The 144,179-nt window shown below is 39.9% G+C and overlaps 3 protein-coding genes across 6 annotated transcripts; 1 reads left to right on the top strand and 2 right to left on the bottom strand.

Annotated features, from left to right (window-relative positions):
• Positions 1–3,190: 3,190 nt before the first annotated feature.
• Positions 3,191–37,745, top strand: TMEM40 (transmembrane protein 40). 3 transcript variants are annotated; one of them, XM_081957703.1, is made up of 10 exons: positions 3,191–3,411; positions 12,863–12,918; positions 14,754–14,846; positions 17,548–17,583; positions 23,022–23,054; positions 23,676–23,732; positions 34,545–34,616; positions 34,707–34,781; positions 34,965–35,027; positions 37,364–37,745. In XM_081957703.1, exons 2-10 carry the CDS (start codon positions 12,870–12,872, stop codon positions 37,381–37,383), a joined length of 498 nt encoding a protein of 165 aa, XP_081813829.1. In that variant the 5' UTR covers positions 3,191–3,411; positions 12,863–12,869; the 3' UTR covers positions 37,384–37,745. The 3 variants fall into 3 exon arrangements, with proteins under 3 accessions (XP_081813829.1, XP_081813828.1, XP_081813827.1); XM_081957702.1 differs by lacking the exon at positions 3,191–3,411 and adding an exon at positions 11,382–11,476; XM_081957701.1 differs by lacking the exon at positions 3,191–3,411 and having other exon boundaries at positions 12,841–12,918.
• A 9,314-nt stretch (positions 37,746–47,059) lies between these two features.
• TKT (transketolase) lies at positions 47,060–76,295 on the bottom strand. The gene is made up of 14 exons (XM_081937083.1): positions 76,088–76,295; positions 70,869–70,986; positions 70,001–70,114; positions 67,640–67,737; positions 60,678–60,869; positions 59,861–59,979; positions 57,432–57,625; positions 55,907–56,071; positions 54,397–54,553; positions 52,198–52,328; positions 51,158–51,241; positions 50,921–51,014; positions 48,516–48,638; positions 47,060–47,392 (listed from the first exon to the last, which is right to left on the bottom strand). Exons 1-14 carry the CDS (start codon positions 76,192–76,194, stop codon positions 47,205–47,207), a joined length of 1,884 nt encoding a protein of 627 aa, XP_081793209.1. The 5' UTR covers positions 76,195–76,295; the 3' UTR covers positions 47,060–47,204.
• Positions 76,296–80,297: 4,002 nt separating this feature from the next.
• On the bottom strand, positions 80,298–117,747 carry DCP1A (decapping mRNA 1A). 2 transcript variants are annotated; one of them, XM_081939116.1, is made up of 10 exons: positions 117,420–117,747; positions 113,071–113,111; positions 112,491–112,618; positions 103,412–103,478; positions 98,577–98,700; positions 92,954–93,064; positions 90,890–91,642; positions 90,458–90,523; positions 89,568–89,783; positions 80,298–84,154 (listed from the first exon to the last, which is right to left on the bottom strand). In XM_081939116.1, exons 1-10 carry the CDS (start codon positions 117,552–117,554, stop codon positions 84,074–84,076), a joined length of 1,722 nt encoding a protein of 573 aa, XP_081795242.1. In that variant the 5' UTR covers positions 117,555–117,747; the 3' UTR covers positions 80,298–84,073. The 2 variants fall into 2 exon arrangements, with proteins under 2 accessions (XP_081795242.1, XP_081795243.1); XM_081939117.1 differs by lacking the exon at positions 117,420–117,747 and adding an exon at positions 116,950–117,313.
• Positions 117,748–144,179: the final 26,432 nt, after the last annotated feature.

Genomic DNA, 144,179 nt, shown 5'->3' on the forward strand with positions numbered 1-144,179 from the left:
GAAGTTCATGCATATGTTTGTCAAGCTCACCTTCATTACTCTCTACTCTCGACACTATTTTTTCTGATGAATGTAGTGTTCTGAAGAAAATCAGGCATCGCATATCATGCTAAACTTTGGTTTGTTTATAGCTTATTTGATAAACGAATGATTTACTGAATGAACCACCATGGTATTTACTTGATTCATCTTAAAACATGGTTTACAGCATGCAATGGCAGGTTTCTCATCCCATACTAAGGCAAATCCAAAGTAACCAGACTGTGGCTTTGCTCTGCATAGTCTATAAATCCAACCATTAAGTAAAATAGCTATCTGCTGCTAGTCATGGGCCTCTTGTAGAACAGTAGGCTTATTCTGTAACAGCACAGAAACCCTCTTCCTGCCTCTTTAATAATTGGAGGTTCAGCAAGTGATGAGTGACTCCCTGATGTGAGAGAGTGAAGACTCTCTACCGAAATAGATTGATTGGAAGCCCCTCGTCAAAGATCACAGGCAAGAATATGATGGGTTTGGTTTGAGTGACTGCCTGTAGTGAGCTAAATGGAATATTTAATAGGCTGGCTATCCCACCTCTGCTGAAAAACCTTCAGCAAAGAAAAATCTGTCACCTCCAGAGGCAGTCCATTCCCTTGTTGAACAGCTCTGACAGCGAAGAAAATTGAAATTTAACTACTGCCTTGTCATTTCTATCCCTTGTTCCTTGTACAACAACAGTGCACAATTCTGTCTTCTACAGGGACAATCCTTCGGATAATTGAAGAAAGCGATCCTATGTAGGCATAGTTTTTTTTTCTTCCCCAGACTGAATATGCCCAATATCTCCAAATATCCCTTATAAGTTTTTCTTTTCAAGCTCTTATCATGCTTTCCTTTGGACGTGCTCTGGTCTGTCAAAACGCTTCTTCAAATGTATTGTCCACTGGATGCAATGAAATACTCAATAAAATGATATGAACCAGATAGACTAGAGAGAATATTTTCTCTTGATCTTGATACTGAATTTCGGTTAATACATCCTAGAATTGTATATGGTTTTTTTTTTTTGTAACAATATCACACTGTTGGTTCACAACCAGCTTGTTATCCACCAGGTTTACTGGATCTTTTTATGTCTATTGCTGATAGTAACCTTTCAGTATAATTTACCATATAATGCTTTCCCCAGCTCAATACAGAGCTGATGTGTAGGATTCTTTATTGGCCAAGTGTGATTGGACACACAAGGGATTTGTCTTTGGTGCATATGCTCTCAGTGTACATAAAAAGACAAGATACATTTGTCAAGAATCATAAGCACTTAATGATAATCATAGGGTACAAATAAGCAATCAGGAAACAATCAGTATCAATATAAATCATAAGGATACAAGCAACAAAATTATAGTCCTGCAGTCATAAGTGGGAGGAGATGGATGGTAGGAACGATGAGAAGACTAATAGTAATAGTTCAACAAGTGCTGTGTCCTTCTAATGAAGAACACAGTCCAGCCCACATTTTGTCATCTTCTCTATAGGATCCAAGAGATTAATCAAATTGTTCTCGGAGACAATTGCAAGTTATAATTAAGGTAGGAGAAAACCAACAGCCTGAGTTCAAGACTCAAGTGCATGATGGCGGTGAGCTCCCAATACTTTCTTCAACTCCTGCCCACCTAACAGTTCAAAAACATGCAAGTGCAAGTAGATGGGTGGGAAAGTTTCGTGCACCTTGGCATAATCATGCTGGCAACATGACCACAGAAATGTCTTCAGACAACGCTAGACAACGCTAGCTCTCCCGGGTAAGAAGGGGAGATAAGCACCACCTTCTAGAGCCCAAAACAATTGGCCAGGGGAAACAGTTACCTTTTCAATGATGGTAAGAATCACAAGAGTCAATAGTCCGTAGACTCAGCTGGAGTCATTATATAATTAGCTTAGTTCTTGAAATGTGGTGCTACAAACACTCTTGATTATAAAGCAAAATGGAATCATAAATGGATTGAAGCAACATACCGAAGTTGGCAAGATAGAAAAAGCAAAAAAGCCAATTCTACAACTGGCCAATGGAAATGGTCTGGACAGCCAAACTATATGGAATACTGAACACCTTGCAATCACAGTAAATTAATTAATATTTGCGACAAATCTGTGAACAGACAGAAAGCTCACACAATTCTTGAGACTTGGACCACATGACTGGTCTCTGTGGAATTATGTTCTCTTGCCTTCTGCCTGGTTTGCTCTGCTGACATTGTCACACTAGCATTGCACCTCCCACAACCAGGTAAGAATCTTCTCCTATTAAAATATTAGATAAGGAACCCCAGATTTCTTATTTGCAAGTAGAGTATAAACCAAACTATTATACGAGTGTTTAGAAAGAAGCCATTTCCTTATAACCTGCAGAGGAAAGATAGGAAGATGCCTTAAGATGTGAATGTCTGCTATCTATAATCCTTTCTGCTCTGTTGAAAGGCTGCTGTGCCCAAGGCATATCTAACATACGTATACTTAGATGCAGGTATGGCTCCTTGCTTTAAAGTTGCAAAGAACTGCATTCTGTAAATGCCGAAGCATTAGAAGTAATTATGTGTGTCACTCCTGATGAAGACATGTATAGGGGTAATGAGTTAACTAGAATAGAATGCAATTTTTATTTCCTACCACTAGATGTTCATAAGAATGTTGAGGAATAATGCCTGTTATGAAATAGGAACTCCCAAGGATTATTATAGGGGAGCTTAAAGCTCTAAATTTGGGGTGGTCATCTTCTACCTGTTCACCAACATGGTATCTGTACTCTCAAATAAATGCACTTTTAAATGTTCTATAGCAGAGGTAGGAAACTATGGCCCTTTATGACTTGTGGACTTCAACTCCCAGCATTCCTAAGCTGGCTCAGGAATTCTGGGAGTTGAAGTCCATAAGGGCCATAGTTCCCCTCCCCTATAGTCATTTGGTCTAAGGATAATTTTAAGCAGATGGCAAATATATTCTTGGTATGTTAAATTTTGGACATTAGAAGAATCAGAAAGATTGAGGTTCTCAATAAGAAAATTTCAGAAGTTCAGCTATTCAGTAAGACATTATTCTCTTCTGGAGCAACATTTAACATAAGCAGGAAAGAATCACATTGCATGACTGTAACACCAGATTATTATGCAACAGTTAAATTTAAATAAAATTAACATGAGCCTATTAGCATGCAGCTTTTGCAATTCGTAAAAAAACCCTATGAGTAACAACTATATCCGGTTAAATAGACTCTAGAGGGAGAGGAGTATAACTAATCAGACCAGAAAGATTTGCTTAAGGGATGTTTCTTCTGGGAGTTTATTAGTCTTCTGTGTTACTATTTTAAACAAACTTTTATTTGGTTCTGAATATTTGAATGGTCCCCTGATACAAGCCTAAGTTTTTTTATTGGTAAGTATTTTCTTTTGAGATCTATCTAACCTGATTAAAACTTTTGGTTTTCCTTGTTAAATACTATGCCACTGTATCTACCTTTGTCTTCAGTAAAGGTGATCTGCCTAATGTCTTCTTCTGTTATGTGACTCCTGTTAAATTAAGAAAAGTTCCAAATTCATCTGCTTTGATCTCAGGGAAAGGAAACTAAGTTATAATGGAAATCTGTTGTGCTGATTTTTCACAGTCTATGTAAGGGAGAACAGCATAGCTGGAAAGTCTCCACTTTCCATGTTTTATCAGGTTTTAAAGCTATTTAAAATTGTTTCCAATCAATAGGACTTGTGGTTCTGGAAGGAAATAAATTATGCTTTTTTAACATCTCATTTTGCCTCCTCACACAAAGATAAATTTTCAAGGCTTCCAGCAAAAAATCAAAGGCAGTGGCCAGATTCATCTGCCACATTTATTTACTTTTGGTTTAGTGTGTTGTGTGTGAACCCAGCCATTGTAACATATAAATCATGGCTAATGTGTTGTAGCATATTTACTGGGTCTAAATCTAGCTAACTTGAATGTTATTCAGTATATCGTATTTAAGTAAAGAATCTCTCACTGTGACCCATGATTAAGCAAACTGTTGTTTATTAAATTACAAACCCAGCCAATCAAAGCCAAAAGTGGTATAAAGCTGCAAGGTAGATGAGACTCAAATCTTTAGGACAGTGGTTCTCAACCTTCCCAATGCCGCAACCCTATAATACAGTTCCTCGTGTTGTGGTGACCCCCAACAATAAAATTGGTGTCTCGGTTACTAAGACCAAGGGGGTCCCGACCCACAGGTTGAGAACCACTGCTTTAGAAGGTAGTAACCATTTCAAAGCAAAAGTGAAGGCGGCATTCTAGCATCCTTTGCATCAGATATCAGCTAATTTGATCCCTGTTCTGACACAGCATCTCCCATAAAACCTATGGTTTATCTCATTTCTGTTTCCTTATTATATATTTTCTGGTCAACCAAATTGGGTTAAAGCCAAATCAATTAAATTAAACTGACACAATAAGAGGAAAAAAGTAGGAAAAAAATTATTGGATTTTTGTGGGTGTGTGTGGGCGTGTGTGGGTGCGCCTTTCAGTCACTGTAGACAAGTCTTTGCAGTTTTCTTGGCAAGATTGTATGGAAGTGATTTGCCCTTGACCTTCTTCCCAGGGTAGAATGAGAATGTCTGGTCCAAAGTCACCTAGATAGCTTTGTCTAAGATAGGACTAGAACTCATAGTCTCCTGGTGAGAATACCCCTGTGCCCCGGAAATAAATAGATCAGTAGCTGATAAAGCATTTTGTAGCCTTCGGATCCTGATATGTAAGTAATCAAATTAAGCAACTTGTTACCTACAAGGGGCTGGCAATAGCACTCAGCTCTCTCAATTAGCTGCCAAGGAGTAAACGGGCAGCTGAGTGACCAGTCTAGGGCAGTGATGGTGAACATTTTCGGCACTGAAAAGGAAGCGCACATGCGCACAATGGTCGGGCCCATGACCCGGAAGGGGGCCTGCCCCTTAAAAGAAATAGAATTTCAAAGAGAAAATTATAAATATTGGACAAGGAACATAAAAATAGACAACCCAAAATTTGAAAGGATTGTATGTACATCTTCTCTCAAGGAAACTATAAAAAATAAAAAAATATTTATTCAATATTTTTACTTGGAAAAGTATTTGATCATTTGTAATGCATTACAAAAAGTTTGTTAATATTTCATACAATTAGTGGCCTACTTTGATACTTAGTTTTTAATGCTAGTTGTGTCAATTTTTCAGACAAAGTTTTCCCACATTTTTAAATATCACTGGTCCAGAAATATACTGTGTGCATCTCTCTTTCCTTGCAACACAAATTTAGCAGTTATCAGCAAATTTAAGTCAATTTATTATGTTGCATCAATGTCTTAAGAAAAGGGTCAGTAAATCAACAGCAGGAACTATTACGTCGCTTATCCTAAAGATAGATTAATCATTTTAAAAATAATTATCATTTTTAAAATGTGGCCAGATTTATTATTTAAAAGATGATTAATCATTTTTAAAGAGTTATCACTTTTAAAGTGTGGACAGATTATTTTTAAAAAGTGATTCCTGATTTGCCATATGCTAGTTGTGCTAGAGACCTTTGGAAAACAATATTTCGCTTCAGCCAGATGTAGTGAATAATATTATATGAAACGGATGAATGTATTAATCTAGGTATTCAGGCTTGCTCACTTATGGCTGTTTTGCTACGCTTGCTTGCTATCGGCTGCCATAGGAACGGGGGGGGGACATGGTAGTGGGGAAGGGAATGATATTGTACTGGAAGAGTCTTGTCCTCACCATCTTCTGCGCATGCTGGTGGCTGATGTTTGAATTTGGTCAAGGCCAACCATTTCGCATACCAACTTGATGAGGCTATTTGAAGATGCGCCCCACATGACATCTTAGGGAGTTGCATATTGGACACTGGTTGGGGAATTGTGGGGAGGGTGCTGGGTAAACGTTTGATATGTATATGTTTCCGCCTCTCTGGCTCAGATCTTGCTTTCCTTTTTTGCTGCTTTCACTTCATAACTAGTAAACGTACTTTATCTCTATTAAAATGGAGTTGAGGTTTTTCTTTCTTGGATATTGAAGGAGGCATGCCTGACATTAAGCAAGATCTCACTTCGCACCCTTCCCGGAGTTACAAACTTCAGTGCGGGGAGCAACCAAATGTCTAACCTCTGCAACAAGCAGGAGAAGAGAATGGCAAGGGTCACAACCAGCCAAAAACCAGAGGATGACTGGCAGGCAGCTGAAAGAGAGGATCTCATGATGACCCATGCTTTACACCTTCTTCAGGAGGCTTGGGAACGATGGTGCGTCTGTGTAAGTCTCATTGAAAGGGAGAGTGGATTAGCCAAGCAGGCGGAGGGGGGAGCAGAAGACCTGGTTAGCCCTGAAACGTCCCTGGGACCAGCTACCAGAGATGAGCAAGAGGGAGGGGCCACAGCAGCAGCAGTATGAGCTCCCCCAAGAAGGGGGGGGAAACCCCAAAGGCACCAAATGCCTCAGATTCCTCCACTTGGAGTGAACTATGGAGAAGATCCCAAAGAACTGGGGTTCTTTTTACTGCAAGTTTGGGATTACATGCAAGAGTATGGGGAAGTTTTCTCATTGGAAGTTGCCAAAGTGAGAAGTGTTGCTATGGCTTTGGGAGGCAAAGCGGCTGCCTGGGTGATAGCCTTGCATAATGATGATTCCCCCCTGCTGAGGGATTACAAGGGGTTTGTGACTGCCCTGAGGAAACATTTTGATGACTCTCTCCTAAATCAAAAGGTGAAAAGCAGGATGATACCCTTAACCTAGGAGGGGAGGCCTGAGATTGAGTACACACAGGAGTTCTGTGAGCTGTTTGTGCATATGCAGGGGAGGTCTGAGGAGGCACCAAAAGCAGAAAAGGAGGGGCATTGGGAGCCAGGTTGCTACGCTAGACACGGCCCACAACTGACCCCAGCTGGTGGGGAGGAACCTGGCTGGTGGCTAGGGAGATGCTGTGACATTGCCCTGGAAGGTGTGGGAGATGCTGATGTCCTTCCTCCAGGTCAGGAGGAGAAGGAAACCCTCCTCTTTCACGGGAGAAAGTGAAAATGATTCAGATGATGACCACTCGGTGAGTCCCCAATCAGGCCCCATGACCATCCCAGTAGAATTAAAAGTGCCATCAACTGGAGCCCAGGCAAGATGCTGGCCCTTTTAGACTATGGATGCACTGTGTTATCAGCCCAGATGCAGTGGAGAAAATGGGTTTAAGACTGAGCACTTTGAAAGTACCCATTGCCTTTTGCCAGTTGGATGGGTCAATCACTGCGGGTGCCCCTGCCCATTTTGTAACTGAACCAAAAGAAATGTGGATGGGGGATCATCAAGAAACCTTGAGTTTCATCGTGGCACCTGGAATGGATCGGCCCCTCATACTGAGATTACCGTGGCTATGGAAATGGAACCCTTATGTGAACTGGAGGAAAGGGTGTTTGCGCATTTGTTCTGCTAAACCCCCTGAGGGGAAGGGGAGAATGTCCCACATAGCCAATGCCGAAACGAACCTAGCTGCCGCAGTGCAGGAAAAGATTAAAGGAGAAGAGAAAATCCCCAAAGAATATTGGGACCTCAAGGAGGTTTTCAGTGAAAGGGCCTCCGACAAACTACCCCCCCACCGCGCCACTGATTGCAGCATTGAAATCATCCCAGGGGAGACACTTCCTAAGCCCCAGATATACTCGATGACCCCATGTGAAATGGAGGAATTACGAAAGTTCATTGACAAAAACTTAAAAAGGGGTTTCATACAACCTGCTAGGCCATGAGTGGCCACACCTGTATTGTTCAGATAAAAGAAAGATGGCTCCTTTCGTTTATGCGTTAATTACAAAAACCTTAATGGGATTTGTGTGGAAAATGTATACCTCCAGCCACTCATGAAGGATATGTTGGCTCACTTGGGGAAAGGGAAGATTTTCATGAAGTTGGACCTAATGAAGGCGTACTACAGAGTCAGAATCAAAGAGGGAGATGAGTGGAAAACTGCTTTCAACTGCCCTTTGGGATACTTCCAATTCAGAGTACTCCCATTTGGATTGCAGGGGGCGCCAGCAGTTTTCATGCAATTAATAAATGAAGTTTTGTATGAGCACCTGTACAAGGGTGCGTTAGTCTATCTTGATGACATCCTTATCTACACGGAAACACGCAATGAACACATGACTTTGGTGCCCTCAGTCCTCAAAAAATTCTGGGCTGCTGAACTTTACGCAAAATTACGCACATCTAAATGTGAATTTCATCAGGAGAAGATTGATTACCTAGGATACCGCATCTCCCATAAAGGCATCGAGATGGACCCAGCAAAAGTCCAGGCTGTCATTGATTGGGCACCTCCGTGCACCCGCAAGCAATTGCAAAGTTTTTTGGGATTTGCAAATTTTTATCGTCAATTTATTCCCTTGTTCGCTAGCATTGCACTGCCCATTACAAATCTCCTAAAATCAAAGGGAGAAACCAAACCTAGGCCGGACAAGCCTTTGAACTGGAATATGGAGTGTCAAGCTGTTTTTGAGAAATTAAAACGGCTCTTTGCAGCAGAACCAGTTTTGAAACACCCTGATATGTATGCGCCATTCGTGGTACAAGCTGATGCCAGTGATGTGGTGGTAGGGGCAGTATTACTTCAAATAAACATCGATGGTAAATTGCAACCGTGTGCTTACACTTCACGTAAGCTTACAGAGACAGAAAGGAGATGGGCCATAAGGGAAAAGGAAGCTTTTGCTGTCAGATGGGCTTTGATGACCTGGCGACACTTCCTAGAGGGAGCGAAACACCATTTTGAAGTATGGACTGATCATAAAAATTTAGAAGAGTCGAAGACCCCATGTAAGCTGTCACCTAAACAAGTGCATTGGGCACAACACTTCAACCGTTTCAATTTTACCTTCAAATACATCCCCGGAGGAAGGGAGGGAGAAAAATAGAATAGAATTCTTTATTGGCCAAGTGTGATTGGACACACAACGAATTTGTCTTTGGTGCATATGCTCTCATGTACATAAAAGGACAAGATATATTCATTAAGAATCACAAGGTACAACACCTAATAATAGTTATAGGGTACAAATAAGCAATCAGGAAACAATATCAGTATAAATCGTAAGGATACAAGCAACACAGTTACAGTCCTGTAGTCATAAGTGGGAGGAGATGGGTGATAGGAACTATGAGAACACTAATAGTAATAGTAATGCAGCCTTAGTGAATGGTTTCCCTCAGTGGTGAGGGAATTATTTGTTTAGCAGTGTGATGGCATTCGGGAAAAAACTGTTCTTGTGTCTAGTTGTCTTGGTGTGCAGTGCTCTATAGCGTCGTTTGAGGGTAGGAGTTGAAACAAGAAAGAAAGATTATGGGCTGAAAAGTCGAAAAAACTCCAAAGTCTAAGGCATAAGGTAACAATGCCAGTAACACTGTATAGATAGGTCATCCAGAACCATCTTCAGCTTAAGGCAATCCTTATTTTAGTGCATTGGAGACAGTGGTATTGTTGGCAGATAGCAGTGGTGGGATATGAACAGTATGCCCTGGTATGGGTGTACCGGTGCCTGCTGGGAGCACCATGTACCATTCTGGTACGGTGCTCCGGAGGGTCCGCCCGCCTGCTCTCCTTATCACTATTTGAGCCGATCGGGGCTTTTGCACACATACATGGAGCGTACGCCGCCTGCATAATGCTCCGCTAAGCAGCTGGAGTGTCACAGGCAGTAAGTATGCATTCGCGTGCTGTTGTGTGTGCTGCGTGCATTCATGTGGTGGACGTTGGGCCCCATTGCAGCATACCGGTTGCAACGGGATCTGGAACGCACCACTGGTAGATAGCTTCTTTGAAAGAACTGATGCTCATTGGTACAGTGCATGCACTGCAATCCAGATCCCACTATTGGTATCTTCAGCAGGTTAAAAGAACCACTTTGGGTATTTCCCCAGTAGTGGTATAAAGAATCTTCTAGAATTAAACCGACCCTAAATAAGAAAAACAGGGGAAGATTTCAGATTGCACCACTAATGATTGCTACAAGACACCTTAAGACACTTATGGCAAAATAGCCTCTGAGACAGAAATTTTTCACTTCAGACTATACCGTATTTTTCAGAGTATGAGATGCAAATTTTTTTTAAAGGTTTTGCACTCGGCGGACCTCCCAAAACGGCCCATTTTTCATGGAAACGGGCCCATTTTTTGTCAAAGAAGGGCATGCGTAGCCTTTAGGAGGCTTATAGAATGCTCCTGGTGGCTGGGGGCCGATAATGAGCAAAAAATGGCCTGTTTTTTGCTCATTTTTGCCCTCCCCAGCCCCCATGAGCACTCTGGAAGCCTTCTAAAAGCTATGCATGGCCATTTTTGCAAAAGGGGCAGGGTTTTGGGTGGTCAAAAATGCTGTATTCAATGTATAAGATGCCCCCACATTTTCACCCTCTTTTTTTGGGGGGGGGAAGGTGCGTCTTATACTCCAAAAAATACTGTATCTCTGTTAGCACCATGATGGAGCCAACAGATTATTGTCTATGTAATCAGACCTCTTGAGACTCCATCTTTCTTTTCTTTTCTTTTCTTTTCTTTTCTTTTCTTTTCTTTCTTTCTTTCTTTCTTTCTTTCTTTCTTTCTTCATCCCACTTTTATTATTTTTATAAATGATTATCAGTATAAATGTGAAGAGAAATTGCCTTGTGTGTTTAATTGTGTGCTTGTCCTCAGTTCTGAATTATAACTGGTGAACAACGGCAGGGGATTTCAGCCTTTCCTTTCGTTCCTGTAATTGGTCTGTTAAGGTCTGTCCTTTCAGCTGAATCCCACTATAGAAGACTTGAATCCCAGCACATCTGAAGAATGTCAAGTTCGCAATGGCTGTTCCAACTGATTTCTGATACTGTATGATAGTCCCTCACGCAGGAGTAGAGAGAAAGCTACTAAAAAATTAATCAAATGTGTTAGAAATGTTTTAAAAGATAAAAATGGTCCCAGCTTGTTACAAATCTGCTTCTGGTTCTTTCCTTAGGAATTAGCATCTTTCTGCACCCTGGAAAGGTGCCTAAGATCTAGACTTAAATTGGGGTGAAATTTTTTTTTTTTACTATCGGTTCTGTGGGCGTGGCTTGGTGGGTGTGGCAGGAGAAGGATACTGCAAAATCCCCATTCCCTTCCCACTCCTGGGGGAAGGATATTGCAAAATCTCCATTCCCACCCCACTCTGGGGCCAGCCAGAGGTGGTATTTGCCAGTTCTCCAAACTCCTCAAAATTTCCGCTACCGGTTCTCCAGAACCTGCTGAATTTCACCCCTGCCTAAAATCCTCTGGTCAAAGGTGAGCATTGACACTATTAAGTAAGACCTGGCTCTGAAAATTTGTTTTTTTTTCTTAATCAGGAACAACTGCCTTCAAAGAACAGAAAAGAAGCGAGTAGATCCAAGCTAACTATAACTGAAAACTTTTTTTTTTAAAGGCCACCATTTCTCTTGACAGAAAGGTGAAAGTGTAACAATTGTTTTCTTTTCAATCTCAATCCATAGTCACTTCCATGTGGCCTGCGTCAGAGATCAAGTGTTGGGACTCATAGTTAGGAATCAGGTGGCCTGGAACAACATATCTCCCAACATCTATAATTTGGTTGTGACTTGCTGCACCCCACCCACCGCACCCCATATTTGCTCTATGATTGATACTCTGACACAGAAAGATACACACCCACATCTTATAGCTCCAACAAGGATTATTCACTAGCTCTTTTATATGTCTTTCATATATAGCGTTTAAGAGTTTGCCTTTAAACAGCAAAGCCAATAGATTTTTCCCATAACGTAAGAGAATTTACACAATAACATTACTGGTTAATTTGGTTATTCAGCTATTGCAGATTTTCTTTCAGAAGTTTTTGCTTCATGATCACAGTTTTTCGCTTGAAAACACTGCACCTCTATAATTAAATAGATTCACACACAACTTATTTTGCACAATAAATATTCCATGTCACTTGGTAGGATGAAAACAGATCATTTGAAAACAAAAATCTAATGCATTAGTTATGGATAATCTCATGAACCGAGTTCTTTGGTGGGACTGTCCGAAGGATGTCTAAAAGCATTTTCAGTTCAGACCTGCTCAAACAATTCTAATACATTTGTACTCAGTATAAACTTTCCTGATTTAATTGGATCTTGTTCCCAGATAAGCAGGACTGTAGTCTTCATTTGATAGCCCATTGGTTTTCTCCTTACAAAAGCAATTATACAGGTAGTCCTCAACTTACAACCACAATTGAGCCCAACGTTTTTGTTGCTAAGTGAAATATTTAAGTGAATTTTGCCCCATTTTATGACTTTTCATGCCACAGTTATGAAGTGAATCACTGCAGTTGTTAAATTAGTAATACGGTTGTTAAGTGAGCCTGACTCCCCCATTGACTTTGCTTGTCAGAAGGTCTCAAAAGGGATCACATGAGCCTGGGACATTGCAACCGTTATAAATATGAGTCAATTGTCAAGCATCTGAATTTTGGCCATGGGACTATGGGGCTATTGCAATGGTCGTAAGTGTGAAAAAGGTCATAACTCACTTTTTTCAGTGCCATTGTAACTTTGAATGGTCATTAAATAAACTGTTATAAGTCAAGGGCTTTCAGTATAAGAAAAAAGAAGTCAAAATAGTCTTAAATCCTTAACATAAGGGGACATGCAATCCAAATCCCTAATCAATATTTCAGAATAGCTTCATGTAGCACTAAAGAACAGAAGAGAATTCTTGGCCTTAAAAAAAAAATCAAATGCAAGATTATTGTCCTGTGTTGCTGTTAATGGGAATGAAAAAGAACGGAAGGACTTAAGTTATTTTGTAAACTCTCTTTCTCTTTTTATAGCACAACAATGGATACTTCAGATTCTGTAGCTTCATCTCAAAAACCAAAACAGAAAGGTAACACAAGCAGTGCAGAATTATTAGAAACTGGTTTGGGAACAAATAGAACTGTTTGTTTTTTTAATTAACTCTCCACCGGTGCAATTACACACATTCCTTAAATATTCGTACAAAGATAGGCAGGCCAGATAGTAGGCAGACTTTATATACCGAGTTTTGCTAAAATGAACACTTCCAAAAAGCACACACCCATTTAGTTTCTTGCATTATCTTTTGCAGAAGCATTTGGAAGGGAAGGCTATTTTAAACTATAGTTTGAGTCGGGTTGCTGTGATAATAGCTGGACAGCCCACTGGAAGTCTAGATTTAGATATTCCTGATTTGGGTGTAAATATTTGGATGTAAATCACTCTCTGGACAGGTCAACTTTTAAATGAATGAAATAGTGACAGGAAAAATTACTTTTGTGTTTAGGGATGTCAGCAGTATTACAAATCTGCAGGTACAATCTAAGTATAAGCAAGTTCAGTCATGCGTGGATTTTGCACAGTAAATGTGTGAAAGCAATGGCTGTGTTTCCTGTAGTTTTATTACATTGATGTCCATTTTTGTAGATTCTAAAAATTACAGAGTGGCTTTTGATTTTTGTAGTCAATTTTTTTTGGGGGGAGTACAGCCTAAGGCCCAAAGCCTTGAGTCCAATACCCAGAACCCTTCCAAAAGTATAATTTCAATGTAACAAAGGAAGACAATGGTAAAGTACATTCACATCAGAGGTGGGTTCCTACCGGTTCAGACTGGCTTCGCTGAGTAGGTAGTAACTTGGCCGGCCACATCCCTGAACAAGATGGCGGCACCATAGACTCCACCATCTTGTTTTTTGCTTCTGTGCATCTGCAGAAGCCATTTTTTTTACTACTGCGCATGCGCGCGTAGTGTGCATCAAGAGTATATGTGCGTAAAGCAAGCATGCGAAACGCTTCCCTGAGCAAACCAGTAATAACAGAAGCGGGAACCCACCCCCAATTCATATGAATTGCATTTCCTTATTAACATTATAAAATTGCCTTCTTCATCTATGGTCTGAGGAAGGTTGTGCACCCATTGCTTAAGGATATCCTATGTCAGTGATGGCGAACCTATGGCACGCGTGCCACAGGTGGCACGCGGACCCATTTGTCAGGGCACATGAGGCACTGACCTGTCAGCTGGCCAGCGTGCATGCGTGCGCTGGCCAGCTGAGTTCACCCTTTTTTAAAGCCATTTTTCACCCTCCCCAGGCTCCAGAGGCTCCAGTGGGCGAAAAGAGGCCCCTCCCCCCGCGGAGGCCCTCATGAGCTTCACCGAAGCCTCCGGAGTGCAAAAAAACCATCCCTATGGGCAAACCGGAAGTTCAGGAATGGACTTCCTGTTTGCTTGGAGGGTCATTTTGACTGCTCCGGAGGCTTCAGGGAAGCATCCTGAAGGTCCCTGAAGCCTTCAGAGAGCTTTGGGGGGGGGCTGTTTTCGCCCTCCCCATGTTCCTATAAAGCCTCTGGAGCCTGAGGAGGGCGAAAAAAGCATGAAAAAATGGGGGGTTGGCACCTGTAGTGCGTGAATGTGCACTGGGGGGGGTCGCACATTGCATTATGGGTGTGGCACGCCTGCACACAACCCTGCGCTCCACCCACTTACGGCACGCGAGCCAAAAAAGGTTCGCCATCGCTGTCCTATGTCATTCAAAGTGTAAAATCCTGGAAAAAAATAGTCAACCTTAGCAAGAAATCAGACCAATGTTAACATTTGGTTAAGCCTGTTGCTAGCAGCTGTTGCAGGTATGTAAAACCACACACCTTGCTTTATGATAAGTAAATTCTTAAATATATATTTTTTTTCCTTTCATCATTTCAAAGGCAGGAAACCAAAACAGAATAAAAAAGCAGAAATGCAAGAAGAAAATGAGGATGCAAGTTCTTTGGGGGAGTTAACAGAGAGTCCACAACAAGGTAAAATACAGAATAACCATGATGGAAGGGACCTTAGAGATCTTTTAGCCTAACCCCTTGCTCAGGCAGGAGACTTCAGGCAGGATACCAGTGATGGCTAACCTTTTTGTCACTCCATGCCAAAGGCGCGCACATGTACCCATAATCCAATGTATGCGCAACTCCCCATGTGTGCCCCCATGCATGCATGTGTGACCCCTCTGCACTCCCTCCACTCCCCATACATGTGCACACAACCCCCCCATGCATGGCAGAGACCCCAAAACCAGCTGGCCGATGGGAGGCATGCACATGCACAGTGGAGCTCAGCTGGGGCAATGGCTTGTGTGCCTGCAGAGAAGGCTCTGTGTGCTACCTGTGGCACATATGCCATCGGTTCGCCATTATGGCCTTATACTGTTCCAGAAAAATGTCTGTCCAGTCTCCTCTTAAAAACCTCCAGCGATAAAATTTAACTGCTCCATTTGTTTACCAGGAGCGAGGCCTCAGGGAGTTAATGGGCATTCTTAGCTCACAGATTTCAGAGCATGTTTTGGAGGGTGGGGGAGATACAAGGGAATAGACTCATTCAAACTCATGTTCAACTCTCTTTCTGCCTTTCCCAGAGGACAGGGTTGTTCGAGGGCAGAGAAAAGTGACACAAACTTCCTTCCTCATCGTATCAAATCAACAAACAGCTCCTTGCAGTTGGAACACAGCAATTTTTCAGTAGTATCATTTGGAGTCTAAGTTTAAGTCTAAGTTAAAATTTAAATTTAAATTAAGTTTAAATTCCTTCCACTCCATATCAAAAGTCAGGAGCAACAAGCCTGGGAAGATGGCAAAAGCAACAGTGGATTCTCCCCTTTTGAGCAATAAATTGTGGCTGCTGGTTTCCTGCTGTGATTAACCACAGAAAAAAAACAGTCTGTTCCTTTTCAGGCCAGTTGCTTGTCGAAAACTAGGTGCCAATCATTTATGCAGAGAGAATTTGTGTATGTGAAAATAGAGGTATTCCTTAACTTATGACCACAGTTGAGGCCAGAATCTCCATTGCTACATGAGACAGTTGTTAATTGAGTTGTGCTTATTTTACAACCGTTTGCCTTAACCGTTGTTAAGTAAACCACTGTAGGTGTTAAGTGAATCATGCAATTGTTAAAACAAATTTGGTTTCCACCCTTGACTTTGCTTGTCGGAAGCCAGCTGGGGAAATTACACATGGTGATCACATGACCACCACAGGACAGTGCAACTGTCCTTGTGTATGTCTCGGTATATGTCTCTGTTATATGTTTGTTTTGTCCACATATTTATTTCATATGTTTCATTGTACGCCGCCCCGAGTCCTTCGGGAGAGGGTGCGGCTAAGAAATAAATATTTATTTATTATTATTTATAACTGTCATAAGTACATGCCAGTTGCCAAGTGCCTGATCATGTGGCCATGGAGATATTATAACGGTTATGAGTGTGAAAAATAGTCGTATGTCACTTTTTCAGTGCTGTTGTAACTGAACTGTCACTAAATTAATAGTTGTGTCAAGGTCTACCTATATATATATATATACATGTTCTCTCTCTCTCTCACATATACATGTTCTCTCTCTCTCACACACACACACATACAAACAATTTCTGAAAATGGCAGAAAAGTCTAACAGCTACATAAGCTCATCAATTCCCAGAATTTCCATCCCTTTCTGCATGTCCCAGACCTCTATTCCCTCTTTCCTTCCCCAGAATCTGGCCCTCGGTATCCCTACTGAGGGATAAATCTTTTTTGCAAGTCCAGTGGTGAAATCTAAAAATTTTCACTACTGGTTCTGTGGGTGTGGCTTGGTGGGCATGGCTTGGTGGTCATGTGTCCAGGTGGGCGTGGCTTGGTGGCCATGGTCATGTGACCGAGGGAGCTCAAAAACCAACTTTCACACTTCACACACAAACGACACAAAAGCTGCACAAGTAACACACAATGCAAAAGCAGCTGGACTTCATACAAAATGGCCCCTGCAACAAGCAGGAATCTCACAGAGTCACGGTTAGGACTAATAGATAGTAAAAATGCTTTTAAAAAGTAAAAGAAAAAAACGAAAAAGGTTCCTCCATCCCGCAGCACAGCTGATTGTCAAACAGCTGATAGTCGGAACCTTTTTTTTTACTTTTTAAAGCATTTTTTTTACTACCAGTTGGGTGAATAGGTAGTAAAAAATGCTTTTAAGAAAGTAAAAAAAAAGGTTCATCAGCTGTGCCACACGATCATGGTAACCTTTTCTTTTACTTTTTAAAAGCATTTTTTACTACCGGTTCGGGGGACCCGAAGCATTCGTTACTACCGGTTCCAGCGAACCATCCGGAACTGGTAGCATTTCAGCCCTGGCTGCTGCCCTCAAGAAATCATTTTTCTTTGTTTTCAAATCAGCCTTTTCCTAGCAAGCAATTTTACACATGGGCCACATTTCTCTGAAAACAGGCCAGATTTTTTTTTTCTTTGTCATCAGGAGGAGTCGCCTTTTGAAGGTTCGTGAAAACTGAAGAGTAAAACAACAATAATGAAGGAGGATTGGAATATCATAGCTTCATTTATATGAAAACATTTCTGCTATTTCTCTTTGTTTTTCTTTCTTTGAAAAATCTCCATGTTTTAATACCAGCATGAGTTAGAACCATTTTGAACAACCATGTATTCATTTGTTAATTTTGTATATCTTTGTCATTTTAGATCTGTCCAGTGAAATTGTTCCATACTCTGAAACAGGTATGAGGTGCACATCAGAAGCTCTGCTTTTTGTTATAGAATCTGAGGGCTTCTAAGTAGAGAATCAGTGGTGTCGTGATTAAAGCATCAGGCCATGAGTTCTAGTCCCACCTTGGGCACAGAGCCAGCTGAGTGACCTTGGGCCAGTCACTTTCGCTCAGCCCTAAGAAGGAGGCAATGACAACACTTCTGAAAAACCTTGCCAAGAAAACTGCAGGAATCCTGAAAATCAGACACAACTGAATGGAAGGGGGGGAAAAACTAAAGCCCAATCCTTTTTCTTCCTCTCCACTACTTTAATAATAATAATAATAATAATAATAATAATAATAATAATAATAATAATAATAATAATAATAATAATAATAATAATAAAATAAAATTTTATTTGTTAGCCGCACCCTCTCCCGAAGGACTCGGGGCGGCATACAATAAAAAACACATAAAATACAAATATGGACAATACATACACAAGAATATAGACGTATACGTGTACGTGGAGGAGGTAGACAGATGAATGGAAACAATTAAAATCGCAATTTAAAATCCCCTAAATAAAATTACAAAATTAAAAACCCGTCAGGAGCGATATGATCAAACTATGGTTGAGCCAGGCCAGCTACTTGGAATAGGTGGGTCTTGAGCTTTACACGGAAGGAGCGGAGGTCAGAGGTAGTCCTAATATCCGGAGGGAGGTCATTCCACAGGGCTGGGCCCGCCACAGAGAAGGCTCTGCTCCTAGGCGCCGCCCCTCGGCACTGTCTGGTGGATGGCACCTGGAGAAGTCCCTCTCTGTGCGAGCAAATGGGTCGCAGGGATGTATGGGGCAGAATACGATCCCGCAAGTAGCTAGGTCCTGAGCCATGGAGCGCTTTAAAGATCGTTATCAGGACCTTGAAACGCACCCGATAGACCACAGGAAGCCAGTGCAGCTCACGCAGGAGAGGTGTCACATGGGAGTACCTTGTACTCCCCATAATTACCTGCGCGGCCGCATTCTGGACCAACTGTAGTCTCCGAGTGCATTTCAAGGGCAGCCCCATGTAGAGAGCGTTACAGTAGTCCAGGCGAGACGTCACCAGCGCATGAGTGACTGTGCGTAAGGCATCCCGGTCCAATAGGGGGCGCAATTGGCGCACCAGGCGAACCTGGTGGAACGCCCCCCTTGCCACGGCTGTCACATGGTCATCCATGGACAGCCGGGCATCCAGGAGGACGCCCAAATTGCGCGCCTGCTCCACGGGGGCAAGTTGTACGCCCCCGATGGCCAGAGATGGGATTAACTGGTTGAACCGGGGGGCCGGAACCCACAGCCACTCCGTCTTGGAGGGGTTGAGCTTGAGTCGGTTGTCATCCATCCAGACCCGTACGGCTTCCACACACCGGGACATCACTTCGACGGCCTCGTTGGGGTGGTTCGGGGTGGAAATGTACAGCTGAGTATCATCAGCGTACAGATGATATCCCACCCCGAAGCCACGAATGATCTCACCCAGCGGCTTCATGTATGTGTTGAACAGGAGTGGCGAGAGGACCGACCCCTGTGGCACCCCACAAGTAAGGGGGCTTAGGGTCGACCTCTGCTCCCCTGCCAACACACGTTGCGTCCGGCCGGAAAGGTAGGAGCCGAACCACCGCAAAACGGTGCCCCGGACCCCTAACCCCTCCAGTCGGTGCAACAGGATACCATGGTCGATGGTATCAAAAGCCGCCGAGAGGTCTAATAGGACCAGGATAGAGGAACAGCCCCTATCTCTGGCCCTCCAGAGATCATCCACCAACACGACCAAGGCCGTCTCTGTGCTGTGCCCGGGGCGAAAGACGGACTGGCACGGGTCTAGATAATCATTTTCCTCCAGATGTCGTGGAAACTGATAAGCCACCATACTCTCTACAACCTTCGCCAGAAAGGGAAGGTTGGAGACAGGACGATAATTGGCCAGCTCCGTAGGGTCCAGGGAAGGCTTCTTGAGCAAGGGTCTCACCACCGCCTCTTTCAAGGCGGCCGGAAGAGACCCCTCACCCAACGAAGCGTTCACTAGGCCTAGGAGCCAGTCACGTGTAACCTCCCAGGATGCCAGTACAAGCCAGGAGGGGCACGGGTCCAGTAAACATGTGGTAGGTCGCAGTCGTCCACGCAATCTGTCCAAATCCTCGATGGCAACCAAGTCAAACTCCTCCCAGATTGGTTTCTCAAGACTCGCCACGGACGTCTCCACTGGGCCACTGAAAGGGACCCAATCCTTCCGGATTTGAGCGATTTTATCCTGCAGATATTTCCCAAATTCCTCTGCCCTACCCTGTAAAGGGGCCTCCCGCGGCCTCTGAAACAGGAGGGAGCGGGACACCCGAAACAGGGCGGCAGGGCGGTTCTCTGCGGATGCAATGAGAGCGGCACAATATTGACGTTTGGCCGCTCTCAATGCCACAAGGTACGTCCTTAAATGGGCTTGTACCTGTGTTCGGTCAAATTCGGAACGGGAGGATCTCCAACGACTCTCTAGGCATCTCTTGCGGCGCTTCATCACCCTTAGCTCCTAGGTAAACCAAGGGGCCAGGGTGGATCGTTGCCGCCGGAGAGGCCGCAAAGGCGCCACCCGGTTCAAGGCCCTGGTAGTCGCATTGTTCCACGCGACCACCAGGTCCTCTACCCGAGGGCGGGTCAGGGCTACAGGAGGTGGCCCAAGCTCCATCTGGAACCTATCTGGTTCCATCAGGCGCCTGGGGCAGAACCATCTAGTGTTTTCCGGTTCCGCCTCCCCGCAGCGGGGGGTAGCACCAGGGAAGTCAAGTCGGAGGAGTGAGTGATCTGACCATGACAGGGGAGTGATGGTTAAGTTCCCTCCTCCCAGATCACTCAACCACTGGCCAGAGACAAAAACAAGGTCCAAGGTGTGACCTCCCTCGTGTGTCGGGCCCTGAATCAATTGAGTCAGGTCCATGGCTGTCATGGAAGCCATGAACTCCCGAACCCCCTCGGATGCTTCTCCCACCGATGGCAGGTTAAAATCCCCCATCACTAAGAGTTTGGGGGTCTCAACCGCCACCGATGCGATCAGCTCGACGAGTTCAGGCAGGGCCGCTGATGTATAGCGAGGAGCCAGGTATACTATCAGCAGGCCCAACTGTCTCCCAGGGCCCCATTTCACGACAAGGGATTCACACCCGGACGTCTGTGGCATAGTGGACTCCCTCGGCTCTAAATCCTCCCGAATAATCACTGCTACCCCACCGCCCCTTCCCTGGGCCCGGGGCTGGTGAAATGCTCGGTAGCCTGGTGGGCACATTTCCACGAGGGGTAAACCTCCCTCGTGGCCCAACCAGGTCTCCGTTATTCCCGCGAAGTCCGGCTCCCCCTCCAAAATTAGATCGTAAATGAGGGGGGCCTTATTAACAACGGACCTCGCATTGCATAGCAACAGCCTCAGGCCCTGGGTCTGCAGTTCCTGACCACCTAGAATGCGGGGGTTGGTACAAGCGACCGGGTGTAACCAGCACTCACAGTCTCCCAACCGACTGCGAGTTCTTAATCTGTCCTCGTATCTGCCCCTCCCTATGACCGTTGGAATCAAAGAGCCCTGTATTGGAACGATATCCTCCCCCTCCTCCTCCCTTCCGCTCCTTCTGCTCGTGACCACACCTGGTGACCTGGCTCTGTCATCACTCCTGACCTGACCCACCCGCCCCCCAACCCCTGAACCCCTACAAGTTTTTAAAAAACTTTTAACTAAAAAACCCCTAAGTCTCCGCTTCCTCCAATTTGGCATTGCCAATTTTCATGGATCTCCTGTCTCCTCCTGACCTAGTTGCAGGTGTGGGCTACTACAGGTTCATCCACCTTCAGGAGAACCCGTAGCTAACGTTATGGCTGGTTTGGAGAACCTTCAAATCCCACCTCCAGCTGGCCCTGCCCACTCCTCCCTCCCACCCCACCTCTCCCAAGAGTCTCCATGCGGCCCATTTTGGATGTGAGGTAAGTAAGTGCAGGGCCCACGCAGAGGCTCAGGGAGAGGCTCCGGCCTCCGGAGCTTCGGCAAGGCAGTTTTCACTCTCCCAGAGACTTGAGGAAAGCCTCTGGAACCTGGGATGGCGAAAACACCCCCCCCTCTCGAGGTGCAGTGGCTCACTAGGCCACACCCACCATGGCGATGCCCACCTAGCAATTGGGGAGAGAACCCGTTGCTGAAATTTTTGAAGCCAACCCCTGCCTAGTTGGCATGTTGAGAGACCAAGAGAATAAACGGAGGCATTTGGAAATGAATTTCCTTGGCTGCCCTGGTTTATGCAAGTAGCAAAACAAGCTGGAAGAGCAGTCAGGAAGGTTCAGCACTGAATCTCCTGCAGGGAAAGATCCTCAGTGCAAGTTTGCCCCAACCTTGAAGTACTGGACTACAATTATTCATTAAATTAAGTTCATTAATTTTGTTTAAGTTAAGCTTTTTAATATTTTTTTCAAGTCTGTCGTTGTTCCTTGTGGTAGAGTTCTTGGTGTATTGTGAGGTTAGTTGTTTGGTTGCAGATATTTCATTATCAGGTTAGATAACCTCATCAATGTTAATGAAGGTGGGGTTTGCTTTCTGTTTCTGTAGAGTAGCTTGCTCTTCCAGTGTTGGTTGGTGTGTGGTTTTCTCCTTGGTAATGTCTTGATTTGTGTATTGTTTTCTGCTTTATTATTGGCCTGGTGTTAATCTGCTAGTGGCTGCTGCAACAAAGGTTTTATTTTGTGTTTTGCATCTTTTAAAAAATAATATAATTGTTTGAGTCAATGAATTGCAATCACAGCAGGGTGATAAACAAGAAAAGTGATACGAAAGTGAAAAATGATACAAAAGTGATAACCTCACAATTATCAAATCTTTGTAGTTGGAAAAAAAAACTTTCTACTGTATATAATCCACATGTCCTTGGCACACACACATTCTAAACAAGTCAGGCTTGTGGTTTCTAAACAGGTTTTTTTTTTAAGGAAAGGCCTAGATTATTGAACTCTATGCAGTCGTACATTTAAAAGTAAAGGTTCTGAGCTTAAGAAAGTTTGTGTCTCAGAGCTAAAGAAAGTTTAGGACAATCCAGCACAAGAATTCTGGCTGGCCGAATGATATTTAGAATTCATTCATTACAGTGAATATTAAATAATGTTTAAGAAAACAGCAAATAGAACACCACTGAATATCACAAACTCCAACATGATCTCTTACAATAATAGAAATCCTTCTTGATCTGTTGCAGACTGTTAGCAATTTTTCAAAATCATTCTTTATATCTTACTTATGCAAACAAAAATGAATATGGTCTTATTTCAAATATCTCAAAGCAGCTGGGAGAACTATCATTTCCCGCTCCTCAGTTCTGTTGTAACAAGCATGATATTATGCATAAATGAATTCCTTTTAAAACAAAGAAATGCCTTTTTAAAATGCAAACTTGTTATTTACCAGAAAAATCAGGGACAGAAGGAACACCTGCAGTTGGTAAATATAATCGTTTAAAATCCGTTATGTTTTCTTCTGCACAATATGTAAGTTTCATTTGTGTCATATGTTAGTTATTTGTCTAAGCACCCTTGGCTGGTAGTTTCTCATCAGAAGGGACATCATTTTTGAAAAAACAAAAATATTGTATGGGTCTCAAATGCTGGCTCTTTCGAAGGAACAGTTGATGGGACAAATTCTCTGATTTACCTTCCCTGTGCAGAGATAGGAAATATAGAAGTTTATTCTTAATGCTGTTTATCCAGTTAGTCAAGGGAGCACTATTCAGCCCCCTGATTTATAGGAAGTGGAAGAGTCTGTACAGTACGATAATTGATAGAAGTCAGTAGAAAGGTTGAATTGCTGCCCTCAGGTCACCAGTGTCTAAAATTCTAAAACAGTTCCTAACAATAGTTCTTCTCCTCATATTAGAATGCCCAAGGAATTGAGCCTACTTGATAAAAGCAGGATCTTTAATGTAAAGGGTAGCACATTGTCCCTATCCAATGCTTGATGGTAAACAGATAGTTGTCAGCTTCAATGCCTTAATTGAATTAAAGGGGCTTGGGGGTGGGTCGGTTGCCAAACCATACATTTTAATTCAAATTTCATTTCTCACAGTGTGTGACAATGGTGTCTGTTACTCAAGATGGTGGGTGCCAAGGATTCGGAAAGATGGTAAGACTATAACTGATCACAAACTTAAATCACAAATTCTTCTCTCTGTGAGGCAAGGCTTAAGCCCAGATGTTTAGATTTCTATCCTAGACTGCAATAACTAAATTTAAAAAAGAACATTCATATCCTGTGTAAGATCAGCGCAGGGAAGAAGAGACAATAGGCTCGGGAAACTTTCAGCAACTTTTATTTCCCTAGCCGCTGCAATACGAACTGCCAGCAGGCTGCTGGAGCTCTCGATTTATTGAGCTCCGTCAGACTAGCCGGCCAATGACAGCAATTTAAAATTCCCACAGTTTGACGAACCAATCCATGGGGACATGCAAATCTGTACGTACGTAAGTGACACCTTGTATTTTCCCTATACACAACATTAACATAGATAAGGTGCAAATCATATCCATATAAAGATGCTTTTTTCTCTAACCATAGTTAGGTTTTTTTAACCTGAAAACGTTCAGCAATTTTATTTATTTTATTAATAAAATTTTATATAGCTGCCCATTTCACTAAAACAAACTCTGGGCTGTATGCAGCAATGAGATAAAAAGAACCATATTAAAAACCACAGATCTATAAATCCATATCAATAAACATCATAGAAAACTAAACAAAGAAATCCTAGACAACCAGAGGAATAAAAATGGCTACCTCAACAATAGAGACAAAATCTGACCATTCAGAATATCAAAAAGGATGGGGCCAATATAATGTGGGGGGCAGGGGGCGGGAAGGATATTCCATAAGGCAGATGACACAGCAGAGAAGGCACATCCCCTATGCTCCGTCAAATGTTTCACCCCTCGCCAGTGTAACACGCAATATGCCCGCTGTTAGATACCAGAATCAGATACAATGGTTTACACCAAGGTCCTCTGTTCCAGCGAGAACAGAGATTCAACCTGATTGGTCGAAGGGTCTGACAGCTCCTTATAAAAGGGCTGCTGTCAGACTGAACCTTTGCTGGATTGTACATAGTTGTTTCAGAGTTAATAAAGAGCTGTTGCTGCCTAAGCCTGAGTGTGCCTGTCCTTTACCCAATCTAACACTGGTCATGAGGGTGGGATTGGAAGGCAACTAGGCAAACAAAAAGAGCACAACAATCCAGCAAGTAAATCCAGCCCGGAGCTCGGCGCAGCATTGAGCAGCCATCTTTGAGCGGCAAATTCAAATGCGCTCAGGGACACAAAATGTCAATGCACACCCCACCGACTCCGTACAACCCAGCCACCAAGCACTGGGAATCCTACATGTTGAGGTTCGACTGCTTCCTTGAAGCCAATGACCTCATAGGCCTTTCTGAAGGCCGGAAAAGAACATGTTCCTGAGCTACTGCGGACGATAGGTGTTCGAGACAGCAAAGGACTTGTCCGAGCCAATGCCATTCCAATCAGTCGCTTGGTCGGTGCTACAACAGATGCTGAGGACACACTACACTCCCAGACCATCTAAACACGTCCAAAGGCACGAATTCAACATTCATAACCAGAAAGTGGGTGAATCCATCAATGAATATGTTGCGGCGCTCAGAAAGGCCACAGCGTACTGCAAGTTTAGAGATCTCGATGAACTGATACTTGATCGCATTATATGCGGTGTTCGAGACATTGGCCTGCAGAGGAGACTACTAGCGAAATCTAATCTGATGCTCCAAATTGCCCTAGACGAAGCCAGGGCCACTGAGTTGCCGTTAAATCTACGGAAACCCTGCAGCACCAAAACAGTCCTAAAAGTGTGCGGAAGAGCGCAGGCGTGCATCACAAGGCTACAGAGTCTGAAGGCTCGGAGAGCCAAGATGACAGCTACCACATGCGCAGTGAGCGCACCAAGCCGAAAATTCAAACTGCATTTCCCACCTTGCGCCAGCTGCAGAGGAGACCATCTCAGAACACATTGCCATTTCTGCGACGCAATCTGTCAAAGCTGCGATTGAAAAGGGCACATCGCCAAGGTATGCAGAAGCGATCACCCTGCTACAGCCTGGAAGCACAGAAGCTGACATAACCACCAGCAGAGGCCCAACCAAGGGTCATGGCAGCCACCACAATGGTGAACAGAAGGCGATACCAGAGTCGCCTACCACACCTCCATAGGCCAAGTCCGTACAAAGCGGCCAAAAAAGCTGAAAGTCACAGTCCTCATCGAGGACTCTCCATGCGAAATGGAGATTGACACTGGGTCATTCTTGACCATAATGCCTTGGGCAGCTCTCAAGCAGACTACCCCTAGCCTTAAGAAGCAGCAACTATGGATTCCTGACACCCGCCTTCGCGACTACCAGGGGAACAGAGTCCCCATCGTGGCCCAGGGCACCTTCCGGGTGAAATTCAAGACTTTCTGCGGCCAGCTACCAGTGACGGTAGTCAACGGAGACCTGCAGAGCCTCCTGGGGCTTGACTGGTTCGAAGCCCTGGGCCTAGAAGTGACCGGAATCAATGCCATACGAGAAGAAAGCACTGAGGAACTCCTTGTCAGGGGAAAAAACACCCTGTTAGAGACCGATGGACCGTGGCTGATTCCCTTCTGCATATCTTTTGAGATATTTAGAAAAATAAGTCTTTAAAAGTATTCTAATTAATAAACAAACTTTAATAATAAAATAAAACAGAAAATAACTAATTGGTTACATTTTGATAATGAAAGCTACGTTTGCCAAAGTTGGCTGCCGAACAAAGAAGAGAGGAATTTTGGAATGTGTTACACCTGCGCAATAAAGCTTTCTTAGTTTAACTCTTGAGTGTCAATTCAGGCAGTTCAGGCCTAGCAAACTTTTTAACATCGTGACACCCCTTCTTTTGCTAGTCTGGGCTGACATCATCAAATCATCAATTAAGGCACATCTTCTTTCGCAGATATTCGTGTTGATTTGCGGCGAGTGGTTTGTTAAGCATGTCTGCGATCTGATCATGTGTAGAAACATATTGCAATTTAACAAAACCTTGCTTAACTAATTGCTTTGTGTTTTGATAACGAATGTCAATGTGTCTGGACCTAGAACCTGTAAAATGTGACTCAGAAATATAAACAACAGATACATTATCTTCCATCACGGTGATTGGTCGAATCGGACGTGTCCAGATATCTGTGATCAAAGCATCAAACCACGTTAGAGAATTACAAGCATCTGAAACACAAGCATATTCAGCTTCAGTAGATGAACATGAAACAAAACTCTGTTTTCTCACTTGCCAGTAAACAGGACAACCATTTAGGAACATCATGTAACCAGAAGTGCTTTTGCGTGACTTCTTGTCGCTCGCCCAGTCGGCGTCGGCAAAACAAATCAACTTTGGTTGATCAGTGTGTGTTGGTTCTAGCAATAACTTCATGTGCTTAGTGTGTTTTAGGTATTTCAACAACTTCTTAATGCATGACCAATGAAATTGTGTTGCCTTACCTACGTGTCGTGATAAAAGATTAACACTAAGTGCGATGTCAGGTCTGGTCCAACTACTAATGTATAATAGTGAACCAATGACTGAACGATAAAGTGTTTGATCCTCGAACTCAGGACTTGGTTCATGTGTTAAGTTGTGAAAATCTGTTTGCATGGGTGTCTTTGTTGTGCTAGCATCTTTCATGTTGCAATGATGTAGAATGTGGTCAATTTTCTCCTCTTGTGAAAGACTAAACCCCTTCTGTGTCTTTTCAATTTGAACACCTAAATAAGTGCTAATGTGTCCTAAAGATTTTAGTGTGAAGTATCTCTGCAAACTTTTAGCAAAAATCTCACTCATTTTCTTATTTGGACCAATATAAACAATATCATCAACATAAACAAGAATTATCTCATATGCATTGTTAGATCTTTTTGTGAACACGCATTCATCAGTTTCGGACTTAATAAAGCCCATTGAATTTAGTTTGTCAGTAAGACATAAATACCACATTAAACCTGACTGTTTCAGACCATAAAGACTTTTGTTCAGAAACCAGGTATCCCCTTCTTGCTTTCGGAATCCTGGAGGGCTTCTCACGTAGATCTCTTCATCTAGGTCTGCATGTAGATAAGCTGTGTCCACATCAAATTGGAAAACTTCTAAACCAAGAATAGTTGCAGTGGTTAAGGCAATTTTTACACTTTCAGTTCTGACTGTTGGTGAGTAAGTGTTTGTGTAGTCCTCAGGATAACGTTGAGCGAAACCCTGAGCTACCAGTCTGGCTTTGTATAAAGACTCACCATTTGGTTTCTTCTTGATTCTGTAGACCCATCGGGTGCCAATGACTTTCTTGTTTGCTGGAGGTTTTGCAGGTGTGAATACATTAAGTTTCTTTAAACTGTCCATTTCATCCTGCATTGCATCATACCACTTGTCTTGTTCTGAATCAGGAAGCTGTTTGATTTGTGTGAATGTCTCTGGAGGAAGAGTAACGTTGCAAATCAAAGGTAATGGTGTTTTTGTCAGTTGCCATGAATAACGTTGTGGAGGGATTCCTTTTGTGGCCCTCTTGGAGCGTCTAGGAACAACAGACCAGTCTTCTTCTTCTTCATCATCATCATCCTCGTCCTCACGTTCGTCGCTAGCATCAGCATCCGCGGCTTGAGAAGACGGAACATCAGGTTGTGAAGAACTGGTAGAAGGAATATCTGCCTGCGAATTGTCATCAGGCTGCGTGGCATCTGGAACACCATCTCTAGGAAAATAAACTTCAGGATCATTGGAATGAATCCTGGACCAGTCAATGTCTTCCTCAAAATTAGCAGATTGTGAAATGACAATCACATGTTTAGTATCAATGAATTTGTACCATTTTGAATTATCATCAATACCCATAAATCTCAGTCTCTTTGCTACTGCACCTCCCTTTCTTCTTTGACTTAAGGGAGTGTTCACCATAGCATATGAACCAAAAATGTGGAGGTTCTTGAGATCAGGCTTGTAGCCATACAGCATGTAGAAAGGAGTTTGATTGATTACACTGCTCCAAGTACGGTTGACAATGTAATTTGCATATTTGATTGCTTCACCCCAGTATGCGTTACTGAGATTGGCATCTTCTAGAAGACAACGCATCATGGTTTGTAGAACCCCTTGTCTTCTTTCTACGACTCCGTTATGAGCCGGTGTATATGGAGCAGATGTCTGATGAAGAATTCCATTCTTACGCATCCAGTCCTGGAAACGCTGAGACATGAATTCTGCACCACGGTCACTCTGGATTCTGGCGATGCGAACTTGGTATTGTGTAGAAACAAATGCTGCAAAGTCTTTAAAGATCTGAAAGGTCTCAGATTTCTCTCTCATAGGATATACAAATCCATATCTAGAATGATTATCTACAATTGTTAAAAAATACTTTCTGCCACCAAGGGTTGGTGGGAAAGGACCCACTATGTCAGTGTGTACCAAATCAAAAATGCGTGTTGACCGGCGTGTAGCGTGTTTTGGAACTGGAGCCGCCTTGGATTTAGCCTTTTTGCAAACGGCACAATCCAAAAACACCTTACACCCCTTTAGATCCAAACCTTTTGCGAACTCCGGCATCTTTCTAAGAACACGGAAACTGGCATGCCCCAATCTTCTGTGCCACTTGTGAATACACCTGGAATGCAAAGGTTTACCAGTTAGTGAATTCTCAACATTAACAGTTTCATGAGGACCCTCGGGCTTGCCCTGAACAATCTGTTTCTGTTTTCTTTGTTTGTTGGCTTTAGGAGCCTTTGGCACAGTAACGCTTTCTCTCTCTGGGACAACTCTCTCTGGGTTTGCGTTGTGCCTTTTTGGAGTTTGCATACTTGCCTGTGCTTGCCCTTTAGGCTTTGGCTTTAAGTAATAAACACCACCAATCAGCATGGTTTCAGCAACAATATCACCATCTTTAACTAAGTAACTTGCTTTTTCGAGGTGGTGAACCTGGAACTTTAACTCTCTAGACAAGTGACTTTGACTAAGCAAATTACTGGTTGCTGAAGGTATGTAATAAACATCAGGGATGTGTGTATCGAGCTCTTCAATGTAAACAGTTCCTTTTCCCATAACCTTGCAAGTGTGGTTGGTGAAGGAATACAGTTCTCGATACTCGGGCTCTGGTTCGCCCATCTCTGTGAAAAGTTCCCTTCTATGGGTAACGTGCACAGCTGCTCCACTATCTAAAGTCCACAAAAGACGTCTGTCGAACTTTGGATCAGGTTGTGGAACGTTGGTTATGGCCAGTGTTGCAAGCGGAGCTTGTGGATCACGCCTTGGACCACGACGACCTTGTCTTCCGCCTCTACCTCTGCCTCTGGAATCTGTTTCTCTGGGCTGGTACGTGACGGGAGCTGGAACTCGTTGGGGACAATCCCGGGTGTCATGTCCCACACGGTTGCAGGTGTAGCATTTTGGCATCCTTGGAGCGTAGCCTCTTCCTCGGAAGGGACGTCTGGCTGGAGCCTTTGACGTTGGAGGTCGTTGCAGATGTGGGGTAGCTAACCTGATAGCTTCGTCTTCCACTAAAAGTCTGCAAACGTGGTTAACTGTGCGTTGAGCAATAGGCACGTAGTTAATCTTTGCAACAGCATCTTTCCATTCATAATTCAATGAGTTAATGATGATGCTAATCATTTGGATATCATCGATTACATGGCCATTTTGTCTCAATTCACTTCTCATTCTTTTCAGTTTGGTCAAATGTCCACCAATTCGTTCACCAGGTTTCAACTTCGAACCATGGAACTCAGACATGAGCAAACATGAGGATTCAATTGAAACGGGCCTGTAGCAATCTTCCAAAATAGCCCATATTTCTTGGGCAGTTGCATCAGGTGGAAAGATACCTTGGATCTCAATTTCCATTGACATGAGTAAAGTCGTGATAGCTCTGTTTTCGAGGTTTCTTATTGCAGGTGTCCAGGGTTGACGGGGAGGATTAAAAACCATGGAATATGTGCCTTCTCTTCGAAGCAAGAGCGCAATTTCACTGACCCAGGCTTTATAATTCTCTCCTGACTCCTTTAATTTGGACTCACCAGTCAAGGGGGTGACTGTGAATACCTGCTGAGGAACAATTTGTTGCTCTGGTTGCAAATCTGGTTGTTGAACCAGGGGATGCTGGGGTTGCATCATTGGCCTTTGCGTGGCAACATCAAATTGGCTTCCTCGAATTCGCCTTTGGCTTTGCCTTATTCCATCTAGGGAGGATTCAACACCGCCAGGAGGTGTTGAAGACTTAACCTCTGGAGACAAAGTTTTGGCTTCTAAAGGACTCATAGACATATCTCTGAAAATCTGGTCCAATTGCTTAATCTTTTGCTGTAATAATTTTTCTCCGCCAGCAGATGGCAGTGCAGCTTCACTTTTTGGCTGCCTCTCCTTTTTATACGTATGCGGAAGCTCGGTTGACTCAAAGGGACCACGTGACCTCGGTGACGTGTACATGTCTCTTTGTTCTAATTGACCAATGAACTCTGTGGGGTGTGTCTTAGGCTGTTGTTTTGAAGAAGACAAGATGGCGTCCTCAGACATTTTGGGAGTGGGGGAGCTTCTTCTACTTCGCCTTATCTCCTCAAAACACACTCTCGCCTCCTTAACATATCTTTCTAAACGTTCTATTTGATATAGATAGCTTTGCATTTCTTGCTCACCATCTGGGGGAATTTCATAAAATCTGCTTTCTGCGTGGGAGGAATTTTCCTCTGCCGGCAGTTGCCGTTTAGACTTTTGCCGTTCATTAATTGTATCTTGATAATGAGGGACATTTACTGACCTCAGTCCGTAGATCTTGCCTTCTGTAACTCCTTCCCCCATTTCTGGCTCAGCACCTTGTTGCTCCTGGAATACGTTTTGATCTTGCTTCTCTGTGTCCGAGGGAGCCTCTTTGTCAGAGGAAGCTGATTCATCTGTGTTCGCCCCATCTTTCTTTTTCTTTTTTTTCTTTTTCTCCGACATTGCTAATTAGGCTTAGTCGGTTATCTTTAGATAGCATGAAGGGAAAATACAGCCATAAATTGTAGTCATCTCAGCTGGTCATCAAAAGCCATCCTCTGCATACCAAGTTGTCAGGGGAAAAAACACCCTGTTAGAGACCGATGGACCGTGGCTGATTCCCTTCTGCATATCTTTTGAGATATTTAGAAAAATAAGTCTTTAAAAGTATTCTAATTAATAAACAAACTTTAATAATAAAATAAAACAGAAAATAACTAATTGGTTACATTTTGATAATGAAAGCTACGTTTGCCAAAGTTGGCTGCCGAACAAAGAAGAGAGGAATTTTGGAATGTGTTACACCTGCGCAATAAAGCTTTCTTAGTTTAACTCTTGAGTGTCAATTCAGGCAGTTCAGGCCTAGCAAACTTTTTAACATCGTGACACTCCTTAAGGAGTTCAAGGATGTCTTCAGCACTGGTCTAGGTAAGTATGTGGGGATCCCAATATCTTTTCATTTGGACCCCAATGTAGCCCCCATCAGGCTAAAACCCAGGAGAGTACCTTTCGCTCTCAGCCCTAAAATTGATTTGGAACTGGACAAATTAATAGGCCAGGGAATGCTAGAGCTGGTAGGCCACGCACGCTGGGAGACCCCTATAGTGACACCTGTCAGATCTGATGGGTCTGTCCGCATCTGCACAGATTACAAGTGCACAATAAATAAAGCCTTGCAGCAAAGCGCTTATCCTGTACCCATTGTACAGCATTTACTACATTCATTAGGCCCTGGAAAAGTTTTCACAAAATTAGACATGGCGCAGGCATACCAGCAGTTGCTTCTGGATGGCGCCACGGCAGAGGCCCAAACCATTGTGACGCACAGGGGTGCATTCAAATGCAACTGCCTGCAATTCGGAGTTATATAGCCCCTGGACTGTTCCAAAGCATCATGGAATGGCTTTTGCAGGGGATTCCAGGAGTCCTCCCCTATTTTGACAGGGTACCTTGGTATCGGCTGCAAATAAGGCCCAATTATTTAAAAGATTGAGATCTGTTCTGGCCAGAATCAGAGACAAAGGCCTCCGCCTCAAAAAGGAAAAATGCCAAATTAATGTGCCAAGGGTTGAATTCCTAGGGTATCTCATCAACGGCTCTGGGATTCACCCAACAAAAAAAAAAAAATTAAGACAATCCAGGACACACCTACACCTTGCAATCAGACCAAGCTGCAGGCGTTCCTCAGGCTCCTTAACTTCTACAGTGTCTTCCTCAAACAGAAAGCCACTGTTGCTGAACCTTTACATCGGCTTCTCGCAAAGAATGCAAAGTGGTCCTGAGGCAAAGCTGAAGCAGCCGCATTTGCCTCGGTGAAGACACTGCTGTCAGCAGACACGTTTTTGGTCCAATACAGCCAGACCCTGCCACTTGTTCTAATGTGCAATGCTTCCCCATTTGGCGTCAGAGCCGTCCTCAGCCACTGCATGCCCAATGGAACCGAGGTGCCCATTGCCTATTACTCATGAACCTTGTCTGCTGCGAAGCGGAACTACAGCCAACTGGACTGTGAGGCTCTGGCTGCAGTTGCCGGCATTAAAAGGTTCCATGAGTACCTCTAGGGCCATGACTTTGAACTCATCACGGACCACGAAGCCACAGAGTCAACAGGTCAGTCCGACCTGACTGAAGAACACCCACCAACTGAACTGCGCGGGTCTGGGTGAGCCACCAGAAAGCCCGCCTACCTGCATGACTATGTCACAAGTCGGTTGATCCCATCTAAGAAGGGAGGGGTGTTAGATACCAGAATCAGTTACAATGGTTTACACCAAGGTCCTCCCCCTCCAGCGGGAACAGAGATTCAACCTGATTGGTCGAAGAGTCTGACAGCTCCCTATAAAAGGGCTGCTGTCAGACGGAAGGTTCGCTGGATTGTACATAGTTGTCTCAGAGTTAATAAAGAGCTGTTGCTGCCTAAGCCTGAGTGTGCCTTTCCTTTACCCGATCTAACACCTGCCCTGCCAGATTTAGGTTGATATAACCAGGGAGAGGCAGTCCCTCAAATTGATCAGCAAATATCCTATGTTTAATAAGTTTACAGGTCAGGCTACCTACTAGTGTGTAAACCAAATATGCTCTTTTCTCCCATAACGTGTAATCTTGAGAACTTGACTCAAGTTCTTTTCTGCTTAATGTACATGGGGAAGTATTTGCCTTACTGACTCTGGGGGAAGTTAGTTAACCTACTTAACTGCTGTTTAAGTTATAAAAATATTCATATTATGCATACAGTATATATCCAGGTGTGTGTGTGTGTGTGTGTGTGTGTGTGTATGTATGTGTATATATATATATATATATATATATATATATATATATATATATATATATATATATATATATATATATATATATATATATATATATATATATATATATATGTTGTATTTGTGCTGATAAAATAAAGGGAGACTAGTATAGATCCATTTCGAGCTATTTAGCTCTCATCAGCTAGCCATACCCTTACTGGGATTCGAACCTGGCTGATGAGAGCTAAATAGCTCGAAATGGATCTATACTAGTATCCCTTTATTTTATCAGCACAAATACAACACAAATATAAAAAGGCAACATTAAAAATAAAAATATGGGTTTCTGCCTGGATGGTTTTCTGTGATGAGCCGAAAGGACAGAAAGAGGGAGGAGTGAGCTCCCTCCCATATTTAGGCATACCAGGGGTTGTAACACACACACACACACACACACACACACACACACACACACATATATATATATATATATATATATATATATGCATGTATGTGTATGCATATGTATACATACACAAACACACACACTATTATGTTTGCATATAATTTCCAATATTAGATCTTTATTTTCATGGAAATATATGAAATTACAGCCATTAAATTAGAGCCTTAAATATTTTCTTTTCTTTTTTTAGATGAATTCTTCCATTTTGTCATTATCTGTTTTGCTGTTGGAATGTTATTAGTCTGCTATTATAAATATAACAGTAAGTGGACATTACAATCTATTGATTTTACATGGAGAAAGAGAGAGCAAAATATAATCTCATTCATAATCTCATTCTTTCTTTCTGTAGACTGGACAATTTCCACTGGAATTGGCTTGATGACCTTTGCTGTCCTAGAAACAACAGGAATATATTTTGGCCTTTGTGAGTGTTTCATCTGTATTGATTTGTGCACTAGTAAATCAAGCTGCCTTATATTCATAATCTAAGAGGTCACTATGACGGAAATAAGCAATTCTTTAATAACTCAAACTGTAATGGTCAGCTATATTAATTACCTATCTGGTTGCTTTTCTGACAGCGGATTTCTTGTTTCTTTTCTACTAGGGCAACGCATTCGAAATATCCTGGAATCTTTCATCCCCCTTATTCAAAGAATCAGAATGCCTGGTAATTCTTTTTTTCTTTTTCTTTTTGAAACCCTGTGCAACTTTCAAGGTGATGTTGAGAAAAAGGTCTCCACTGTCAGGGATCTCCATTTTGTCTAAGCCAAATATGACTTGTTTGGATTGGATTTAGCTCATTTGTAAAGAAGGCTACTCTTGATGAACGGTGGTGGCGCAGTGGTTAGAGTGCAGTACTGCAGGCTACTTCTGCTGACTGCTGGCTGCTGCAACTGGGCAGTTCGGATCTCACCAGGCTCAAGGTTGACTCAGCCTTCCATCCTTCTGAGGTTGGTAAAATAAGGACCCAGAATGTTAGGGGCAATATATTGACTCTGTAAACCGCTTAGAGAGGGCTGTAAAAGTACAGTGAAGCGGTATATAAGTCTAAATGCTATTGCTACTGCTATTATAAACTGGTTTATAAACCATGATTTATACTTAGCTGCTTGTGCAAATCATAGAAAATAGATTAATAGGGTTGGAAGGGACCTTGGAGGTCTTCTAGTCCATAGGGTCCCTAACCCCAGGTCCACAGACCAGGACCGCTCCACAGACTGTTGGGAACTGGGCTGCGCAAGTGTTAGATGAGCATGAAACCATCCCTTCCCGCTTGCTCGCCACCACCATCATCACCGCTGTCGGTCCATGGAGCCAGAAAGATTGGGGACTGCTGTTCCTAGTCCAACCCCCTGCTCACACAGGGAACCCTATACCATTCCAGACAAATGGTTTTCCAGTCTCTTCTTGAAAACCTCCAAACACCCGCAACTTCTGAAGGCAAGTTGTCCCATTGGTTGATTGCTCTCACCATTAGGAAATTTCTCCTTAGTTCTAAGTTGGATCTCTTTTTAACGATTTTACACCCCTTACTTCTTGCCCTGCCCTCTCGCACTTTGGAAAAATAGACCGACCCCTTTTCCTCCGCAACAGTCCCTCAAGAACTGGGAGACTGTTATCATGTCCCCCATAATCCTTCTCTTCGATACGCTAACCATACCCAACCTTCATCAAAGGATTTAGCTTCCAGACCCTTTACTAGCTTTGTGGCTCTTCTCTGCACTCTTTCCAAGGCCTCAGCTCTTTTTATATCATTGTGACCAGAACTGGATCCAGCAAGGTTTATTCCATAAACTCTGGCTGCACAAATCTCAGTTTAGAGCAGCACAAACCTCACCTAAGTGAAATAATTAAAAAGGTAAAGATTCCTCTGCACATGCATGCTAGTCGTTCCCGACTCTAGGGGGCGGTGCTCATCTCCGTTTCTAAGCCAAAGAGCCAGCGTTGTCCGGAGACGTATCCATGGTTACTGTGAAAGGGATCTTGGAGTCCTAGTGGACAACCATTTAAATATGAGCCAGCAGTGTGCAGCAGCTGCCGAAAAAGCCAACACAGTTCTTGGCTGCATCAACAGAAGGATAGAATCAAGATCACGTGAAGTATTGATGCCGCTTTATAATGCCTTGGTGAGGCCACACTTGGAATATTGCATTCAGTTCTGGTCACCACGATGTAAAAAAGATGTGGAGACTCTAGAAAGAGTGCAGAGAAGAGCAACAAAGATGATTAGGGGACGAGACGAAAACATATGAAGAACGGTTGCAGGAACTGGGTATGTTTAGCTTAAGAGAAAGAAGGACTAGGGGAGACATGATAGCATTGTTCCAATATCTCAGGGGTTGCCACAAAGAAGAGGGAGTCAAACTATTCTCCAAGGCACCTGAGGGTAGAACAAGAAGCAATGGGTGGAAAGTAATCAAGGAGAGAAGCAACCTAGAACTGAGGAGAAACTTCCTGACAGTTAGAACAATTAATCAGTGGAATAGCTTGCCTCCAGAAGTTGTGAATGCCCCAACATTGGAAGACTTTAAGAAGATGTTGGATAGCCATTTATCTGAAACGGTATAGGGTTTCCTGCCTAGGCAGGGGGTTGGACTAGAGGACCTCCAAGGACCTCCTTCCAACTCTGCTATTGTATTGTATTGTGGCCAGCATGTCTAAATGCCAAAAGCGCGCGGAATGCTATTACCTTCCCACCAAAGTGGTCCCTATTTTTCTACTTACATTTTTTATGTGCTTTCAAACTGCTAGGTTGGCAGAAACTGGGACAAGTAACGGGAGCTCACTCTGTTACGTGATGTTAGGGATTCAAACTTCTGAACTGCCAACCTTCTGATTGACAAGCTCGGAGTCTTAGCCACTGAGCCACTGTGTCCCACTAAGTGAAATGATTATTAAATGCATATCTAAAAGTTCATCTTTGCCGCATTTCTGCAAACATATATTAATATGTAGTTAAAAATTCATCTTTGTGATACCCTTTTCTTTGTTTTTATTATGTAGGTTTCAAAAAGCTTAACTAAGCCAGAAATCTCAAGAGCACTGCAAAAATCGTGTTTGGTTTCATGACTGCAGTGACAACTGTTACAATGTGCAAACAATATAAATGTCTGGGCTAAAGAATTGAGATCCTAGGACTGGAGCTGGTAAGATGGGATGAAGAGCTTGGGCCATCCAAACACAGCACAGACGCCATCCACAGCTCCACAACTGCCTGAAGGGAAATGGCCTTCAAGCAGTCTTTTACCAGGAATGGACTGGAGAAATCAATTCAGGATTTAAACCATGGCACATGCATATAATATAGATAGACTTTTAGACTCTTCGGAAGCTGTTTTTGTCATTGTTAGAGATGCTGGTACTGCAATAAAGTTCCTTATCTATCCCCAAGACTTGTCCTTGAATTTTCTGCCTAGTTTGTGACTTTGTGTCTGTGTCACCAGAGAGGGATTTATTATGGTGCAGATCAGAGGTTCGGCCGAACCGGTAGTGGTTTGGTGGCCTGGGTGCAAATGGGCACGAGGGCAGTGTGCATCTGGTGTGAGTGAAGCACACGCACATACAATTTTTGTGTGCACCGAACCGGCATTAATGGAGGGAGGAACCCACCCCTGGTGCAGATCTGTCAGAGATACGGTATCTATTCTCTTTCCTTGATGAGGCTTGGAACAAGGCGATCTTGCCCGAGAGTGGTAGCAGATAAGAGAATTAGATTATTTATCTAATAATGATAACAACTCTTCATTAGCATTAGCCTTAGTACAGGTAGTCCTTTCTTAAGAACTCCCCTGTTTAGCAACCATTCAAATTACAGATATAGTCCTCAACTTACACTTCATTTAGTGACCATTCAAAGTTACAACAGCATTGAAAAAAGTGACTTATGATTCTTTTTCACACTTACAACCATTGTAACATCCCATGGTCACATGACCAAAATTCGGTTCCTATTTAAGGGGGTTGCAGTGTCCTGGGGTCGCATGATCAGCTTTTGCGAACTTCTGCCAGCAAAGTCAACAGGGAATCCAGATTTCACTGAACGACCATGTTGCTAACTTAACAAATGCAACGATTCACTAGACAACTGTGGAAAGAAAAGTCGTAAAATGGGGCAAAACTCCCTTAACATGTGTTTCCCTTAGTAACATAAATTTGGGGCTCAATTCGTGGTCGTAACTCGAGCACTACCTGTATGACAGTGTTGAAAAGATGTCTGTTCTGACCTAGACTTCCCAAGAGCATGAAGCAAACTCCTTGTCCCAACAAAAGCCCCTTTTATTAACTTACTGTGAATTCTGCTCATTCACATCTACCAAAGTCTTTCAAGGGAAGATTTAGCTGGCAGGCCGATATCTGCAAAACTTGGCAAGGAGTCTTGGGGAGTCACAAACCAATTAAGCAAACTAGTTGTCTCCTGCAAACTCCACTCCCCTTTCGCTCCTTTTTTATTTCCTCGGGGGGGGGGGGGGCTTCATTGTCCACCTGTGGCCTTACTCCCAAGTCAACCCCTGTTCTTTAGCTGTTCCCTTCATCTGGCAACTCTGCGCATGTGCACACTGGGAACAGGCTCCAGCTGTTTGTCTGCCTCACTGATGTCTGACTCTGAAGGCAGCTGATAACTGGCATGCAGTTCGAGGCCCTGACGCAGAGCTCTCATCAGAGCCTTCCCATGTTGCTCCCCAACCTCCTCACTGTCCGAATCTGCTGCCAGCTCCGATGGCTACAACACCATCAGTGAGGACCTGTTTGGTTTTCACTTGAAGACAATAACCGAGGATTGTTAAGCAAACGAATCATGCAGCTGTTAGCAAATCTGGTTTCCCCCCATTGATTTTGCTTGTCGGAAGCCAGCTGGGAAGACAGCAAATAGCAATCCAATGGACCTGGGATGCTGCAAGTGACATAAATACATGCCAGCTGCCAATCCCTGAAGTTTGATCATGGGACGGTGAGGATGTGCAATGGTTGAAAATGTGGCCATAAGTCTCCCTTTTTTTGGTGTGCCATTGTAACTTCTAACGGTTGCTAAATGAATGGTTGTAAGTCAAGAACTATCTGTATCTTTCCTTTACTGCACTTGTATCCAACATGAAAAGCACTTGAAGGAGAAACTAAGGATGAAATTGTTGGGCTTATTATTCCTTTTGTGGCAATCCATACTTTTATCAAATTTGTCTGATAATAAATGCTTTTAAGATTTTATCTTTCTTTGTCTGCTGAGATTCTCAGTCATCCAGGTCGTGGTTGCCCCAAAGGTGCCTTTTCAGGAAGCAATTGGACTTTCTTGTTTTTTCTTTGAAGGCGTTTCGCTTCTCATCCAAGAAGCTTCTTCAGCTCTGACAGGTTAGTGGGGAATGGAAGGATTTATATTCCTTCCTTCCTCCCCCAAAATTGCAGACTCCAGGAAGCAGGAGCACTATCCAGGTGACCCTGAGAACACAGATAAACCTGCAAATGTTTCAATGACCCTCTAAAAGGATGCAAATTTCCCAGCTGTCTGCAAGGAATATAAATCCTTCCATTCCCCACCATCCAGTCAGAGCTGAAGAAGCTTCTTGGTTGAGAAGCAAAACGTCTTCAAAGAAACAATCCAAAAGTCCAGTTGCCCTGAAAAAGCATCTTAAGGATATTTTGTGTCTCTATCTACACCCTACGTATCTATGAAGTAGATTGGCTGAACCAAAATTGCCATTCTACTATTTTATCCACTCTGCTCTCTATGATAAACATCTTGTTATATTGGTACCGTCTTAAATTTGAAACTTGTATATAACGAGCTCTCTCCTTGGATGCTTGTAAAACTATTGTTTTAACTCTAAACCTTTTTCCAATGACAGATGAATTTATTGATGTTTCTTACCATCCTGATGAGATTCTCTCTGAAATTCTGATGGTGCCATTTGAAAAAAAAATGTAATCTATGTTGAATAATAAATTTTAATAATTGCAATTGATTCTTACCAAGATAACTTCCCTTTTCAATGTCTTTTTTTATTGCTTGTCTCTCTTTAATTTTGGTTTCTACATCTGCTTTTTTATGTTTAGATTTTTTTTATCCTGCCTTTATAATTTTTATATTCAATATAGCACACATACCTTTTTTCCACAAAAACAACCCTCTGAGGTGGATTGCGTGAGAGAGAGTGGCCCAAAGTCACCCAGCTGGCTTTCATGCCTAGGATAGGACTAGAACTCACAGTCTCCTTGTTCCTAGTCTGGTGCCTTAACCAGTAAGCCAAACCGCTATCCTAGACCTTCTGGGATACTTCTAGCCCTTAAATTTAATTGTCTTTGCTGAGAGCCTAAAATTTCCTTCTATCTCATGATAGATTTAAATTGTTGAATTTCCTGGCCTCTTTTCAGACTTTCGTATTTTTCAATTTTGATGTCTTGAGTGTTGGTTTGCACTTTTTTATATAGGTTCTCTTATTTTAGTTTTCAGCGTTTTGCATTTGATTCCTCTGAAATATAGAACACTTTACCTTGTAACTGGAAACTTATTGTTCATTTGCATGGACATTTTAAACTTCAGAATGATTCTGTCTAATTCTGATTCTTTAGATACCCTAGATCAGGGGTGTCAAACTTGCATCGTCACGGCAGCATCACGTGATATATCGGGATTTTTTCCCCATTTGCTAAACCGGGTGGGTCCTCCTATGTTCAAGAGACATTGTTTTATTTTATCTTTAAAAGATGAGAAACTGTTCTCCATATAAGTTATAATCCTTCTATGTATACATTTACTGAGGAATCACAGACTCCTCCCTCTTTTTAAACCAAAAAGAGAACAATTTTTCAAATGCTAATCTTGGAAATATAATATTGTCTTTGGCTCCCTCTTGTGGCTTCTGTAACCCCTGCAACAATTATTCAGTGCTCTGAAGTATTTCAATAACAGGACATTCTGCTCACTCTTCATAAGCGTCATAATATATAATAGTACAATCAGTGCAGATTCCTTTAACCACAGTTCATGCTATGAAAATGCTTTACAATCTACATCTAACTTCTAGAACTTGTTGTTATTTAACCCATGTAAAAGTTATACTTTATGCATACATTACAATTAAATCACAGGAAAGAAAAGTTTTACTTATCACCACAATTTTCACTTTTGGATGTTTATAGAAGTTTTGAAGTTCTCTTGAAGTCCCCTTCTGTTTCTCTAGCCTCCTCCCCAACTGTAAATCTAACTAGACTAGGGAGTGCAGTTTTCACTTTAAGATAATTCGTGAGATAAACATTTTCTGAAGCTTTTGAAGTTGTTTCCTCTCATGCCAAGAAGATTATAAATCCAATTCAGTGTGTGTGTGTGTGTGTGTGTGTGTGTGTGTGAAAGAGAGAGAGAGAGAGAGAGAGAGAGAGAGAGAGAGAGAGAGAGAGAGAGAGAATGAATGAATGCAGTAACACTTCACAGAACACTTTTATTATGAGTTTCATCAGAACAATTAAATAGGGATCTTCGAGCATTTGAAAGAGATGCTTTGCAATTCACAAACACCTTCACAAGCATTAAAGCAGCTGTGTCTTTTGTAACACATGTGAGGCTGCTTGTGCCTCTCACAGGCCACCTGCCTCTTTGTGTGTATGCCCAACCACTTCATTTCCCTGTCTAGAGGTGGTGTTATACAATACAATACAATAGTAGAGTTGGAAGGGACCTTGGAGGTCTTCTAGTCCAACCCCCTGCCTAGGCAGGAAACCCTATACCGTTTCAGACAAATAGCTATCCAACATCTTCTTAAAGACTTCCAGTGTTGGGGCATTCACAACTTCTGGAGGCAAGCTGTTCCACTGATTAATTGTTCTCACTGTCAGGAAATTTCTCCTCAGTTCTAATTTGCTTCTCTCCTTGATTAGTTTCCACCCATTGCTTCTTGTTCTACCCTCAGGTGCTTTGGAGAATAGTTTGACTCCCTCTTCTTTGTGGCAACCTCTGAGATATTGGAATAATGCTATCATGTCTCCCCTAGTCCTTCTTTCTCTTAAGCTAAACATACCCAGTTCCTGCAACCGTTCTTCATATGTTTTAGTCTCCAGTCCCCTAATCATCTTTGTTGCTCTTCTCTGCACTCTTTCTAGAGTCTCCACATCTTTTTTACATCGTGGCGACCAGAACTGAATGCAGTATTCCAAGTGTGGCCTTACCAAGGCATTATAAAGTGGTATTAACACTTCACGTGATCTTGTTTCTATCCCTCTGTTGATGCAGCCTAGAACTGTGTTGGCTTTTTTGGCAGCTGCTGCACACTGCTGGCTCATATTTAAATGGTTGTCCACTAGGACTCCAAGATCCCTTTCACAGTTACTACTACTGAGTAAGGTATCACCTATACTGTACCTGTGCATTCCGTTTTTGTTGCCTAAATGTAGAACCTTACTCTTTTCACCATTGAATTTCATTTTATTAGATAGTGCCCAATGTTCAAGTTTGTCAAGATCCTTCTGTATCTTAAGCCTATCTTCTGGAGTGTTGGCTATTCCTGCCAGCTTGGTATCATCTGCAAATTTGATGAGTTCCCCATTTATTCCCTCATCCAAATCATTGATGAAGATGTTGAAGAGTACTGGGCCTAAAACAGAGCCTTGGGGTACTCCACTGCATACTTCCCTCCATGTAGATGCAGTTCCATTGAGAACTACACGTTGAGTGCGGTTGGTCAGCCAGTTACCAATCCATCTGGTGGTGATGCTGTCTAACCCACATTCTTCTACTTTATCTAGTAGTAGGTTATGGTCTACCTTATCAAAAGCCTTACTGAAGTCCAAGTAAACTATATCAACGGCATTCCTCTGGTCCACTAATTTTGTCACATTATCAAAGAATGCAATAAGATTAGTCTGGCATGATCTGTTTTTGACAAATCCATGTTGGCTTTTGTTGTCTGGTGGAAAACTCTTGAAGCAGTTGGACAAGCTCTGCAGAGGAAATGGCTCCTTTAATGCCTTAAGAAAGGGTGTTTTGGGTACACTAATATGCTTTGTGACATGGCCTTGCACAGTCCTGCAACCGAGGCTCTACAAATGGCCAGAATATGAGTAAAATACATATACTAACTATATATAAATCAATACTTTTCTGTTTACTCATTCTAAGGAGGAAGTGTATTGTAGCTCCCACATTCCTCCACTTCACTAGTACAATCATTGTGACAAAAGAAATTGTCCCTTGCTTTGGTTCAAATATTCTAAAACACAAACACAAAACAGTTTGAGATAAGTAAAATTGGGCTTAATGTCTGTGAAGCCATTCATTATGGATTATGATGTCATGGCTCATTGTGATACGTCAAACTAGCTGAATGAGATTTATTCAAGAATAAACTTTGGTACTGTAGTGTGATGCGTGAAAAATAAATCTCTACTTTTAATTTTGAAATTCTAAGCAGCAACGCAGGCAAATCAATGAAGTTTGTTTTTGCTGGAATGATATTAGCTCTTTGTCATTTGCATTTCAATAGCCATTGATTTCTGAAGGATTGAAATCTATCATAGCAAATTTATTTAATTATTTAATTGTGTCTTTTGAATTCCTGTATTTGTAGAATTGAATTCAACACTCTTACGTCCTCACTATTCGTTTTTTTTCCTGTCTGCCCTACATTTACTTAAGGCAGCAACGGGGGTACTGTGGATTTCCCGATGTTGCTATATGAAACTTTTCTGCTTTATTGACCATTGGCAATGCTGCTCGAGGCTGCTGAAGCATAGGTCGACAAATTCAGTGGTGGTGGATGGATGATGCCCAGGGTTGCAAGTTCTGTGAGAAGTCCCTGGTGAATCAGCAAATTTATTGATTAAATATGGTAGTGTGATTCCCTACCCAAGTTGTTTCATAAGGGTTTAGGCCTACACCACCTATTTCCCCTGCAGTTCTTTTATGGTCCACTCACTCAACCAAATTCCTGATGAAACCAGCTGCAATACAGATTTTGGAATCTTCTGTTCTGCAGATTCCTTCCATCATGACCTAGTGCAGTGATGGCTAACCTTTTTGTCGAAGCATGCCAAAAAGGGGGGAGTGAGGGGGGGGTCACACACACCCACACCCATAATGCAATGCCCACCCCCCTTGCGTGCATGCAGACCCCCCCCCGGCGCATGCGCACAGGCCTCACTGAAGCCTCCGGACTTTCGGGAGGCGTGTTGGGCTGTTTTTTGCACTCCAAAGAGTTCAGGGAAGCTTCCTGAAGCCTCTGGACGGAGAAAAATGGTGCAACAGGCAACCCATAAATTTGTTCCCGAACTTCCAGTGGGCCCCATTAGGTTGTTTTTCGCCCTACCCAGGCTTCAGGAGGCTTCCCTGGTTGGCGTGTTGATCCATTTCTCTCTCTCCGGAGGCTTCAAGAGGCTTCCCCGAGACCTCCAGAGGGTGAAAAACAGTCCAATACGCAAACAAAAAGTCCGTTCCCAAACTTCCAGTTTGTGCGTTGGGCAGTTTTTCGATCTCCGGAGACTTTAGGGAAAGGCGAAAAACAGCCAAAAATCAAGGCCGAAAATCAGCTGGCTAGCACGCGCATGTGCACTGGAGCTGACAAGGCAACGCCTCACGTGCCCTCAGAAACGGCTCTGTGTGCCACCTGCATCATGCGTGCCATAGGTTCACCATCACGGACCTAGTGTCTCATATCACTGCCTTCCAGAAATCCAGCCAGCCACTTGTAGCCACTAGTGGCCATTCCCCATTGCTAGACTTCTATGAATGTGATGTTTTTTATGCCCCTCCAGAACCCAAACAGTTGTCTCCCAAGGGATCTTTTGATGGACCTTAGCTGTTGAATCAACTATAGCGGCAGGCGAGGGTGGGATTTCTACACTGGGCATAGTGGCAAAAGCACAATCTCTTATACTTATCATTTAATAAGTATTGATAATTTTGATAATTGTTTGATAATAGATAATTCAGAGCGTGAGCTTTGATTTGTATCTGAAGATGGAGTGCTATGCCATGTTACTTACTTTCATTTTCTGTATGGGGGGAGGGGAAGTGGTCCTAGATATAAGCAACAAAATCCTGCAGCTTATCAAACCGCATTGTGATTCATTATAGTCACATGTGAATACTTGTTAACATTAGTTGGGGCAATAAAATACAAACTTAAGAGGCCCTTCAGCTGCTCATATAGCTAATCCTCGAATTATAACAATTGGGTCATAATTATGATTAGAATTTCCATTGCTTAGCGAGGCAGTTAAGTTGTGCCCCATTTTATGACATTTTTGCATGGTTGTTATGTGAATCCCTGGTTGTTAAATGAATCATGTGGCTGTTAAGTGAACCCAGCTTCCCCCATTGACTTTGCTGTCCAGAAAGACGACCCCAGAACACTGCAACCATAGTAAATACGTATCAATTGTCAAGGGCCAAATTTTGATCACGATAATGGAGATGTTGTAATGATCTGCAAGGTCTGATTGTAAGTCACTTTTTTCATTTCCCTTGTAACTTTGAATGGTAGCTAGACAAATGACATCGTACAAGCCAAGGACTATCGTACATAAGTACAGGTAGAATCATGCTTGAACCTAAAAATACCAGGCTCTGAAAAAAAGACCATGCGGGGAGGGGGGGGGGGATTCAAGGTTCTCTGAACTTCTCAAAGAACACTGAAATGCCATAAAAATAATAATTGCAAACTTTTGTTTTATCTTCCATTCTCTCGGGAGTCCTTGTTCTACACCTCAGTGGCTGCTGGATAGGCTAATAATAGATTGCAAAGCTGAACTCTATGGCTCCTGGTCTATGGCTTCTGCTTATTTGAACTGATTAATGAGTCAGCCAGGAACAGCCTCCACATGTTCACAATTTAGACAATCCTGCTGTCGTGCAGGCAAGACCAAGAGATGAACCTGCAACCAATTGCAAGAAGTAAATCATATGGATAGATGGGGGGGGAACAGCCCATCTTCACCATAAGGCTGGAAAGAGCAATAGTTTAGAAACAGTGACCAGCCAGAAAAATCATCTTTTTAGTTCTTTTTAGGAAACTCATTGAGTTGCCAAGGATCACCATCATCTTTGAATGTGAGGAGATTTATAAAGCATTTCAGTGTATTGGACAATACCATTAAAGTGTGACAATTTGATATTCTAGGACAGAGGTGTCAAACTGGTGGCCTGGGGCCGGGTGTGTCATGCACAGGCCATGCCCACAGGCCAGCTCTGTGAAGGGGGGAAATGTCACAAAATGTCACAGGACAGCAACGTGATGCTGTGAGCTGGACACCCGTGTTCCAGGAGGATGAAGATAGAAGACCATGTTTCACATTTTATGCTAGACATGCAGGTTTCCAAACAATTCCAGCTTTCTAATACAAAGTGGGAAGTGGTGGCTCAGTGGCTAAGAAGCCGAGCCTGTCGATCAGAAAGGTCGCCAGTTCGAATCCCTAGTGCCGGGTAACGGAGTGAGCTCCCGTTACTTGTCCCAGCTTCTGCCAACCTAGCAATTCGAAAGCAGGTAAAAATGCAAGTAGAAAAATAGGAACCACCTTTGGTGGGAAGGTAACAGTGTTTTGTGTGCCTTCGGCGTTTAGTCATGCCGAAGACCATGGAGACATCTTTGGACAGAGCTGGCTCTTTGGCTTTGAAACGGAGATGAACTCCACCTCCTAGAGTTGGGAACGACTAGCACATATGTGTGAGGGTAACCTTTACCTTTAATACAAAGTATTTTTTTGATGAGACAATCAGACAGCTTTTTCCCCGGAAACGTTTACTTTTATTAGAACTGTTTGCATACAGTTTTCAACATGTACTCAAATGTTACAGTGCTCTCTATAAAAAAAAAATCTGCCCAATAAAGATCCAATCATGATAAAAGCAGCGTGTTACAGTTTGAAATTACTCAGCATTCCTTGATTTGGAGACCATTGCCTTCACTGCCTGAATGATGGCGTCCTTATCGATGCCAAACATCTTGAGCAGCTCATTCGGCTTCCCGCTTCTTGGCACGTGAGAGACAGCCAAGCGACGGACCACAATCCCTGGTTCGCCAATCAGAGCAGCAGATACAGCTTCTCCAATGCCACCTAAAGAAGTAAGATGTAGAGAAGACGGTAAGTGAAGCACATACATTTAGTGAGCAAATAATTTTTTTGTTGTTAGTTGCGAAGTCGTGTCCGACCCATTGCAACCCCATGGATGACGTTCCTCCAGGCCTTCCTGTCCTCTACCATCCCCCAGAGCCCATTTAAGCTCATGTCTACTGCTTCAGTGACTCCATCCATCCACACCATTCTCTGTCGTCCACTACTTCTTTTGCTCTCAATCTTTCCCAGCATGAGGCTCTTCTCCAGTGAGTCCTTCCTTCTCATTAGGTGGCCAATGAATTTGAGTTTCATCTTCAGAAGATCTGGCCTTCTAAAGAGCACTCAGGGTTGATCTTCTCTAGGACTGACCGGTTTGATCACCTTGCAGTCCAAGGGACTCGCAAAGTCCAAGCAAATAAATAGTTATTGAAAATTGTTGCTTTCCTAAGAGGCCTTTCCTTTAAAAGTTTTTTAAAATAAGAGGATTGTTTGACTCTCAAGAGAACGGTTGGTCAGTGGAACTAAGCTTGAAGCAAGAGCCATTCATGCGGACAACTATAGGTATTCCTCGACTTACAACAGTTCGTTTAGTGTACAAAGTTACAATGGCCCTGAAAAAAAAAGTGACTTGTGACCAGTTTTCACATTTGTAAGTGTTGCAGCCTGATCGCTAGATCAAAATTCAAACACTTGGCAACTGACTCACATTTATGACGGTTGCAGTGATTAGGGTCACGTGATCCACTTTTTGCGACTTTCCAACAAACAAAGTTCAATGGGGAAGCCACTTTTACTTAACAACCTTGTTACTAACTTAACAACTGCGGGTGATTTGCTTAACAACTGTGGCAAGAAAGGTCGTAAAATGGGGCAAACCCCACTTTATAAATGTTTCAGTTAGCAGCAGAGGTTTTCGGTTCAACTATCGCCGTAAGTCGAGAACTACCTATATTCGGCGGTCTTTCCTTTGAGGAAAAAGAGCACCTTCTGTCTTAGGCAGCCTTGATGCAGAGTAGTAGAAGAAGAACTGGTCATTCATTATACAATGCATTCAACTAGTGAAGATGCTCCTTTTTAAAGATTAATATTTATTAATATTTTTTAAAAAATATTTTTAATATACCTTCAGGGTAATGGTCCTCCACTGTGATAATTCTGCCTTTTGTTTCTCTTGCATTTTTAAGTATAGTTTCTGAATCCAGAGGTTTTATAGTGAATGGGTCAATCACTCTGATGAAAATTTTTTCTGTAAACGAGGAATAAAATAGTCATGTAGTGTATATGCCTCACAGACTGCAAATCAGGAAACTTAATTTTTTTCCCCCAAAATGCAAACATTCAACCACAAATGTATTTAGCACATTCATTATGAGATCTGAGGGAAGTACTTAATACCCAACATAATCTAAAATGTATTTATATTTCTATTATCTTTCAAATATAAAAATCAGATCTGTGTTTCTTCAACCTTTGGAAACAGGATTATTCGCATCTCCCAATTCTCACATCTCTCCAACTTTCATGTTACCACTTTGTCCAGGGATTATATGACATTTAAAATCAGAGATGAGAAAGTCCCAATTCAATCGGCCATTTCAAACACTGTGCTTGACAAGGGAGTAGCAGTTTTCTATTGGAGCCTCCATCTTATAGAACAGCTTCTTCCTTAAGTCAGATCGGTACCAATCCTAATGATCTTCCACAGGTAGTAAAAACAAAGCTTTTCCACATAGCATATGGCAGATGACAACACACCAACTTCATTAGTGTCATGTATTATGGATTCCTGTATGGACTTGGTTTTTAAAACTTTTTTTGCTTTCCTAAGACTGTAGTTTGCAAACTCATTTAATTTGGATAGTGACATAGATTTTTCAATGTTGGCAAATGTTAAAATGTTTACATTTTTGCACTTTTTCTACTATGAGCCCAATACCCTGCTCTTAAACAAGCTGTCTGCAAGAAAGGTATAATCAGAAGTGGTATTTAGCCAGTTCTCTCCTTTTCGGATGAACTGGTAGCAGCGGCTGTGGGAAGCTCCGCCCACCTGCCCTGACATAATGCGCGAGCACTGTACATGCACAGAAGGTGCTGCGCACGTGCAGATGAGACGCATGCGAGCGAAGATAACGCGCACGTTCACATTTGCGAACCAATAGGGAAGGTAAGTGAATCCCACCACTGGGTATAATGGTACCTGGTACATGTTTCAATTTTTTTTTTACTGGTGAAGATTGAGAGTATTGTCCTTAAATATAAATGGAATAATGAGGACTGACTCGTTCAAACTTCCCAGTATGACATCATTTAGGTTCAACTATTCTGATCTAACTGTGACTACAGATCGTGTGTTTTTACAGTTTGTATACTTGTATACTTTTTCATGTTTTTAGTCACAAATGAAGTGGTACATGAAGCATTAATACAGTTTGCCACCATGCTAAGCACGATAGCCTAAATCTGAAACATTTTTTTTACGATTTACAGATTGATGTTAAACGGAAATATATAATATTAGTTAAATCATAGTATGCTGTAAAACAAACTTTCATAAATAGAAGAGAAAGAATGACATTGCACAAATCCAATCTGCTATTAATAGTTAAGACTTGGAGACTTTCAATGCTACACAAGGTCTATAAATAGATATAAGGAGGAACCTGGATCTGATGTTGTTATCCAGATTCCAAGACAAACACTAATAACTGCATCCATACTAGGACAACTTCCTGTTTCCCTTTTTGCTTTAGAGATATCATTGTCAGGCCTGCAGTCATATTCCTTTTAGGATCTTTGGCCTGCCACACTCTCTCTTATTTTACTATGCTGTTTCATTAGTGGGGTAATTGGGAGAGGGAATAGTAAGGAGTAGAATGTGTTGTTGTCAAAATAAAACATTCCTTTCTAGAAGCCCAAGGTCATTCTTTGTCTCTGCACTTCTGCACCTGACCGGAACTAAATGGGTGGAAATGCCAACGTGGCAGTGGAAGATTGGACCATGTAATAGACTTGTGGGTGTGGGGGCAAGATCATGAACTTTAAACTGGGTGGAAAACCCAGGAAGCTTTCAGATTCGGGTTTTCCACAGATGTGCCAACATGTCTCTCTTAATAAATTAGAAGTTTGAGGAAAGTTCTGCCTTGGACTCTGATTTAATTTTGGATGACATTTGAAACGTTGACAATCATATCTGGCTGCAAAAATTCAGGATAACAACTAGATAGGAGCAAAGTCATAAAAAGTTTAACTCCTTGCTATCCTCTTGCATTGCAGTCCATATAGCAGTCATATTTTATAACTCTTCATTGTTGATAGATCTATCTATCTGTCTGTCTGTCTGTCTGTCTGTCTGTCTGTCTGTCTGTACTTTCTACTTTTTTCTAACACTTATTAGAATAACCACGATATTAAAAAGTATTATATGTCTATCCATTGTCTCTTGCCCTTTTTAAAATTTCAACTCTTATTAGCTTTTTTAATATGATGCCTGATAATTCAAAATTTTCCAAGATAGTTCTCTATAATCACCTTTTTTAAGCTGTTCGGCTGCAGCTATTGCTTCATGCAGAGTCACTCCTGCCCCAATGACAGTAACCTTGTCTTCCTTACTCTTGAACACCACCTGGCAAGAACAACATTTAAACTGAAATCAGATATCTTGTATGTTTAGGTAATTTGTTGCAAAGATTGTTAGTGCTGCAATGAAAGACACAATAATGACATTCATATCATTCACTTATTTTGGTGACTTTTGAAATCACTCACCTTGGCATGTCCAACTTGAAAGTCTTCCCCACTGTCATAAATTACAGCATTTTCTGGGCGACTAGTTCTTATGAAACATATGCCCTGTTTTTAAAAGGAACACAGTGTGGACTTTAAAGACAATTGCAAGCTACGAATTTAAACCTCAAAATTAAAAATACAAGCTAATTAAAAATGGGGATACAATCATGATTTTTCATTAAGTCAACTTCTTAGTTGTAATACTCCTATCTCAATCCATAGGAAAATTCACTTTCAGAAAAGACTCATGTACAGGTAGTCCTCAATTTATGGCCACAATTGAGATTGGATAGGATAAGCTTTTTGCCTACTTCCTCCATCCCTTCACCAACTTCTCTTTTTACATACTAAAATAAGTAGGACTTTTTCGATTGATCAGTTGCTCTTCATGCCAAAACGTGGAACCACCCAAATTTTTGGATACATTTTAAAGTTTTCTTGTGCTATGACATATCATAAAGTAATTTCTCTGTTTAACAGAAAACTTCCAGACTAATTACAACGAATCAAGAAGAGGAAATGGATTGCTTCCAAAGGAACAAAGGATGCATTATAAAGAGGAGGAGGAGGAAATATCAAGTTAAACTAATACAGAGAAACTGCATAAATTGTTATTAGATCTACTCTGTGGTTAGTGTACACAGGCTCAAATTTGTGAATAGGGTGGTTTCCTGGAAATGAAAACAATAGTAGCAAATGTTTCCCTATTAAAGTTTGATTGATTCCCAGTAATTAGCACCTAAAAGGCTGGACTCTTTTAGCTTTCAAGATGTTCAGCTGATATTCTGCAAGAGTTAGCTATCTTCTCAATCCAATTAGAATGTAAACTCAATACCTTTTCTATACTGCTAAAAGAATTTTGAGGAAGGTTTTGGAAAGGGTAGGGAAACCGGGGCCCTCCAAAAGTTGCTGACTACAAGTCCCAGCATCCCCCGTTTTGGCAATGCTGGCTGGGAGTGAGATTTAACAAAAGGTTGCTCACACCTTCCTTAAAAGAAAAGGAAGTATGAGTTCCTGACCTTTCTATTGGCAGCCAATTCTACTGCCTTTTCAGTGGCCACAGCATCACTAGGATAAAATACAGTTGAATTAGGAATGGCTCGGAACAGGGATAGATCCTCCAGTCCCATCTGTGAAGGCCCATCTTCACCTAGAAAGAGAAAGTCCGAAGAAGATGTAACCATAAAATTGAACAAACACCATTTCTGTGTACGTCTTAAAACAAACAAACAGAAATTATCTAAAATAAATATAACACACTCACGGACCACCTTCCATCTTGTCCTTAAACTTGGACCCCTCTAAATAGCAAAGAAAGAAGATAGAGGTAAACTAAATTGAAAGAAAACCTGGGTTAAAAAGAAAAATGAAAGATAAGGTAGCAGTAATAAAGCAAGCACAGTGGTGGAAAAAAAAGGAAATAAGTAGTGTCTGCGCAAACATCATGCACACAAGCACAGAATAAAATAAACGTAATTGGAATGAAGAATTTAGAAATGTATCATAGAAATGTATCATAGCATCCCACTGAGATCATTTAAAGGGAACATAAAAAATCAAAGCAAAATTGACATATCCTATATTTTAGTCAGAACTGGCTCTCAAAAATTAAAATCAACAGGAATGTACTGTTATATACATAGCAAGAGATGACACAGTCTCTTCATATGCCAACTTCCTCCAGGAAGACCGTTTTCAAAAGTTACTCTATGATTTGGTTGCTGTTGAAGAAATTAAGAATAAATCTTGGCAATGTATTTTTCCAGTTTCCGCTTGATTAAACTACTGAGTAACATTACTTGCTTCTTGAAGGTGCCATAGGGGTTTAAAACAAGCAAGTGCCACTTTCTATATTCAGTAAAAATTGATATGAAAAATGAATGGTTCACTGAATGGAAAGTCATTGCCGTCTATTGCAGAAAACACAATTCTGCTCCATCTGCAGCGATTAAAAATGGCAGACAGAGGTTTTTCTTAGCTTTGAAGTTTGAGATTATATTTTTGAAGTAAATATGGTTTTCTATGCAGAAAAATATAACTAATTGATAATGTTGAAACCATTACAGAACTCAATACTTTGCATAAGCTAAGGAGGATCTGTGCTATTCAAAATTATTTGGAGATGAGGCTGAAACTGGTTGGTTGACCGACTTTGTCAGTTATAAGAAAATGATATTATCTAAACAACATAAAAGGAAATGGTGTTTTTAAAATCTCACTTTGCTGTTTCATATTTGTTGGATACAGTTAATCTTTCCCACACATTAAAATAATGGTAAAACTGTCAGAAACTAAGCAATAGTACCAGCCTTAGCTGGAAGATTTTTCAGTACGATTACAAACTCCAACATACTGTTCATAATTCATGCATGGATGGCTTATGGGGAAGCAGGTCTAAAAGATGTCATTTAAAAGGGGGACTTCAGTCAAAGTGTTAAGCAAGGCACCAATTCTGTAAGTCTTTCTTCCAAAGAGTAGAAGCCCTTCAGATACATATATAATCTTAAGATGCAGCAGAAGGAGCTGAAGCACTCAATGTGCTGCTACTTTGGGGGCATTGTCCCTACATTAAAGGGGGGGAGAAGAAAGAAAGAAAGAAAGAAAGAAAGAAAGAAAGAAAGAAAGAAAGAAAGAAAGAAAGAAAGAAAGGAAGGAAGGAAGGAAGGAAGGAAGGAAGGAAGGAAGGAAAAGAAAGAAAGAAAGAAAGAAAGAAAGAAAGAAAGAAAGAAAGAAAGAAAGAAAGAAAGAAAGAAAGAAAGAGCCAAGCATGCAGATGGTTACTCTGGATGGCTAATGTAAAAGCCAGAGTCTCTCACAGAGGTTGATGTAGATATTCTGTAGAAACAGATTCTACAAAATGCATAGTCTACTTGGGACACACCACAAAACAATAACGGTTATAATCACAAACCTTCTGATGAGCAGAGTTGGCCTTTGGAATTACCATGACTAAAGCACACTCTACACAACTATTAGATATAGTATCATGTGAAGAAACCTCCTGGACTTCTTCTTGCACACCAAGGACTCAAGTTGGGGTAGAGTCCCTCCCTCCTGCAACTCAGTGTCAGATTCCACCACACTGGGTTTGGCATGTTTATCAAGATGCCCTCAAGTGTATTCACTTTTAAGTAATTCATATATAAATGTGCAATAACTCGCAATGCCTTGAAGGACTACAAACAATTTGGAGGGGTGGTGTGAAGTATGATACTTACCAATGGATACACCACAGTGAGATCCACAAAGATTAATGTTGCTCTCAGAAATGGCTGCCATACGTATCTGATCATAAGCCCTGGTGAAAAATGTGGCAAAGGTGCTAGCAAAGACAATGTTTCTGTCACGGGAAGCACAGCCAACTGAAACGCTCACCTGCAAAATAGGGAAGGAAAAGAACTAAATTCATCCTGGCTTTTGACATCTTTTAAGAAATGCTTCAAACAGTTACATTGATGTCCAGCTGTTCCCTTAACAAACATGGACTAGTCTACAGGCTGTTTCTCCTTAGCTATTTCATTCTTATGGCAAATCAGCAAGCCCATTAGATAGGTTAGGCTGAGGCACAGGATGAGGTGCTTTATGGATGAGTGGGCACTTGATCCTGAGATTCCATACCTTCTGCATCAATTAAACATTTTTATGATTAAAACTAAGAAGAGAGAAGAGTCATTTCATATTCATGGTTCTGACCCTTAAAGATAGCCTAACATTTTAAAAATAAGTATGGTAAATGTAATTGAAACAATTTAACTACAAACACTTTTGAACAATGAAATTGGTGTGCAACAGAGGAGCAGAAGGAAATGATGAATCTTTTGGCTTTGAGAAATTCATCAATCTTTAGCACAATATTCAGTGACCTATACAATGAATTAACAGAAAGAAATATTTCATTATTCTGGACGACAAAAGAGGTGTTCCTGCCCTGATTGATATCTCAGAACTGTTGCTGTGAGGAAAAGATGAAGGAGAGAATTCTCTGTATGTTGCCTTGAGCTTCTGGAGGAAAAGGGGGTTTAGATTAAATTAAATTAAATTGAAATATCTACTCAAAGACTGTTGCTAGCTGTTCCTATCCAGCAGCTGTAACTTGCAGAAGCAAGCTGAGCTATGACTTTCTCTTTCCATGTTTCATTTCTTTCTTATCACTATTGGGCATTACAGAAGGGAAATTTCATGCCCATCTCCATGCTTATTGTGTATACAGACAAAGCTGTTTTTCCTATTTTAATCTTCTTTACATAAGATTGTAAGATGTTCAGACTTCGTTGAAATAAACAACAAACCCCAGCTCAAGGTCCATGCAATCTCGGTATCAGCAATGTGACAGATTATTCAAGGCTTGAGGGAAGGGAAATAGGCTGTTAAAAAAGGATGGGAAGGAAACAGAAGATATGATGGGGAGAATGTGAGAATTGTAATATTAGGAAATATGTGACCCATCTATTAGGATTTTAAAACAAGTTCATTACTTTTTGCTATGCTGAACCTCTCAATTCCAGATATTTCTGAAAGGGGATCATTTTTTTAAAGAATTTATATGGCTGCCCACTCACTTTCAATGGCTCTAGGCAGCTTACAAACAATTAAAACCTAATATAAAAGTAAAAACAATCCCCCACCCCACCCCATATCATGACAAGGATATAGTAATGATGGTGGTCAGCAATAACAAATCAATTTATTTTGCACATGTCACAATCTGTATGCACGACAAGAACATACCATGTTTTGTTCAGCAATGTAACACTCAATGAAACGGCTGGGATGTTCCTTTTTGAACAGCTCAGAGAAAGTAGAATTCTTGGTGTCTCCATCCAAAGCAACCACGCGGTTACAGGCTTGTCCTAGTTTTGCGAGAGCCACACCGTAAGCTTTGCGGGTTGCAAACTGTGAAGTGAACCAAGATGCACCATTTAAAAATACTCCATAATTCTTGGAAATAAAATATTTTAGCAATAAAAAAATCAAATAATCATTATTCCCTGAGCAGTTTAGGAAGACCACAGTAATTTTTTTTAATGTTACAGAATAGAAAGGTCTACGACAGGTTTCTGTGGCACTAATATTAGCAAACCTTTCAAATATTTAACATTTGATGACCCCAAATATATTCTGGCACATCTAGGCAATATCTACATTTTTTGTTTGCAAATTTCACATTCTTTTGATATCTTTCTCATAAAATAATTCCTATGCCTCTAATTAGATACGTGGCTCAATGAGGCATGTTATTATGCTTTTAGGCAGAACACTATTTCATGAAAGCCCTGATAAAAAATTGAGGCAGGACTAATCTGCCTTAAGTGGCTGATCCATGTCACTGATATAATACAGAAAGGTGACGCACTCAATTATAAAGTACCAATTTATATCAACGTTGCAGCTACCCATTCAGTAAACTCTCTCCTGCAGAGATTCTCTATCCTTTATCCTTTTGTGGACAGCTGGCACATTTCCAAACAAAGAATGGATTGCAGCCACCTTCATGCTGGTTTTCAAAGACTGTCTATGAGCCCTATGTGAGGAGCAAGACAGCTCTTGGTCACATCACGCTGGGGCCCTCAACTTAACACTAACAAGGAGAATATTGGGACATTAGTCTCCTTGTTAGTGTTTTATTATTATTATTATTATTTTATCAACCACAATAAGACACCTGAGATACAAAACTGACAAGCTAGTGCCAGTATTTGAATTTTATTAGGATACGGCTTTTCCAATCTTTACACATCTCCACTTTGATTAACATTTGGGACGCCATTTAGGCCAACGTCTTGCATGAAGTCATTAAATTTATTCATGGATGATTTGGACATTTTTCAGAAGCTTTTACAGAGGTATTGCCCAGAGAAGACCTCGCTTAATTATCCTAAGCATACTATGCAACTCATTATTTCTGAAATCTATGAAGTTTCCATTTGGGTTACCTTGTAATGGCCCTCCTCTTGAATTCTGGACTGGCATTTAACTAGAGAGTAATTATAAGGAAGAATCTTTGTTTAAAAAAAATCTTACTTGGTCTCATCAGAGTAGCCCTCACTGTTCTGGATAGGTAATGCTACTATTAAAAAAATTAACTCCTGGGGATTGGCTTCTGAAACAACTCCAGAATATTTTACAATATTATAAACTACAGAATGAAAACCATTTAATCTCATAATCTATCTCCACAAACCAAGCAGTCATTGGAAAAGAAAGCCCTTTTTGCTCTCCTTATTATTAATAATATTTGAAAACATCATAGTACCTTATTTCCTATCTTGTAGTTTGGTGGAGATGGCATCTTGACATTTTTAATATTAACAGCTGGTGCATCGTCTTGTGGAAGCATTGGAGAAAGCTTTTTCTTGTTCTGGATTTTGCCAAAGATCTCCTCAATTATTTGCTCAGCCATGTCTTTCGGAAGAGGTTTGCCGTGCCAGTTTTCCTTATCTTCAACCCCTGTAGAATTGTTATTCGTATTTTGAACCATTTTCTGCCATAGCCACTTCATTCTTGTAATTGAATTGCTTTGTTGCCAGATAAACCTTTCATTCTCCAGGCCCAAATACACTTTCTCATTTTTCTTATACCTCAAAGTATATTCTTTATGTAATGAGTTTCTGCAGCTCAGCCCATCATTTTTATTTCCTGAAAGTCTTGACTCCATGAACATGAGTGGGTTATATTAATTAATTTAGTCAGTGTATCCGTAATCTTAACAGAATGAATGACATTTTAGATCAGAGGTCTTCAAACTTGGCAACTTTAAGACTTGTGGACTTCAACTCCCAGAATTCTCCAGCCAGCAAAGCTTCTGGGAGTTGAAGTCCACAAGTCTTAAAGTTGCCAAGTTTGGAGACCCCTGTTTTAGATATTTGGTGAGTAAGGAACTGAACAGGCAGGCAGGAATTCTTCAAATTCTTCAACCAAATTCATGTGTAAGCATGAAACATTTTGTTGCTTCAGGAAAGAGCATCAGGCAGACTGAGTCCTCACTACAAAAGGATCTAAATACTGGATTCTTTTCTCCTTCAGAAGCTTCAAAAAGTGGCAACGTTTGTTCCTGAAAAATGACCTTGAGCTTTATTTGCCTATTTTTGAAGGGCCTAAGACTATTGAAGAACACCAAAAGACTACCAGTTTCATCAAGGAAGCTCACAAGTAAGATATGAGCAGGCAGCCCCCACCAACCATGGTCTCTTACTTGCTTTCTGTCTTTTTCTTATGGTACAAATTGTGAAAGTTAAGCAATCCCTAAGATAGATAGATATATTCAATCATTCTCCTGGTGCATGGGAATATGGAAGTCAACATTTTCATATACTAGTCAATTGTTCTCTTTTCCTCATCCTTGGATTGATTCTAAATTGTAATTTTATCATCTTTTAAATTAAAAAATAGTAAATAATACAGTAACAGTAAAATTCTTATCATTTTGCAGCATATTTTAGCATTTCTAGTGAAAATATTGTCCAAAACCATTTAAAAGTATTTACTCGACTTTTGTTTATTCCAAGAAATGGGTGAGAAATTTTGATATTCAAGCTTTGTGGTGATTTCATATTGCAGCATGATAGCTACAGTAAAAGGCATTGATGTACAGCTAAGGTTCAATGGAAAATAAAAATGTTGAGTGTTCAGTTAAAACGTTCCAATACCAGCCCTTGTGAGACCTATAAGTTTTTACTGTATACTTACAATATGCAGCTGCAATAAAGATTTGAATTAAAAAAACTCCAGAACCAAAGCAAAAAACTCTGGCACATTAGCTTCATTAAAATAACCCATTCCAAAAGATGATTCATGTCAGTGTTAATATTTAGTTTTAAAATTGTATATAATAAGATCATCAATCAAATTTGGCTACTAGAGTTAACCTATGGTCACAATTGGGATCAGAATTTCCATTCTAAGTTGTTGCAGTCATTAGTCAAATCAGTGACTAGACCCAATTTGATGAGAATTTTCACTACAGTCACAAGTCAAGTCGCCATGGTTGTAAGTTGAGCCACCCGATTCTAAGTGCAAATTCAGTTTAATTAAGGACAGTTTTTACCATCTTTTTTCCCCAGAAACTGCAAAAAAGTAACAAATTGTGATCACGTAACTGCAGGTCACTACAAGCAGTGATAAATGCAAACTTGGATAAATCCAAGCATCCAAATTACAATCACATGACCGTGCTGGTGGAATGATGGTCGTAAGTTCAAATTTAAGTCATAACTGACTTTTTTGAAGGTCACCGTTAATTCAAAGCATTGTTAATCAAGTAAAGTGAGGTCTACCTGTATACATATACTGTAGGCAAAACCTCATAGTTTAAGAATACTTGTAGGAATTATAGAAGGAAACTTCCTCTATCTTTCTTGTTTGGTTGACTGAATCCTTTTCATTGGAGAGAAACAACTCAGATTGATTTAAAACAAACTTAAGTAAAAAAATAAATAAATTCCTGATTTAAATCTCACATTTACCTTGAGCCTAAATATATTGCTTAAGACCCTTATCTGCCCTATGGGGAAAATTGTAATCCACAAAAAATGTTAAGCATTACAACATAAAATTTACAAAGTGCTCTAAACATACAAGTATTTATGGAATTAACTTATAATTAACTTCTTATTAAATCAAACAAAATATAATCCTTAAATAGTGGTTGCAGCTGTTCTGAGGAGCCTGCGGCTTGGAATTTACCTGTTATTCCTTTGCCTTTGAAGGTCTTGGCAATAATTGCAGTTGGCTGGTGTTTTGCCTGACCAAAGGCTTTGCACAGTTCCTCCACACTGTGGCCATCAACAATGATTGCGTGCCAGCTAGAAGGCAAACAAATCAATTAGCTAGCCAAAGAAACACTTTGAAGTATGACATCAATACACATGGTCTGTGAAGTATAAAGATGTAAATGTGCCTATTTACGCCTACGGAACATATATAAGGATTTCTCTTTGATGGGATTGTTGTGAGATGTTCAAAATAAACAAATTCCAAAGAATCATTTGAGACATATCAAAGGCCTTAGACTACCTTGGCATTCATGGATGAAAATTTGTTGTCTTGTCTTGTTTCATAACAATCAACAAACAAAGCTAACAAAGTCATTGTACATGAGATAAGGAAAAGCCATTTTCTCCCCAATTCCTTCACTTATAAAATATCCAGAGGATAAAAAAAAAACAAAGCAGAAGTAGAGGAGCTTATATGGTGCCCATGACCCAGCTAACCAAAATAAATTTTGTTTCTTAAATGGGCCAATATTGCAAAACGCAACAGGAAGACAGGACATCAACAGTTGAGACAGTCAAGTAAAATACCATCATTATCATACCTTTCAGATTCCACAACAAACAAACAAAAGACCAATAACCCATGAAATATTTAAGAATTTTATCAGCATTTATTTCATCTTATTTCCAAGATCATTCTCTATTATTTATTAATCTGTATTTAATTATTAGCCCAAATAAAGATTTAAAACAAACACAGGGTATTAAAGTATTATAAGGCCACGTACCCAAAGGATTCACAACGTTTCTGATAGGTTTCTACATTATGCTGCAATGGAGCAGGATCACTTTGTCCCAACCGGTTAATATCAAGAATAGCAGTCAAATTATCCAGTTTGTAGAATCCAGCAAAGGCCATTGCTTCCCAAACTGAGCCTTCTGATAACTCTCCATCTCCAAGCATACAATATACTCGATAACTGTATATATAAAAAAAGGCAGAGTGATGATATTTAGCTTAATAAATTACTGAAAGTGGAAATGGAAACAGGGTAGAAGGCTAGAAGTCTTAATCTAGAACTAAGGAGAAATTTCCCAACAGCAAGATAAATTTAGTCAGTAGAACAGCTTGCCTCTAGAAGTTGTGGGTTTTAAAGAAAAGATTGGCCAGCCACTTGTCTGGAATGGTCCAGGATCACCTGCTTGAGCAGGGTCTTGGACTAGAAGCCCTTCAAGGTTCCTTCCAGCTCTGTTATATTGCCACTGTTATTCTTCTCCTGCTGTGGGTTTAAGACCTGCTTAGTTCTTGCTGCCATCACCTGTCATCCAGGAATGACTCACCTGATATCCCACCTCAACCTTGGTTTGCATGAGAGTTACTTCTATAATGCAAGGTCCTGTTCTGAAGCTTGTATACCTACTTTTTCTTAGAAGTCTGATAAATACCAGTTTACCAAAAAAAAGGAAAATGCAGGAGTAAAAAAGAGAAGAGTAAATGCAGTGGTTTGGTTAAATCACAAAATTGTGTTTGTCTGCTACAAATAAAAGAACACTTGCTCTGACTGCATGTAAACTTGCAATAAACTTGTTTAATTACTTAAAAACTAGTCTGGATCTCTGGTCTTATCAAGCAAGGGCATTATGGAACTAACCCAGTTTACAATTAGTTTTAAATCTGTAACATAAATCCAGTTTATAGCATAGAAAAAAATGTGCTTAATCCATCTGAGGCAAACTATGTAAACTTTATTCCACTTTTCCTGTCTTCTTTTGGCAGGGCTACTAAATCTGGACTGAAATCATTAGATGGAAGCAAAATCTACACAATTCTTCCTGTAATCTGGTGGCCATCTGGAGTTTGACAGGCTGGAACTCAATAGCTCTGCTTTGGGGAAATCTGCTCTTGTGACAAAGTCAGCCTTGAGCAAGCTCCTTTGAGCAGAAATCTACTTAAACATTCTTGCATATAGTTTGTCCAAATATGTAAAACTAATAATTATATGATTTGGTCAGTCATAAGAAGATAGTTTCGGAAAGTGCCTGTATCACAGAGAAAGAGCTAGGAAACGCCATTAATCAGAAGCTGTTCTCATGCAAATGCATGCAGGCACATACAATGCATAGAGCTAGTTTGATATAGTTGTTAAAAGTGCTGGTCTAGAAACAAGGAGACTGTGAATTCTAGTACTGCCTGATAAGCATAAAAACCAGCTGAGTCAGAAATGGGTTCCTACCGGTTCGGCTCAGTAGGTAGTAACTCGGCCAGACATGCGCCTAAACCGGTTTTATCCTCGGTGGCACCATCTTCATTTTCTGTTCTGTGCACAAAATTTTTTGGATGCTGAACCGGTAGTAATGCCGGCAAGAACCTACCCCTGAACTGAGTGCGTTTGAGCTGGTCACTCTTCTCAGCCCAATCTACCTCACAGGATTGTTGTTGAGGGGAAAACAGGAGGATGAAGGAGTATTAGGTATGTTCACTGCCTTGAGTTATTTATAAAAATAATACAAGTGGGATAAATATGTAATAAATCCACAGTACTGGGAGTTATGACAGCACATAGGTGTTGAACTAGAAAAGGGGAGAACAATAGTCTACTTGGAGCTGCAGATGCGCACTGGTGACTGGGCCAGTTCCTTTCAGCCCAATCTACTTTGCAGGGTTGTTGTAGGAGAAAATGCAGGAGAAAATGGGAGGATCTTTTCTTCATGAATCACAATATGAAAGGCAGGATATAAATCAATCAAAGGAAGCAAACAGTATGTTGGAAGAAATGTCCTTCTGGGTTCGGCTCCAAGTGGGGAAAAAGACACTGGAGACATGAGGCTGCTTGGAAAGATGGTTTTAATGGTGGACAGGACCACATGGCTTGAGCCCTGAACAGAAAAGGTGATCACATGCTTCAATGTTGGTGGAGAAGAAGAGAAGGGAAGAGAAGAGAGTGAAGAAGGGCTTGCAGGGCTTTTTATAATCTGTTCTGCCCCACCTATCTGTTTCCTGTTCCTGTGTAAGAAATGTATTCTGATTGGTTGCCAGACTCCCATGGGCCCGTGCAAGGGCAACCCTCTAGGCTGAGTTTTGAATCCAGGTTTGGTTGAGTTCTCAGATGCCATGTGGTCAGTTGAATAAAGGCTTATATTATCCTGCCTTATCCCATCACTCTGGCGCTGAAGAGGAGAACTCTTTATTATGTAAAGTGGACTAGCTTGGCCTTCTTAATGGCCCATTGACAAAGTGGGGATGGGCCGGAAGCTGCAGGAATTTACTTTGTGTTTAAAATGTGTTTCTCCCTTTTTCACATCCAGGAAAATATAATATTCTGCCTTTTCAATATTTCCTATATTTCATTTTTCTGGGAGAGGGCTGGGTGATAACTTCCAACAAGTACATTGCCTTTATATAGCAAATGCTCAGTTAGATTAAGGATCCCTAATGAGGCAAGACTCAAAAAGTTGCCCTATGAGGTCAAATAATAAACTGAATTTATTTGAATTCAGTTCTGCCCAGAAATTATTGAGAACTAAATTCAAGCCCTCCTAGAGTATCTAACATTAATATTTTTATTTCTTTTCTTTATCTCCTTGCAGTGCTGCAGTTAAAAAATCCTGAGCATTTGTGAAAAAGTCAAGTAAGGGCATCAAGAAATAATCAGAAATATGAATTATTCCTCAGTTACAACCCCCATCTTAAAATAACACCCATGGATATTTAATGAAATGTTATGATATGTTAAGGTCAAATGGTGAAGAAAATCTTAGGAAACCAGAGGTTCTAACAATGATTCCAAAGCTTGGCTGTCTTTTAAAACACCATCACTGTGACTCAGCAAAACTATTGAGAAATTGCAGCTCTTCCATGCAGAACATGTACAGTTTACTTCCTCATTTCAATATCGCAAACTGCATTTGTACATTTCCACATGTTTCCACATATAACAAGGAAACGACACCTTTAATTTCACTCCCTCCAAAACAAATACAATGCTAATTGCTTGAAGTTGATTTAAACAAGTAACAGCTTCCCATGAGCATTCTTTCCATTCAAAGAATGGTTTAATCTTTTCCTCCTTCTTATTGTCATTCAAATGAAAATCCCACTCGGTTATGGGAAGAAGCACCACCCTTCTTAGTTATCAGATAAAACTGCTTTCTTCTGAGACAGCTCTTGTCTATAAAAAGCAAAGCAAAAAGAAATCACAAAATTCCACTCAATAGATCATTAATGGTAAATAGTTCTGGCAGGCTTGGGTACAATTCCAAAAATCAGAATGAAGGAAGATCACAACTTGGCTCAGAGGCAGGGAAGATAGTGGGGCCTCCCCAGAGTAGGGACGTTAAAACTCGCGTCCCGTAGGCCGGATGCATCACACACTGGCCAAGCCCACCCCCATTTTAGCGAAGTAGAAAAAAGTTGCGATACATCACCTGGCAACAAGGTGACACCGCAAGTTAGACATCCCTGCCCTAGAGAGAATCCAAGGCAGGAAGTCCAGCAATCAGAAGAAGGAAGAGGAGGTAGAGAGCACAGATAGTGAGAGGATGTCCACATAGCTTCTTTGTAGACATCAGCGTGACCACTTGGGGAATGCCATTAGAAACTATGTCAGGGATGGAAGTTGAGAGAAGCTAGAGAGATTGGGGGAGCTAGAGAGTAGGAGAAGGATTACAGTAGTGACAGTCACAGGAAATATTAGAAGTCAGGTGGCCATCACAATGGAAGAGTTATAGGAAATTTGGTTTCAATCCTCTTTTCTGGCTTCCCAGACACAGCCCAGGTTCTAGATGCAGAATCAGTGAAAGCTTTAGATTGAAGTTAGAATTATCTTTGCAGAGAAACCTGGATTCCATCTGTTGTTGTGATTGGGGTTATACATTTCCTGAATAAGCAGATGCACTATCTGGAGTTTCTACTCAGCTCCTGCTAAGGCAGCAGGTGGAGGCCATGATCAGGAAAATATTAAGCTACCTCGCCTGGCTTGCCAGTTGTCTCTTTTATTGGACCAGGAAATAGTCACACAAGTGATTCATGCGCTTGTCATCTGGAGGAATTAAATCTCTGCAATTTGTGCTGCCAAGAATCTGTCCTTAAAGGTGACCTGGGAACTAGAGCTTGACACAAAATGCTGTTGCTAGCCTACCTGCTGACCACCGCTAAATAATCAATTTATTAGAGTAACACCTATACTTTGGATACATTATTAGCTGCAAGTAGACTTTCAAGTCTAATTGGCATTTATGAAACCTATTTGTTGAAATTATCTTCTCCAGAAACAATCCGACCAGCCAGTACATAGCAGAGATGAGGTAGCACTGTAGGAGCCTTAGAGAAACATCTAAGTAGCACTCCTCTTACTTTGGAACAGCTTGCCTCTCCCAGTTCAGTATGGCTTCCACCATGTTAAAAATTAGGATGTTTGTTAAGAGCCATTGTTTTTTTGATGGATTATTGGATGGAACATTCCACTTAGGTGCCTATCAGTGGTAAAACATTTTTTTTTATAATTGCAAACTGACTAGAATCTGGAGACTAAAAACCATACAATTGACTACAATATATTATTATGCTATTATAATAGTACATATTTTATTTTAATATAATGTATTGATTATTCTGTTGGCTAACATAAACAAGTACTGCATAGAATGACTCTGAAGTCCAACAATTGTGTGCAAAATGTTGTCCAGCTGCAGTATTTAATTCATTTGTGGTATTAATAAATATTATTCATATACAATAAAGCAATTACCAGCCTGACTTCAAAGGAAAAAAGGGCATGTTTTTCAAAAGCTTTGAAGGTAATAGCTTGTAATACTTTGGGTTGGGAAGAAATACCTCCCTCCAGGTTTGTCTTTTGACACAGCAATGGGTTTTGTTTACTTAGCATGAATCATCTGGAGATGGTGTCCAAACAAAGCATACATTATTTTCTCTCCACCTTTATCACAAAATAATAAAGATTATTAGGCCTGTTTGTAGTGACTGAACTTCACTTTCATGAAGAGCTTTGTGCTGTGGACGTAACAGGATTCTCTTGATCAAAGCTGTTAGAAGATTCAACTTGACAAGGCAATTCACTATCCTCAAACCACGTGGGTCAGCCCTTTGGAAGGCGGCAGATTTTAGGCTAGCCAAAGTATTTTCAGACTGAATAGCTTTGGTCATCATGTGCCAAACTGCCCAGTCTGAAAGACCACGAGAGCCGCCATCAGGCTGGTGGCTTTGGTGGACCCTACAAAAACTCCCACAGCAATGCTGAAGCATCTCAGCTCAAGAGTACTTTAACTAATAGCGTGGAAAAGCGTTACTCCACAGCCTCTATATGATTGCTTTATTTCACTTTTAGAAGTAAGGAGATCATACCGCTTCATAAATAACTTAGAAGGGAATTATTTGCACAATAAGGTGGCAAAGCAAGTATCCTCTGATAATCTGTACATTCCTACTTATTGTGTCAACTACTGGTAGGTACAGCAAAGGTTAGACAGGTTATATTAATTCAGATTTACTGAATGTGGATATTGCTATTTCAAGAACACTGAGCTTTTTCTGGCAAAACGTCTACACTAAACTAGTTGAAAGTCAAAACTCCTGTCACTCTTGTGGGAAAGGCACCATCAATTTTAATCTACCAGACAGCAGGAGACATAGAAAGTACAATAGCTGGAAACCTCAAATGAGCTTCTCACGGTGTTGGTATTTCATGAATTAAAACAAATTACAAATTATAGTTTGGGTGTATGCATATTTTTTCCCAATTACTTTTAGAAGGTTGGTTGCTTTTGCCAAGATTTGTCATTTTCCCCAAACATCATAAATACTGTACAAATTATATACAGGTGTGTGTGTGTGTGTGTGTGTGTGTGTGTAATGTGAATGTACTAAAATGGCAACAGAAATTAAAAAAAATATTTGCAAGCTAAGCTCAGTTAAGTTAAAGTCTTATCAAATGCTAGCTATTTTCAGCACTGTTTAGAAATAGCAAACAAACAAGATTAAGCAGAAAAGCATAAAAATATCACCTGTAGGATTATATAAGAGCAGTCAATCTTTGTTCAAAGAAATGGTTTCAAGCTAGTTAAACGTACAGATTGAAATTACATCTTGTCCTCTGTAAGATGTATTAATTTTCCAGTGCAGACATGACTTTAGACATCCATTTTTGAATAAGATGTGAAGAATCTCATGCCAGCAATGATTTATTGCCAAACATTCCTTCCCTTGAGGAATTCAAAGCTTGCATAATGCAATGACTGTTATTTCTTTACACCCACTTTTGTTCTACATTGTCATGTTTCCTTAACATCTTTTGAATGTAAGTCCCATCATGCAAACTAAAGATTACGAACTGCTTTTGCCTAAATAAAGCATATCTGGATGGAGACGGGAAAATCTATCATTCAACTGGAAGACAATATGCTGACTTTAGCATGTCTGTGTTCTATAATCAAATTAAGAACAAAGCTATTCCAAGTTCTAAGTTAAGAAGAACTGGTATATATTAATCATAGTTTGCAAATTCAAATAACAAGTGTTAATAGAAGACTTTCATGTTTGTTCATTGAACTGAAAAGCAGCTGCATACAGAACTAAAAGGCTCATTCTATTACGTAGACTGTTACCATTATCTGCAATCTTAGAAATAAATCTAAAAGAGGAAGTAGACTTTGAATGGAAACATCATTATCAACCATAAGTAGAACTTCATTCATTCAATTTTATACAATTTAGACAAGTTGGAAATAAAATTACCTGGCTTTGTCAAAGTATTTCCCAGTATAAGCCATACCGCAGGCAGCACCCAATCCTTGGCCAAGGGATCCAGTAGCCACATCAGTGAAAGCTTGTTTCTAGAAAAACAAGACGACAACAATCCAACAAACAGAACCTCCAATTTACAAATATTAAGACTCTGATCCTTTGCCATAAACACCCAAAGAATATGTATAGTTCTAGGAACTGCCAACATTAACCTAAATATTTATTAACAAATAACCAAAACAAGACAGTTGCACTGGTCATACTACTATATTGTCACGAATTAAGATTGTACCAAGAATAAGAATTAGAGGAAGGAAATATTTTATTTTCATTAGGTATTCCTGGGAAATTGTAGTAATGATTTTGTCAAGCAACTTTTTTTCCCCCTTTTACATCAGTTGGGTGAGGGATAGGAGTAATCAGAGGAGTTAAGACTGATGAAAATAGAAATGTTGGAATAGCAACACAAGCTTTAACTCTTTTCTGTATGTATTGCAGCTTTGGATGCATACTCAAAAGGGACAGAGGTTGTACTGCAATTTCGCAATGCTGTTTTGCAGACGATGCTGGGTAAAGCAGAACAAAGTTGGGGCACATCTCCTTGTGTTTGCTCTTCTATAGGGATGCAGGAATACAGGAAAATCCTCACAACCATTCGTTTAGTGACTTTTCAAAGATATGATAACACTGAACAAATAGGGGAAACAGCAGGTGCATGGAGGTCCAATGGTCCCCACCAGCACTTTGGTCTTGTGATTGTGATCTGAGTGTTAGGCATTTTGTTTGCACTTATGATTGGTCGCAGTGCACTGTGATCATGTGATCATCTTTTGCAACCATCCTTGACAGCTTCCCCAGAAAGTCAAAGGGGAAGCTGGTTGTTTTGACCTCGGCTTCTCCAAACCACAAAGCAGACTTCTTGTCCCGACAAAAAAACCTTTTTTATTAAGTTACTGAGAATTTCTCTCATTCACATCCAACAAAGTCTTTCAAGGGTGAATTTACAGTCACAAACCTCATCTGGCTTGGAGAGCTGCCAGGTAGATATCTTCAAAACTTGGCAAGGAGCCTCTGAGAGTCACCAACCAATTAATTGAACTAATTGTCTCCTTCAAACTCCACTCCCCTTTTGCTCCTCTTTTATTCCCTAAGGGAGGGGCCGTTTATTGCCCACTTGTGGCCTTACTCCCAAGTTGGCCCTTGTTCCTTAGCTGATCCCTTTGTCTGGCAACTCTGTGCATGCGCAAACTGGGAACAGGCTCCAGCTGTTTGTCTGCCTCACTGATGTCTGACTCCGAAGGCAGCTGATAACTGTCAGGCAGCTCCATTCCTGCCTCTGACAGAGAGCCCTCATTAGAGCCTTCTCCAGACTCCAGGACTGGCCCATGTTCCTCCCCAACCTCCTCACTGTCCGAATCTGCTGCCAGCTCTGCTGGCGGGCCACAACACTGGTAGGGAAGGTTGCAAATCACTGAAATAAGTCTCCTCCATCTGCACACCTGTCCCCTCTGCACTCCAACCACACTGGCCACTCAACACAACCTTCCTGACTCTCACAATACCTCATTCACACTTCTTGGCAAACTCCTTAGTCTTGCCACATCTCCCCCCACACAACCATTTACCTGCCCACAAGTTTGGCACTTTTAACATCGTGCCAGCTTTCTTGCTGACTTTGGTTGTGGCAAACTGGCAAGAAGTTGACTCACCTAATGACTATGGGATTCAATTGTCAATGGCAACTGGGACTGTAGTGATTGCCATTGCTAAGTGATGTGGTTTCACATTACAACTGCATAATTTAGAAATGGAAATTCCCGTCCCAATCGCCATCGTAAATTGGGGATTATTTGTATCCCAAAGATCAAATTAGATTTTTGAATCCAAGATACACAATCACAATATATGAAGGGAATAAAAGCATCAGGAATCATGCAATAGGACATCCATACCTGGACTGCAAAACAATTCAGTAGTCAAAACCTAATCGAGATTGACAATGTCTAAATTTGGCATTGTAGCAATTCCATCATTTGCCTATTGACATTACTATGAAATTGATGCAAATGATGTCATTTGTTTCAAAGCCACTTATATACTTTAACATGTGTTTGTATATAACAACACTTCCTTTTCTTAATTAATCAATTAAAGCAAGGTTTTGCAGTAGAACTCTTTTTGCTTGTTTTAATTCATTGACAATTCCTTAATTTTCCTTATTTGTCCAATCCACGTTTGCATTTGTGAGTTAATTTTTATTAGCTAAAATCACCACATGTGTTGCATAGAAGATTCTGTAAGAGTCACTGAAACGTCAGATTAAAAGGTGACTGTGGTTCCTAAAACACTTACGGGGACAGGATGCCCTTCTAAAATGGAATCAATTTTTCTCAGTTTCAGCAACTCTGGTTCCTGAATGAAGCCTGCTTCAGCCCAAACAGCATACAAGATTGGTGCTGCATGACCCTACAAGCAAAAACAAAAGTCTAGGATTTACAAAACATCTTAGGAAGAACACACAACCATGAAACAACATTAATGATTAGAATAATCTGCAAAACAATATACAAAAAACTCCTACCCCTACCTAGAGTTAATGAGCAACAAAAGAAATTAACAGTAAAATTAATAAACTGCCAAGATGGCCGACTCCAAAGAAGCTAAAGAGAAGACAACAGTTATAACAATAATTTGTTTTATCTATATACAAAATCTCAAAAAACTCTTAATATGAAATCCACAAAACTTTCTGCTTTGTTTATTCATTTTTCTCCAACAGGATTAAGACCATTCCTAACTTATTCAGCCACAGTGAATTGCCACAGAAATGTAAAGATCACTCAGTTTACCCCATCTGAATTAAATGATGGCTAATTTTTCTTGATTTAAATGAATGTCCTAACAGATCAATAACAATTTGCTGTCAAAAATCTACAAGTCAGTACAGAATTCCCCCTCTCATATTTTTATACCGTTATACATAGGGACGAGATGGCTCAGTGACAAAGACACTGAGCTTGTCAATCAGAAAGTTTGGCAGTTCGAATCCCTAGTGCTGTGTAACGGAGGGAGCTCCCTTTGCCTTTACCTGATACCATTATATAACAATTCTGCAGTAGAATTTATTTTCCCGCACTAATGTTAAGCAGTGGAACCTTCATCCTAAATTCATTAATTTAGAAAAATGGGGAAATAGTGCCTAAAACGTTCTAGCTCTTACCTTGGAAAGAATAAATCGGTCATTGCTGGGATGCCTGGGGTCCTGTGGTTTATACCTCATAGTGTGAAAAAACAGCACAGACATAATTTCGGCAGCACTGCAACATGATGTGGGGTGGCTGGAAGTCAAAACACATGAAATTTTACAACAGCAGTTTCTTGTCAGGTAACATTCCATACTTGAAACACCAGCATGCCCATTTTCTAATCTTCTACTGGAAAATATGTTATATCATATATGTAATGGTGGTATCTTAAGTAAATGCAGATCTTCTCTTATTTTATCTAAAATGGATATTTAATTATTACTCTTACTAACAAGAGAGACAGTAGGAGCATATTTTCTACTGGAAAATATGTTATATCATATATGTAATGGTGGTATCTTAAGTAAATGCAGATCTTCTCTTATTTTATCTAAAATGGATATTTAATTATTACTCTTACTAACAAGAGAGACAGTAGGAGCATATTTTCTACTGGAAAATATGTTATATCATATATGTAATGGTGGTATCTTAAGTAAATGCAGATTCTTCTCTTATTTTATCTAAAATGGATGTTTAATTATTACTCTTACTAACAAGAGAGACAGTAGGACCATGCTTTTTTTAGTACTATCAAAATCAGCAATTGTTGTGTTAATGAAGTCTACCTAATAAATAGTTGAACCTACTTTAGTTAAACAGAGTTGTTCTGGTGGGAAAATAGGAGGAGGAAGAAGTATATTTTCTGTTCAGTGCATTGTGTTTCTTATAAAGTACTAATAGGATAAAAATCAAATCAAATTTTCTTAATTTTTTAAACTGGGGTAATCTTCTTCTCTTACCAAGAACATAACAATTCCTAACTACTGGTCTATATAAAATATATGTGTGTGTGTGTGTGTATTATTTAATTTTTAATTTTCAAGTTTCTTTCCAAGAAAAACATGCAGAAATAAGCTTGCAAAAAATACATCCAGTAAGAAAATGTTCTCTCACTTTCTACACACTATCTTCATTTTAAACAATATTACCATTCACCTATTTTTGCTCTAAATTTATAGTTTTAGGTGAACCCCACAAATATATCCAGTTGTTGCACGAACTGGCTAACAGTAATGCCTTTCCTTATCATCTTTCACTTGGAATATGTCAATTCAATTTACACAGGGCAGCCCTGAGGGTATTTTGGAAACTGCAGCTGACGCAAAAATGCAGTGGCCCATATGCTGACTGGGAAGAAACAGAATAAATACAGTGGAACACCAATTTTGCAGAAGCTGCGTTAGTTGCCAGTTGGCTTCAAAGTTCAATTCACGAACTTTTTTTTTTAATATGAAGCCTTTTATGGCTTGGATCCCATTACCTTCAGAACTGTCTGCTCCAGGTAAAAATCTACCTCTCCAAACATTTTGCCTGGAAAGATATGCTGCAGGTTGCAGATTTATTTGTTTCCATATATAATAAGCCAATACATTTCTGTAATGATTCAGTGTAACTGCAGATAAGCTTGGTGGACTTAACTATTACTCTGTACTACTTTGGTAAAACACCCTATTTATAGAACAACTATATTATATATTTTAATTTGTTTTACCTGTTAGCATTTTAACATTACAAAAATGTAACTCATCTTATATAAGTTACATATTAATAAAACTCTGTAAAATATGTTTGTGATCATTGTATCAATTATATCTTATACCTTAAGACTAATCCACTTATTAACATCACACATGCTACTAATTTTTGAAACACATGCAAACACACTTTTAAAACACATGAAGTAAACAAAGGTTAGTGTCCATTTCTTGGTAAGTATTTGCACAATAGAAATTCAATTTAAGACAGAAATCATCACAAATTAGTATGTGTATTTATACATGGCAGTTAATAAATAATCCTAACATGCTTGCTTAATGCCCATTTCTTAGATCTTATAAATGTTATACTTAACCATCTCTCTAAAGAACTGCTGCTTTGGGGAAAAGATTTTAACAAACCTATTGGTGAACAAGTAGAAGGAAAGAAACAGATTAAAACAGTTTACAGGAAAAAAAAATCAGCGACAGACACTACCCAAGACCAGAATCAACTCTTAAAAATTAATATATTTATTCTGGCAAAGGCTTTTGTATAGTAGAGCTAACTTTTGCACTGTTGTAACTAATATAGCTCTGGTCACTTATGTTTAGGTCAATACATTTTTAATTTACATTGTAGAAGACCTATAATATTGTTAACACTTTAAATGATAGCACCATAAAACTGGATTAATAAAAATAAATATTGAAAACTAATTAATTTACTCGTTAGTAAATTTTTGCACTTACAGTTCTAATCACTAGAAATGCAAATATCATTAAGTGCAATGGATTGAAATATCAATTTACAATTTGACTGCAGAAAAACTGATGCTGCAAAAAAAAAAAGACTTGCAATTTTTATTATTTTGTACAAGATTTTCCAAATGAATTGAAGTATTTAAAATCTATGTCTCAGAATAAATGGATTTTATTTCACACTTCACCTGTCATTGGAATTTAGTTTATAAAGTATGATCTAAGTTTTTAAATGTAATAAATCACAAGTTCTTATGAAAACTGATTTATGTATGTTCAATTTATACATGTAACATAAATGTTAGAAAGATAGGTTTTTTTAAAAAAAATATCTTATAATTTTTTTTCCTTTAAAATACTCCATCAATTAATTGTTCTTTTTACTCTCCGAAACAACAAGTCATTCAAGGATCAAATTCTGTTAGCTCTAGGACACCCAAACTGTTTGCATTAACACAAAAGCACTTTCAACAATCCCAAATCAAACAGAGCTGCATACTAAAATTCCTGTTTAACACGCACAGTTGACTAAGCAAAAATCCACCAGAGGCAGGATAAATTATGCCGACAAAAATAGCCAAAGGAAATGAAAAATAGCCTGAAAGCATACAGCAGGTAGCCAGAACTTTTATAAGAGTTTGTATTTTATATCTATATCTATATCTATATCTATATAGATATATAGATATCTATATCTATATCTATATCCTAAACTTGGATTAAAGATGCACACCTACGATAAGCAACAAGTGGGCATCATTTCAGACACCTACAAAGGAAGCAACAATTGAGATTGCCTATGATGCCACACCAATAAGGCTCTGCTAATGCCTTATCCATGGCTGTTTTTTCCAGTTAAAGTAGGCGCTGCTAAGACACACAGAATTTTCTGAAACTCCTATATCTGTGTAGCTAAGGAGTTTTAACTTTTTCAAAAGGCTTCTTCTCTTCAGTCCAGCTATATCACACAAAAACTGCAAGCCTGTGGTAGCCCATTAACAATTGTGGATGTCTAGCTGTAGAAAATAAAATGGATACTATTTTGATACAGCTACTGCAACAACACATCAACAGTATGAAGTGCAGTACAATTTCCTCCAAAAGAGTACCATAGTTTTGCTTCACCATGAGGAAGCAATTTCCTATTTCTTCATTTTTCCACTTTAACTGATCTTACTTCTCACAAGTTAAGTAATACCATCTACAAAAGAAACGGGCCAGTATCCAGCACTATTTAATACAACGTGCATATTTCTGACAGAACGAATGAAGAGGTAACAATCCATCTCTTTGCAGCTATTTCTTTATCAAATGCAACGTGATTAAAACTTAAATTGCTTATTTATTCTCATTTGTAAAATATACTTCCCACTTTTCCACATGAAAAATAATCACACAAGAAGACACAAAAACTCTAAAGCTGAATAAGATTTTCATTTTAAAACAGTAATATTTATACAGAACTTGCTAACCATTGCTAGGAGTTACCAGGAGTTTATAAAAATGCTTAAGACATCGTAACAGAATCCTCAAAGTGTCAAGAGTGTCCCGAGTCCTTCGGGAGAGGGTGCGGCTAAGAAATAAATATATTATTATTATTATTATATTATATTATTATACCTAATCAAGGTAAAGTGGGGGGGGGAGCTTCTTTCTCATGCTTTCTACTTTCCCAGGAGTGAGATGTCTTTTTCTTTTTGGGGGGTAAAAGTTCTGCATTTCCAACATTCTATCACATAAGCAAACACAAACAAAATAATAAATGAGATGTTTTATCTACAACTCTGGTTTATACCTAAATTCCTCTTATGCTTTTACTATCAAATAAATCATCTACAGCAGCAAGTGACAGTTGAAACTGACAGCATAAGGTTCTCAAACAACATTTCTTCATTGCAGCTATTATGAAACATAAGCAATACTTAAAAGTCTGTTTCAACACTATATTTCAAAATACAATTTTACCCCACAGGCAGCCGTGAAGCTTTTGTGCAATCCAAGATCTCCTAAATTATCATCTTATTTTGTTCACTTGCTTTTAAAGTAGAATTAATGACATATGTAACAACTGGTCACTGTAACTTGGCCATGCTGCAAGGTAATTAATTTATTGGGAGAAATATCCCACTAAAAAAAACCAGGACACTATTCTCATATTACAATCCAGAGATAGTCATTTTAAGGCCAAAAGCACAGCAGAACTGATGGAGTAGGGTTTTTTGCATTAATATTTAACCATTTCTGGGTTAACTCTATAAAGCTCCATCCTGGCAGATGAATTCAAACGATGGCAAAACGTCTTGTCACTCAGTAATCTAGATATAAAGGGGGGAGGGGAGGGAAGGTTTTGTGGAAGTTGTGAGACAAATGTGCACAATGGCACTTTTGTCAGAAACAAAACCTTTCAGAAGGTTTCAGAAGTTGGATTTGTTTGATGTGCTAGGAATAGGAATGGTGGAAAGGAAAGAAGGAAGGAAGGAAGGAAAGGGGGAAAAGAGCCACTCTGCTCTGAACATCTGTTTGACAGCAGATGATCGCTAGGCAGAGTGGTACCCCGGTGAGGACCTGGAGGATGATCGAAAGGTAAAATAGACTTTCTTCAGCGCCACCTTTTCTCCCGCCCGCCACTTCCTGTAATTTGAACGGTGCTCCCAACTCTTCACGCTCTTGTGCAAGAACTGGCCAAGCCTCCCCTCCGCAGCACGTGGGAAGAGAAGGAGAGATCGACACGGGAGTGCAATCGACGTCTGCATGGCTTCCACGATGTACCAGTTTCTCCTCCTCCCTTCCCAGCATCTGCGATGCCAGGCCTCCTGGAAGGGACGCCGTGCGCCTAGCCCCACTCCCTGCACTTTGCAGCCTTGCCTCTCCCTCCCAAGCCCCTTCTGGCTCACCCAGAGCCGGCCGCCGAGGTGGCCTTGATGGAGTTGATGCGAAGGCGATTAGCCGTGTCCTTCAGGGCCAGCAGCGTCTGCTGATCGGGCTTATGGTAATCCTCCATGGAGAAACAGGAACGCGGCGGGCAGCGAGCTCGGTTTACAGACGGCAGCTGGAGAGGAAGGCTCGGCAACTGGCGGAGGGAAGGCGGAGCAGCTCAGCCAAAGTCCTGCCAAAAGGCGGCGGGAGGGGCCAAAGAGCGCGGCTGGGCTCTGGCATGGGCGGGGCCTGCCTGGCGGGAAAGTGGGCCGTGGAGCTCGGCCTCGCTTCCGGAGGGTGGATGGGTGGATGGGTGGCGCGAGGTCTCGTGGCCAGGGCTTCAATCTCTCTCCCCCTGCAGAGATCTCCCCAAGCCTTTCTGGGGGGCACCCTAGCCGCTGCCAGAGAGAGAAACAGACTAACCACCTCTTTTCTGACTGGCGCACTTTCCAAGCGCCTCTTGCTTTTTCCCCCCTCCCCTGGTGGGGCTTTTTTTTGGGGGGGGGAAGGGGGAGTAATTTTTAAACCCGCGAGGACACAAGACACTCACAAATGTTTTTATTTTACTTATTTAGTTTGTCACTCATGTACAAGGTATCAGGAATAAGAATAAGCATGGACAAGAATACAGGAAATGGGAACAAATGAATGAGGACAGTAGGACTATTTTTGCTGAGTCGGCAGCAAGTAAGGACGACTTTGGGGAGCAAACTGGCAATTAGGTTAGGTGCCCTGGTGTTTTGACCAGTTTAAAACACACGGTGCTTTCAATCTTGTCCCTGATACAAAATCCAAAGAAGAGACTGGACAGCCATTTGTCTGGAAAACGCTATAATTTCCTGCTTGAGGAGGGGTTTGGACTAGAAGAGCTCCAAGCTCTCTTCTCCATTCCCGAGCCCTTCTTTTACTGTTATCGCCGCAGAGCGATGCAGCGCGCGTGTATGCCTCGGTTTCATTGCTTACGGTGATCTTAGCTTAGGCAGGCAGATGCTTGGGTGGTAGCCCCGCTCAGGGATACAGGTTGGGGCTTGATCTGTTTTGGCTAGATTTAAATACATGTTTCAACGGGTAATTATGTAATCTGCCATTTCCTTGTGTAGCAGATGAAAGTTGCGCCTCTGACCCGTCGTACTGATCGCTGAGATTGTTGCCATTTTTTTTCCTCGAAGAATCTTGGGAAGTGTAGTTCTCGGAAGTGGCTGGCTTGTGCAAAGACTGAGATGCTGCTGGTTTCATTCACTTTTTCTAACCACGCAAACGATCGTACTGATTAAAAACCTTCCGTGTTGAGGTTTAGGTAGTCACGTAAAAAGGAGCCACATGCCATGCACTTTTTTGCCCAATTTGATGCAGCAAGATTGAACCACCAGTTTAGGCACCTCCTGAAACTGATGGGTGTAATATTTTAAATCAGTTTTGAGATTTGATGACATACCCAAATACCCCTATTTATAGATTGGGTTGTAGTAAGTTAAAACCCACCCACCCCTTTGTCAATGAGCCATTAAAGTCTGAGCTAATCTACTTTACATAATAAAGGTAGTACCAGCCTTCCACAGAAACTCACCACATGGCATCTGGGAACTCAATCAAACTTGGGACTCAAAACAGCCTAGAGAGTTGCCCCTGCATGGCCCCATGGGAGTCTGACAATCAATCAGAATACATTTCTTTCACAGGAACAGGAAATAGAGAGGTGGGGCCGAACAGAGTATAAAAAACCCAGCAAGCCCGTCTTCACTCTCTTCTCTTCTTCACCCAACATCTGGAAGCATGCGACCCCCCTTTTCTGTTCAGGAACTCAAGCCATGTGATCCTGTCCACCATTAAACCATCTTTCCAAGTAGCCCCCATGTCTTCAGTGTCTTTTTTCCCACTTGGAGCTGAACCCAGAAAGACATTTCTTCCAACAGGATTTTTTTAAAAAAGTGTGGAAATATTATTCATTTTTTTAAAAAAAATATTGATTCAGCAGTTTTTTTTTCATGTACAATTCAAGATGGTGAATGCACCAATACTCCTATTTTCCCCACAAAAACCCTCTGAGACTAGTTGCATTGAGAGAGTGGTTGCCAGCTGATTTTTCATGAATAAGGCTAACTAGAACTCAAGTCTCCTGATTTGTAAGCCAGCACTTTAATCATTTTGTCCCCTAAAACTGAACAAAATAAACATAAAATGCTTGGGGTTTTATCAATTCTGTAGCTTGCTGGCTCTAAGAGAAAACACAAATCCAGTGTTTTATCCAAGAGTTGGTCATGGCCCTTTACAAATGCAAAAATAGCTGTAGCCATTTTTGTGGGGGAGAGAAGAGGAATTTGCAAGTACTGTATGGTATGAATAACAGAACAAAAACAAAAAACAAAAAACACCTGCACCCATGTTTGCTCATGCCCATTTTTGGAATGTAGTTTTTGACTCGCCCAATGAAATATGGTATAATTCTTGACTTAACATGCAATGTCTTAAGCTAATAGTTGTGTGTCCCTACTTCAAAGACTTAAATATTTATTATAACAAACTTGTGACACAAGGTTCAGTTTAGTAGACTTGTTAACCTCATGATCTGCTCCCCCTACCAATCCCACACTATAATTTTGAAATGATAGCAATTAACAACCTTAAAGTTTGGAATTAGGATACTTTAAAAATGGAAATAAAATAAATTTACCATGTTGTCTGGATTGGTCATTTTCTATTTTATATTGAGGATGATTCATGTTCCCATATAGAGAACTGAGAACACTAGGGAGCTTTGTAATCATATTCACTGAAAAGAAAGCTTCTATTTTCACATTTCCCTTATTTTTTCATTCTGTTCTATGTTTTCTAAAACTTTTAATCAAACATAATGAATTGAGACCTCAACATAGGTACCGATGGGTAAGCTGTAGTAATTAACATTGACAAAATTCCTTATTTGTCCTCAAAATTGTCCTCCCCCCCTTCCATTAGTAGTAAATTCCCCTCCCCTTATGATCGCACTATTTATCTAATGAAGTCTTTTAAAAGCTCTTAATTCTCTCAATATCTTTTTCTGCCAGGTGCAAATAGCTCATTTTTCAGTTAGATTTTATCAGATGCAATGCTCTATGTAATCATGGTGGAAAATATGTAAGTATGTATCAGAAGTTGTCTTTCCAAAAGATCACACAGCTGATGCAAGGATGGCCTTCCTACAGAGGCTGCTTCACACGGATTTTGAGAGCAACTTAGGAAAAGGATCCTTCTGAGAGATCACAAGGGTAGCAGCTGTTTCACAAATGGTGCAAGGTGGCCTCTGCAGTAAGGCTATACGTTGCATTGGCTGGATGCTCCTGTCAGCAGCTGCAGAAAAATAAAAAAAGGAAGTGGAGCAACAGGACTGGGGAGGTAACCAAAGGCCTTAGGGACCTGGCAGGACAGGAAGTAGGGCCCATGGGCTACAGCAACTTTGCTTTCATTGGTGGGCTGGGTGTGTGGCTGAGATGAGGGAAAGGCAAGTGAGTGGGGCAATAGCAGCATCCCTTCAGTAAGTTGCAAGAGTGACCGCTAAGAGTCAATTTTTTAATGATGTGACCACTGTGTATGATGCAATAGTTGTAACTTCAAGTATAGGTACATCAGCACTGTTGGAATTCTGAATGGTTTCTGAATGTATGGTGTATACCTGGAAATCTAGGAGGTATAGGAAAGTACAGAAGAAAGGCATTTTAATTACGTTTCTTAATTAAAGGCAGAAGAATGCAGTTGGATACAATCCATCATGAAATCACAATGGTTCACTCATTAGTATTTAATTGGCACTTCACTCACAAATCTTTATCCTTTGCCATTTTAATGCCAAAGGAAAATAACACCCCCACAGTTCAGCTCTTAATTATGAATAATTGTAGTGATATAGATAATGACCTACCAATAAACCTAGCATAGCTCAGCACATTTAAGTATTGTATAATGAAGTTAAATTATATTTTTGACTATCACATTTTACCAGTTAACCAAAATTAATGCCCTTTTATGTCAAACGCTATAAGACACTGGAAACAATACTAAAAAAACAAATGGGAGGAGGGTTTAAAACAAAAATGCTTTGTTCAGCTTCCAGTTGTTTATAAAACCAATTGATGTATTTCAATATGCTGCCTGCCTAAGCTTTTTCTCACAGAGTTAAACTATGACCAAGAAAGTTTCAGGACAGATTGAAACTTTTGTCTTTTTGAGCTTTTATTACAAAAATATATTTGAAAACATACAAAATTTCCACTGAAAATGTTCATTTTTAAACATTTATGCAATAACTTAATATTTGCCAACATAATATGGTGCCACAAATTACATACCCATATACTGAACTGTTGATGCATTGTGATGACAATTTTAAAACTGCTTGAAAACCAGTAGGCACAATTCAGTCTATCCTAGGAGCATCAACAGATCAAGGATTCCAACACATGTATTCCAACAAGCTGATTCACCAATAACTGTGTACAGGGTCATAAACAAGTTATATTACAGTCAAGGAGATTGGGAAGAGAATATACACAAGTATTTCTTCCTTAATGGCCTTTAGTGTTTTCTATTATGTCCACAGACCTAGGAAACTGAGGTCATATTTTGTTTATTGCAATTCTTCAGATATAGGTGCTGCACCACTGGGATATAAGTATGCCCAATGATCTCTAAAAGTTATTAAGATAATAAAGATCTGAAGCTCCTCAAACTCACGATCAGTATGGGAGTGCAAACTAAAGCAGTAAATCCACGTACTGAATATCGTATGGATTTCAAACAAAGACATGCTATTGGTACAAAAGCAAACTACAAGGGAAAAATTATTGCAATTTTTCCCCACCAAAGATGAAGATATTGCATCTTAACATTTTTGCAAATGTCAAAAAGTGAGGTGAAATATATATGTATATATATTGCACACTTTCCTCTTTTAAGATATGCTAAGAGAGCAATTAAATAGCCAAGAATAGATTGCTTGGGTTTTTTTGTGGGCTTTTTTTTTTTGTTTCTTATTATTTGTGCCAAACACTTGATATTAAATACTTTTATTGAAAGTCCCTTAATAATTATACCCTTGCTAACACATAATATTAGAAAGTTTTGGGAATGCAATAGACCCAAGCAAACAAACATAAGAAAAATTAAAATTTAATCAGTTTCAAATATAAGTTCCATTTCAAGACTGAAAATAAAAAAAAATGCTTTTCTATTGTCATATTGTGCCTTAGGCCTTTGCAAAATATTTAGATGCTGTAAAATGTGTCACAAATGTATAGTTATTAGGAACAATTCAAAGACAATAACTTTACCTATAAAACAACAATCAGATCTTCAATGAGCTGCATATTTGAAAGCCACTTTAGACAAATATTAAACTTTTTTAGAAGTTGCATATAGGCAGTGTAAAAATACATGCTTAGATAGTGTATATTCATTTTAGAATCTAGTCTAAAATATGAGCTACTTTCAAGAGATATTTTGCCAGGAGAAAAATTAAAATAAATAGCCTAAATTGGTTATTTAAGCATTTGTTATTGGTGCATGCAGAGAACAATGAGATTATAAAGTGAAACCTTTACTAAAAATTTAGGTAATCAGGCTAAAGCTGTCCAGTGATTACACATTTTGTAAACATCTGTGATTTTACTCCGCAGTTTAGTTTGTCAAAGCAATTCTTAAAAAGCGTTTCATTTTGTCACATGACCACAAGCAATAAGAGCACTAGTGTGATAACAGTGAATGCTGCCAATAGTGCTTTGTACTACCTAGTACACCCCTCTTCTAGCTTAAGCTACGTATTGCAATGTTAATGGGCATAGAGGACTCAGTATCAATGAAAAATGTTAAAAATCACTAAGCTTTTAAACTACCTTCTAATGAAGGATATTCTCTGGAGAATAGCGACTTATTTTGTGATCCTTATATATTGAGAATATAAGAAGAATTGAGAATTGCCATGAACTAACTTTTGCACTGCTTTTCAACACAAAAGAGTAAAAAAGAATAAAAAAGTTTTATTGGAGCAAACATACCAAAGATATATCTTTGCTGTTTAATGCAATATTCCCTTTCTCATTAATTCTTGGAGACTGAGGAACTTAACAATACATTCAATGTCAAGGAAACCTTTTCTCTATACATTTAATATAATACTTGCATTCATTGTTATCATACTTCATATGTTTCATCACTGCAAATCTCACATTTATGGCTGAGGTTTTTTTCCTACAGTAATTTATGACTGTCTTTCTTGTCCATAAACAAAACACAGCAAAATTCAGTTTTAATAGTCTGACAATAGCCTGTAATTATACATGGAAGAATGCTGCACTAAGCTAGTTTGTTGTTGGTATATGTACATGGGTGTGCTACAACAAATCCAGTGTACAAGCAGAGAGCTCTCTGGTTTTCTATAAAAAGTCTACGAAGCCCGAAAAGATACTTTTGAGTTTCACTATTAAAGCCTGTCAAATATGTGTCACTATACACATATTTCCCTGAATTTTGTACATATAACCAATATAAAATACTATGTTATTAGAAACACTTTCAAAGGCTGAAGAGGTTCTTTCAGAAGGCAGTTTGCTAAACATAAAAACTTCTACCTAAAATCACTCAAAATCTAAGTATACATATTGATTAGTTAAAAAAATAACACACTGTTTATATCAAAAACACTGATTTGTGATGGAGTCACAATAATCAAAACGTCATTGATGAATTAGAAATAACAACTGGATAATGATGCCATCTTCATTATCACACTGACAGTGACCAGTAAGATTTACTCCAGTCTTTGTTACAGGTTCTCTTGAAACAATGGGCATATATAGTAGGCTATTTTTTTTTGCCAGCCCTCTTTTTCAATGGCTTCACAGAAATATACCATAATATACAGAGCGAAGACTATGCTCCTCCATTTCAACCATGCTTTGAAAAATAAGCAGTGCAACTTGAATGGCTAAACTGACTACAAAATTACATTTCACAATATAAAACAAAGACATAATTTTAAAAATGCTAATCTTTACATTGCTATTGCTTGAGTAAATTGGGTATGTGTTATCACTTAAGTATTGCTAGCTACTGTAACATGCTAGAATGAAATAAATAGAAATCACAAAAGACCAATAGCAGCATATAAAACAGAGATCAGATTCTGACTTATTTTGGGAAGAAGTTTGATCTTTACAGCAGTATATAATGCAAGTTTAGGGAGAGTTTTTAATACTATTCCAAACAGTAACTGAACAACAGCTTATCTAGAAACACTTCAACCTTTCTACAGGAAAATCTATACCAAAACTGGCATTTGACCTGGATAGGGAGGCAAATGATATTCCACTGAAACAATTTTTTAAAATGCTTTTTAAAAATATATATATCTGACAAAACACACTGAACTTATTATTCAAGGGAAATCACATTTCATATATTCCTAGTAAAAGTGAATGTGTATTCTGCATACAGAAGAGCCAATTTGTGGTCGATATGACCCAGAGGTCATCCTGTTGCTATGTTAAGGCTAAAAACAGAAATGTTATACTGCATGTCCATTCCTTTGAAAGCCTTAGAAGTATCCTCTTAAACTCTTCCATGGCTCCTTAAATTTGAAGCTGGTTTCACAACTGTTGATGTTCTTAATTTAGTTATCCTGAACAGTCAGGGTGCATATGGTAAAGAATTTTATCAACTATTTGACACTGCTTAAAACAATAAGAAAAATGTGCCGTTACACATAAGACCATATTTCCCCCACAGAAATAAAATCCTGCTGGTAACTGGTCACAGTGAAACCACACCATTTCTTAGAACATTATTTATACAATATTTCTAAGGAACAGTATTCCCTGGAGGCTTAGAAAGACTTTAGGAACTCAAAAAAATGTCTTTAAAATATAAGAGTTGTACAGAAGAGGCATAATGTTTCTGAAGCAGATAGGTGATCGGTAGGATTCAATTCATTGCAGTTATAACTTGATGCTATCCGTATCCTTGGTCAAGACTTGTAAATAGACTTCATGTAGAGTATTAAGAAAATTTGCATCATTCTGAGAGAAGAAAAAGAATATAATCAGGCCAATGAGATAAATGTTTTAGAACATCATTTCTAACTAAATACACATTGCATTGTACGCTCCCGGAAACACATTTAATGAACAAACTGAAGAATTCAGATGGTCAAAGAAGAAAGAAACAAGAACAAAGCTTTTACCAGGAACAATACATAGCAATGCTGTCGAGACTAGAGTTTGAGACAGTCAAATGAACAGCACAAATTCAGCACAGATAGATTACATGTTTTGAAATCATACATTAAATCATTTTGAATTGTATCATATTATATATATCTGTTATGTTTCTACTATTAAATAGTGTGAGAAAGTGATAATTCCCCCCCCCCAATTTTTTTTTATATTTATGATAAACAGCTTTTACAGAGAACATGAGTGGAGAAAGTCTATGCAAAGGGTAATAATAAATATTCAAAACATGGTGCAATTTAATTTGGATTGGTACATTTTCTAAGATGATGGTTGAAAAAGAAATATAAAAAAAAGAACATAGTTAATTAGGATTCCTGAATCAATATTGCCTAATCAGTTATTATCTACAGCAAATGCATAATTGTTTTCAGTATCCTTGCATACCTGATCAGAAGACTATCTTAGATTAAAATCTAATCTTTAGTTCCAATTTTATATCATAAACCATCATCCCAAATTATATTCTTCAATTAATATTTTGCAAAATTTAAGAAATCTGAATTCTGTTAATCTTTCTCAAAATGAAGAATTTATACTCTAGATATACCCAATAATTAAAACAATTTAATTTATAAATATTGGATACTAAGATTTTAGCAAAATATTCTGGACCATAGATTACTGTTTGTATACTGATTATTGTGTATTCATACAGGCTGACTTTTTAAAGACTATCGGTATTTTGACAGTATTATTTTTAACCCAATAATCTTTAGATGTTTTGTAATTCAAAGAACATTGAATTCTGTTATATCCACCCAGTGAAATCATCTATTCATTTTAGTATTTTTTTCTATACCCTTCTATTTTTGATGCTTTGTAATTAAGCTTCAAAAATTAACATTTCCTCAAGTATTCATATTCATTGGAAATAATAACCGTGCGTATTCTAGATTGACAGTTCTAAGCCAAAACAGAACATTTTTTTTCTTTTTGCATAGAACTTGATTGTCAAAAGGAGTAGGGTTTTGATGAACAAAAAAAGCACACAACACATAAGACAAGCAGTCTAAATCTCAATTAATGCAATGCAAAATATATCAAAAACAATGGACAGGAATCTCAAAAAATGACTTTACTTTTATTACAATGTATAATTGCTGACAGTTCAGCCTGTGTTCAGAAAATGTTTCTCCCTTCAAAGTCAGCAAGAATTTTGTTTTAACAATGGTCCTGAAGAAAAAAAGAAACAGCAGGCTATGCACAAAATAAAAGTACTGGCAGCAAAATTGATTATACGAGCTAATATGGAATCATTTCAATGTTATTATTATGGTACTGTATTTCAGTGAATTGCTATCTTTATATCTATATACAATGTTTTCCAATATCAGTGTAAAAAAAGAACTAAAATGTACTAATATAGCACTAAACATTGGTATCTTGATTGATGACAAAGAGGAAAATACAATTTTGGATCATCTGGTCCATTCCAGTTAGGTTCAAGCTGGGCATGTGACCGAAACAGCATGGCTTACATTTACAGATGAATTCTAGTGGGAATGGGATGGCCATAGTGCATACATCCCTGTTTTCTCCTTGATCTTTCAGTAGCTTTCTGTACTATGGTATAGAAAGCTACTATACTAGATTAACTCTGGTGCTTAAAAGTTCCAAAGGTGCTTTTTCAAGAGGCAACAGGACTTTTTTGTTTTTCTTTGGAGACGTTTTGCTTCTCATCCAAGAAGCTTCTTCAGGTCTGACTGGATGGTGGGGAGTGGGAGGATTTATATTCCTTGCGAACAGCTGGTCTGCAGTTTCAAGAAGGCTCCACAACCATGACCCTGAGGACATAGCTAAACCTCCAAGTGGCCTCATGGTCTCTCTAAAAGAATGCAAACGACCAGCTGTCTGCAAGGAATATAAATCTTTCCATTCCCCACCATCCGATCAGAGCTGAAGAAGTGCCTTGGATGAGAAGTGAAAATCTTTGAAGAAAAGAAGCTGCCTCTTAAAAAAGCACCTTTGGGACAACCATGATCTGGATGACTGAGAATCTCCATAGACAACTGGCGCTTAGTAATTGAAGCCAGCATTATTATGGTTCTCCTCCTTCCTCTAAAGTCAATTCCAGTTGGTGTTGATGGGGAGGAAAAATATACCCCACAAGCCCTCTTGTGTAGGGTGCCTCAGGACTTGACTTTCTCCTCACTCCTGTTTAGCATCTATTGAAGCAATTGGAATAGATCAATTTGCCAAGGTAATTTTAAACAATTCACTAAAATTAAATCTGAGAAATATTCAAATGACTTCATATATGTTGGTTAAATGCATATTCCATTGCTTTGAAAAAGATAAAATGTTTTAGATACAAAATATAACAATTTGTCTCAAACCACTTGGTTCTGAAATCAGAGAGAACAGATATTTAAATCATTAGGGATGTCCAGTCTCAAGAAAGCACTGTTAAACAGATTGGGAAGCAGTGACTATACTGCCTTCAAATTTAATTTGTATGGAAACAAAAAATTGCCAAAAAATTCAGAACACATAAATAATTAAGGACATATCATTTTACATATAACAAAATCAGGGATTTTACTGACTTGTACAAAATTCCAAAAGGTAAAGATACAATATGGATTAACTTTTTGCCTTGTCTCATAATCAGTGAAATCATATTCAGAATCAAAAAAGATGAACAGATAACAACTTATTTACCTTATTTACCTGTATATTTACCTCAGAATTTAATTCAGTGGTTCTTGTCATTACAAGAGAGCAAGATATATTTATCAAAACTAAGTTGTCATTAGCTACGAGTCATGAAAAGAATATATTATTTCTATAATTGTAGGCACTGTGCATTTTATTACTGTTTACTAGAGAACAGAAACTAGAGTGGTTAAGTATTATGGGCAAAGTGCTGCCTAGGTATGAGCTAGCAAGAATCATATATACCGTTTTTTTTCCAGAGTATAAGACGCACCAAGGTTTTGAAGAGGCAATTTTTTAAAAAAAGTAGGTAGGCAGATAGAGATATAGAGAGGGATAGAGAAAGAGAGAAATACAGTAGGTAGGTAGGGAGAAAGAGAGAGTAGGTAGGTAGGTAGAGGGATAGAGAAAGAGAGAAATACAGTAGGTAAGTAGGGAGAGAGAGAGAGTAGGTAGGTAGGTAGGGAGAGGGAGAGAGAGAGAGGGAGAGAGAGAGAGAAATACAGTAGGTAGGTAGGGAGAGAGAGTAGGTAGGTAGGTAGGTAGGTAGGTAGAGGGATAGACAGAGAGAGAGAGAAATACAGTAGGTAAGGAGAGAGAGAGAGTAGGTAGGTAGGTTGGTAGATAAAGGGATAGAGAGAGAGTGAGAAAGAGAAATACAGTAGGTAGGTAGGTAGGTAGGTAGAGAAGTACAGTAGGTAGGGAGAGAGAGAGAGAGTAGGTAGGTAGGTTGGTAGATAAAGGGATAGAGAGAGAGTGAGAAAGAGAAATACAGTAGGGAGAGAAATACAGTAGGTAGGTAGGTAGGGAGAGAGAGAGAGAGAGTAGGTAGGTAGGTAGAGGGAGAGAGAGAGAGAGAAATACAGTAGGTAGGTAGGTAGGAAGGAAGAGAGAGAGAGTAGGTAGTTAGGTAGATGTCTCCAGGTGTATTTATCCATGTACTGGAGAAGGAAATCACTGACAACCTGCAGCATCTAAAACTTTATTTCTGCTGACACAGCACTTGATCAATCTAATTCTCATCAGCAGTTAAAGAGCTTTCCAAAAAGGAAAAAAAAGTTTTTGCACTCTGCAAACCTCCCACAAACGGCCCGTTTTTTGTGAAAACAGGCCTGTTTTTTTTCAAATAAAATGCATGAATAGCCTTAGGGGGACTTGCAGAATGCTCCGGGCGGGGGGGAGGGGGATGAGCAAAAACAGGCCTAGTTTTTGACAAAAAATTGCATACATAGCCTTATGAAGGCTTATAGTGCTGCTGGAGGGCAAAAAATGGCCCATTTTTTGCTCATTTTTGCCCTCCCCAGCTCCCAGGAGCTCTCTGAAAGTCTCCATAACGGTATGCATGGCCTTTTTTGTGAAGGGGCGGGGCTTCAGGAGACAAAAAATGCTGTATTGATGTATAAGACACACCCAGATTTTCAGCTTCTTTTTTGAGGGGAAAAAGTGCATCTTATACTCCAAAAAATACGGTAGATGTACTAACAATTTTAGTAAAAGCGGTCCTAGAGTTATGACCATAATGGAATCTGCCCATCATGGTCACAGTTCATATAAAGCAGGTTGGACATCTTATTGACCTGATGTTGTGATCCATTATGCAGTGGTCATTAAGCAAATCCATGGTTATTAAGCTGGTTTTTGCTGAAAATTGATAGTAAATGATAGCTTTTGGCAAAACCATTTAAAAATGTGGTCACATGATTGTATGACTATGAAATGGCTATGATAGCAATTTTCCAATATTTGAGGGGCAGTCACAGAGGAGATCAACCTATTCTCCAAAGCAAGTAAAGGACAAGAAGTAACAGAAGCTTATCAAAAAGTGCTACAACCTGGAATTAAGGAGAAACTTCCTGTTGGTGAGAACAATTAATCAGTGGAATGGCTTGTTTCCAGAAGTTATGGGTGTTCCATCAATGGAGGTGTTTAAGAGGAGAACAGACAGCCATTTGTCCAGAATGGCAAAGGGTCTCCTGCTTGAGAAGGGAGTTGGATTAGAAGACCTCCAAGATCCCTTCCAACTCTATTATTTTGTTAAATGTGGCCCAATTGCTGAGTGCCTGAAGTGTGGTCATATGACCATGTGGAGGGTGTTACTGCCAAAATCTGTATCTCTTTGAATCTGGGTCATGAGTACCTTCCAGGTAGATTTGTTGGAGCCTGAAATGGTTGCTAAGTATTAGGATGTATGTCAAGGACTACCTGTACTAAAAATAATCCTATTCATTTTTCAGTTTGAAGCTTATATTTTTAAAAAATTTGTACAGGGTACATGAATATTGCAATATTGCTGCAATACTGATATTAAGAAACAATTAGCATTATGCTTAAGCCACTCAAGCGTCACTCTGAAAATAAATTGAATAATAAATAAAATATGACTGCTTCCAAAAGCAAGTAATTTTCCCTGCTCTATGGACTTCCAATAATCAACATCTCTGGGAGTCAAGGGGAACCAGCTCATTCTACTTCTATTTATGGAAGCAGCTCCATCAACAATGGGTTCTACATAATGCTTGTTATCTTAAGATAGTAATTGTACCTTTATTAGATGTATCAAAGTTTGTTGAAGTTGAGATCTACTGAGTACCGCTGAAGGTAATGCCTGAACATCTGTACCAAGTGTAACAGGAGAAGGTAAGCCAACTTTGTTTTCAATTTCAGAGGATTTCATAGTAGACTGTTGAAACACACTAGGTGAAAGTAGGACAGAAGGTGCAATTGTAGTTGCAGTGGTAGCAAACTGTGTAGAAGCAACCTAAAAAAAACAATTTTGAGAATCCTTATTTATTGTTTCAAAGAACACTGTATAAATCCAGTCCCCATAATGTTAAGTCCATTATTTCCATTATTATCAGAACAGAAAGAGGTTGCAGAGATTCCCAATTAAAATGAAAAATGTCAAGTGAAAGTACATAACAAAAATTATATATATCAAAGTTAAAAGAATCTCTTTGAGGACATAATTAAATGACTTGAAATTATGCAAGGTTCTTATACATACTGACACTTTAGTTGAAAGACTATTATGTTGCAGTTTATAATATGGATGTATTATATTTTCTGGAGTTTATTACAAATAGATTCAATCTTACAAATAAAAGATACTAGTATATGCTCAGACAACAATAGAAAGCATTAAGGAAGAAAAATATATGAATATAGTTAGCTTCACTAATTTTATGAGATGTATACAAAGAGCATTTTTTGATTCTAGCAAGATATGAAACTCACACCAAGAAAAGTTTATTAATATTACAACAGAATATATTAAGGTTGTAACAATATTTGTTCTTTAGAACAGCAAAACACAACCTGACAAATAAGTTTGTTTTGCATATTCAGCTTCAACTGATTAGTTAATTAAGAGAGGTTGAAGAGGAAAGTTTCTCCATGAAGACAATATTACAATGCCTGGTTTTTAATATGTACCTGGTTTGCTTTTGACAACACTTTAGGATTTTGAAATGTTTCAGGCTCTTTATTTTGCTGTGTAACCTAAAAAATTTAAACGAAAATAAAATATTTTATGTACAATTTCTTTCTTGCAGATATAGTACTGTTCTGAAATAGCCAACCTCAGCATACAAACACACACATTCACACACTAATTTATTTATCCAAGTCATCAACACTGATTTTGTTGTATTACATATATATATACATCAAAGATATGTAGCGTTGTATCTCAAAACAGCATGTTAATACAGAACATCAAGAAAAGGGCATTCTTCATTCAAAGTGAAGAAATTATGATGGCATTTCCAGACTCAAGAAAGACCATGGCATAATGACACGGGAGCCATTTTCAGTAATGACTTACAAATGACTTCACAAGAAGTTTTTTCACCTACAAATACCCACCTGATAGGGATGAATGACTTTACCAGTCAAAGCCTGTTGCTTGATGTGGGATTCCTTGAAACAATCTGGTGTTGCCAGTTGACTAATAGCAGAAGAAGCATTTGCTGCTACTGGGGGTTTAATAAGAGATTGCTGCATTTGGTCGTGTTGTGGTGTCAACCTGAGTTTTTGAAGAAGATCTACACTGGGAAGTGATGTGTTTGAAGCATCTCCTGTATTTGGCAAAGTCATTGATCCTAGGAATTGGTTTTGACCAGAATTTACATTTTGTGTACCGTGGTTTACATCACACAATGGCTGATTCACAAGTGAAGGTATTTGCTTGGTAGTCTGCTGCATGATTTGCATTACATTATTGTTTGCATTGATATTCTGCAGCACTGGACCACAAGGTGCTTCTGTTGCCAAAGTCGAATTAAGGATAGGACTTAAATGCACGTTATAGTTTGAAACTTTATTTACTTCAGGTTGTAAAACTGAAGGTGATGAAGTTAGTACAGATGGAACACATTCCTGTGATAATAAAGTCAAAGAGTTATTTCTGAGGCTTGGAGCATCTAGCTTCCCCAGAGGCTGATGGATCACTGTTGATTGTTCAAATGAAAAGGGCAAAAGCAAATTGTGTTCTCTGCATGAGGTATCAGTTTTCTCTATCCTCTCTGGATTGGACATGGGAGCTGTGGAGTTTTCCTTTGGTAATGAAGTTCCAAATAATTCTTCCACTGTTAGATGTTTAGGGATGGACTGACATGACTAGGAAAAAAAGTGTACAAGTTTAGCTTAATATAGAATGCACACACTTCTTTCCTTGCATACAAATTAATGCCAAAGTGCTACTTAAAAAACAAAAAGATTGCTACAAAGCCATCTAGTGCAGCAAAAGTATTACTGTATTCAAATGAAGCACATTTCCCTAATATCAACAATAATGAACTATTCTTGTATCCTAGTCTTGTCTCTCGTTCAATCTATTTCGCACACAAATATATACATATACTATACCCATAAATATATATGTAATCCATTAAAGGGAAACAATTATAACATGTATAGTAACAGGGAAATCTATTTATCAAAAACTCAACACTACAAAAAGAATGCAATGTACAAATATACAGGCAATCCTCGACTTATGTCCACTCGTTCAGTGACTGAAGTTACAACCCCTGTAGCATGCCCAGTCACGTGAACACAATTCAAACTATTTACAAACACAGAAATGCTTCAACTCGCCCCTACCTGTCTATCTCTCCACCCCCTCCGATCTATGCCCGTTTGGCTTCCCTGCACAACAGCACTTGATAGAAGCAGCGCTGGGCTGGGGCGGAAGGAGTCTCAGGCAGCTACTATCATCCCAGGTCTCAACTTCAGACCCAGTGCTACCGCTGCCACTACTAAAAAACGCTGCGTCAAGCCCTATACTGCAACCAGCTACCCCAGCATCACTGCAGAAACCCCCAGTTGCCTCCAATGCCCACACTCCACAGGCTCTGCCACACATGGCTGACCTTCTCCATTTTTCTATTGCTGCCAAAGCATATTTAGTCTGGCCCGCCACTTGCGCAGGCTGGGTTCCAAACAGACCTCTGATGTACACATTTAGAATGAAGACAAAGAAATAAGGTAGTCCTTATGACCAGTATTAAACCCAAACTTTCTATTGCTAATTAAAAACTATTTACTAAGTGAATTTTGCCTCATTTTAGGTTGTTGTTAAGTGAATCAATGCAGTTGTTAAAAGTTAGTACTATAGTTAAATGAATCTGCCTTTGCCATTGGCTTTATTTGTAAGAAGGTTGCAAAACGGGATCACATGACCCCATGAAACCACAACTGTCATAAATATGAGTCAGTTGCTAAGTGTCCGAATTTGGATCACATGATCACGGAGATGCTGCAACGGTCATAAGTGTAAAAAACAGTCATAAGTCACTTTTTTCAGTGCAATTGTAGCTTTGAACAGTCACTAAATGAATTCGAGGACTACCTGTACTTCCATTCCATTTAAAATAGCATTTTATAAGGATAAAAAGGCAGATCTCGTAGGTTCTGATTTTAACATACATGATCTTGGACTTGTAACACTGGTGTTTCATATTCAGATGCCTCTGTATTTTCAATCTGTGTAAGATTTCCACTTTCTTGGGTCCCTGAAATGAAGTCACTTTTCTGATTCTAAAGGAATAAAAGAAATGTTATTTTTAAATTCCAGTTTGGACTGAATGAAATAATTACGATTTATATAATACCTTTAGGAGATTTCAGCAAGCTTTCTCCCTTGGATTGTGTTCATGTGGCCATGGGGACATTGCAATGGTCATTGTGTGAGAACCATTTGTAACTCACTTTTTTTTAGCATTATTGTAATTTAATATGGTTGCTAAACAAATAGTCATAAATTGAAGACTATCTGTATATAGACACAATTTCAAGACTCATCCATTTTTCCCTTCTTACCTCTTTTTTTAATAACAATCTTGCCTGATGACTAATGGTCCTATCATGGATTCTGGATGTTATTTACCCAATTGTTAACTCTTGTTAGAGGCACATAACTCTTTGATAGAATTCACATATCATACACTTTGTTTAACCATGCTATGATGAATAAATGTGCTACCTGGCTTCACATAACTTGCTCATACAAAATATAAATTATGTTGTTATATTATGATAATGTGTCAAATAAATCTCTATGTTTCCCAAGTGTTTAATGAAAGCTTTTATGCAAATATTCAAAAAGTAAAACTAAATAAATAAAATTAATTCCAATCACAGGATTACTCTAAAGTTAAAAAAGAAGTTTCCCAAAAACATGCAGACTGCAAAACCATAATAAAATTACTCCAGCATGTGCCTAATGTATTTTCATACATTAGGCAAACATATTAATAATATTAAAATAAATAAATGAGTTAGTTTTGTGGCTGAAATCATCTACAAACTTAATAGATATATTTCAGAAGAACTGAACTGACTGGAAATTATAGAGAAAAACTTCATTTTCTACATCACTTTATGAAGCTAACCTAAATATAAAAAGTGAATGACCGTTGGCTTATCTGAATGGTCGTTCTCTAGGCGCTGCAGGAGTGTCCAAGCAAGGGTTAACTTCAGCTTGCTGCCCAAGGACTGAGTTCAAAGATTGTGTAGCCATGCCTCCTGCTCCCCTCAGAGGCTCAGTTTAAAAAAACGAAGGTATGAGACCCAGATGGATGCTGTATGGAGAAAAGTCTATGCCATAGAGGTGATAAGTCACGCACCCTCAGGCGACCCCAGAGCGGGGTTGGACACTCCTCCAGCGCCTAGAGAACGACCATTCAGGTAAGCCAACGGTCATTCTTCTAGGTGCTGCTTGCAGTGTCCAAGCATGGGACATACCCAAGCTATGAAGTCCCAAGATGGGAAGAAGGAATGTCCTGGTTAGCAGGAGCCACAAGGGCCCGCTGTAAGACTCTCCTTCCAAATGAAGCCTCTGCAGAGGCAAAGGAGTCCAGTTTGTAATTCCGAATGAACGGTGACGGCGAGGACCAGGTAGCCGCCCTGCAGATCTCTTCAATAGGCGTCTGAGTAACCCAAGCGGCTGTAGTCGCGGCACTCCTCGTGGAGTGTGCTGTGATACGAAGAGGAACAGGTCTGGATTGTTGCTCGTAAGCCAGCTTAATGCAAGGGTGCACCAACGTGGAAGATGATACCTTCCTTCCCATGGAGGTGGGCTGGAACGATATGAAGAACGATTCTGACTTGTGAAAAGAGGCTGTCCTCTTTTTGCATACCCGCACAGTGTAGCGCACATCCAATTTGTGCCAGATGCATTCCTTGGGATGACTGGGGTGCGGGCAGAAGTCGGGGAGGATGACCTCTTGCGTTCTGTGGAATAAGCTGTTAATTTCTGGTAGAAATGCTGGAGCCAATTGCAGAATGACTTTGTCTGAATGTATAATACAAAGATCCTCCCTAACTGATAGCACGGCTAGTTCTGAAATTCTGCGCGCTGAGGTGATGGCTACGAGAAAGGTGGTTTTGAACGACAAATGTCGTAGGTTAATAGAACGAATTGGTTTGAATGGCGGCGATGTTAAGGCCTGTAAGACAATTGATAAGTCCCAAGTTGGGTAACGGTGTACCATTGGAGGGCGTAGGTTGGTAGCCCCCTTTACGAAACTGCAGACCCTTGGGTGTCTGCTGAGTGGTTGAGAATTTTCTCTGGACAAGATGGTGGCCAGGGCTGCTCTCTGTCTCTGAAGGGTGTTGGGGGTGAGGCCCTTGTCCAACCCCTCCTTAGGAAATCTAGTATTTGTGGGATCATAGCTGCTGTGGCATCGATGCGATGGGACTGACACCAAGAGGAGAAGATAGCCCAAGTAGCATCATAGATCCGCATGGTGGAAGGTCGCCTGGATGCCTGGATGGTTTGAATGACCTTGTCAGAAAAACTGTCTTGCCTCAGGAGGTCCTCAAGTGCCAAACGGCTAACTGAAGCCATTGAGGGTTTGAGTGAGGTATGGCCCCCTGGCTGAGGGAGACCTACTCGTGAGGTATGCGCCAGTGCTTGGACACTGACAGGCTGACAAGGTCGGCGAACCAGGACCTCCTTGGCCAGTGCGGGGCGACTAGCGGTACTTCGGCACCCTCCAGTTTAAGATCTTCCTGATCACCTGAGGTATCAGTGGGAGGGGCGGGAACGCGCATAACAGTCCAGAAAGCCAGCAGCATGGAAGAGCGTCCGTCCCTTCCATGCCGGAACATTGGAATCTGGAAAAGAACTGGGGGAGATGAGTATTCTCGGGACTGGCAAACAGGTCTATTGTCGGAAGACCGAATCTTTGGGTCAGCTGGTAGAACAGAGATGGATGAAGTTGCCATTCCAAGTTGCTGATGGTTGTTCTGCTCAGCCAGTCTGCTGTCATGTTGTCCTCCCCCGAGATGTGGTCCACTCTCAAGGACTTGAGGTGGTGCTCCGCCCATCGTCCTATGGCCTACTACCCTGGTGATTGACACAGGCCTTGGTGGCGATGTTGTCCGTCAGTATGAGAACATGGGAACCCTCGATGAACCGACGGAAGTGGCGCAGGGCTAGTCTGGCGGCTCTGAGCGCCAGCCAGTTTATGTTGTGGGCGAGCTCTGCCTGCGACCATCTGCCCTGCGTCACATGTGTCTGTAGGTGGGCGCCCCAGCCGTACAAGCTGGCGTCTGTTGTTGCGACCAGGCGCTCTGATTCCTTGAAGAGGGACCCCCTCGTCAGCGCTGAAGATCGCCACCACCCAAGCAACTGGGGCACCTTTGGGGGAACGCTGACCACCCTCTTGGAGTTGCTGGCCTTGCACCGCTGAATGGGAAGAAGGAACCACTGAAGATCCCGTGCATGCAGCCGTGCCCAAGGAACTACAGCGTTGCACGAGATCAGCTTCCCCAGTAGCTGGGATAGAGTCACTAGAGGTGCTGACCTGGATCTCCTGACACACAAGGGATGTGATGCTGTCCCTCTGCTCCTGTGTGAGCAACACACTGCAAGTTCAGGAGTCAATCACAGTGCCCAGGTGTTGAATCCTGGAGGTAGGCTCCAAGTGACTCTTCTCCAGATTGACGGAGAAACCGTGTTGCTGTAGTGCGTGGATGGTGACATTATCTCGACATGCCCGCTCCTGGACGACGACATCAACAGGATGTCGTCCAGTTAACAGACAATTCTTACTGGATGAAATCTGAGATGTGCGGCGACAGCAGCCAGAAGTTTGGTGAACGTCCTGGGGGCCGATGATAGGCCGAAGGGAAGAGTCTTGTATTGATAATGCTGGCTTGCAAACTGGAACCTCAGAAATTTGCGATGCGCTGGATGAACGAGGGCATCTCTCCCTGCTGTGGAACCAGGCTGCGGCAATTCAAACGGCTTGAAAAATAAAGAACATCACTTTTTTCCCCTTCAAAACGGCCACCGCAAGCTTTGGAGCGCACTGGGGAGTTGTTGGCAATCCGGAGGGCTCAGTAGAGCCTCCGGGGCTAAAAACAGTCTTCTGACAGCTTTTGGGGGATCCCTAACCTACGTACCTGCCCCCAGAGCTCGCCAGTGACCATTGACAACCCTCCCGGGGGTGCCTCGACTGCGGTGGTCGCAGAAGGCAGCCGTGTTCCAAGCTGCCTGTTCCACGCTTCAGAAGGCTATAGGAAGGAAGCTTTCAATTGAAGGGAGAAAATAAGAAAACCTAATGCTTCCTAATCTATACTCTAAACAGAAAAATAAGAAAAGAGGCTACACTAAGCTGTTTGGAGAGTACAACTTGCTGTCCAAGAACTGGAGCTCCCCAACTGCTTCCTTTTAGGGCGACTGAGTTTTTTAAACTGAACCTCTGAGGGGAGCAGGAAGCGTGGCTACACAATCTTTGAACTCAGTCCTTTGGCAGCAAGCTGAAGTTAACCCATGCTTGGACACTCCAAGCAGCACCTAGGAGAATAACAAATGTAAGGAAGTAAAACCAATTACACTGGTCAAGTTTAACAGCAAATGGGACGGTACTGTATCATTTCCATTTTTATAAACTACTTTTTTAACACACAGAGTAGACCATTAAATAAGGATTATAGATTGGATATTTCTGGTCTATGGGTTTTTGGATTGGCAAGTTGCCATACATTTTTAGAACCTAAGTAGTTGTAGTTCTGTGCTGCATGTGCAGTGTTAGAAAAGGCTTAAGAAAATGTAGATGTAAATGTAGAAAGCTTTTTATTATTGTGATGAACAAGATGTTACAAAAGGATTTAAATCAGTTACTGAATATGCATTTCACCATAAACAACATAGAGATCTGTAAACAAAACAAAACTTTCACAGCATGAAATACTAATAGCAATTAGTAGGGACCAGGAACTTGCAATTGAGACCAGAATTGCCACTTGCTAGGGATGTGGTCAGAAAGCATGACATCACAGAACACTATTTAGTGATAACACAGGCAGTTCTACTTGTCATCATAACCCAAGATGCATTGGCTCATTAAGTGGGAAGCTGAGGAAATTTCAGGTAAGGAGTGCGTTGATGCTACAGGGAATAGGTAAAGCTCTGGGAGGACTGGCGCAGTCCATACCCAAGTCAGGGGTGGAGATGCCCAGTACGGTGTGAATTCAGAAAGGCTGGGGTATGATGCCTGGGGTGCATGTGTGCAATTCCAGGGAGACTGTTGAAAGAGGGCATGGGGGTGTGCATGCATGAGTGCAATCAAAGGGTGATTGCAATCAAAGGGTGGCTTTGAGAAAAAGGTACGAAGTGTGTTCCTGTGTGCGCGCAGGGAGAATGAAAGACGGCATGGGGGGGGGAGGGGGATTAGAGGGAAATTGTACATGTGTATGACCTTCTTTGCTGACTTCTCATAGATGCTACTTGGAAGAAGCTGGTACAGGTCATGAATTGGTGTCCAGGTTGTTACAAGACACTGCAATTGGTCGTAAGTGCAAACTGGATGCTATGCAACCAAATTTTGCTCACATGACTGCGAGGATAGCGCTGGAACTTTGAATACTGATTGTAAGTAGTTCAGTAGCATTGCAACTTCAAACAGTTACTGAATGAATGGTCATAATTTGAGGCCCCTTTTAAGCATATTTGTGGGTAATTATTTTATTTTTAAATACATAAAATCCTAAAATCAGAATTAATCAGATCTTAAAATGATAACATGCACTATTTTCTTACCCGTTCATATTCAACCTTTGCTTTACTAAGCAACTCTAGGATATCTGTGCAACCATTAACCCGACTGACGTGTTTTCTATCCTGAAATTGTTGCTGTGATCTCTGAGTTTCTTCCTGTACCACCCTATCACAAAAGAGAACAAAACACTACTTATATTTAGCTTATAAATATAAACTTATATTTAACAACATATACCCTTCTTGGAAAAGCATGATTTTAATGAAAGGAAGAGAACACATAACATGCAATTAACAACCAACAAGATTAAAATGTAATAGGCAACGAAGATTAATCAGTATAAAGTGTACATTATTTATTCCTTTTTACACTGATCTTTACTATGCCCATTTTATTTTAATAAAAGGATTTACAAATTGAAATAAGCAAGCATTTGCTCTGACTAAGGTTTGCTGAATAAGCTAATAGTGCCTTAATTCACAACACTGGGCCATAAACCACTGTACAATAGGTAACTGGCTGTTTCATACATTGCATTAGAAACTTCATGAATGTTTTCTCCACAATTTATTGAACACTTTCAAATAATTTGTGTTTACTACCTCCATTACAACTTAGCTGAATATATTATTGTTAACTTTACTTTAAATATCTATAAACCAATTTGACATTTGCCAGAAACATAAAGAATGCTTTAGAATAAAATAAAAAAAATGCAAAGTTTAATCTTCAGTTTTCTTACGGATTCAGAACATTTCTACTAACTTAAAATAAATTGGCTCAAACAACTTGAAATTAGGACAAAGCAGGTATTAGACTAGGACTAAGGAGACCCAGACTTAAGGCTACCCTCAATTATGGCTGATAATTTGGGCTCAACCCATTTCATAGAGATGTTGCTAAGAGGATAAAATGAAGTGAGATTCCCAGGTAAACTGAAATGGGGGAAAGACAGGATATAGATCAAACTAGTATGACATAGTAACAGTAATGGAGCAGGTATTTATTTTTCAAAGAAAAATGGTACAGATTATAGTCTTAAAAATAAAGCCAGGTAAGGATGCTATGAATCATTTTGGATGCATTTGAAATGATGAGAATATGTAATAATATTAAAATAATATTGAACAACAAAAAAATGATAATATTTACATTCTCACAAAATGGCTGCCATAGCAGAGAGCTAGCCTATTACTGTTATGATGAGGATATTTTCTCTAATCTCAATGGTTAACTCTATTATAGTATATCAATATATCTTTGCCTTTTTTGGAGAGTGGGCAAAGCAAATAAAGTACCAGGCTGCATTTTCTAAGGATGTCTGTGTACTTAAGAGAAATTATTTAAATAAAGATAACACTAAACATAGGAATACTATGTTTGTAAAACCCACATTTGCTATTTCTAGTCAAACAAAATCTGAATACATTCATCTTCTAGAACATAACCCTACATTAGCTATAATGTGGATTATTTAACATATTTTGTAATATAGCTGCTAAACTGCCTCAGGGAGTGCAAATGGACCTTAAACTGCAAAAAGCTTGTAATTCATAACAAATTTAAAATACTTTTAATTTGGATTAGGTCATTACATAAATACATTTTAGATTCATATGCCACTATATCACTACAGGTATTATATATCATCAAATTAATACAGTATCTCCAACACTGAAAGTATAAGTAAGAGTCTGAAGCACAGCCAAGGAAATCATATGTGTATTTTTACCAATTCCTCACACCAAATCTACCAATACTAGTAAGGTTGTTATGAAACTTTTATACTGTCATATTCAATTTCAAAAAGAAAAACGGAAAAGAAAAAAAGGGCTTATGGAAAACAATCCAAAAGAAAAAACCAAGTGGATTAACTTTCTCCATTGCAAAGCTAAAATAAAAACTCAGGTACAGTATACAGTGCAAAGGTAACATGCTACCCAAAATGTCACCAACATTGCTAACAAGAATAAATGAAGTTATTAAGAAAAAGTTAAAGTTGCATTCAGAAACAAACATTTCTTAAAGTACAGATAAAATTACACAAAGATCCTTAATGTGCTGCTTTATGTGGACACTAAGGGTTGATATTGACGTGATGGCACATAATCAACTGCAGGGCAGTTCAGGATCCTTGGTAAAAAACAATTAAATTGACATACAGAAAGACAAACTCTTCTGGAGAAAAATCAATATGGCTTCTGTAATAAGTCCAACCTCACTAACCTTTTAGACATCTCTCAAAATCTCAATAAACATAGTAATGACTCCAATCAGGTGACTTGTTTTCAAAAGACTTTGGCAAATTCCTTCACCAAAAACTTACAGGCATATTCTTTTCTAGTTAAAGAACAGTGTAGGAATAAATTGACAGTTGTCAAAATGGAAGAAAGCATATACGGATTTATATTGGGTTTTAGATTCTTTATAAATATCTGGACTTGGTGATGAACATAACACCAAACTATTTAGAATGATAAAAATACAAAAGGCAGCAAAACCTTTTAAATGATCTTATTAAACCGAGCAGACATTAAAATGATGAACTGTTTAATGTAATAAATAAATACAACAGTGATGGCGAACCTATGGCACGCGTGCTACAGGTGGCACGCAGAGCCATTTGTCAGGGCAAACGAGGTGCTGCCTTGTCAGCTGGCCAGCGTGCATGCGCGCCCTGACCACTGAGTTCACCCTTTTTAAAAGCCTTTTTTCGCCCTCCCCAGGCTCCAGAGGCTTTATAGGAGCCTGGGGAGGGCAAAAACAGCCTCCCCCGGGCTTCAGGGACCGTCCAGAGGCTTCCCTGAAGCCTTTGGAATGCTTAAAACGACCCTCCGAGCAAACTGGAAGTGACTTCCGGTTTGCTCAGAGAGTCGTTTTGAGCACTCCGAAGGCGTCAGGGAAGCCTCCGGACGGTCCCTGAAGCCTTTGGATTGCTCAAAACAACCCTCGGAGCAAACCGGAAGTCTTTTCCGGTTTGCTCGGAGGATCATTTTGAACGCTCCGAAGGCTTCAGGGACTGTCCGGAGGCTTCGCTGAAGCCTCTAGAGGGCGTCCGGGGGGGGGGCTGTTTTCGCCCTCCCCAGGCTCGTATAAAGCCTCTGGAGCCTGGGGAGGGCGAAAAAAGCATGTAAAAATGGGAGGGGGAGCGCCTGTAGTGCGCGCATGCGCACTGGGGGTCGCGCATTGCATTATGGGTGCGGCACGCCCGCACACGACCCCCCGCGCTCCCACTTATGGCACGCGAGCCAAAAAAGGTTTGCCATCGCTGAAATACAAGATTGTCTTATAACCCAATGAGAATCATTTTGGATTGTAGGGGGGACATATTAAATGGAATATGCTGGGTAAGAATTTCAGCTCATAGTGTCTTTATAAAAATAGATTGTGATAGATAGCTTGATAAAATATTTGAGGTTATTTTGAAAAAGGCCAACTCCATCTTGGATATAACAGATAAATCTAAAATACAATAGCAGATAACATAGTGAGTGAGTTAGAAATAGTGACCAAATATACAGGCATATATAACTAAAAGCTTAAATTATTTACATTACCAGCAAGGAAAATGTCAACTGGAATGAGCTTCTATATTAAATCTAATAACAATAAAAACTTAGCAATGCTTGATTAGGCACACACGGATCAATTCATTATTTTACTATACACTTATTGTAAAAGTTGTTAGGAGGAGGAAAAATGAAAGAGACAGTTGTTCAAATTTATTTTTGTTAAAATTGAACAGTTCTCTCTCCACAGAGGGGGAGGGATATGGCACCACTCTACAGTATCATTATTTACAATGCAGCCCAGTCCCAATGGGGTTCTGTCCTTCTTTGCATTCTTATTCAGGTGACCCTGAGGACACAGATTAGCCTCTAGGTTGTTTCAACAACCCTCAGAATGTTAATGACTGGCTGACTGCAGAGAGTATAAATCCCTTCTTTTCCTCACCTACTAGTTGGAACTGAAGAAGCTTTTTGAATGAGAACTGAAACGTCTTAAAAGAAATATCAGAAAGTCCAATTGCCTTTAAAATAGAAACACCTTTGGAGCAACCATGACCTGCGTGAATAAGAACCTCCATGGACAGTTGTTTAAATGCTTTTTGATTGAAAAGAAATATGTATTTCTTAAGAAATACTTAGGTCACATCAGTGGTTCTCAACCTTTCCAATGCCACGACCCTTTAATACAGTTCCTCATGTTGTGGTGACCCCCAACCATAAAATTGGTGTCTCGGTTCCTAAGACCATTGAAAATATGTGTTTTCCGATGGACTTAGGCGACCCCTGTGAAAGAGTCGTTCGACCCCCAAAGGGGTCCCGACCCACAGGTTGAGAACCACTGGGTTACATTTAAAAAAAAAAAATCACATGATCTTTTATATGCTGAATGTCTGAATGTTTCCTGATAATTCAGAGCCTCATGATAATGCAGGAAAGTGCATCCTTGTATCTGGCATTTTTAAGATCAAGATGTGTAAAGTTATAATTTATACACCACTCCATTTCTAGATACTATAAAAATGTTACAGTACAATTATATTAAGATTAAAAACATTAATATAATTATAAAGTCAATCAGTGCTACCACTCACTGTGATTTTAAATTATCTCCAGCAGACATAAAACCATACCTTGATTCCAAATGTGGGATACAGAATTACAATTTGAATACCTATTCCAAACATTAAATCACAATGTATTTTTATCATAAAGTATCATATTAAGTCATAATGCACCTTTAGAAGGTAGGTGAGAAGAAAAAAAATCACACAAAAATCAATTTTGCAGTGAGATGCTATAAAGCTAAAAATAACCTAAGCATGCTTATTCATTCTTTCAAGTTATATATTAAAAAAATTGGTACTTACTTAGACATGAGTTTTGCTATTCGATGACAGTCATTCTTATCATAAAACCAGATACTGTAAATTAACACTGGAAAATATTTTTAAAAAGTGGTTATTTTTTTAAGAAATATTACAGAGGATATGTGAATAAAAATGTAAAGCAGCAGCAGAATGAATAGATTGCAATTTACTTAAAATCATTATGCAAAACTAAGTACTGCTACTATGTAGTTTGCAATATTAAGAATCAATATTATAACATAATGCAGGTAGTGCTTGCTTAACAACCAAAATTGGGACCGGCAACTCCATCACCATGTGCTGCATTCACTAAGTAAAAAGTCATGTGACTATGACAAACTTATAACATCACTTCCCATTTGGTCCTTAAAGGAACCACCATGGTCGTTAAGCAAAACATCAAATGACCGCAGCTTACAATTTTACTTCCGTGTTCTCCATTAATTCTGCTTGTTGCAGGCCAGTTGCAAAGCACTCAAATGGCAATAATATGCCTGCAGGATGCTACAATTAGTTGTAAATGTGAGGTCTGGTTGCATAGCTTGTTTTTTTTTTTTTTTTACATCATTGTAATTTTGAACATTGCTAAAAGAGCAGTTGGTAAGCAAGGACTATCTGTATTATAATACAGGATTAATATTTATATGACATTCATTACAAGCTAGAGTTGTATAAAACATTTCAAGCTCAAATTATTCAATTCCACTTTTGTTGTTTGACACAAACTTTCCCAGAAGAGTTCTGATGCTTGTTTTGTGTCAGACATGGAGTAATTAGAAAGGGGAAATTATTAATTTAAATTTTAAAAAATTATTTTTTAATAAAAACAACTTTATATCATTCTAGTCCAATAAGGGCCACACTATGGCATAGATATTTCTGACCAGAGATCTTTGTGCATGTCAGTCCCAGGGGGCATTGCAAAAGATGGATAGTTGCCATATTTGCAGTAAATATTCTTGTCCTCTTGGAGAAACCCCTATTATTCCATGTTGCGTTTATTTCTAACCAAACCAGTGTGCAATCTATTTAAACATCTCCCATTATGAAGATGTTTAATTTCTAACAGTATTTTGATAATTCCTGAATTATTTTAAGTTCAAGGCAGATCATTATGAGCAAAAAAAAAACAATGCTTATGGGAAAGCCAGAACAGTGTTGCAATACTTCTGGTAAAGCTGGAACAGATGTTTTTCAACTCAGAATGGAGTATTTCAAATGCAAAGTGGTTCACATTCAAAATGCTTACACACCACTTTTAACAATTATTACAAACAAGAAAATCCTTATTCTTGAATAACAAAAAGGCTAAAGGCTGTTATCTCCAAAATGTGACAAATTAGTGATATATCAGAAGAAATAAACACTTGAATTGGTAAAGAATCCAAAATATAGTGCTGTAAATAAACCTATGTATTGCTGTTTAGAAGCCAATTAACAATTTAAATGAAATTCTGTAATTCTTCTCAGTCTCAAATTCTGTAATTCTTCTTACCCTTATCTGAGAGAAATTTTCAGGAAGTTTAATTGGATTTAATTCCAAATAAACATACATAGTACTACAAAAATGAACTCTCAAACATGATTAATATCATGAAAAAGTAGTTTTCCTAAAATTTAAAAACTCATTCATTCTACCTATTGTCAAACAATAAAAAAAGGAAAAATATGAAGCATAACCGGTAAATTAAGATTGGTAAAAAAAAAAAAAATAGGGACTGAAGAAAAAGGTTAAATGAAATAAAGTGCAGGAAGATAAAACATCACTTGGGAAGGACAGGTGATTCAGATGCAAAACCAGAGAGGCATTAAAACATGGTGGCCAAGCCAAATATATTTTTTAAAAACCCAAAGTATACCCAATAAATAAAATAAAGCTCATATATAGTTATCACACTGTGATTTATAGGTCATAACCCTAGCTTCAATCTTTTTTTTTTTGAGGAGACAAGTTCTCCCACTGAACTATGAGCTATACTTCCAACTAAGCACACAAAAGTTATATATTATTTAGCAGTCTGGTTGTCTGTGCTTTTGTTGTGGCCCAACAGCGGCCGGCTGAGCTGTTGGTGGAATCTGACAGTGATGAACACTATGGGACTGCCCTGGAGCGGAGGAAGACTCTGGGGGGTGTTCGGAGTCAGAGCAGGGACTAGAGAGGCCTGTTGGCCACCAGGTGGCATCTGAGTCAGGGAGCAGTGAGGAAGAACAGAAGGAGGCTCTCCCTGAGGTACATATGCGTCGGGCTGCGAGGAGGAGGGAGCAGCTTTGGAAAAATGGTCACAGAAGGAAATAGGAACAGGTGGCTACTGATAGGCCCTTCCCGGAGAGCTTATAGGTGGGGCGATTTACTGATCCAGCATAGAGAAAGATTGGGAGAATTTTGTGAGTTCAAGCCTTGTTTCATAGAGACAGCTTTCTGGGCTCCCAACCAAGGGGTTGCTTATCTCCCTCCTTAGTTGTGGCAGACAGCCAAGTCTGCGTCCGTATATATTGTAGAGACTTGGGACAGAACAGCTTTGGGACAGCAATATTATGGTACTGATCAGTGTTCCTACAGCTAGTTTCTCTCTGCATTCCAGAAAGCCTTCCTCAGTGCAATGTTCAGAAGTGGGGATTGCCATGCAATATATGAAGTCAGTATAGGATCTGCTTAAGATCCTGAGAGTTCTTTGAAAATCCTAGAACCCATTAGGATGCAGAATGTTGTCTTTCTTATGCATTTGGAGGTATTAGCTAAATTGGGATTTTTGGATCTCATTCTGTGAGATTCTTGAGATACAATGTTTCTTCATGGTAATATGTTAGGGATTACTTTTACTTTATCCATGGCTATTTTTTCCGCTTGCCAGTTTGGAGCTAATTCAGATCATTTGGGGCTTAACCTGATGTCTTGTAATTCCTGTGATGTGAAAAAGCAATACATATTCAAGTGCAACAACTAACACCTTAGACTATCTCTTTCTAGGACTGTAGAAATAATGGTCTACAAAGATGAAAATGTGTTGGTAAATCCACCTATTCAAGGACACTTAATAGAAGAGCTCATTTGGCTCAACTCTTAAGAAGACTAGAACTATCTGGTTTGACTAATCCAACTTCAATCAGAAGCTGAACAAAGGCTAATCTAGAGAATTAAAGAATCCCCATGAGTTTCAGTATGATTCTGCTGACCAATGGCATGAGCAAACAATAAAGAAAAACCCTTTGGTCTGATTTTGGCCACCAGAACCATAATATTTTTGCTCTCTTACTAATATCTTTTTAAGAAGCAGAAATAAATGTTCTGTACTGGAAGGCAAAGATATCAGAATATGGAACCCTAAGTTCTCCAGATGGCATTTTAAGCATTTGAGTATGAAGAATAATTAATTTAGAGGTATAAGCATGATGACATAAAACATAGTGTGTCTAAAGTGGATATCAAAGCCAAGAGCTAATGGGTTTGTCCTAAACATAGCTATCAAAGAAAGGAGAGAGATAAATACTTTGCAATAGATTGCAGTGACGGCTGCTGACACATTAGTTCAGTACATCACACACAACTGTACATATTTGACTGCTCTCAATTTAAACTCCATTATAAAAATCCTAATGCAATTCCATTGTTTCTGTCCACAGAAATAGCAAGAGTTCTACTCCTTATCTTGGCTGAAAATGCTTAAGATAGCTACCAATTCATTTGTCTTCTGCAATAAAACACATGATGTCCTACCAACATTGCCAATCTCCTGATAACTTTTTTTTTTACTGTGAGCACACTGGCCCACATTAAAAATGAAATTCTGTTGCCTGCTCTCAAGTGAACACCAGTTCATTAAACCCTTTACCTCCTTGTGGTAAGCACTTTCTTTGTCACTACCTGAGTGACTCTTATGTCACTTCCTGAACCCACTTTGATATTTTTAATGAACAATGAAACAGCATTGCTCTGCTCAAAAGAAGTAAGGTATTGTCAGAACATTTTGAATATAGTCACATATGACAAACTATTTGCTGCTGCATTTCAACTGGACAAAGGCAATGGGAAATCCAGCAAAAAAGAAAGAGAAAAGGTAACATGTAAACGTCTGATTTAAAGATTCATACCATATCCAACCTTTTAACATCATGGAGATTTTGTCTTTACTCCAGATAGAAACATCAGATATAAACAAAAAGTTATAAAGGAAACTGATATGGAAACATGCTTCTTAGTGACCTTTAATAGTGAGTTAAAAATATCTTGATTTTTTTAAAAAAAGAAATCAAGCCTCTGGAATTTTTCCATGGATTCTCATACAATGTTTTCTTAATATCACTTATCAAAGAACACTTAAACCAAATCCTTTATGTAGGCAGCAGGGCATAGTATCAAGTGAGTAGCCAAAAGTGGGCCGAAGAGCCAGGGCTGTCCAAAGACGTCTCCCTGGTCACGTGACCGGCATGACTTAACTCCAAAGGTGCTTGGAACACTGTTACCTTCCCACCAAAGTGGTCCCTATTTTTCTACTTGCTTTTTTCACATGCTTTTGAACTGCTAGGTTGGCAGAAGCTGGGACAAGTAACGGGAGCTCACTCTGTTACGTGGTGCTACAGATTCAAACTGCCGACCTTTCTGATCGACAAGTTCAGCGTCTTAGCCACTGAGCCACCGCGCCCCTTCTTAAATAAATAAATATTAATCATATATTATTTAGCAATCATGATTTAGTGTTTGCTTGCAAACATTTTAATGCCTGATGAGGTAACATCACTCATCAACACTGGCAGGGCAAGCTACTATATATATAAACAGGGAGCAAACTCTACATTCACAAGCACTGTTACCTAGTCATATAATCAAATATCTGAAAGCAGACGGCCAAACCAGACACTACCCAGGACTCAACAGTTCAACCCTAAGCTACATATATTTCTTCTATTGGAATCATTGTTTTTACTTGTTCATTCTAAATGTTACTGGATGTAGAACCAATCCTCTAACTTTTATCCTGGAACTTCAGTGTCAATTTATGGTGATTTGCATTTCTTTAGCAAATTAAACAGAAATAAATCTGTTTTATTTACAAATTGAAAGACAAAAAAGAGAATTATAAAAAGTAGAAAGGGGGGGGAGAGAACATAACTAAGGCAGAATATCAGCAAATAGCCCGAGCATGTAAAGGTGAAGTGAGGAAAGCTAAGGCTCACAATGAAGAAAGGCTTGCCACAAAAGTAAAAAATAACAAAGCTTCTTCCAACATGTCAAAAACAAGAAAAGAGTTAAGGAAATAAATGGTCCATTGCTGGGAGAAAGTGGCAAGAAGGTGACAAGCAACAGGGAGAAAGCAGAACTAGTTAACTCATGTTTTGCATCTGTCGTCACACAAAGGGATAAAACAGTCCAACCTATCAAAAACAGCACCACAAAAATCAGATTAGGAACACAAGTTGAAATAGGGAAGAAAATGGTAAGTGAGCACCTGTCTACCCTAGATGAGTTCAAATCACCAGGACCGGATGGATTACACCCCAGGGTTCTGAAGGAACTGGCAGATGAGATCTCAGAACCACTGAACTATATCTTTCAGAGATCCTGGAACACCGGGGAACTACCAGAGGACTTTTCCCATCTTCAAAAAGGAAAAAAAACAGATCCAGGAAACTACAGACCTATCAGCCTGACCTCAATACCAGGAAAGATTCTGGAAAAGATGATCAAGAAACGAATTAGCGAACACCTAGACGCAAACAAAGTAATAGCCAAAAGCCAACATGGATTTGTCAAAAACAGATCATGCCAGACTAATCTTATTGCATTCTTTGATAATGTGACAAAATTAGTGGACCAGAGGAATGCCGTTGATATAGTTTACTTGGACTTCAGTAAGGCTTTTGATAAGGTAGACCACAACCTACTACTAGATAAAGTAGAAGAATGTTGGTTAGACAGCATCACCACCAGATGGATTCGTAACTGGCTGACCAACCGCACTCAACGTGTAGTCCACAATGGAACTGCATCTACAGGGAGGGAGGTATGCAGTGGAGTACCCCAAGGCTCTCTTTTGGGCCCAGTACTCTTCAACATCTTCATCAATGATTTGGATGAGGGAATAAATGGGGAACTCATCAAATTTGCAGATGGCACCAAGCTGGCAGGAATAGCCAACACTCCAGAAGATAGGCTAAATATACAGAAGGATCTTGACAAATTTGAACATTGGGCACTATCTAACAAAATGAAATTCAATGGTGAAGAGTAAGGTTCTACATTTAGGCAACAAAAACGAAATGCACAGGTACAGTATAGATGATACCTTGCCCAACAGTAGTAATTGTGAAAGGGATCTTGGAGTCCTAGTGGACAACCATTTAAATATGAGCCAGCAGTGTGCAGCGGCTGCCAAAAAAGCCAACACAGTTCTAGGCTGCATCAACAGAGGGATAGAATCAAGATCACGTGAAGTGTTAATGCCACTTTCTAATGCCTTGGTAAGGCCACACTTGGAATACTGCATTCAGTTTTGGTCACCACGATGTAGAAAAGATGTGGAGACTCTAGAAAGAGTGCAGAGAAGAACAACAAAGATGATTAGGGGACTGGAGGCTAAAACATATGAAGAACGGTTGCAGGAACTGGCTATGTCTAGTTTAATGAAAAGAAGGACCAGGGGAGACATGATAGCAGTGTTCCAATATCTCAGGGGTTGCCACAAAGAAGAGGGAGTCAAACTATTTTCCAAGGCACCTGAAGGTAGAACAAGGAGCAATGAGTGGAAACTAATCAAGGAGAAAAGCAACTTAGAACTGAGGAGAAACTTCCTGACAGTTAGAACAATTAATCAGTGGAACAGCTTGCCTCCAGAAGCTGTGAATGCCCCAACACTGGAAATCTTTAAGATGTTGGATAGCCATTTGTCTGAAACGGTACAGGGTTTCCTGTTTAGGCAGGGGGTTGGACTAGAAGACCTCCAAGGTCCCTTCCAACTCTGCTATTGTATTGTATTGTAAATCAAAGTAAATGCAGGCATTTAATAATAATAATAATGGCCAGCTGTACTGGCCATTTAAAATAAAAATGAGTTTTAAAGGCATTTTAGATAAACAAGCAGCAGAGCAATTATTCAGATATTTACTCAGAATCATGGCTTCTTGAAATACTACATAAATAGTGACTAATGAATTGACTAAAATAGCAATTCCAATTGAATCTTGAGAACACTCAGTGTGTTACTAAAAGAGGTTCTACCATATATGAGGTATGTGCTATTTACCTGCTGCATAACAATACTTTCAAATCAAATCCTTATTACAAACATAGACTAGCATAAGGATAATAGGGTACAAACAATTGGTTATTTAAAAAACACGAAAAGATATAGATACATCGAAGTCTAATTTGTAAAAAGTTTAAGTATTTAAAAACTGTAAAAATCAAGAGCCAAAAAATTTAAAGGAGGGATAGAAACATTAAGCAGATGTAAGAAAGGGAACATAAAAGTTAGCATATGGCTAATTAAATCTGTCACATACAAAAACACACTTGAATAATGAACTAACTGCTCATTAACATTAGTGTATGGCACAGGTCATCTTCTGTCAGATTTTAAACACTGCTGTGCAGAACATGGCAATATTATATGTCCAAGATGGAGAACCTATGGCACATGTGCCACAGGTGGCATGTGGAGCCATTTGTTAGGACATGCGAGGCGTTGCACTGTCAGATCCAGCACACATCCGCTGTACTGGCCATCTGACTTTGGCCTTCTTTTTTGGCTGTTTTTAGCCCTCCAGAGGTTTCCCTGAGGGCGAAAAACAACCCAACGCACAAACCAGAAGTTCGAGAATGGACTTCCGGTTTGCCCATAGGGCTGTTTTTCGCCTTCCGGAGGCTTCAGGGAAGCCTCCTGAAGGCCTCAGAGGGGGGGGGGGCGGGCGGAGGGGCAGAGAAAGCTTCTGGAACTTGGGAGAGATGAAAAATGGGTCTATCACGCTCCAAAAGCAGGGGGGAGGGCGCGGGTCACACACACACATGCACACAGGGGGGTTGCACACATAGCATGATGGGTGTGGGCATGCCCGCGCACGACCACCCTGCGCTCTCCCCACTTTTGGTACACAATGGGAAAAAGGTTAGCCATCACTGTTATATGTTGTAGCGGGGTTAGCATCTGCAAGTAGCGGGGAGGCATAGAATTTTCTTGTATACCCTAGGTATTTGTGCAGTAATAAAACTGCATACAGCTACTGTAGTACAAATGTCTCTGTAATAGAGGCATTGGAGGAGTACATACTCTGTTGTTTCTATGTATCCAGAGTCACAGGGGCATTGTCTCTGGGTAGGGAATTTTCCTGTTGCCCTTCAAGAACAGCTGATGGAAGGACATGTCATTGAGCCAGAGTAAAGGCTTTCCCATTGTAATACTTTCAAAGCTCTTTAATTTTTCTTTGTATTTTCCTCAGCTAATTGCATCCATTCAACCCAAATTGAATGTTAACTTGTTCTCACTGTAAGTCAGGCATGAAAAAACCAGACCTACACATGTAAGTACAAATTAGCTACTTTATTGTTCTATGCCTATTTCACAGGAATCTCCCCAGACTGGCAGTTTTTGCTTGGGAAAGACTAGAAAAGGCTCAAAGGTATTAGGGGGAACGGGGGGGGGGGATTACACCTTGCCCTCTTGTGTTAGACTACTGATGAGTTCAGACTAATTCCAGTTTGAGTCCTCCTCCCCACTTGGACAGTCGCTCTCCAAGATCATGTCACATATAAATACTAAAATCCTGATTCAACATACCTTTTGGAAGAAAGGTGTTTCATAAATATAAATGTTTGTTAAACATTAATTAATGTTATTTGCATAAATTTGCATTACCATAATTACTGTAATTACATAGATTACATCAATTGCTTGGGCAGATTTCATACTTGGTAGCATTTGTGAAGTCAAACTTTGTGCAATTAAATCCAAAATCTTTAAATAAAGATTAAATAAACCCTTTAAATAAAGGGTGTTAAACTGAGATTTTACTGCACTTAAAATAGGAGAAATTTTCTAAACTTCTACAAGTGGCATTTCCTAAATAATATATTCAAGGGCATACTTACAGTTGGCATTTCTATAAAGAAGAAAAGGCTCGTGAAGTTGAAACTCCAAATCTTTGTTTACGGGTTCAACCAAGTTGTGCATGTTCAATCGATTTACAATCGTAAAACCATGGTAAGGTGAAGCAGACCTATTATTTCAAGGGAAACAAACTATGGATAATGTGATCTGCAAAAGCAGAGGAAAGCGTGACAGCAGCAGTGTTCTTAAAGTGCCATTGAAGAGCAAGTTGAAAAATGAAAAAAGGACAGAGAGCAAGATAATTAGCAATATTCTGCATTAGCACAATTCTTGAGACTTTCTGCAAGAGTCTATGGAGTGGTGTGTGCAAACAGAAGCACAGTTTTAAAGATTCTATACCAAATTTTAAAAAATGCCTATTGCCAAACAGAACCACCATTCAGAGACACAGCATCTCTGGATTCATTTCAACACATTATACAAGCTATAGCACTGATTAAGAATAATGCAATATTGTTTAATTGCCCTAAGTAAATACAGTATTATATCAGCAAGAAACAAATGTCACGTACTGTTCTACTATACTATTAATCCAATTATTTCTGAAAGTTATTTTATTACCTTTTATACACAAATAAGGTACCTTCTATGTCAGTCTTCTCCTATAACAAAGAGAAACAATAACAACAAATTAACTCAAACAGGTCATTTGATACATTCCTAAATTTCATTAAATAAAAAATTATAACGATGGCATAATGAATGGGATTTATTTAATTCAACAGTAGAGGATAGTACTGTTATACCTGATCAAAGATTCACACTGATAATTCATTAATACCTTCACTAGAAATAATTTCAAAAATATTGACTGCAAAATAGTAGAGTTGGAAAATATATCATTAAAAAGTTTATAATTAGTCTTCAAATCAATGATATAGTTATAGATTTTGTTATAATAAGACTTAAAAAAAACCTACATCATTTAATGGTCTGGCAATTTCCTCAAGCATATTAGTAAAAGAAAGTGAGTTAATTTTTAATATTAATCATACCACCAATAATAACAGTTAATTATGTAAGACATTTTTGCTTTTTTCTATGTAAAGTCACCAGAAAATGCTAACATTGATGGATTACAAATTTTAAAAAGTTTCTATCACACAATGTTGTATCACAGAGCATTATATTTTCATACTAAAATCTGAAACATGAAAAAGAATGTATGCTTTCAACATCAAGACTTCAGTTCATATGTGAGTGACCAAACTATATTGCTCAAATCCTGGAGGGACAAGGTGTACAGGTAAAAATGGTGAAGATACAAAAATTAAGAAGTGAAGGGTCTGAAAAATGTAGGTGTACAACTAAGAGACCATCAATAATATTTTGTTGTTTGTAAGGTAGATGATTTTCTGCTTGTTATGAGCATCAAAGGCAACTTCAAAGAAAGCAATGATTATATCAAGGCCTTACAGCTTCTGGTGATGATGTCAACATAGTTTATTTATTTTCTTGGCAAAAAACCCTCTATGGACGACATTTGCCACTGTGTTCTCCCATTCTTTTTTTAAAATTTGATTTCTTATTCTAACCTATATGTCCTAGTTGTCTCCCATTTAAGTACTAAACAGATCTCATCTTGCTTAGCTCTTCTGGGACTGGGCTGGCCAAAGTTTGTTAGACAATATTCAAATTGAAATGAGTCAGCAGGAAAATTGAAGAACAAGAATCTCTAAGAATCCAGAACAAAAATGTTTCCAAAATTACAGTAAAAGTTATTGATTTCCAACATCAAGAAGTTGCAGTACAAAAACATCTCAGTTGATAATCCTTCAAATAACCTTTAGTGCCAGATCAGTTTTAATGAGGCTATTCTTGTTCAAACAAGGCAGTCTTGATAAACATAACACAGATTCTAATGGCATAATTTAAAATAATTGGGAACTAGGCTACATACAGATTTGATAAATAAAATTGTTCTATTCAGACAACAAAATGAAAACAAACATTTCTTTTTAAAAACAAAATAGAGATTTATATATTGACATTATTTCCATGTAAACATACTTCGTTCAGAGAAGGAAACAATTAAACCTGCAACATTTAAGTTTGCCAAACAAGCTACACCAAATAGATTTACAACGCTACCAATGATGAGATTTTAATATATTACTTTTCAATAATTTTGATTTTGAAGATTCCTTAGTGTCTTGGGAGAACCCCTAGGAATCCTGAAAGTACATTTTAAGAAACACTACTCTAGAGGAATAAGAAAAGCTAAAAATTGCACTAAATTTAATTTATTTTTCATGTATGCTATTTAAATTCAATGTACAGGTAGTCCTCAACTTACAACAGCTCATTTAGTGACAGTTCAAAGTTACAACGACATTGAAAAAGTGAGTTATGACATTTTCACTCTTACAACTGTTGCAGCATACCCATAGTCATGTGATGAAAATTCAGGTGCTTGGCAACTGGCTCATATTTATGATGGTTGCAATGTCCCAGTGTCACCTGATCACCATTTGCAAATGTCTGACAAGCAAAGTCAATAGAGAAGCCAGATTCATTTAACAAACGTGTCACTAATTTAATAACTGCAGAGAATCACTTAACAACTGTGGCAAGAAAGGTCATAAAATTGAACAAAATTCACTTAACCAATGTCTCACATAGCAACAAAAAATTTAGGCTCAATTATGGTCATACGTTGAGGACTACCTGTATTACTTTTTCAGAATGTGCTATATTTGAGCTCAATGTATTCTTTTTTCAGGCTGTGCTATTTAAGTTTAATTGCTTTCTCTAGTGGTTTAGTTCCTTTGTGTAAACTCAATGACTGTTTGCTTTATGTCATTGAGAATTTCTTTAGAGTAGAAATTATTCAAATTAGAAACAAAACAGTATAGTCTTTTGGTGTGTCAGACACTTCTGATATTTCCCTCTATAGCTTTTAAAATGTTTGTAGTTGGAAAGCTCTATATCACCGCTGTCAAACTCGTGGTCTGGATGTGTCACGCACTGGCCATGCCCACACCTGGCTTAGTGAAAGGAGGGGGGAAATCCCAATATGTCACGTGGCGCTGTGAGTTTGACACCCCTGCTCTATATTATACTCTATTCCACATAAATACATTTAAAGTTTTTTAAAGACTTCTTAGATTACTTTCTTTTTAAATTAAATTTTATTTTATTTTTATTTACCTCATAAGAGATCAGTTCATTTTCCTACAAAGGAATGGGAAGTACCACAAAACACAATTACAGAGAGAACATTAGGTGAAGTGCTTCCCTGAAAAATAGGTGGTGGCAACAGTATTACCAAACTACTGTACCAAGTCAGGGAGAGTAGTTAGGAGGTAGATCCTAGGAGCTTTCTTAGAGAGGTTTATCAACTTTTCACCCTATATAGAACAATATCAGATAGAACAGATTAAGAAATCTATACCATATAGGTCAGGACTACTTTTATTGTAAAGTAACAGAATCTTGCAAATCTCGATGTGTTTCCTCCTGCTTCTTCACTTTATCTTTGTGTGAACTAGGAAGGGTTCTAGAAAAATCTAGGATGTTTATTCAAATTAGCTTATTGGAATGGGTTCAATCCCCACTTGTCTTAGTAGACAGAGGCTCTTCCTGTTCTTCAAAGCAATTCCCTACACCCTCTACAGCTTTGCTACTACATGTTCAAAATATCCTCAACTATCTGAGGGAAAAGTCCTAAAGTTAGGCTAGTTAGGATTTATTAATGGAATAGTGTACATAAGGTTCAATGCCACAACCAGTTTTCATGCCCATCAAAGAGTAAATATTTTATTTCATGTTTGAATACAGCATTAACCAACATTTTAAAATTCCATACTTGCAAGAACTAATGCAATTTTTAATGCAATAATATGATTCCTGCTAGGACAAGGAAGGAAAGAAAAAATGTAAACTCCCCCCCCCAATACAGTGAAGTTGTCAAGACTCATTTTACATTTGAGATATTTTTAATGTTTCTGTACACCATAAGCAGACGGAGTACATATCAGAATACATTTTTAGACACAGTATTGCACACAATTGTTCTTCAATTCTGAAAGATTTTCATATTTGCCAGCCATACCTAATAATGTACAGGTTGAATAATCCATAGATCGAAATCCCAAAAGTGTTTTTTTTTCAAGAGGCAACTGGACTTTCTGGTTTTTCTTTGAAGACATTTTGCTTCTCATCCAATAAGTTTCTTCAGCTCTGACTGGATGGTAGAATCCTTCCACTCCCCATCATTCAGTCACAGCTGAAGAAGCTTCTTGGATGAGAAGAGAAACGTCTTCAAAGAAAAACCAGAAAGTCCAGTTGCCTCTTCAAAAAAAGCACCTCTGGGATTTCGACCAATGGATTATTCAACCTCTACATTATTCAGAATGGATGCCAAATATGAAAATCTTTGGGTCAACCATGTCCTGGACGACTACTATCAAAAAGTCCAGGAGCAGCCATTTCGTTTACCTGCAAAACAGGCCAACTACATAAACCATCCCTTCTGAGGTAGCCAAGACATGGATTGCGGTTAGTTGCTACCACCTGCAGCTCAGCTTTATTCTCATTTTAATCCGTGGAGTAGCTGAAAGGCAGCGGTGGAGGTTACGCAGGACCCACTCAAATTACCTAAGTGCTGAGCCCATCGTATTGCGAGGAAGGGGAGGGGGACGACAAGCGGCGACCAGTTGCCTCAAGAAAGTGGGTGTGTTTCGGAGCTCTTGAGAGGAGCAGCTCCGTTGCCGCAGGGACGTGGCTAGAAAGAGTCGCCCTCCTCCCCTTCCACCAATCCAGCAAAAGGCTCGCTCCGTCGAGGGAAGGCGAAAAAGCGGAGGCGCCCCACGAACCGCTAAGGCGACGCCGCGGGAAGCGGTGTGGGAAGCCCCGCATTCCTCAAGACCCTACTCCGCCCCGCTCGCCCTGGGGGGGACCCCACTCACCCACTCATTGGCCTTTGGACTGAAGCGATAAAGGGCCACCTGGCCGGTCACGTCGGCGATGCTGGTGATGTAGGGGTCGTGCTGCTTTAAGGCCGCCAGGCTCATCTCTTGCCCCGCTTTATTCAGAGACTCCATCTTGGATCCGGGATCTCGGCAACAGCGGAGAAAGGAAGGAAGAGAAAAAGAAACAGGGGAGCGGAAACCGCGGGGAACGCAGTAATATTCCGCTCTGCGTGCAACCTTCCTTCTCCGCCGGGCGGGAATTTCCACCCCGGATTTTCCGTTCCGTCCCGTCCTTGAGAGGTAGGGGCTTGGGGCATTGGAAAAGTCGCCGACATGTTTTCATTTCTCCTCATTTTTTTTCGTTCGCGATCTTTTCTCAACTACAAATTCGAATTTAGGTTTAAAAAAAAAACTTTGGAAGACCGTTTACTTGTTACTGGGTAGTTTATAACAAGAACATGTTCTGAACTTCGGTCTGATGAAGAGCTGAAGAAGCTTCTTGGATGAGAAGCGAAAGTCTTCAAAGAAAAACAAAGTTCAGTTGCTGCTTGAAAAAAAATACCATGACCTGGATGACTGAGAATCTCCATAGACATTTGATGCTACAGTTAAAGATACTATCAAGTTTTCTTCAAAAGTCGACTTTTAATTCAACTTTTAATTTAATTAATTTAACTTTTAATACTTAATATAGTTTTAATATAGTTTGTTTTTAATGTGAGGGTTGCTTTATTTAAAATTAGATAAGATATGAGACTCCAGTGCAACCAGAATGGTTTTTAGGACATTCTCTGAGTTAATTTATTTTTCCTATCAAAAAGGACTATATTCTTCATTTTTTAAACTTCTATCCAATTAAAAGTCTTAAGTGTGATTTTACAAATCTATCTAAATTGGAATGGGATGGTACTTTTATTACTTGGCAACCTTCTACAGATATACCAAGGAAAACTTGAAAAGTTAACATTCTGAACACGCAACGAAAAAGATGTGCAAATTGTCTGAAGTCAGTTGTTACCATGGAAGCTGTCAGTCTGCCATCAGAACATTCCAGATCCCAAAGCAGGTCATTCTGAAAGTGGAAATAGTATGATCTTGAAAGACAGTACATTTGCTACTGAAGTTGAAAAATGGGTTAATAATAACCATCATTTGGTTTTGTTATATACAGTATTTCTCCTATAAATTGTAGGAGAAAACTTAATCCTTCTTTGCTGTCCATTTCAATGGTTTATATTTTTATGTATGCTGTAGAAACACATAGACAATACCTAAAATTTCTGCTAAGATTGGGGAAGACTGGGTGTTATCTATTCTAGAGTTTCCCGACTGTCATTATTGGAATTCTGGCAAATGAAGTTCCAACATTTCTAGAAGCATCAAGTTGTAAAAGGCTGCCATAACGTATAATGTATTTAAAACATTTCAGAATCATTGATTCCATAAAATTAGGTAAAGGAACACAGAAGCTGGAAATTTGGTTTCCTGACTCTGATAATACAATGGATTCAGCATTATCATGTTTAGTCTGGTGTAATGTCAGTATTGCTTTTAAGACTTTTCCAGGTATTAAATTTAGAAGGACTACAATCTACATAAAAACTGGGTTCATATAGTACATTGAACTATATTTTTTTAAACTATGACTTATAGAATAAGACATAATGACGAGGTTAATCCAACATACTGGCCCCAAACTAATACATTATATTTTGTATAGTATGATGTGCAAATGTAGCAACAACAGGAACCTGACTTACACTGAATAAAACTAACTTCTGGGTCAGCATAGAGTCATCCTGATGTTCATCTATCTGGGCATAGAGATGCTATGGTAATTGTGTTTATCCACAATCTCAGAAAATTAGAATATTACATGCAATCAATAAAGCAAGGATTGTACATAGAACAATATCGGACCTTGAAAAGTATAAGCATGCATATGTACTTAGTACTTGGTTTGGACAACTTTTGCAGCAATTCCTGCCTCAATGCGGCATGGCATGGAAGCTATCAGCCTATGGAACTGCTGAGATGTTACAGAACACCAGGATGCTTCAATAGCGGCCTTCAGCTCTTCGGCATTATTAGGTCTCATGTCTCTCATATTTCTCTTGGCAATGCCCCGTAGATTCTCTATGGGGTTCAGGTCAGGCGAGTTTGCTGGCCAATCAAGCACAGTAATCCCAAGGTCATTGAACCAGGTTTTGGTGCTTCTGGCAGTGTGGGCAGGTGCCAAGTCCTTCTGGAAAATGAAGTCAGCATCCCAATAAAGCTCATCTGCGGAAGAAAGCATGAAGTTCTCCAAAATCTCTTGGCAGACGGCTGCGTGGACCCTGGACTTAATGAAGCACAGTGGACCAACACCAGCAGATGACATGGCTCCCCAAATCAACACAGACTGTGGAAACTTCACACTGGACTTCATGCATCTTGCAGTGTGTGCCTCTCCATTCTTCCTCCGTACTCTGGGTCCTTGGTTTCCAAATGAGATGCAAAAGTTGCTCTCATCAGAAAAGAGGATTTTGGACCACTGAGCAATAGAACAGGTCTGTTTTTCTTTAGCCCAGGTAAGACGCTTCTGACGTTGTTTGTTCAAGAGCGGCTTGACAAGAGGAATATGACATTTGAAGCCCATGTCCAGGATCCGTCTGTGTGTGGTGGCTCTTGATGCACTGACTCCAGCCTCAGTCCACTCATTGTGAAAGTCCCCAACACTTTTGAATGGCCTTTTCCTGACAATCCTCTCCAAGCTGCGGTCATCCCTGCTGCTTGTGCACCTTTTTCTTCTACACTTTTCCCTTCCACATAACTTTCTATTAATATGCTTTGATACAGCACTTTAGGAACATCCAACTTCTTTTGCAATTACCTTTGAGGCTTTCCCTCCTTATGGAGGGTGTCAATGATGGTTTTCTGCACAACTGTCAGGTCAGCAGTCTTTCCCATGATTGTGATTCCTACTGAACCAGACTGAGAGGCCATTTAAAGGCCCGGGAACCCTTTGCAGGTGTTATGGCTTAATTAGCTGATTAGAATGGGACACTTTGAGCCTAGAATATTGCACCTTTTCACAATATTCTAATTTTCTGAGATTGTGGATTTGGGGTTTTCATGAGCTGTAAGCTATAATCATCGCAATTATGACAAATCACGGCTTGAACTATCTTGTTTTGCATGTAATGAGTCTATCCCATATATTAGTTTTACCTTTTAAGTTCATTACTGAAATAAATGAACTTTTGCACGATATTCTAATTTTTCGAGTTTCACCTTTATATGAGATGTCCTCAGCATGTTACATTTTTCCTCTTCTTCCCACAGCTGAGGAAGCTTTGTTCCAGTTTGAAGTAATATTTTCCCCTCTCTCAGCCCAGTTTTTCTTAGGGATACAATCCAGCATACTTCATTATGCTTTTGGTTGATGACTAAATCATTAGGAGCTGGCATGTGCCTGCCACTAATGGCCATTTTCATTTACTTGCTGGGCACTGTCCTCTATGCCAGTGATGGTGAACCTATGGTACGTGTGCCACAGGTGGCACGCGCAGCCATTTGTCAGGGCATGTGAGTTCACCCTTTTTTAAAGCCATTTTTCACCCTCCCCAGGCTCCAGAGGCTTTATAGGAGCCTGGGGAGGGCGAAAAGAGTCTCCTGCCCTCTCCGGAGGCCCTCCGGAGGCTTCGTGAGCTTCCCTGAAAAAAGCCAGCCCTTCTGGCAAACCAGAAGTTCGGAAACTGACTTCTGGTTTGCTCGGAGGTTCGTTTTGACTGCTCCGGAGGCTTCAGGGAAGCACCCTAAAGGTCCCTGAAGTCTTCGGAGTGCTCAAAACGACCCTCCGAGCAAACCGGAAGTGACTTCCAGTTTGCTCGGAGGTTCATTTTTACTGCTCCGGAGGCTTCAGGGAAGCGTCCTGAAGGTCCCTAAAGCCTTCGGAGCCTCAAAACGACCTTCCGAGCAAACCGGAAGTGACTTCCGGTTTGTTCGGGGGGTCGTTTTGACTGCTCTGGAGGCTTCAGGGAAGCGTCCTGAAGGTCCCTAAAGCCTTCGGAGCCTCAAAACGACCTTCCGAGCAAACCGGAAGTGACTTCCGGTTTGTTCGGGGGGTCGTTTTGACTGCTCCGGAGACTTCAGGGAAGCCTCCTGAAGGACTCTGAAGCCTCCGGAGGGCTTCTGGGAGGCAGGGAGGCGGTTTTCGCCCTCCCCATGTTCCTATAAAGGCTGTGGAGCCTGGGGAGGGCGAAAAAAGCATCCAAAAAATGGGGGGTTGTACGAGCCAAAAAAGGTTTGCCATCACTGCTCTATGCTATATTGCTCCTTTTTTCTTTCTACAAAACATACACAACTTATTTTAAAAATAGGGAAGGATTGTAAAAATTATCTGATATCTTTTTTTTTAAATCATGGAGACACAGATTTTGACAGTTGTTGTAAGGACTTGCCTCTCTTTGATACAGATAAGAGATACTACTAACAATAATTCATCCAGTACAAAGAGTTTTATGAAACAATGTCACACCTGTGATAATATTAGATCAGCAATAATCTTATATCACCTTTTTGTAAACCCGTGCCAAATTTGTGTGCAGCGCACGATAGTGTGTGTGTGCCCCACACCCACAATGCAATGTGCCCCGCCCACCTGCGCATGCACATGTGACCCCCTGCGCATGCACGCACAACTCTCTCCCCACGCAGGGGAGAGTTTTCACACTCCCCAGGCTCTGGAGGCTTTCTTCAAGACTCCAGGAGGCCAAAAACAGCCTCCCCTTGGTCCTGTTTTTCCACCCTCTCAAGGCTCCGGAGGCTTTCCTGAAACCTGGGGAAGTTGAAAACGGCCTCCCCTGGCCCTCCAGAAGTCCAAAAACCAGCTGCTGGCACGCATGTGCATGCCAGAGCTGATGGCTTGCATGCCAGCAGATATGGCTCTGTCTGCCACCCGTGGCATCATGGTAATGCCATCACAGTATTAGACTGTTGGTAGACAGGATTGTATGCTGATAATACTGAAACAACATTGATGGCTTCATTAGATGTGGAAAAAGTATGAACTAATCAAGAATTGTTACTGATTGCTTCCTCCCACTTCACCCCACCCTTCTCTATATCTGTCATTCCAGCTGACCAATCACAGGCTTAAAGGGGTACAAGGTGAAGCTGAAAAAGTTCACTTAATGCTTCTCATAACACTTCCATTGTGTTTGTGACCTGCCAGCTGTCTTTGAACATGAATCTAGCACTCTTTTGAAAATGAGAAAGAGAGAGAGAGAGAGAGAGAGAGAGAGAGAGAGAGAGAGAGAGAGAGAAAGAGAAAGAAAGAAAGAAAGAAAGAAAGAAAGAAAGAAAGAAAGAAAAAAGAAAGATCTGTGCTCAAAAAACTTAGCTTGGTCAATAAGCCAAAATACAGCTTGGCATTTATGCTAGCATATTTTTCTGCTATTTGAAGAACTGCTGGGTTGCACTTTTATATAGCTGTCTGGCTGTATTCACAGACTTTTCTGCTCTTCCAGTATACACAGAGTACTAAACCTAGGACTTGTGTGCAAAATGTATACTGTATCCCTGGTAGGAATAACAGATCTGTGTGCAAAAATCTGGAGACCATTAGATGGTAGCAAAGAAAAGCAAAAATCTCTCTACTGTCTGGTAGTATTAAACACACTGACACTTCCATTTTCATCCACAGGCAAGGGAGAAATCAAAAGACAGCATTGGGACTGTAACTCATCATAAACTGTTATTTTCACTTTTACTACTTCATCACATACTGTACGGATTGACAGCATCATTTTTTCACACCAGCAGTAACAAGAACATTGATTAGATATTAGATGCATACCTCTATAGCTTCTCTGGAGTTTAAATGGCTGGAGCAGAGGTCCTCAAACTTTTTAAACAGAGGGCAAATTCAAGTCCCTCAGACTGTTGGGGGCCAAACTGACTGGGTGGGCGTGGCTAGGTGGTCATGTGACTGGATGGTCATGGCTAGGTCATGTGACTAGATGGGCATGGACAATTTAACAGTCCATTGAACAGTGCACACAAATTAAACTTTAATTTATTTGCTTTTGTTTGCATGTTGCTCTTTTGGTTGCCTTTTCTTTTTACTAGATCGTTTTTTCCAGTTATTTAGGAATCTACTGGTTTAGGAAACTCAGTTTTGCAGTCATTCTTCTCAGCCCCAAGGAGCCTAAGAAATCTCTCTGTCACTCTCTATCTCTATCTCTCCCTCTCTCTGTCTCTCGTTCAGTCTCTTCTCTCTCTCTCTCTCTCCCTCCCTCCCTCCCTCTGTCACTCTTTATATATATATCTATATCTTCTGGAGGTGGGGGAGGTGAAAAATTTCTGCCTATTTTTGGCCTCCTGGAGTGTCTGTGTATCCCAATTTTCACCCCCTACCTCCAGAAGCATTCTGTAGGCCAAAAACAGGCAAAAATTGCCCCCTTTTTTGCCAAAACAGGCAAAAATGGCCCGTTTTTTTTGGCCTCTTAGGGCGTCTGTGCGCCCCATTTTTCACCTCCCCGCCTCCAGACCATCTCTGCAAGCCAAAATTGTTGGCGGTGTTGGCGGTGCCTTTCTATTCTAGCCCACGGGGCTCATGAAGGTAAGTCCTGCACTTAGCCAAAAGGGGGAATGATGTGGGTGGGGCAGCCTCAGAGTCCTGCACAGGCTGTATTAATGGCTTCAGTGGGATTAATGGCTTCAGCCCATGGGCCATAGTTTGAGGACCCATGGGCTAGAGAGTTGAAGAAATTGCAGATATTGGGCTAACAGCAAAACTTCTGAAGTGAAAAAGAAGTAGAATCAGAGGTGCAGACGCTTCCACATTCACAAAAATATAATGGCTGCAAGAAAGTAATATTTTAAAAAATATGGGGGGGGGGTGTTGGAATGCAGCACACAAATGGAATCTTCAACATTCTATGTGGCACCAAGATTCCTACTCTAGGCCTGGGCTGTATCAACAGAGGAAGGAGTCAAGAACAAAAATTACTTTGTTTTGGTCACTGCCAAGTCTTACATAACATAAAACAATAAAATAAAATATGATAATAAAATGGAATAAAAAATAAACTAAACACAGGCAGCATAGGCAAAACTTCCTTGAACATCAAGAAAGTGTTTAGTCAAAAGACCCTCATTATAACTAGAAACGGGTAAACAGAAAAGTTCACAGTTATTGTTATTACTAAACTTGGAACAGGTTTAACCAAGACAAACTGTTCTTAGTGAAGTCATATTGAATCTAATCAAAACTTGGCAACATTCTTAAAGTGCATCACTCTGGTCAGCTAAAAGATAATTGAAATAAAAAGAGTCTGTACAGCTTGATGCTGATTTAATGGTGGTGTGATAAATTTGTGTTGCAAATCTTGGCAGGATTGACAGTAGAAAAGATAGTAAACTGTTGCTTCAATGACTCATGATTTAAAGTGACAGTCATTCATTTTATGTGATTCTCCAGAATCTCCCTTTCAAAACTTCAATTTGCAGGCCATCACAGTATGTGAACATAGCAAGGAAAGCTATAGTTCCTCTCTGTTCTATTTTGGACATATCATATCTAGAATGAGGTTTCCACCTCTGGCTAATGCATTTTAGGAAGAATGCTGATAAACTAGAGAATATCCAGAAGAAAGGAATCAAGGTCAGGAAGGGGGAAAATTTTTATAAAGAACAGTTGGAGATTAGATACCGGTATTTAGCTGGAGAAGAAAAGATTCCACAAAGACATGATATATGTTTTCAAGCATCTGAGGATCTCTAATGCAAGAGACAGGGCAGAGTTACAAGGAATTAAATTTCAGTGAGAAATCAGGAAGTCCTAATGGAAAGAACTGTTCAGCAATGGAACAGACTGAAAACAGGAAGTGGAAAATACTCAAAAATATAATGTAGTCATTAAATGCGCTTTTAAACCCCAAATGTCTCTTGCCAAAAGCCCAGAAGGGGATAGTCAAACAAAAGAGAATACTGGTCCCATCATGTATGGCATAGTTTAAATGCTTGGCATCATTTTGTCACCTACTCTTTGAAATGTTGAATGTAACCTTCAGCTCCCAAAATATTACCAACTGTTTACACCAGAGGTAGGTTGTAAATCTTGCTGCTACTGGTTTGCTCATGTTCACACATGCGCTCGCACGCATGCACATCTGGGTGGGTGGGCAGAGCTTCCTGCCACCACCACTACCGGTTTGCCCGATCCGGGCCATCCCATCTTTAAATGGAAACAAACAAATGAGGAAATGTAAAGAATGCCATCTTGCTTTCTATTCACACTTGGAGACTCATTTCTTTCGGACTATGTTATAAGTCAGCAATGAAACTCTGTCTTTAGTTTATTTCTGTTCTGGTTGTCAATGTTTTACTTGCTCAAAGCAAAAGTGACACAAGCTTATTGTAAGGTTGCCACCAAAAACAAATTTATCTGCATGTCTGAATCCAGAACTACCACTCCTCTGCTTCCCTTCTTTCACAAATTTTATTTTGTCTGTACCCTACGCAAGAGTCACAAACAGTCTTTTGAGATAGAAAAAAATGCTTATGCACTACCCAGTTTTCAGTATTTTTATGATTGTGTGAAACATGAATCACTGGAATAATCAGCATGCCTAACCCAACCCAACCCAACCTATATCAGTTAAAGAGATATTATTCTCCATAGACCTATCTATAGTGGCTCAGCATCCTGTTCTTCATTTACTGGTGATTACTTGTTTCCAACTTCTCAGTGTGATTTCTTGTGTCAAAATTAAAATAATGGAGTTTAGACTTGCATTTGCTGGGTGTAGTCCCGAAATAAAGTTCACATTGAAGATCTGAAAAGACAAAGGTTGGCATGTCCTCTTTGTATAAAACACTTCCTGCTAACAACAAGTCCTCTTTCAGCACAATTCTCACCAGTAATGTTCCTTACACTATTAATGTATCTCAAGACTTTATGCCAGGATGATTTGTTTTATGGATTCCTTGGCACGGATAATCTTTTTCTGGTGCATTGCTATTGATTGCAAATGTACAGTATTTGCTTCTTATTTGAAATATTTTTATACTATCTATACCAACGGAGATTATACAACAGAATTTAAAAGTCTAACATCCTTTCTTCTGTGGTGGCAGTGTAGCCATACAAGTGGGTTTTTACATTTTACTTAAAAATCCATTTTGCACCGAGTGGAAATAGGAGTGTTTTAACTTACACTCTGTTTTGCCAGCTTTATGCTATTTTAAGAAGTGAGAGCAATGTCTAGATTCAAACGCTGAGAACATTTTCACTTGCAGTATTTTGCATCGCTTCAAGATGAACCAGGGCCCTGATTGATCTCACAGTGAGATTTGTTTGGGGACACTGAACCCATTTATTTCTGATTCTGATACATTGTAAAGTTTGGCAAAACTAATATTTTCTTTTGAATTTTATGATTTTGCTAGTTTCGGAATTCAAATCAAACATTATTCTCTACAGGCATAACCATGGCAGTTCAACATCCTGTTTTTTTTAAATATACTGTTGATTTCTTGTTTCTTACTTTCTCAATAGTACACATCATGGAAAGAGCTATTGGAAAAAGCACCTGGTTCTAAAATTGGCAAAGTGCTTTCTTTCACCTTTGCAACATATAGGTACTTTTAAATGTGAAGAATGGTAGGAAGCGTTTAGATGTTTTTGATTGTCCTTCCTGTACATAATTTGCTTAATAAGCTTAATAAAGCCAGACAATTCTTTGAGACACCTAGAACCTGTTGTCTATTCCTTTGGAGTGTAAAGGGAACAGATAAGTTCAACCACTGAATAGCCAACAGGAGTGGCTAATTTCGGGTTTATTCTATTCATGAGGAGGCTACTAAGTTTCAGAGCAAAAACATTTTCCCAGATGCTCAATGTTTTCCAGGTGAACATTTACAAAAAGTTAAATCCAGAGAAAAACATCCAATCCAATTTTTTCAATCCCCCTTTTTTCCTTGCTACTGTGTTCACCCAACTTGAAGCTGAATGGACTGTATTTGTCAACTTAATTAATTATTGGCTTCAACTAAAATTTACTAGGGGTGGTTTTGTAATAGCGATAGCATTTAGATTTACCATCCCATAATGCTTTCATAGCACTCTCTGGGTGGTTTATAATGTTTAAGTATTATTTGCATATTGATCTCTGGATCATCATTTTAGTGACCTTGGAAAGATGGAAGACCGAGGCAACCTGAGCCCCATCAGGATCGAACTCCAGACTGTGGATTAAGTTAGCAATGTTGCACTTTAACCACTATACCACCAGGGCTCCCAATCTAGCTGCTTTGATTCTTCTTGATTATTTCTATCTGACCTGGAAGATGCTGTTCCAAAAGGATGTTTAGTGTTTTTTCAAGCCAATTTTTCAGAGTACTGCGGTTCAATAGGAATAAAACTGAAATTTTAAAAACATGCCCTAGGTAAAGTAGAGCCTTTCAGAAGAATCAATGAACCTGTAGCCTTTGTAGGTTGGGAATTGATAGCAACCTGCTCCTGGTAAAGTATCTAATATTATATATTTAAAACCACTTCAAAGGTTTCTTCCTTGTTTGTTTTAAGGCTGCATCCTTGAAGGCACTGAAGCAAAAGCATTCTCATCTCAGAACAAATGTACTCTCACATGAAGGTCAAGAAACTGATCTCCAGACCCTGAACTTTTGTGTTGCTCTCCTTAATAGAGTATATGCTCTAACTATATATTTTCCCCCATACTTAATAGATGAGGATTTTAGCAACCTCATACTTTCACACAAACAGCCTAAGATCTCTAGTAGAATCTCAAGGTTTTAATCTATTTGTATTGCGTTGATTTAGAAGCTATTAAATCTAGCCTATGTTAGTGTTTATTGATGCATGAAGTTCTTGCATTTACCTATTTTGCTTTTAAATTTGATTTCTTTGCATAATCTGATCTTTGAAATAAATCAAACCCTTTACTATTTAAATCAATTTTCCAGCAGCTAGGTTCCTTGCGCAGTGATCTTCATAGAAAAATGTGAATCCCATAATGAATGGTAGCAGTTTTATTTTTATTTTGGGTGAAGTATGCAAGCAAGATATGTAATTTGTGGAGGGGTTTTTTTGTTATTCCATGATTAGTGGTAATTCAGGAGATGAGACATTGACTGAATTTTGTTTTTTGTGCTTTTTTGTTAGTCAACTAAAGAATGAACACAGATTAATTTTATGTACTTGCTATATATCTTTAGGATCTGCAGAAGCCAAAACAATTACAACTCATTTTCAAATTGTTTTAGAAGGGATTTGTTGTTAAAAGTGTTGGTTATGTGAAAGTGCCTTGAGTTGAGCTATAATGTAGTTGTTGGATTAGTATTTATTTGCAGTCTCCACAATAAATATTCTTCTAATCATAAAGGGAGAAAACCATGACTATAGCTTTCTGATTTAACCATGCAGTTTAATTGTCCTTTTTTCTTGCTACTTCATCTTTCACATACCTCCAGGCCTCTTGGGAAATATAAAATGTCGGAAAGTCAGTATGAATCAATATGCTGTTTGTTTTGTTCTGTGAAATGAGGAAATCCTTTAAGAAACAATGTGAAGAAGAAAGCATTACAAAAATCATTAATAATTGAAGGCATGTAATGTAGTAAAGAACTAGTCAAATTGCATAAAGGAACCGTTTAATTTTCTGCGTGTCTCCCTCCTAGTTGTGAATTTAAGTTAACATCGTGGGTGTGAAATGGCCATTGCCAAAAGAAAATGGCCACACACGAAGGCGATTGTCCAATGAGAGCAGGGCTGAGGTTAGCCAATTGTTTTGCTACAACAAGGCTGTTCTTATAATAGCTGTAGAAAAGGTTGAAATAGGTCAGAGGCATCCTTCCTTACTTGCTGAAGAACATTAGGAGATTAATAATTGATGGATTACCTCCTCAAAACAATCATATGGTACAGACAGGTAATCCAATCCCCTGGATTCTTCTGAAGGGGGATGCCATTTCATCTGGGGACTGTGCAAGGGGGGCAACTTTGCTGGAAAGACAGTAGCAGCCTGCCAGCTGGAGATGGACAAATGGCAGGAATTGGCTTCATCAGTATGACATCTTTTATTTGAGGACAGCAAGCGGTATCATAGCACAGGTAAAGGGTTTGTTGTCCACCAATGGGCAATTCACTGGTGGAAAACCATTTTATCTTCAAAGGATCTCTTTCAGAATCATTAAAGCAAATGAGCAATTGGATGTGCAATTTGAACTTAGGCTTTTTTACTTTTACACTTAAATTAAGAGTGCATGTTGGTATTTTCATGATATGTTTCTGTGCTATCTATTAAGTGACAGATATCATTAGCATGCAAGGAGAATTTTTTTTTTTTTAAAAGAAGCTTCCTTGGATTTTGCCAGTGTTTTGATACAAGTAATGTAATTGATAGCAATTCCACTGCTGTAAAATAGGATTTTCGGGACTGTGTATAAGTTACTGTGCATATGGGTAAATATACATTTTTATCTATACAAAATTAGCAAATATCATCTCATACATGATTGTTGAGAGCAGCAGTTTCTGAACTTTTAAGGGGTTCACTTCAGATTTCATGACAACTCTACTGTATGTACTTGCTTAAAAAAAACATTCATTTACATTAATGACACATATACCCAAATGAACTGAAGCCTGTTTACTTTTGTTCATTCCTAGACTGTTTATAACAAGTGGCACCTTCCAGTTAATAGCACTGTTTGACCACAAACCAGTGTCTGGCTTAGCTCCATATTGAAAGCACAATTCTGGATTGAGGCCATAGCTGCTGCTTTGTCTTCGGGATAAAAATGGCACTATTAAACAACATACAGGAAAAAATGCAATTAGCATAATGTATTCTTTGGCTGTTAGTCCCTTAATCTATAGCACAAGCCTTACTTTTGGGGTTGCATGATGCTCATAAAAGCCTACAGAAAATACTTATCAGTTCCAGTCTAAGATTTCAAAATCCCTAGTGTAACAAAACATGCTGAATTAAAGACATCTTGTAAGGATAATTACATTTTAAAGTGTAATTATTTTTAAAATCCTGTATGGAGAGTTATGCTCCAGTATTCAGAGTTTTTCATCCATCTTCAAATGTATTTGCATTCTAACAGGCCTTTCAAATTAGACAGATTCACTTAGTGAGACTACCTAGCAAAGAGTTGCATAGTTGTTTAACTTATTTTCATATTGGACTGTCATGAAGATATAAACCTTGTGGAATAACGTTAAGTCTCTAGTTTGCTAAATATTATTTCATAATAGCCTTTCACTTAATCTCAACTGATAGGTCTGGAGTATTTCAGAATCTGATGCAATCTTACTTATTAAATTTGGTTACAAGGATTGAAATTTGACATGCATTCTCAATACAAGGTGGTCATATGCTCTGCATTACAGAGAACTGTCATCCTTGTTGACGAAGCATCCTAAATTGGCTAGCTGATGGTTTAAATTTTGAGAGTTAATTGCAGGTTGCCAGCCACTAAGCATAACTATGTTTAAACTTTTACCTATGTTGCATCAAAATATTCAAGGTTTGGAAATGCAAAAATCTGTTAATTGAGTTCTGAATCTCATGGCTTTTGTGCTATCTATTGGTAATAGGAAGTTTCAAGGTGCAGACTTGATACCATCTTATATTTTCTGGGCAAGTCTGTTTTTTTTCTTATTAAAGACAGGAGGAATATTTTTGTTGAATCAGAATCAGAATATTGATATTCCTGGAATGATGCTTGTTTTGCCATTGTTAAGGTTTTGTATATTTAACTTTCTCTTCCCACCTATTGCATATGTCTAGAATATTTTTGATGGGATTCTCCAGCTATTGGGGTTTTTTTTTAAGTGTACATGTATATATGCAGTGGATTCAGCCAGTTCACACCACTTCGGGAGAACCGGTTGTTAACTTTCTGAGCAGTTTGGTGAACTGGTTGCTGGGAAAAAATCATTAGGGTATAGAACTGGTTGTTAAATTATTTAAATCCCACCATTGTATATATGGAATAGAGAGGATTCCTATATATACAGAAACCTCTGTTTACCTTATTATGGATCACTAGTCATATAATTGCTAGATGAAATATTTACTCTAAGTACTTTGTTTTCTGTTTATTCTATTGCAATATAATAGCATTTATCTTGTGTTTCATCTGAACTTTATGTAGATGTATCCTGGAATACACTTTCACACAACTGCATGCATACATATAACATACAAACATTGCCAAAGCATTTTATTGCCAAATTTCATTCATTTTATATTTATTGGAAGAGCTACCCTTAAATTTAAAAGCAATAATAGGCAAATATTTTACATATTACTATATAATTTTAATAGTCTAATGTGGCATATACCTATGCTTCTCAAAGCAGATTACGAAGTGACATATTAATGCATTCTTTTTCTTAGGTATGTACCCTCTGCTATGTGACTGATTATTAAAATGCCAAAAAAGCCATTTTAACACTGGCATCATTTTACATGTTAGTTCTTTCAAATCCTTTATTATAGATCTATTCTTTCTTTCAGTTGCATGATTATATAGCTATCTTTTTTAATCATTACAATTGAAATAATTTTGGGGGAAACAACTTTCAGAGAAGACTAGCTTGTTTCTTTAGCATATTTCTCCATGAAGCATAAGGTATCACCCCATGTGTCTCCGACAATACTGTACATTAACAAAGCATGTGATTTGAAGGCATATCTCCTGGTGACTACAGTTTTCTTGGCAAGATTTCAGAAGTGGTTTGCCACTGCTTTCTTCCTAGGACAGAGAGAGCGAGGAAGTGGTCCATAGACATCCAGCTAGCTTTGTGTGTTTAAGGCAAGACTAGAAGTCATGGTCTCCCAGTTTCTAGCCTGGTCCCCTAATGACCACACCAAACAGGCTCTTTATTAACAAAGCATCCTACAGTCCACTTACAGAACCTCTAGATCTACTTGCCATATTTATTGATGTTGCTAGGCTGAGGCTGCATACCCTGCTTGAGAGTAAGCACAACTGTGAATGAGTGATTTAACAAATCTGTTCAGAATCAGTCTTTCTGTAATGAATAGAATAGAATAGAATTCTTTATTGGCCAAGTGTGATTGAACACACAAGGAATTTGTCTTTAGTGCATAGTGATATATGTAGCACAATATTTGGATCCCTCTGGGACTAATCCAAATTGTTCAAATCTGATTCTAGATACTTCTAATATTTAATGATGCTCAGTAATTATACAATCCTATTTGAGGTCAATTGGGATTTTTATTTCCTCTACTTGCCAAGTTATAGCAAAGTGGGAAGACTTCCTGGCGGCTTTGCTGCTAGATAATATCTCATGCAGTTTGCAAGATTGAAGAAGCTGTAGTCCAATATATCTGAAAGTCATATGTTAAGAGAAAGATGCAGTACATTACTTACTATTGTAATTCCACTAATATGCCTAACATGAACATTTAAGAACATTGTTTTAGCAAAAATAAACTTGCCTCAGAACAATTTGTTCAAGGGCAAGGTGCCAACATTCTAAAGACGTGACAACCTGTGTTTAAGAGCTCAGAATTAACTGTGTATTATTCTCCTTGCTGAAATCCTTTCTTAAGCTTTCACTGATTCTTGGCTCAGGCCAATTGCAATGGTCTTCAGATTGTCTGGCACATCCAGGAAGCTTCATAAATCTCTTTCAAAAAGTTATTTCCATTTATTGAGGAACACAGTTTTGTCTCAGTAGAAGATTAATCAGGCAACAAAAAAGGCTGGAATGTACAACTCAACACAAATATATGAAGATATGTTAACAAGCACTAGATCATTGGAATTCTTAGACCATAATCTCATTGAATCATAATCTCTGCCAGAATTTGTGGGTGTTCTGATGGCAATTCTGATTAGGATTTATACTGTGTTTTTTTTTAAAAAAAACATTAAACTGTATTTATAGCCCAGAGTCTATTTATATAACAGCAGTGGTGGTGCAGTGGTTACAATACAGTATTGCAGGCTAATTCTGCCCACTGCCCGTAGTTCGATTCTGAATGGCTCAAGGTTGACTCAGCATCCATCCTTCTAAGATTGGTAAAATAAGGACATAGATTGTTTAGGGCAATATGCTGACAGTGTAAACTGCTTAGAGAGGATTGTAAAACACTATGAAGTGGTACATAAATCTAAGTGCTATTGCTAAAGGCTAATGCTGTATTCAAGTTCTGGATTACTATAGACAGATTATCCTGGCAATGATATAAATGTGGTAACAGTTGGATGTGGCATTGGTCATAGTGGATGGGTGATCTCCATAATTCCATCTGTAATTAATAATGAAACGAAGAACAAGCTAAATGCAGATTTTATTCCAGGTGACCTCATCTGCTTAAGAAAAAATGTATATGACGACCAGAAAGAGAAAGTAAAAATAGAATATGGCACAATCAAATTGGGAAGGAATATATACTCTCACCTTATTCATTTAACTTAAGTGTAAAATACAATATACAATAACAAATGCTCATCTGTAAGAAATAGACACTGGAATTTAAACTGAGAAAAATTGACAAACTTAGATATGTTGTGGCTAAAGTGAGGAAGACTTAGGAAATCTCTTATAGAAGATGAAAGCCAATTTACTATTCAGTACTAAAAAAAAAACCCAAAATTTAGATGAAACAAAGATAAAAACACCATTAACAGGCAATATCAATCTAGTGCAGCTAAGCAGAAAAACTGAGGTACCAGCAGACTTTAACTTCATAGGCCCCAAATATTCTTTCTTGGTATTTCAGCCAAGTTAAAATATGATACTAAGAGAAAGATTATAACGGAGCTAGATTAAATATTAAAGTACAGATATAAAATGAATACAAAGATACAGATGGTCAAAGTTATTGTTTTCCCCATGGTAACATATGGGTGTGAAAACTGATTCATCAGAAAGACTGAATAAAGTATGTATACTTTTAAAATGCTATGCTGGCGAAATTATTCTGAATTGCTTGGTTTGCAAGAACAACAAACTCCTCAATTTTAGATGAACTAAAATTCACTGGAAAAACCAACAGTGAAACTGAGGCTTAAATAATATGGATGTGTCATGTGAAGGCAGAGTTGTTGGAGCAAACTGTGAAGTTTGAAAAAGTCAATGGCACTAAAAAGTCCAACAAAAGATCAGATGATTCAATACTATCAAAAATATTACAATTGTGAACTTACAAAAAAGAGAAGCTATTATAGTTCCAACTCTTCATAACCTTGTGGAAATTATTTCACCTCAAGGATCTGCCAGAAGCAACTGAGCTATTGAATATACCATCCTATCCACCTAAATGTATCCTTCATGGACCAGAATAGAGAAGGGCTCATTGGTTTTCCAGTTTTTTCTGCTGCCTTATGTTCAGTGTTGTTTTCAATGTCTCTAGAAAGTTTTGAGCCTTTTTATACATTGATAATATAAAGTCACCAGTTAAGTTACCAGTTGTTCATTTATCTCTCTTTTTTTGCCAGTTAATTGGTTTGGTGTTTGATAATGTTTAATAAATAAGCTTCAAGCCACCATTTTTGCTAACTGAAATGAGTAATGTATCTACTGGTTCTAATCTGATATAGAGACTGACAGGCAGTGTTCTAGGTGCAAATTAAATTGGAAATTAACTAAAATACTTTACCAATTTGAAAGACATTGAACTGTAGGCTCATGTTACCCTATAGAGATGAACTTTTTTTTTGGCGCATGGTAACATATAATTTATTTTCAATCTATTAAGTAGCAAACTAAATTCCCAGGTACTCAATCTTTTTAATACTGATCTTAAAGTCTATTTCAAATCCTTATTTTAATCTTTAGATAGATTCTATGCAATTATTGGTGTATTATTAGTTATCCTGATACTGAATTATAGTGTAGTATAGTTTTCTGCTCTTTAGCAGTACTACAGAATACGATTCAGGTGTACCTCAGCATGTCAAGTGATCTAATTCCTGATCAGTCTTTTTAATTTTGTTTCTTATTATAAATTGTCTATTACAATAATTGGTTTACTCAATTAATATTCCAGCTGTAGCACAAACAATGTACATAAAATTACAAAAGTGTTAAACACTTATGTTCAACAGATTTGTCTCATACACGGCAGTTTTAGTGACAAAACTGATAAATTTCAAAAGTTTTGTTCCTTTAAAAAAAAGATTTGGCATCATATTTTGCTACAGTTTTAGGTACTTTCTGCTTAACAATGAACTCTCCCTAATTTCTGTGAATTATTGGCTGTTTGTCAAATATTGGCTGTTTGGACATGCTAAGAAAATGAGAAAACATTTTTGAGGAGGGAGGAGCTGACGTCGTGATGCCACGACCTGCGATCTCGACGTCCCAAGATCACAGTCGATACTTTTGCTGCTGGACGGTTGGTATGGACCTAATCTGTCCCGCAGACACAGTGATCGGGAAGAATACATCTTTCTGATCTCAGGGACCCCGCAAAGTCCCTGATTGATCCAAGAGAAGTTCTTCTAGCCAGCAACAAAAATGTTGCCACAAGCTGATGAAGTTGGGACAGCTCCGGAATGGAAGAAAACGGAAAGAGAAAGTGTGTACAGCTGGTGAGGAAACTTTACTGTTTTAAAAGAGACTGCCCGAAAAAAACCTTAACGCTAAATTAAATTTGAGAACAGAAGAAATAAGCGGCGAAATTAAGCTACATTGGATTGCATTGGACAGTGTGGTATCTTTCTTTTTAAATGCTATTTTATGGATGGAATTTGCGCAAAGCTTTTTAAAGTGAACGGATTAGTTTTCCTTCCACTTTTTTATTTTTGTAACCTATGGATTAAAATTCTTTTTTTCATTTCTATAAGAGTTTTTTTCTTTTTTCTATTTTGTTTCATTTAAGACTTTTACTTTTTTAAAAACCTGGAATACCAAAAAGATACAAAAGGAGTACAAAGAGAGCTGTAACATTAGAGGGAAAGGAAGCAACATTGCCACTTGGAGGGTGGAGGTTTGAGCCTTGGAAACATTGTACTTTCACTTCTCTCTTTGATCATTCCGACTTTGCGTTTTATGACCTTGCAGCTTGTTTACAGAGAGTGATAAGAAGAGCACGGGGTGTTTAAGCTGGTGTTCTTTTGAACCTTATTGCCAGCTGGAGAAAAGTGAAACAAGGTCTTATTATGAGAGATTATAAATGAATTTGTGCTTAATCTAATAAAAAGCCTTGAAAGCCAGAGTAGCAGTGTTTACCAGTCGGAAGAATGGCACAACATCAACATCAAAAAGAAACTTTAACATTGCAAGAGATAATGTTTGAAATTCAAAAATTATTAGAAGTATCAAAGAGGAGAAACTGGAAAATCTAGAGCATATAACAGCAAAATATGATGGAGAATCTCAATTGGAAAAAGTGGAGGCTAGAGTCCTAAAAATTGAAGAGAAAAATGAGCACAAAGACAAGAAATTTGTTGACATCAACGGTGAATGGAGTTTAGTTGGAAATGCAGAGAGTGGAATATGGAAAGAGGAGCTAGATGGCCAGGAACTCTACCCCAGATGGCAAGGTACAGAAGAAGAAAAAAGAGAAGAATTGATGGATTTAAGGAGAGAAATCTTATCAGAAGCACCATTGATGACCAAAGATATGCTGATTAAAGAAACAGACGGAAGGTATCGAGATTATATAAGAGATGCAACAAGCAATGAGCTGCGAAGAGAAGTCCGCACAAATATTATTAAGGGAATGATCAGAAGATTAATTCCACAAATGGCAAAAGACATAAGATTGCATTATTACTGGAAAGATACAGGTTGATATATGAAAGCTTATAATAAAAAATTAGTTAAACTTAGTTAAATTTAGAACATTATGTAAAAAATGAAGTGATAATGGATATGGTTAAATAAATAATTGACAATGATAATAATGTATACATATGTAGTGGTTTGATAAGAATTAATTGGATATGAATGGTAAATGGTGACTATGAAAGAAAGATCAGAAATTTTGTTATGACATAAAAGCTAATAATAAAAAATTGAATTGAGTCTAGTTAAACTGAGTATTAGGTCAAAAATGTTATGATAATGGACATAATAATAATGATAATGATAATAACATATGTATGTATGTATGTATGTGTATATATGTGTGTGTGTGTGTGTGTGTGTGTGTTGTATTTGTGCTGATAAATAAATAAAGGGAGACTAGTATAGATCTATTTCAAGCTATTTAGCTCTCATCAGCTAGCCATACCCTTACTGGGATTTGAACCTGGGCTGTATTACATATTAGGCAGAAGTCTTAGCCACTAAGCCTCAGGCTCTCCTCCTTATCAGCTGAGCCAGGGAAATAGGTATGTATTTGTGTTACAACCCCTGGTATACCCAAATATGGCTCATATTTATGAGCCAAATATGGCTCATATCTGGCTCAGCTGATAAGGAGGAGAGCCTGTGGCTTAGTGGCTAAGACTTCTGCCTAATATGTAATACAGCCCAGGTTCAAATCCCAGTAAGGGTATGGCTAGCTGATGAGAGCTAAATAGCTTGAAATAGATCTATACTAGTCTCCCTTTATTTATCAGCACAAATACAACATGTATGTATGTATGTATGTATGTATGTATGTATATATATATGTGTGTGTGTGTGTGTGTGTGTGTGTGTGTGTGTGTATTGGCTTAATAAAAGGAAATTGGATATAAATTGTAAACAGTGATTTGGAAAGGAGGACTAGAAACTTGGTTACTAAATATTATTGATTTTTATTTAGAATAGGTTATAAGGATTTAATGTTATTGGATGATATTGGAAATAGCTAACGAAATGCCATTATGTGGGTTATACTTTAAACTTTGGAATATTTTATGCAAAAGGACATTAAAACAATTGTGGTCAAATAAAAATTGAGGTATGATGATAGTAATATCTATAAATATATTTGATTTAAAATATATGATTTGATATGTATTATAGGTGATGACTGTGGAAGAGATGCACGAAAGCTTTTTATAACCAATTGGCACACTTTCTATAGCATGTAAAGAAAGAGGATTCTTTGTGTTGTATTTGTGTTTATTCAAAAATAAAAAAATTCAAAAAAAGAGAAAATTTAATTTAATTTTTATGAATCCAAGCATATTACAAACTCCATCAGAAAAAAGAAAGAGATTCTGACTACAACTTTTTTCATTAGAGTCATAATTGGCAAATATAAACGCAGTCCTTAACTTGAGTAGTCCTTCTTTGTCTGAAACATTTGCTTCAGTTCTTCTGGTCCAAATGCTAACAACAACACACACACACACCACAATTTTTTAAAGGGCCAGACATGTAAGCATTTGCTGTAAGGGAACTTTAGTTCCAAATAACAGGATTGTAACAGCAATTGGTAAGTTATCATCTGCAGTTTGTAGAATGTAGCTCTATAATAACAAAAAACAAATCAAACAAGTGGTGTATGAACTTTTTGGTCTTCAACCTTCTCCTTCAAACATAACACTCCTTTTACAGTGATACTCCAAATGACCATTACATCAACACACTTTAAGACAGCCTGTACTTTATGATCACTGATTTTCTCCCTGTGCTTATTAAAAAAAATGTAGATTTTTTTTCCACCAAGCAAAACATGATAGTTTTGTTCATCTATTTTACTTCCTAATTGCTTCTCTTCCCTGTGGTCAAGGAGTGTGCACACTATTATTACATCTGTCCATTTGTTAAGCTGATGATAAATAACAAGCAATTCAAATTATACAATATTCAGTCTAGCGCTGCTTGATCATTCATTTCATTACACATGTGCCCACATTTAAATTATTCCAGCAAGCAGTGTGGATTCCTGAGATATGTGGTCTTGCAGTGAATTTGTGAACAAGGAAGGCTGAATTCTCCAGCCCACGTTGACGTCACTGGAACTGTGTGGGTGTAAGTGAGAAGAACTTGTAGTTATTATATAATTGATTTTCCTAAAATGTATTCAGTATCTCACACTGACAACAGAGCTGGGGATTACATCAGGATGGTAATGACTCTATCCTCTTCATGCTTTCTTCTCACAGCTTAGCAATATAAATTGGCAACATATTTTTGAAGAAAGTCAATAAGAACTACCAGCAGTATCTGTAATCTGGGGTAGAAAATTGGGATGTTAACACGTTGTATTCTCTAAACACCTGGAATGAAAAGGGAAAGTCTAGTTCCAATCCATCTTTTTCTGTGCAATGAAGTGAATTGTTAATTTTTTGAAGAGACAAAGGGAGAAGTGCAGGCTTCGGTACCTTTGTCTTTCTTTATCTCTTCAGGAAAGGCTACAAAACAAAACCTCTGATTTCTCTTTCAACACATTTTTGCTTGGGCTTGGTAAAATGCCTTCAATTTTAACCTATTTTGGGTACTAGGTCTGCATTTCAAGGGTATATTGATTTTGCCCTGAGTCAACACCATTTGCAAAGCTGCATTATCTTAATGCATTTGCTGTGTGATTCCCCTTGCAGTTCAATCTACACTGAGAGATAATTCAATTAATCACTCTTAGCAAGTTGGTACTGATTTTGATAAAATAAAAAGCAAAATATGATGTTACTATGTTTATTTATTTTATTTATTCATTCAATCAATTTATATGGTGTCCTATGTCACCAAAGGTGACACTGGGTACCATAGAATAATCCAATAAAACAATCCATACATGAAAACAATAACATAAACATAATGAAATCAAGGCTAAAATTAATATTATTACAATTAAAAGTAAATATACAAACCTGAGGCATGGAGAGAGAGAGAGATTGTGAATCTACCTCTGTTGTATATATTTCCCCTGACAGCCGGCTTCTGCACTAGCAACAGCCAGGTCACGTCTGATTGGCTAAGACGCGACCTGGCTGAGAGCGGGGAAACTCTGGCTTGGGGATTGGCTGGTTCGTCTGACAGCTTCGTATAAATAGCTGTCAGACGAACCCTGCATTGAATTCTCTCCTGTATTTTGTCAAGACTGTTCTGTTCAATAAAGACTGTTGATTCTCCTCACGACTCCGCTCGCCTTTCGTGCTTATTCAACACTGGCGACGAAGGTGGGATCCAACCGCTAACCCACCGAGCGTTCCGTCTTCGCCACCCCGTCTTGGCACGATCGTACCGGCGACCCGTTCCTGCCAGCCTAGCTCCAATTCTGAGGAGACCATGTCGGCAATGCCCACATTCGTTCCATTTGGCTGCGATGGCGAGACTTGGGAAGCGTTCATGGAGCGCTTCGAGTGCTACCTGATAGCCAACGGCCGTCGCGATGTACCAGATGATGAAAAGTGCAGCTTCTTCTTGAGCTGTTGCGGCACGCCAATGTTTAGCGCCGCTCGCTCAATAGCCGCCCCTCAGCCTGTCCATTCTCTGGACTGGGCCACATTAACGGAGCGCCTTCAGCGCCACTACGCCCCCACGCCATCCTGGGTGGCGAGGCACTACGCGTTCAGGCGCTGTGTCCAGAAGCCGGAGGAGTCGGTGAGCCAGTTCCTCCAGTCGCTTCGCACCGCGGCGATGAGGTGCGAGTTTGCCGACCTCGATCGCAACCTCACGGAGCAGTTCGTCAGCGGCGTAAAAGATCTGCGCCTTCGCCGGCGGCTCCTGTCACAAGCTGACATCACGCTGACTGGGGCCATCGAGCAGGCAAGGGCGGCTGAACTCTCCGACGAATCAATGGCGGAGATGTTCAACCTGCCGCCTCCGCCAGGCCGCACTTGCCTGGTGGACGAACTAGTTCCTTTGCCAAATGACTATCCTGAGGAGGGAGCGGTGGCGCGCATTGGCCAGTCTCCTAGAAGACGAGTCCCTCAGCAAGCCCGGGAAGCTGTGACCGCTTGCCTTGGCTGTGGAGGCAACCACGACTGTTCGGGCTGCCCCTTTAAGGCCGCGGTTTGCCGCCGCTGCCTTAAGAAAGGGCATTTGGCCCAGGTCTGCCGAGCGCAGTTCCCTTTGCCACAGTGTCCAGATGACGTCCCGACCACAGCCGCCGTCAAACAGCGACCTGGAAGCCGGGCTGGACGACAGCAGCAGCAGTGGCAGCAGCAGCAGCAGCCTTCGCGCGGAGGCTGCTACGCCGTAGACGCTGACTTCCACGCCAACCCCGCAGAGTTGGCCTACCATACGGGTGCAGGTGCGGAGCGCATCAAGGCGTCGCTCCTCATTGAGGGCTCCCCCTGCACCATGGAGGTGGACTCGGGGTCGTCCCGATCCCTTCTGTCGTGGGCAGAGTTCTCCCGCCTCTGTCCAGGCATCTCGAAGACCCAGCTCTCCTCCCCAGACGCAACCCTACGGGACTACCAGGGGACTCTAATTCCTACCCTGGGTTGTCACCTGGTGCGGGTGGAATACGGGGACTTTTCGGGGTGCCTTCCCCTCCTAGTGGTGGAAAAGCCTTTGCCGGCCCTTCTGGGCCTTGACTGGTTCCCGGCACTTGGCCTATCAGTGCACGGGGTAAGGCAAGTGGTGGCCATGCCTCCTGACGTGGCTGACGTCCTTGCCAGATTTTCTGATGTGTTTGATGGGCAGTTGGGGGCGTATAAGGGAACGCCTATCTCCTTGAACCTAGACCCCCAGGTTGCCCCCATTAGGCTGAAGGCCCGTAGGGTGCCTTTCGCCTTGAGGGCAAAGGTTGATGCGGAGCTAGACAAGCTCGTCGCGCAGGGAGTCTTGGAGCCGGTGGATTACTCCAAGTGGGAGACCCCTTTGGTCATCCCAGTAAAGGCGGATGGGTCCATTCGCCTCTGCGCCGACTTTAAATCCACCATCAACCTTGCCCTCCAGGCAAACCCCTATCCAGTTCCGGTAGTGCAGCACTTGCTCCACTCTTTGGGGCAGGGCTGCATCTTTGTGAAGCTGGATATGGCGCAGGCCTACCAGCAGCTCCCGGTGGATGATGAGGCGGCGGCTGCGCAGACCATCGTCACCCACCGTGGAGCTTTCCGTTGCCGCCGCTTACAATTCGGCGTTTCCGTAGCCCCGGGGATCTTCCAGAGCCTTATGGAGCGGCTGCTCCATGGGCTCCCTGGCGTGGTTCCGTATTTCAATGACGTCCTGATCGCCGCCAGCAGCCGATCGGGCCTCATCGAAGTACTAGTGAAGGTCCTCGAGCGTTTCAGGGGCGCGGGCTTAAAATTAAAGCGCAGCAAATGCTCATTTGCTGTGCCCCGGGTTGATTTCCTGGGCTTCACAATTGATGCCCAAGGAATTCACCCCACCCCTTCCAAGGTAGCAGCCATCAGGAACGCCCCCACACCTGCCTCCAAGACGGAGCTGCAGGCGTTCCTTGGCTTGCTTAACTTCTACGCGCCATTTCTGCCGCATAAGGCATCACTAGCCGAGCCGCTGCATCGGTTGCTCGACCGATCGGCAGCCTGGCGCTGGGGCAGCCGCGAAGCGCATGCGTTCGCGGCTGTCAAAGACTTGCTGACGTCAGAGGCAGTCCTCGTTCAATATTCGGACAAGCTGCCTTTGACTCTTGCTTGTGACGCCTCCCCTGTGGGTTTGGGGGCGGTCCTGAGCCATGTGCTGCCCAATGGCTCGGAGGCCCCCATAGCCTTTTATTCCCGGACACTGACTTCTGCAGAACGCAACTACAGCCAGATCGACAAGGAGGCTCTGGCTGCAGTGTCAGGGATTAAGAGGTTCCATGATTACCTCTATGGTCGGCACTTTACTTTGTTCACCGACCATAAGCCACTCCTTGGGCTTTTGGCAGGTAACAAGCCGACCCCTCCCATTCTTTCACCGCGCATGACAAGGTGGACAGAGTTCCTGGCTGCATACAGCTACACTCTGCTCTACCGGCCCGGCAAGCACATAGGGCACGCTGATGCCCTCAGCCGCTGCCCCCTGCCCGTTGCAGACCCCCCGACAGTGCCGTGCCTGTCGGTTTTGGCCATAGCGGATTTGGCTCTGCCACTCTCTTCCGGAGAGGTGGCCTCAAAATCTAGGGCTGACCCTGACCTGTCCCAGGTCATGAGATGGGTCCAAAGGGGCTGGCCTGAGGGACCGGTGCCAGAGCACCTTCATCCCTTCAAGGCCAGGCAGTTGGAGCTGTCACTTCACAGTGGGTGCCTCCTGTGGGGTGACAGGGTGGTCATCCCACCCAGCCTGCGCCACCAGGTGCTATCTCGCCTTCATGAGGGCCACCCGGGCATAGTGCGCATGAAATGCCTGGCGCGCAGCTATGTCTGGTGGCCCCACATTGATGACGAGATAGCCGCCTGGGTGGCCGGCTGCCCCCCCTGCCAACATTCCCGATCGGCGCCACCGGCAGCTGCTCCAAGGGAATGGGAATTGCCCCGTGGGCCTTGGTCCCGCCTCCACGTGGATTTCGCGGGTCCCTTCAGAGGCCAGGTCTTCATGGTGGTGGTGGATGCATATTCGCGCTGGGTGGAGCTCATCCTCATGAGGTCAACCACAGCCGAGGCCACGATCAGGGAACTGACTAGGCTTTTCGCCACCCATGGCTTGCCGGACGTCATTGTGTCTGATAACGGGCCTCAATTTGCATCCACCGCGTTCCAGCTGTTCCTGGCTTCTCAGGGTATCCGCCATGCCCCAGTCGCCCCATACCATCCGGCTAGTAATGGCCGGGCGGAACGGGCGGTCCGCTCGGCCAAGGAGGCGTTAGGCAGGATGGATGGGGCAGACTGGCCATCAAGGGTGGCTGCTTACCTCTTGGTACAGCATGCCACTCCTTGCCCCCTGACCGGGAAGTCTCCAGCTGAGCTGCTGATGGGCCGGCGCCT

The sequence above is a fragment of the Natrix helvetica genome (assembly GCF_964273705.1).
Source record: "Natrix helvetica genome assembly, chromosome: 1".
Taxonomy (NCBI): Eukaryota; Metazoa; Chordata; class Lepidosauria; order Squamata; family Natricidae; genus Natrix; species Natrix helvetica.

Coding starts and splice junctions, on each gene's coding strand:
- TMEM40 (XM_081957703.1), top strand. CDS start 12,870: ATGGATACTTCAGATTCTGTAGCTTCATCTCAAAAACCAAAACAGAAA. Junction 34,617..34,706: donor CTGCTATTATAAATATAACA/GTAAGTGGACAT, acceptor TTCTTTCTGTAG/ACTGGACAATTTCCACTGGA. Junction 34,782..34,964: donor AGGAATATATTTTGGCCTTT/GTGAGTGTTTCA, acceptor CTTTTCTACTAG/GGCAACGCATTCGAAATATC.
- TKT (XM_081937083.1), bottom strand. CDS start 76,194: ATGGAGGATTACCATAAGCCCGATCAGCAGACGCTGCTGGCCCTGAAG. Junction 70,987..76,087: donor ACCTCGGCGGCCGGCTCTGG/GTGAGCCAGAAG, acceptor TTTGACTTCCAG/CCACCCCACATCATGTTGCA. Junction 47,393..48,515: donor GGAGGACCATTACCCTGAAG/GTATATTAAAAA, acceptor TTACTTCTTTAG/GTGGCATTGGAGAAGCTGTA.
- DCP1A (XM_081939116.1), bottom strand. CDS start 117,554: ATGGAGTCTCTGAATAAAGCGGGGCAAGAGATGAGCCTGGCGGCCTTA. Junction 112,619..113,070: donor ACCTTATTTGTGTATAAAAG/GTAATAAAATAA, acceptor TTGAAATAATAG/GTCTGCTTCACCTTACCATG. Junction 89,784..90,457: donor TGTTGTCAAAAGCAAACCAG/GTACATATTAAA, acceptor TGTTTTTTTTAG/GTTGCTTCTACACAGTTTGC.